This window comes from Chenopodium album, chromosome 14 (assembly GCF_948465745.1).
Source record: "Chenopodium album chromosome 14, dcCheAlbu1.1, whole genome shotgun sequence".
Taxonomy (NCBI): Eukaryota; Viridiplantae; Streptophyta; class Magnoliopsida; order Caryophyllales; family Amaranthaceae; genus Chenopodium; species Chenopodium album.
Window position 1 is genome coordinate 5,087 of NC_137847.1, and position 131,732 is coordinate 136,818.

Below are 131,732 nucleotides of genomic sequence, written 5' to 3' on the forward strand. Positions count from 1 at the left end.
TAAACCCTAAACCCTAAACCCTAAACCCTAAACCCTAAACCCTAAACCCTAAACCCTAAACCCTAAACCCTAAACCCTAAACCCTAAACCCTAAACCCTAAACCCTAAACCCTAAACCCTAAACCCTAAACCCTAAACCCTAAACCCTAAACCCTAAACCCTAAACCCTAAACCCTAAACCCTAAACCCTAAACCCTAAACCCTAAACCCTAAACCCTAAACCCTAAACCCTAAACCCTAAACCCTAAACCCTAAACCCTAAACCCTAAACCCTAAACCCTAAACCCTAAACCCTAAACCCTAAACCCTAAACCCTAAACCCTAAACCCTAAACCCTAAACCCTAAACCCTAAACCCTAAACCCTAAACCCTAAACCCTAAACCCTAAACCCTAAACCCTAAACCCTAAACCCTAAACCCTAAACCCTAAACCCTAAACCCTAAACCCTAAACCCTAAACCCTAAACCCTAAACCCTAAACCCTAAACCCTAAACCCTAAACCCTAAACCCTAAACCCTAAACCCTAAACCCTAAACCCTAAACCCTAAACCCTAAACCCTAAACCCTAAACCCTAAACCCTAAACCCTAAACCCTAAACCCTAAACCCTAAACCCTAAACCCTAAACCCTAAACCCTAAACCCTAAACCCTAAACCCTAAACCCTAAACCCTAAACCCTAAACCCTAAACCCTAAACCCTAAACCCTAAACCCTAAACCCTAAACCCTAAACCCTAAACCCTAAACCCTAAACCCTAAACCCTAAACCCTAAACCCTAAACCCTAAACCCTAAACCCTAAACCCTAAACCCTAAACCCTAAACCCTAAACCCTAAACCCTAAACCCTAAACCCTAAACCCTAAACCCTAAACCCTAAACCCTAAACCCTAAACCCTAAACCCTAAACCCTAAACCCTAAACCCTAAACCCTAAACCCTAAACCCTAAACCCTAAACCCTAAACCCTAAACCCTAAACCCTAAACCCTAAACCCTAAACCCTAAACCCTAAACCCTAAACCCTAAACCCTAAACCCTAAACCCTAAACCCTAAACCCTAAACCCTAAACCCTAAACCCTAAACCCTAAACCCTAAACCCTAAACCCTAAACCCTAAACCCTAAACCCTAAACCCTAAACCCTAAACCCTAAACCCTAAACCCTAAACCCTAAACCCTAAACCCTAAACCCTAAACCCTAAACCCTAAACCCTAAACCCTAAACCCTAAACCCTAAACCCTAAACCCTAAACCCTAAACCCTAAACCCTAAACCCTAAACCCTAAACCCTAAACCCTAAACCCTAAACCCTAAACCCTAAACCCTAAACCCTAAACCCTAAACCCTAAACCCTAAACCCTAAACCCTAAACCCTAAACCCTAAACCCTAAACCCTAAACCCTAAACCCTAAACCCTAAACCCTAAACCCTAAACCCTAAACCCTAAACCCTAAACCCTAAACCCTAAACCCTAAACCCTAAACCCTAAACCCTAAACCCTAAACCCTAAACCCTAAACCCTAAACCCTAAACCCTAAACCCTAAACCCTAAACCCTAAACCCTAAACCCTAAACCCTAAACCCTAAACCCTAAACCCTAAACCCTAAACCCTAAACCCTAAACCCTAAACCCTAAACCCTAAACCCTAAACCCTAAACCCTAAACCCTAAACCCTAAACCCTAAACCCTAAACCCTAAACCCTAAACCCTAAACCCTAAACCCTAAACCCTAAACCCTAAACCCTAAACCCTAAACCCTAAACCCTAAACCCTAAACCCTAAACCCTAAACCCTAAACCCTAAACCCTAAACCCTAAACCCTAAACCCTAAACCCTAAACCCTAAACCCTAAACCCTAAACCCTAAACCCTAAACCCTAAACCCTAAACCCTAAACCCTAAACCCTAAACCCTAAACCCTAAACCCTAAACCCTAAACCCTAAACCCTAAACCCTAAACCCTAAACCCTAAACCCTAAACCCTAAACCCTAAACCCTAAACCCTAAACCCTAAACCCTAAACCCTAAACCCTAAACCCTAAACCCTAAACCCTAAACCCTAAACCCTAAACCCTAAACCCTAAACCCTAAACCCTAAACCCTAAACCCTAAACCCTAAACCCTAAACCCTAAACCCTAAACCCTAAACCCTAAACCCTAAACCCTAAACCCTAAACCCTAAACCCTAAACCCTAAACCCTAAACCCTAAACCCTAAACCCTAAACCCTAAACCCTAAACCCTAAACCCTAAACCCTAAACCCTAAACCCTAAACCCTAAACCCTAAACCCTAAACCCTAAACCCTAAACCCTAAACCCTAAACCCTAAACCCTAAACCCTAAACCCTAAACCCTAAACCCTAAACCCTAAACCCTAAACCCTAAACCCTAAACCCTAAACCCTAAACCCTAAACCCTAAACCCTAAACCCTAAACCCTAAACCCTAAACCCTAAACCCTAAACCCTAAACCCTAAACCCTAAACCCTAAACCCTAAACCCTAAACCCTAAACCCTAAACCCTAAACCCTAAACCCTAAACCCTAAACCCTAAACCCTAAACCCTAAACCCTAAACCCTAAACCCTAAACCCTAAACCCTAAACCCTAAACCCTAAACCCTAAACCCTAAACCCTAAACCCTAAACCCTAAACCCTAAACCCTAAACCCTAAACCCTAAACCCTAAACCCTAAACCCTAAACCCTAAACCCTAAACCCTAAACCCTAAACCCTAAACCCTAAACCCTAAACCCTAAACCCTAAACCCTAAACCCTAAACCCTAAACCCTAAACCCTAAACCCTAAACCCTAAACCCTAAACCCTAAACCCTAAACCCTAAACCCTAAACCCTAAACCCTAAACCCTAAACCCTAAACCCTAAACCCTAAACCCTAAACCCTAAACCCTAAACCCTAAACCCTAAACCCTAAACCCTAAACCCTAAACCCTAAACCCTAAACCCTAAACCCTAAACCCTAAACCCTAAACCCTAAACCCTAAACCCTAAACCCTAAACCCTAAACCCTAAACCCTAAACCCTAAACCCTAAACCCTAAACCCTAAACCCTAAACCCTAAACCCTAAACCCTAAACCCTAAACCCTAAACCCTAAACCCTAAACCCTAAACCCTAAACCCTAAACCCTAAACCCTAAACCCTAAACCCTAAACCCTAAACCCTAAACCCTAAACCCTAAACCCTAAACCCTAAACCCTAAACCCTAAACCCTAAACCCTAAACCCTAAACCCTAAACCCTAAACCCTAAACCCTAAACCCTAAACCCTAAACCCTAAACCCTAAACCCTAAACCCTAAACCCTAAACCCTAAACCCTAAACCCTAAACCCTAAACCCTAAACCCTAAACCCTAAACCCTAAACCCTAAACCCTAAACCCTAAACCCTAAACCCTAAACCCTAAACCCTAAACCCTAAACCCTAAACCCTAAACCCTAAACCCTAAACCCTAAACCCTAAACCCTAAACCCTAAACCCTAAACCCTAAACCCTAAACCCTAAACCCTAAACCCTAAACCCTAAACCCTAAACCCTAAACCCTAAACCCTAAACCCTAAACCCTAAACCCTAAACCCTAAACCCTAAACCCTAAACCCTAAACCCTAAACCCTAAACCCTAAACCCTAAACCCTAAACCCTAAACCCTAAACCCTAAACCCTAAACCCTAAACCCTAAACCCTAAACCCTAAACCCTAAACCCTAAACCCTAAACCCTAAACCCTAAACCCTAAACCCTAAACCCTAAACCCTAAACCCTAAACCCTAAACCCTAAACCCTAAACCCTAAACCCTAAACCCTAAACCCTAAACCCTAAACCCTAAACCCTAAACCCTAAACCCTAAACCCTAAACCCTAAACCCTAAACCCTAAACCCTAAACCCTAAACCCTAAACCCTAAACCCTAAACCCTAAACCCTAAACCCTAAACCCTAAACCCTAAACCCTAAACCCTAAACCCTAAACCCTAAACCCTAAACCCTAAACCCTAAACCCTAAACCCTAAACCCTAAACCCTAAACCCTAAACCCTAAACCCTAAACCCTAAACCCTAAACCCTAAACCCTAAACCCTAAACCCTAAACCCTAAACCCTAAACCCTAAACCCTAAACCCTAAACCCTAAACCCTAAACCCTAAACCCTAAACCCTAAACCCTAAACCCTAAACCCTAAACCCTAAACCCTAAACCCTAAACCCTAAACCCTAAACCCTAAACCCTAAACCCTAAACCCTAAACCCTAAACCCTAAACCCTAAACCCTAAACCCTAAACCCTAAACCCTAAACCCTAAACCCTAAACCCTAAACCCTAAACCCTAAACCCTAAACCCTAAACCCTAAACCCTAAACCCTAAACCCTAAACCCTAAACCCTAAACCCTAAACCCTAAACCCTAAACCCTAAACCCTAAACCCTAAACCCTAAACCCTAAACCCTAAACCCTAAACCCTAAACCCTAAACCCTAAACCCTAAACCCTAAACCCTAAACCCTAAACCCTAAACCCTAAACCCTAAACCCTAAACCCTAAACCCTAAACCCTAAACCCTAAACCCTAAACCCTAAACCCTAAACCCTAAACCCTAAACCCTAAACCCTAAACCCTAAACCCTAAACCCTAAACCCTAAACCCTAAACCCTAAACCCTAAACCCTAAACCCTAAACCCTAAACCCTAAACCCTAAACCCTAAACCCTAAACCCTAAACCCTAAACCCTAAACCCTAAACCCTAAACCCTAAACCCTAAACCCTAAACCCTAAACCCTAAACCCTAAACCCTAAACCCTAAACCCTAAACCCTAAACCCTAAACCCTAAACCCTAAACCCTAAACCCTAAACCCTAAACCCTAAACCCTAAACCCTAAACCCTAAACCCTAAACCCTAAACCCTAAACCCTAAACCCTAAACCCTAAACCCTAAACCCTAAACCCTAAACCCTAAACCCTAAACCCTAAACCCTAAACCCTAAACCCTAAACCCTAAACCCTAAACCCTAAACCCTAAACCCTAAACCCTAAACCCTAAACCCTAAACCCTAAACCCTAAACCCTAAACCCTAAACCCTAAACCCTAAACCCTAAACCCTAAACCCTAAACCCTAAACCCTAAACCCTAAACCCTAAACCCTAAACCCTAAACCCTAAACCCTAAACCCTAAACCCTAAACCCTAAACCCTAAACCCTAAACCCTAAACCCTAAACCCTAAACCCTAAACCCTAAACCCTAAACCCTAAACCCTAAACCCTAAACCCTAAACCCTAAACCCTAAACCCTAAACCCTAAACCCTAAACCCTAAACCCTAAACCCTAAACCCTAAACCCTAAACCCTAAACCCTAAACCCTAAACCCTAAACCCTAAACCCTAAACCCTAAACCCTAAACCCTAAACCCTAAACCCTAAACCCTAAACCCTAAACCCTAAACCCTAAACCCTAAACCCTAAACCCTAAACCCTAAACCCTAAACCCTAAACCCTAAACCCTAAACCCTAAACCCTAAACCCTAAACCCTAAACCCTAAACCCTAAACCCTAAACCCTAAACCCTAAACCCTAAACCCTAAACCCTAAACCCTAAACCCTAAACCCTAAACCCTAAACCCTAAACCCTAAACCCTAAACCCTAAACCCTAAACCCTAAACCCTAAACCCTAAACCCTAAACCCTAAACCCTAAACCCTAAACCCTAAACCCTAAACCCTAAACCCTAAACCCTAAACCCTAAACCCTAAACCCTAAACCCTAAACCCTAAACCCTAAACCCTAAACCCTAAACCCTAAACCCTAAACCCTAAACCCTAAACCCTAAACCCTAAACCCTAAACCCTAAACCCTAAACCCTAAACCCTAAACCCTAAACCCTAAACCCTAAACCCTAAACCCTAAACCCTAAACCCTAAACCCTAAACCCTAAACCCTAAACCCTAAACCCTAAACCCTAAACCCTAAACCCTAAACCCTAAACCCTAAACCCTAAACCCTAAACCCTAAACCCTAAACCCTAAACCCTAAACCCTAAACCCTAAACCCTAAACCCTAAACCCTAAACCCTAAACCCTAAACCCTAAACCCTAAACCCTAAACCCTAAACCCTAAACCCTAAACCCTAAACCCTAAACCCTAAACCCTAAACCCTAAACCCTAAACCCTAAACCCTAAACCCTAAACCCTAAACCCTAAACCCTAAACCCTAAACCCTAAACCCTAAACCCTAAACCCTAAACCCTAAACCCTAAACCCTAAACCCTAAACCCTAAACCCTAAACCCTAAACCCTAAACCCTAAACCCTAAACCCTAAACCCTAAACCCTAAACCCTAAACCCTAAACCCTAAACCCTAAACCCTAAACCCTAAACCCTAAACCCTAAACCCTAAACCCTAAACCCTAAACCCTAAACCCTAAACCCTAAACCCTAAACCCTAAACCCTAAACCCTAAACCCTAAACCCTAAACCCTAAACCCTAAACCCTAAACCCTAAACCCTAAACCCTAAACCCTAAACCCTAAACCCTAAACCCTAAACCCTAAACCCTAAACCCTAAACCCTAAACCCTAAACCCTAAACCCTAAACCCTAAACCCTAAACCCTAAACCCTAAACCCTAAACCCTAAACCCTAAACCCTAAACCCTAAACCCTAAACCCTAAACCCTAAACCCTAAACCCTAAACCCTAAACCCTAAACCCTAAACCCTAAACCCTAAACCCTAAACCCTAAACCCTAAACCCTAAACCCTAAACCCTAAACCCTAAACCCTAAACCCTAAACCCTAAACCCTAAACCCTAAACCCTAAACCCTAAACCCTAAACCCTAAACCCTAAACCCTAAACCCTAAACCCCAAACCCCAAACCCTAAACCCTAAACCCTAAACCCTAAACCCTAAACCCTAAACCCTAAACCCTAAACCCTAAACCCTAAACCCTAAACCCTAAACCCTAAACCCTAAACCCTAAACCCTAAACCCTAAACCCTAAACCCTAAACCCTAAACCCTAAACCCTAAACCCTAAACCCTAAACCCTAAACCCTAAACCCTAAACCCTAAACCCTAAACCCTAAACCCTAAACCCTAAACCCTAAACCCTAAACCCTAAACCCTAAACCCTAAACCCTAAACCCTAAACCCTAAACCCTAAACCCTAAACCCTAAACCCTAAACCCTAAACCCTAAACCCTAAACCCTAAAACCCTAAACCCTAAAACCCTAAACCCTAAACCCTAAACCCTAAACCCTAAACCCTAAACCCTAAACCCTAAACCCTAAACCCTAAACCCTAAACCCTAAACCCTAAACCCTAAACGCTAAAAATGGAAACTAGTACTCCCTCCTTTTTAAACTAAATATGTTACACTTATAGGTAATTTAATTGACTCGAATATAGTAATTAGTGTATTTCAATAGTTTTTTCATTTTTAGGGAAGTTGCAAGATTTTTTTTTCCAAATTATGATTTGAAAGAGCTAAAATACATACTATCTCTGCTTTTTATTAGTTGAAACATTTTGACTTTAACATTTTGACTTTAACACTATTCACATACTTTCCTTTGACTGTGTTTTGTGATTTATACATGATGAAAAATATATTCATGTGAGGTCTTGTTAGATTTATCACGGTATATATTTTCAAAATATCAACTTTTATAATTTTTGCTTATCGGTAATCAAAGATATTAACGATTGAATTTGTGTGTTGGCAAACGTGACGAAAGAAACATGTCAACTAAAAAGAAACGGAGGAAATATAATTTTATTTTCATAAGCATAAAAATCATAAAAAATTCATATTAATAAATTACTAGCTTAAGGCCCGTGTCATGCACGGTAAGTCTAATTTTTGTAAGAAAATTAATTATATCCAACAAATAAAATTTGATAAAACATACAAATCAAATATATAGAAATTATAATGACATAATCTATATTAATAGGCAAAGTAAAAAAATTATCTAAAAATGGATTTTTTAGGTTGCCCAAACCCGAGAATTTTTCAGGCGGGAATTGGTTTGACCATATCTAGTGGTCATATTTAGCAAATACTTAATAATAAATGCATTTTTAATAAACATCAAACATCAATCAAACAACAAACTAAAATCTTCTTTGTCAAAAAAAATAAAATAAAATAAAATAAAATTCACTAAAACTATTGGCAAAAGTGCAAACATTCACAAAATTACAAATACTATATCCCCTTTTTTATCTAAAAACTGTTTTTTTTTTTTTTTTTTTTTTTTTTAGAGCTATCTAAAAACTCATTTGTCAAACACAACTTTTATTTTATAACTATACACCTATACTATACTCTATAAATCCTTAATTTATGATAATATGTACGTATAGTAGTAAAATTTCAAAAACAAAATTGTAATTAATTTAAATATATAGTTATATCAATTTATTATTACTTTTTTGGCAAAATCTAATTATACTCCATTTAAAAGATAATTAAAAAGGAGTTGAAATAATTATTTAGGTAAATGTATATAGAATAATTATGAACCCCAAATAAAAAAGAACATATATTTGTCCTAAAGATAATATAAAAGATTTGGAATGATATTATCATAGAAACAAATATTAACAAAAACAAAAGTTAAAAAGGATGGGGAGTTTTAATTTGGAGGGAAAAAACAGCACCAAGATGTGACATGTGTCACTCCCGGTGTCTGTTTTAGTATTAAGTTATTGATTGACAGGACTTTTGTGAGAAACTACCTAATAAAACCCCAAATTTTGTGAGAAATTTTCTAATAAAAAATGTTATAAAAAAACCAACCTAATAAAAGGCTAAATGCTGTAAATTTCTACCTACGGCCAGATTTCTTCCGTTGACCAAACTTTCCGACATTGACCTACCTCTAAACACTCTTGAAACCACCACGAGGGTTTGTTTTCAAGGTGGTAAGGCTATTTTTGAGGTGGTTTAGTGATATTTCGAGTTAGTGGGGGTAGTTTCGGGCTACAAGATGATTGTTCCCGGTGGTGTTCTGCGGTGAGTCAATGCCGAAAAATTTGGTTAATGATGGAAATCCGTCCATATGTATTATTTTACAACATTTTACCTATGTAGTTTCTTATAAAATAAAAAATAAAAAAAAATTAGGTAGTTTCTCCTAAAATTTAAGTTTTATATGGTAGTTTCTCATAAAAATTCCTATTTTATAAAATGAGATAATCTAATATATTATCTCTTGTTGTTGATTAATGAGAATTTATGAGAAAAGTTTTTGAAATTGACCCATTTATATACAATTGAGGAAAAAAAAAAAAATTGGAAACAATGATAGATGATTATAAAAATAGGGTCCGAGATTGAATCTGCCACCAGATCGCATGCCGTGGTGTCCTGCGCTCGGGACTTCCACGTCCCCTAAGGCCCTTTTTGGTTTTTGACGAACGAATTGAAGGGATTGGCGGTTTGGTTGGCAGCGGCCGAAGAATTTGGAATTGTACCTCAAATTTGGATATTCTCATCCTGAAACTTAAATCTAATCTGATTATCAAATACTCTGTATAATTTTCGTTGAAAAGCCATTGAATATGATTTGTTGGAACTGATGAAACAATTGAATTGAATTAATGTCGCTTCTCCGCAAGCTCTTCGACTATCGCAAGCCAATTGACGGACTCCTGGAGATATCTGATAGACTGTATGGTAATTGCCTTCCATTTTCGCTCTTCGTCTTTCTCTTCCTTACAGTATTTTTAACATACATTATATGTTCAATTGCTTTCTTCTACCTTTCCTATATATAATTTTTAGTTATATTTACAATTTAACTCGAATAGGCATCATTATGTTTGCTGTTCTTAGTTTACTGATATTTGCTTCAACCTTCTATTATTAGCTTTTTAAGTTAAATTATACTGAAATCTATTTCTCGTTGCCCGTTTTTTTTTTTTTAAATAATTATGAAGCATTGTTTGATTGAAGATGATCCACAAACAACTGAATTTTTGTTTTGCATATCATTTTTTTTTTTTAAAAAAAAAAAATTTAATCGAGCATCTGAAGTCAAATATGGTATCAATTTAATTTGTATTTTAGTTTTTTTTTTTTTTATATAGAGAATTGCTCATTTTAGTGTATATGTTTTATTGTTACCAAAGATTAGGGATTTCTGATATATATATATATATATATATATATATATATATATATATATATATATATATATATATATATATATATTTATTTATTTATTTATTTGTTTGTTTTTATTTTGGGAGGTCAATGGATTTTTAATTTTTATATTAATCATCTACTTATTTTTATTTTTGTTATTTTTAATTTATTTTTACAGTCTTTGATTGTTGTTTTACTACCAACTCATGGGAAGAGAAGAGATATAAAGGTTACTTAGCAGGCATAGTCAGTCAGCTACAGGCACAATTTCCAGATACTGCATTGCTGGTTTTTAATTTCCGGAAGGCAGAGGTGGAGACCTCGATATCAAAGATTATGTCGGAATATGATATGACCATAATGGATTATCCAAGGCATTATGAGGGTTGTCCTATCCTTTCAATGGAGTTGATCCACCACTTTTTGCGTTCAACTGAAAGTTGGCTTGCACTGGGGCCACAAAATGTATTGTTGTTGCATTGTGAAAGAGGTGGTTGGCCAGTCCTGGCTTTTATGCTTGCTGCACTTTTGATTTATAGGAAACAATACACAGGGGAGCAGAGAACCTTGGATATGGTTTATAAGCAATCTCCTCGTGAGCTTTTGCCATTGTTGTCACCTTTAAATCCCATCCCATCGCAGCTTCGATACCTTCAATATATATCAAGGAGAAACGTTGCTTTACAGTGGCCTCCCTTGGATAGGGCATTGACTTTGGATTGTATAATTTTCAGACGTGTACCTGATTTCGATGGAGAGGGGGGTTGTCATCCTTCATTTCGGATTTATGGACAAGATCCTCTTGGTAGTGAGGATAGAAGTCCAAAATTATTGTTCTCAACTCAAGAACAATGCAAAACTACCCGTACATATAAGCAGGTGATTTTCTGCCAATAAACGTAAGACACAACCTTACTCATGCTGGAATTACTAGTCTTCTTGGTAATACATCATTTGCAACTTTTTGATACTAATACATTAGCATTTCATTCTTTTCTCCCTTACAGTTCAAGTATGATCTTTGTTTTTGTGCCTTCACTCATTTCATCATTACATGTTCATCATCTTGTATGCTTTGTATTTCTGTGTGCTCCCCCCTCCCCCTCCCCCTCTGCCACCCCTTACTTTTTTGTATTTTTTTTTTTTTTTTGAATTGGAATACATGTAGACATGTAGTGGTTGTTTTAAGCTGAATAAATGCTTATCCTTCCTATTTTATAGCCATCCTCCGTTTTTGATGTAGGCTCATGTAGCTGTTGAACTTGGCCCTTAACCTTGACTTCTTCTTACTGTCCTTGTCTTTCTGCTGTGTCCTGCTAAGTCTTTAAGTCCAGGACTCCAGTTTTCTGTTGTTTGTTTAGTAATAATATCCTTGGTGTCATTGTTCCACCTTGCAAAATTGTTGTCTTGACATTTAATTCTGCTGATAAGCAATCAGTACATACGATCTTTTCTTTAGCCTTCTATTAGCATTTTATTTTTACTGAGATCAATAACAATTTGCCTTTGTACATCACTTTTGCCCCCCCCCCCCCCCCCCTCCTTCCCCTCCCCTCTTCACTGTACTCCACTGTAAGCCTTATTTCCTTTTATTGTGTTGAGTTGCCCTTTATAAGGAACATGTCCTGTGATTAATGATATAAACGGTACATAGTGGTTCACAAGATCATAACTTCATAAAGATGATATCCTATACACCTTGCAGTATAAATGGCATGCCAATATTAATGCTTTTTGAATTGTTTCTAATTGGTGTAGGCTGAATCAATGATTGTTAAAATTGATCTAAACTGTAATATCCAAGGCGATGTTGTTCTCGAGTGTACAAGCCTCTGTAAGGATATGGAGCATGAAGACATGATGTTCCGTATCATGTTCAACACAGCTTTTATAAGGTCCAACATTTTAATGCTTAATCGAGATGAAATTGATACGCCGTGGGACACTAAGGATAAGTTTCCAAAAGATTTTAGTGCAGAGGTTTGTCTGTTAGTAACAATTGTTTAGTTATTTATCTGCTTGGTATAAGCTGATGGATTTTCAATCTGCCTAATGAGAAGATTTTCCCTTCTATCCCTACTGTAATTAGGTTCTGTTTTCAGACATGGATGCCTCTGCTTCTATTGTTGCTGCAAATTTCTCGTGCTTTGAGGAAAATGAGGGCCTTCCAATGGAAGCATTTGCTAAAGTTCAGGAGTTTTTTAGTCATGTTGATTGGCTAGAATCGAGTGCTGGTGCTGCTCAAAGTGTGATACAAAAAGTTCCACCACCACACAGTACATCCGAACACTTTGACTTCGCTGCTGCTCCAGATGCTCTGAATATCAGTCCAATGTGTAGATCAAGCCATCAGAAGCCAAAGGAAGAGAAGAAATATTACATTCTTTGTAAATCTGAGGACAAGGATGATCAGGTTTTGCTTTGTCAAAAAGTATCGAAGGATTGCAATCTGGCCCAGTTGCTTCAATATCAACCTAGGGAAATTGCTCAAACTGCTCTCTGCCCAGAAACAAGAATGCTTTCAGTCGCATCACAATCATCAGCAATTACTAAGTCACCGCTTACTGCTTCAGGAAGCAAGATCCCAACATTAAGGAGTGGGCCTCTGCCACCTCCTGCAACTCTCAAACAGCCATCTGTTGATCCTTCACATGAAGATTCTAGCATTATGGCTGGATGTCTACCAGAATTCTCATCTCCTTCAGAAAATCCTCTAAGAAAGGATCCATGTTTTGAAATGGCAACGTCATCACTTCCATCCCCTCCAAGATCACATGTGAATCCTTCAAGACTAGAAACAACCCTTAAATCTCCTTCTTCGCCAACACTTTCTAGTCCACCTCCTCCTCCTCCTCCTCCTCCTCTTCTTGCTGCTGCTGCTGTGCCACTATGTCCTCCAACACTTTCTTTAGATGAAAAGTCAACCAATGATGCTGATGTTTACTTACCACCTCTACCAGATGTTCTTCCCAAAACTTCTGATAAGCTGGAAGAAATTGGACCTCTGCCATCCCAGTCTCTTGCATCACCATATAAAAACAGTGCAGCAAAGTCTAGACCTTCCCCTCCCCCACTTCCTCCCACATCTTCTTTGAAGGAGAACATTGGAAAATCTGTACCTCCCCCAGCCCCACTTCCCCCTCAGAAGTCGGGTTCTTCAAAGTCATTTCCAGCACCCCCGTCACCTCCACCTCCTCCTCCTCGTGGTCTTGGACTTCAATCCCAGCAACCACAAGTTTCTCCATCTGTTCCTTGTGCACCTCCACTTCCTGTTGGTCTAAATAATGGAGCTTCAAAGTTGGGTACTATTCCAGATCCAACAGTGCCTTTAAGCTCTCTGAATATGAAGGGACGGAGTATTTCACGTTCTTTGGTACCAAAAAACTCCCAAACCAGTAAATTAAAGCCATTGCACTGGTTGAAGCTGACTAAAGCAGTGCAAGGAAGTCTTTGGTCGGAAACTCAAAAGTCTGGAGAGACCTCAATGTATGTTGCTTGGAAAGGAATGTGGTGTAGGGCCTTTAGTTTCTGAAATATATCATATCTCACAATTGCCATTTTATGTTTTTATCATCCTAGTGCTCCAGAAATTGACATGTCAGAACTGGAGAATCTCTTCTCTGCTTCAGTACCAAATTCAGCTCAAGGAACTACCATTGGAAAGTCTAAGTGTGGTCTTGGAGCTCCCAAATCTAATATAGTGCAACTGGTTAGAGTTTAAACTGTTCATGTTTTTGGCTGACAAGGTACTTGTGCTAGACATGATTTTTTCAATTGAATGGATGTGTCCACTCCCTAATTTTTTCTCTACATTTCTTTCACTTTTTCATTTTTTCTTTGTTTAGTTCCTTTAATTCATCCCTCTATTTTCATTGTTTCATTTTTTGTGAAAGATTCCTTATGACAATTCAGGTTAGAAGACTTTAGACCATTTTAGGAGTAATACTTTGTTATTGTTATTGTTGAATTGATGTGTCTGGTAATGGATATATGAGGATGCATATTGGTGTGAATAATGGGAGATTCTTAGGCTTTAATCTCTTCATCTTATCTTTGTTTGTTTATTGCCACATATATCTAATTTCATATTTATAACAATTATGAAAATTAGGTAATTGAAACATACATATATAAGGTGGCGAATTTACCAAGATCCTACTTGATGGATTAATGATTTTCTTATACATTGACGTACATAAAAAGTTAAAGTTTAGTCAATTAGACAATTAGATTAGACTATATCAAACCAAAAAAAAAAAGATCAACTAAACTAGACAGTAGAAATTTCAAACTAGAATACCTTATTTTAGGTGAAGTATCAAAGCCTTAATGCTCTTGGTTAAACTGAATCAGTTTTCTTCTCCATCTTCTAGCTTGGTGTAACTATGCTGGATTAACTTTAAAGTTTCCCGCAACAGCCAAATAGTTCTGCTGGCAGAGACAAAGAATGATTAGGTAATTGGGTACTTAGTAAGAAACATAATTCTCAACCCAAAAAAGAATTTAAAAACGATGGCAGAAAATATCTGCCAGCAGGGAAAAAGGAAAAGATAGACAAGTACATAGGCTTAACTGAAAACTCTTCTATTTTTGTGCTGCCAAAGATTTTGTATTACCTTATTACGATGTACAACTTTCTCCTCAGCAACTGAATTTTTGAGTTGTATAGTGGATTCAGAAAACTCATTTGCTGATGAGCCTTGTAATCACCGTACTTTAAGTTTCCCGCATCAGACATACTACATTTCACCATCTTGCTCATCTTCAGCATTTATTTACTTCTAGAACCCACACTCTGCTTATCTCAAGTTCTCAACTCCCTGTTTTTGCGCTGCTTGACTTAGGCCAAATAAGGAACACTTGGGAAGCTCTTTCTTGGTTTGGTGTTTTGTCTAAGCTTCCAAGAAGATCAAGAACCTATCCATTGTAGCTGAAGTGTTGGTACATGACTAGCAACTCCTAGAAATCTGTTTAACCTCTATTCACTACTATAACAGAATTGGTTATATTTATTTGCTTGAGATAGTAGGAGTAGATTTGCTTCTGGACCTATTATTCAATTATATTAATTCTGAGTAATTGTAATGGTTGTCGATATTTTTGTCTAAGTAAGGTAAGTCAAGTGACCATTAGAAGGATGGTCTTCTTTATCTCTGATAGGAAATAAGCTGTTTTCTTTCACTCATCTAACTATCTTCCCTCCTCTGTGAAATGCTTTTTGATTCATGGATTCATTGTTTTATTTTTATGTGTGGTATACTTTGATTGTTTGATGATTTTTCATTGTGCAGCATTCGTTCAAGCTTTGACTGCTGTAGATCTTAGTGATTTTCAGCATTAGCTGTACAATGCATACCCCAATTTTGGGTTCACACTTTTTAGATGTTTACATAATTCACATACAATTTATCTATGATTTTTGACACTACATATTCAATAAAAAATTTCCCTCTTTTTCACCATAGCCTTCTCCTCAAGAGAGGGGGTCTATTGCAAGAACCAACATGTTTATGGATGGGACATAGTTTTACACCTTTTAGTTTGCTTTTCTATTTTTTTTTTTAAATTTTAGTTTCTGTTCTTTTTTCTGGCTTACTTTTTCACTGTTTTCAGATATTTACAAATTACAATTTCATGTATACTTGTTTGATAGGAAGCAACCTTTTCCTTCCTTGATTGTCACTACCTGTACTTATATTTGATTGTCTCTTACAGGTTGATCATCGGCGAGCTTATAATTGTGAGATCATGCTCTCAAAAGTCAAAGTTCCATTAAAAGAACTGACGGTATGCTGATCTATTTTAAATTTTCAACTAATACAGTTGGTGTGTTGAACCCCTACCAAATATATCCAATTGTCATCTTGTATGCCATATGATGTCGCTTGCATTACTTAAGAATGTCTGCCCTAGAAAATATTCGATTCGATTTTATTGAATAGCGATTTATTACATAAAAAATATGCATTATTCAATACAATTTGTTCTTAACTCTGAATTCTGAAAAGAAGTTAAATTATAGCCCTGTTTATAAATTTCGCATTGGGAAGGAGAAACTGATCTTGTGTACCAAGAAAATTATCTTTTTATATTATTATTGTTTTAATCTTAAAATGGTCAAATTCACTTAAAGTTAGTGTGTTTCAAGGTTTTGGAGATACATTGAGGAGTAGCCAACTTTTGCATTGGCTGACAAGTAAATAATTAATATTGCATATCATTGGAATTTCAAACCGACAAGTGATAGACTGATAGAGCATTATTTGCTTAGTGATAGATCATATGGAATACAAAAAGTTAGTCAAGAAGATTGATAATGTGGCATTTAGGGAGTCTTTTTTATAGCTATATATTTCAGCCCATGGATCTTAAAGTTATAGAAAGAACTTCACTTGTCTGAAAAACTGGTCCATGAGCTTTAATTAAGAGAAAGCATATGTTCCTTGGTAGCTGTAATCGGAGTATTTAAACTTGAGACTCCAGAAATTTATGCTGGTGAAAGTTGCATTATTGAACCAAAAGCTGCAAACAAGCTTGGGGGGTGCTTCTGAAATCATGTTTCCTATTGTAGGAAAACTATTGACTTCTCTATCCTTAAGCTGTGGTGATTAGCTGTTTTTCTTCCTTGTGCTCTTCATTTGGCTCAAAGGTTGTTGGTCAGCTGTATAAAAACTTTCTTTTAGGAAAACTTGTTTAAGTTACAAATACTGTATTATGAGCCTGCAATATAAAGGGCATCATTTGTTTCAAATTTATGTGTCATCCTGCATGTCTAAAATTGGTTACCACTCTAATAATTTCATGAAAAATATAAAAGAGCCAAACTTCTGCTGTCAAGCTCATTAGGCTTATTAAATGGAAGGGAACTTTATAGGATGCATGAGTGAACTGGCTGAAATCTGCTTTTTAGATGATTAGTACTCCGTAAGAGATTTGAAAGTTCTGATTCTAGAGCTTTAGCTAAAGGTTGACTTCATTTGTGGTAATTAAACAACAATAAGTAAATTTTCTTTATGTTGTGGGAAAAGAACATTGTTCATTTGAGGTTTGTAGTTATCTACCAAAAGGTAGACAATTACCTTTATTTGTTCTATGTAATCAGGTATTGTTATCATTGATTAAATTGATTGCTCACATACTTTTAGATCAGATCTGCACAAAGTGAATACAGTATGCTGTTGAAAGTAACTAGTAGTAACTATTAACTATTAAGCTTTAAAAATGAGGCTAAACCTCTCTCAGTCCAATTCAGCTAATTCTAACATTTTTGTAATATAACTTGAGCCAATCTAGCCTATCTCTAAAACACTTTAAGATGAATAGCTTTGATTCCCTCCAATATTGGATCTTGTCTACAGCTAAATTCTAATATATTTTCTACATCGGGAAAAAAAAAATTACTATTTAGCACTTGGCTCTAGGGATGTGAGTCACCGAGTTGTTTTAGTCATGCGTTGTGGAAGCATTTTGTTATTGTGGTGTTTCATACGTGGTTGGAGTTGATGTGACATAATTTTTAGGAAAAATTGAAACTATTGATCCCACCTTTGTCACTTCTGCTCAAAACAATCTCATTTTTGCTTCTCATTTGCTCAAAACGATCCTTTTTATCTATAACTGGTCTAACTTGTTATTTTTTAAATTTTTTTTAAAAAAATCTCTTCTGCCTCCCCAACCTCTTCAATGGAGACCCACCATAACCACCGCCACCACCAGACCTCTATAACTAACACCAGACCCCCACCCAAAACTCCCAACCCTACCCTTCCTCACTTGACCAATGTATTCTACTTGACCCTCTGAAACCCAACCACCCACCCTGAAACCCCTAAACCCAACCACCCAGCTACCCCAAAACCCCCTAAACCCGACACTCCATTGTCTCCATCCACCCACAAAAACCCTTACATTCGACACCATAGACCCCCAAGAAACCCTCTAAATCCGACCACCCAGCCACTCTAAAACCCTTTCAACCTTGAATCCCCGAAATCTGATCACCTCACCCTACAGACAATCATATAACAGTGGTAGGGAAAAAGGGATTGACAAGGAAGGGGGGTGGGGCACTGGGCCCCTCCAAGGAAGGGTAGCTGGGTAGGCATGGGGGGGCTGTTTCAGATTGGGATTCGAGAAGGGGGAGGAAGGGGGCTGTTTTTTGTTTTATTATAAATTTTTTTTTAAAAAAAAAAATTAGAAAAAATAAGACTGATTAGAAGGTGAAACGTGGCAAAGCACCTTCTAAAACTGATTACCATTTTCGGAAACCGATGAAGGGACTATTTGAGCAGATGGGGGTAAAAGGTGAGATTATTTCTAGATTACGTAAAGGTGGGATTGTTTTGTGTAGAAGTGGCAAAGGTGGGATTATTCATTTCAATTTTTACAAATTTTTATTGGTCATTCCAGCCTTTCTTTGGCACACATCAACTGTTTAACCTTTTGTTGGGTGATTTAGGATATATCCATTCGGCAAGCTTAAAAGCCATATATATATTAGGTAATTTTTAAACCATGATTGATATTGTGGTCTCTAAATTATCGTATGATTACTAAGCTTGTGATTTTGAGCCCATGTTATCTAGAATATCGTTGGTTGAGAAACTAATTTTCAACTTTATGTTATGTGTCGGTCATTTGATGTCCAAGGCTAGATATTGCTAACTTGGTTATGATCAATTGCTGAGGCAGAGTGTTTTATTGTCAGTTTTGCAAATCACATATTTTCTACACTTTCCTAATCAAGAATTGTTTATGAATCTACTTTGGGAAGTAGCTTCCCTCTCTTCCTTCTCCTTCTTTCTCAAACCCTTTGTCTCCATTAATGAATTCTAGAGGGGCTTCCATCAATTTTACCGATGAAAAGTGCCAATCTTTATTATTTTTTTGCTTTCTTTCTTGAATTCTGCTTTATTTTTAGGTTTTAATAATTTATATCCTTTTGCGAGGCGCTTTTCTCCTTTCTTTGCAAAAGACTTTTTTTTCTTCTCTATAATGAATTCAGATCCCTTTTTAGGTTTATTCATGGGGAAGACAATCTGGATTCAAAGGGTTTAGGGTTTTTTTTTTTTTTTTTTAAAATCTATTTTTGATACGAACAATAATAACACGAAATAAAAATGTCGAGGCCTCCACTTGGAAAGATGCAAAGACATCGAAGAACATTGCTCGCATTGAGCTTGAAGTAGTGAAGCTGGAGTTGTGTTTGAATATGCTTAAATTCTTTTGATCGTGGAAGTTTTGTTAATTCTCTATATCTTTTGTGTTTTATTAATCTTGATAATATTTGTAGATGCACTATGGCTTATTATTAATGATTTTTTCTAATCTTAATCAACAAACAAAGAATTTTTTTAATGGTGCATTATTTTCATTTTTTGTTTAATATCATCTGCCTGATAATGTTGTTGAACTTTCTTGGTTTCAAGTTCATATGGATCCTCTATATCTAACATAGGATTTTTTGTATTGTATGCTTGGTGCAATTTCACATAAAATTTGTTTTGACTTTATAGGCTTATATCCTTTCTCTAGAAGATTCTTCTTTGGACATTGATCAAGTTGAGAACCTCATAAAGTTTTGCCCGACCAAAGAGGATATGGAGCTACTTAAGGTTCGTCTTTTGCACTCTTATCAAACATCTGTAACGAAAAGTTTTAAAATTGTGTGTCTTATAGTATTATAGTCTCACAAGGATTATTAACTTTAATGGGATATATCATGTCATTAATTTTTTTTTTCCTTGTAATTTTCACCTCTAATTTATATCAAATATCATGAAATGCTTACAAGATTTATTTTGGCTAATGTACAAAGAAATTCAAAGGACAGGTTGATAAGCTTGGGAAGTGTGAACAGGTATGCTGATTTCCTTTTTAAAGGCTATTTCTCTTTGTTATTGGAGCCCAACTGATTCAAAAGCTGGCGGTTATTCATGGGTTGCATATGGTGCTTTTGTCGTATTGATGTCTAAATTCTTATTTTTGTGTGTTTATTTGTTAAGAGGTTTGGATTATGTTTATACATCCTGATGATAAATAATCAGTCTTCATGATTCATATGACTAACTTCCCAGTCTTCCCACCAAAAAATTTATGTTGGTAATATTCGGAATATTTTTTATATTGGTTGGTTCATTTGGCTTGTTTACCCAACTTGTAAGTGAAAAACTGACCCAACTTGAATAACCACCTTCTGAAAATCAATGTATGAAATTGATTTTCTTTTCACAAGAACACAGACCAATATGTGATCCGTGCCGAACTAAACAACTCATCACATGGTTAAACTTAGAAAGCCTGATTCAAGTTTTAGTTGTTTATGTGCTCATTAGACAGCCTTTGGTGAAGCAAGCAAAAGTGATCAAGAAAGCAGAAGCTGTAAAGCCATGTGTTTACCTATCATGATGTTGGCTGTTTGGCTTCATGAATAAGTCAGAAGCTTACAAGAAAAAAGCAATCACAGAGTAGTTGGTATCCATATATGCAAACTCCATACAAGAGCTAGATACTACTTGTATTCTCTATCTATAAACTAGATCATAATATCACGATCAGGGTTTTGAACATATCTTGTAGTCTTCTCTAAAATCAAGCATGGGAGGTGTCAATTCTTTTCTACCCTATCTTATTCGAAAGGTTAATGTGGACATGAATAACAAAATTTGCCGCTTTATAACCTATATAACTCGCTCAAATTACGAAACTTGGATTTAATTCCAGATTTTTATATTAGTATTATACTCCTTGTGACACTTATTATGACATGTAAGTTTATAGCCTGTCTGAGTAAAAAAAAAAAAAAAAAAAATGGAAACGAGAGCTTTATTGCCTCTACAATTTCATCTATTGCAGTTTCCTTCAAAGAGGTAATTGTAAGGGTCTTTCTCAAAAAACTTTTGTCTATTTTAGTGGGTCAGGTTGCATATTGCTGGAGATTCTGGACCTCCAAGACCTCCTCCTAACAGGACTTATGCGAGGTTTTTGACTTTTTGTTGTTTAATACCATTTTATGACAGCTATTATTAGAATTAATGCAAGTGCCAAGAGTGGAGGCTAAGCTAAGAGTTTTCGCGTTTAAGATGCAGTTTAGTAATCAGGTAAGTGTGTATACTCCTGGCTTTAAAATATCTTCTCTGCAAAATTTTGATTACTGGTTTCTGATTTAGGCTTCTGATCTTAGGAAGAGCCTCAACATCGTGAATTCCGCTGCAGATCAGGCAAGTAATTAATTAAGTCTCTGTGCTTTTTACCCTTTCACTATAATTTTATTTATTATTTGGAAAATTTGTTGAAAACCATCTTATAAAACCAAATTTTGTTGAAAACCATCTTATAAATTTTTTTTTGTCAAAGCACACCTATTTAAAAATTTTTTTTGTCAAGTCCTACCACTCCCCGGATTCCGACTATTAACTTGCATTTCCAGTGTTGACTACCATGTGCACCTCACGTGACCCGCTTAACCCCACTTTTCTTTTATTTTCCCTCCATTCATTCCCCTCTTCGTAACTCCTCTGCTTCAAGCAATTACGGAAAGTGGTGGGACTTAACAAAATTTTTTAAAAAAAATAAATTTATAAGATGGTTTTCAATAAAATTTGGTTTTTAACAAATTTTCCTTATTATTTTTTTAATCCTTGACTGTAGGCTGGCTTTAATTTTATATTTCCCCTTATTCCCATGCTGTAATATATGGCTATGTATCACCAATTCACCACTGTTTTATCACTATCTTAGTCATGCAACAATTTGTGTTCTCCAGATCAGAAGTTCGATGAAACTCAAACGAATTATGCAAACAGTTCTATCACTGGGAAATGCATTAAACCAGGGTACAGCTAGGGGTAAGTTGTATCCGATTCCCATTGATTTATGCCTGCAAGTGATGCAACATTAATTTTTAGCGTGAAATCATATAGGATTTTCAAAGGAAATGCCCTTTCCCTGAATAGATCCTCACGGGGTACAGCTAGGGGTAAGTTGTATCCGATTCCCATTGATTTATGCATGCAAGTGATGCAACATTAATTTTTAGCGTGAAATCATATAGGATTTTCAAAGGAAATGCCCTTTCCCTGAATAGATCCTCACGGTGATTTTTTTTAATGACGTATGTCTTCCCTAATATAGAAAAAATATAAGAAACTCATCACAATTTAAAAAAAATTATAATGATTTTTGATTGCTAGGAAGTCTCCTAGCGGCTAGCGCCTTGTGGATGATGTTTAAGTTCTATGGTCAAAGAAAATTTTGAGAAGCTATGTAAAACTTAAATACCTACAGTGACTTTCCATAAATCACAAATTGAATATAGAGTTTGAAAGAAAAAATTCACTGAAATTGAAAATTTAGGTCGAATTGTGTACATCTTAAGCTTGGTTTGACATAAAGGTAGTAGAATTGGTCATAGATATAAATGCAATATTTGGGATTATTGAGATCCTATTTTTGGAAGTATCATTTTGATAATTTGCCATTAAGGCTTGTATTTATTTTTCTAGCCAATCATTGTTGCTTTTTGGTCTATAGAATTTCGTGATTGTATAAATTTAATCTCATGGATTTAATTGCCAGTAGTTCCTTTTTTTTTTTTTTTTTTTTCTCTCCTATTCAAGCTCTGAACTGGATTTTGAAAACATGTGGAAAAATGTTGTTTTTCTCTAGAAGAGAATTCCTTTTAGATGTTATCTTCCACTTGTATCCATCCATTAGTACAGAGTTTTTCTATGAGTGGTGACCCTGACTTCTGGTTTCCAATGGTGCTGTTGTGATAATGAATATGTATTGGGGCTGTTAGAAATATCTCACAAGTATTGGTGGGCTTATTATGTTTTCATGCAAGAGCTTGTTGCTTGAATGCTTGATCTCCACTCTAAGTTTGCAGAGAAGACAGTATTTGAAGCCAGTAGTATACAAGAGATAATTCTAGTGTTACTATCAAGGCATAAATTATTGCAGTAAAAATAATTGGGCATGGTTTTAGAAGAGTATCTGAATAAGTATTAATGGTGTCACTTTTTCCTGGGTGCATGGATAGAATGGAGTCTCTTTTGGCTGTGATGACATGTTGGTCAGAGTTTTTCATTTCAAGAATTACATATTTGTTTCATATGTCCCTGTCTTTCACCTAGAAATGGCATTTACATCAAATTTATTAGGTTCAAAACATTGATTTGATAATATTTTTTTGCTAGGCTCTGCTGTTGGTTTTCGGCTTGATAGTCTGCTGAAGCTCACTGAAACCCGTGCACGTAATAACAAGATGACTCTAATGCACTATCTTTGCAAGGTATAGAAAAATGCCTAGTTTCGTAAGAAATGCTTTGCTCAAGTATTTTGTTAAAATCACTTACATACAAAATGCAACGCCCAAAGTTTAAGACAAAATGATAGCATAGAAAAACAAAGATGTCCCCTTCAGGTCCACAAGTACTTTTCCTTGCTTTGGCAGTGTTCCCTTGTAAAAACAATAAGATGCACAGTAAATATTTGATATATCTATCACGGAGCCATAAATGATTTCATTTATGACCATAGAAAAAGTTGTTATGTGGCCATATTAGAAAGCCCATATTAAGAGCAAGTGCCATTCTCACATCTGTCCATTCTTGGTGTAATACTTATCAGTCCATTATTGGCTTCATTCATGAAATAATTATGAGTCCTAGATCCATGTGGACAGAGTTGACTTTGAAACAGTGGGTTTTGCTTGGTTAAGCTTCAATCCAAGACCAGGTAAAGTTTGAAGCCCAATGCTAAGTCGGTAGCCCTGATTCAAAAAAGTCTCTCCTTAAAAAGTGCCTCCACCTCAGTTACAACATCCTTTTCTACTGAACCTAAAAAATATTTAATTCTGACAATATTTTATCCGAGTGTTAGTTTTGGTTTGTGCATGCTAAGGCATTCCCTTCAACTTATCCAGAAAAAGTTTCATCCTACAAATGTGATTTCGATCCTTTCAGTGAAGCTTAAAGTCCTTTTCCACTTTTTAAAGCTTAATCTGTCCTTGCCCAGAAAAATTGTGTAGTAGATAAAGATTGGTTCAAAATAGGAGGCCCCTTGCCTGCTCATCATAATGAGCGACAGCCATGCAGCACACCTGTATGATAGTAGAGACTATCCCATTAAGGATATGTTTTCTTGTTCATATTTCAGGGGCTGGCGAGGTTTTGTGCTCAAATTGGGTAATTAGCTTATTGAATTTTTCCAAGGTTCCTTTCTATTTCAGTTCATTTCAAAGTGCCAGAGCCCATAATCCCAGTGGTGATCAGCCAACATCTAATAGCGAGAAAAGTTAAAAGTATTAGAAACCAACACGCTGTTTTTCTTGGTTCCTGGGGCCCTATGTTGTCATACCCTTTGCTTATGCTCAAGCTGCATGGAATTGATTTGTATTTGGACTTGAGAGGTTTCTTGCATGATTGCAGTTTTTGCAAATAAAAATTTATTCAAGGACTTGATTTCTTGTTTATGTCTGTACTGCATGGATAAAATGTTATGTATGCACCAAAATGTATAATTAATTTAATCATAAGCAATATCAAGTTTCGTTTGTTCTTAATATGTTGTGCTTTGTTAAAGCCTATCCCTGGCTGTTGTTTTAGGGGTAACTAAATGCCACTATGAATTAATCATGACGACATATTAAATGATCATAACGCCTTTATTTAATTCCAACCTCTCCTATACTCTCTTAGCCTTGTTTCTCTCTTCAGCGTAGCCCCCCCCCCCCCCCCCCCCCTCTCTCTCTCTCTTCCCCCAATTAGCCACCACCTTGTGACCACTGCCAGCGTTCACCGAAGCCCACTGCCACCAATGTATCAATTAAAACGATTTGTCAATATTTGTAAATTTTTACACGAATTATGAGAATTCTGAGTTAATATTTATTTGCCATAATATAGGTGACTGTGTTATGCGCCTTTGTCATGGTGCTGGCACCTTGTTTACATGTTTTTACCATGGTATATTGTTATAGGCGCATAAGACATACAGGATACACCTATACTATGGTGTAGTTGCAAAAACCAACTGCCTATCTTATTTTTTGTAAAATAAAATAATTTAATTTATTCAACGACATGGAAGATTCCTCCTCAGCCTCCAAGGTGTATGCAGACTGTTGCTGTCAGAATAGGTCCCACCTGATTGTCGGACTCTTGATGATCGGAAATTTGGTGGCAGTTGGTATGGGTGGTGGCAAGCATAGAAAAGAGTGAAAAAAAATTAAGAGGATGTTTTGGTCTTTATGTATGGTATCATGAACGGTTTTTTTAAAAAAAAATTGTTTTTTTATGTTGTGATTGAATTATCTGTTGTAATATGTGATTGAGGTAGCATCTGTGATGTACAGGTGTTTTACTTGACATTAATGTGTAAGTTGCTATAAGATCCTTTGGCGTTGTGTTAAGTACTTCTAAGCCCAATATTTTTCATTTATTTTGCTGATGGTTCATAGGTGATCTCTGAAAAACTTCCAGAGCTCCTAAATTTCTCAAAGGATTTTGCTAGCATTGAACCAGCTACAAAGGTACATCTCTCAGTTTCCATTGGCAGAATCTGTTGTTGCACTGGTTCTGATAAGATAAAACCTCCAATCAGATCCAACAAAAATTTTTGACAGAGGAGATGCAAGCAGTTCACAAAGGGCTGGAAAAGGTTGTGCAGGAATTGTCCATGTCGGAGAATGATGGGCCCATCTCAGATGCATTTCGGAAGGTAGTAAAAATAAAGTTTTTTAATTCGTCCCCCAGTGTTTAGCTCTATCAAAAAAGCATACTGTACATAATTGTGATATTCTTGATTGATATCATCAGATGCAGCTCCTCCTATTGCTTAGCAAAACATAGTTTTGTTAATACACCGCGGATAAAAGGTGCGTGGTTAATATGTCACTGTGGAGTAGTGACTAGTCAATAACCCCATGATACTCTCTCTACACTGTCTACAGTTATTGCTGTGTATTTGTTGATCCTTGATTTCCTACTGGTCTGGATGAAACCACCTTTCTAATATTCTCATCAGAGCCTATTACACACATTCATATCAATAATGATGTTGCTAGATTTTATTTTTTTTTATTTATCTCAACTGTTTTATAAGTGTGATAATTGCCCTTCACCAAAGGGTCTTTGATTGGTTGAAACTGCAACCTAGGGCAATTTAAATTATAGGGAAATTCCAGATGGTTTGTGATTTAAAAAAATTCCCCTTTTGGAATTTCACAAACTGGAGGTCACGTCTAGAATTTTTCTAAATCATATGGAACAAACAACAGGTACCCATCGTCCATAGCATTATATATTTTGTCTCTGTAAGATATTACTCTGGGTAATTCCTTTGGAATTGTCTAGGAAGATCACAAAATGCTTAACCAATAATACTTTTTCAGCAGACTTGTGATCAGAATACTTTTCAGAAAGAAGGAAATAATTTTGGAAAAGCACTCATAGAATTAATCTAAATTGAAACTGTACTTGATATACTTTTAAAAGGCGAGTGGTAAGAGTGTCAATTCACATAGTCACTCCCTTACATTTTAGGTGCCTTCAATTGTTCTTTCAATTTTTCAGAATCTCAAGGAGTTTCTCTATATTGCTGAGGCAGAGGTGCGCTCGCTGGCATTACTTTACTCTCGTGTTGTATGTCTAAAGCCTTGAGCTTTCTATCATTGTTTAGGGTTTCTGTCTATAAGCTTAAACTGTCAACTCACATAATCAATGGTATGCAGGGTAGAAATGTTGACACTTTAATAGTGTACTTTGGGGAAGATCCAGCTTGTTGCCCATTTGAACAAGGTAATGTCTTCCTCCAATGAATCTAGTTGCATCCTTATTCAATAGAAATAGGAAGCAATGTGGGAAATTAAATGAAGAGATAATAAAAGTAATTATTTGCTTCATGTTTATGGGTAGAGTTTTGATCTTGTAATTTTCCTCGTATTATTTCTAAAAGAATGTGAACAAATTGAAATTACAACCCTATGGTTTAATAATGGCTTGACTTCTATAGTTATACTCTTGGTGAGGAAATTATTTTTGTATACGAAGGTGCCATAATTATTTGCTTCATGTTTATGGGTAGAGTTTTGATCTTGTAATTTTCCTCGTATTATTTCTAAAAGAATGTGAACAAATTGAAATTACAACCCTATGGTTTAATAATGGCTTGACTTCTATAGTTATACTCTTGGTGAGGAAATTATTTTTGTATACGAAGGTGCCAACAAGTTGGATGTTCATTAATGAAGCTAGACTGACATGCCTGCTTTTGTGTGTGTGTGTGTGTGTTGGGGGGGGCAATGGAGCATGCATCTAACTACACGTCTAGTAAGCGGCCATAATTAGTGGGAATGAATATAGATTGTGTGTGTGTGTGTGTGTGTGTGTGTGTGTTTTTTTTTGGGGGGGGGGGGGGGGGGGGGAGGGGGGGCATGCATCTAACTACACGCTTGATGAAGAATATAGCTTAGATTTGTATGTAATTTTGTTAGGAAATTTTGTGTTCATTACCACTTTACCAGGCATCTAACTACACATTTAGTAAGCGGTCATATTCAGTGGGAATGGATATAGAGGGGGGGAGCATGCATCTAACTACTCGTTTGGTAAGCGGTCATATTTATTAGGAATGAATATAGAATTATATGTAACTTTGTTAGGAAATCCGAATCTTATGTTCATTACCATATTATTGAAACTCTTACCTCCAATTCTCCCATTTGTTTTTGTTCATAAACTTCAGAACACACAGCACCACCTTTTAAATGGTAATGATATTTTGTGAAGAAAAAGAGGTATTTAAGGAAGGACTAACATTACCATGGGTACTAGGTATTGAGGCTAAAAAATCATTTTATTACTAACTATCAAACGGGCCATAACCACTATATAAACTTTCTTTGTGTTGCATATTGGCATATATGTAAAGTGATCTATCTGGTTCACTTCTGTCATGTTCTATTGTAGTTGTCACAACTCTGCTCAATTTCACAAGAATGTTCAACCGAGCACATGAGGAGAACTGCAAGCAACTCGAACTTGAGAAAAGAAAACTGAAAGATGTAGAAACTTAGTTTAGGACTCAACGGGAAATTAATAATTGATTTTGACCCTTCCAATAATGATTAAAAAAAAAATGACTGGAGTGAATTAGATGTAGAAACTTAGTTTAGGACTCAATGTGAGCGGTTGTAGCAAAATTTGTAAGGTATTTTCTTTAGGAAGAGGGGAGGGGGGGGTGTGGAGGGGGGGCGGGGGGGTGACTGGGTGAGTAAGAAGACTAGGTTCAGCAGCTACTCATAGGGGCTGAGTTGTCACGAGAAGGTTATCACCTGTTCATTTGCCGCCTCCAGTTCTAGCTTTTGTAATACTTGGTAAGAACCCAATGTTGTATGGTGCTTTCAAAGACCCTCTGCTTTGTTTTTACTGTTTCACTGTATTATAGTACTCAAAATATCAACATGCCACTACTTGCCTACTTAGGAAATGACACGTGAGTATTAATGAAATGAATTTAAAGGTGTACGAAATCTGTATATTCTTGTATTATAGAAGCACTGTATAGGACTAACGAAACATAACTTTGACATTTTTTTTGTTTTGTTTGGTGCACTTTACATTTTTTATTTTCTTTGTTCATAGAAAATTATTCATGTCATTAAAAATATAATACTCCGTAATAAAAAGAAAATGATAGTTGGGGATGGAAATTGTCGATTTTGAAGATTCTTGCTCAAAAATAATAATAATAATAATAATAATAATAATAATAATAATATAACTATAAAACAAAATAAAAATTTTCCAAAGGTAGTTCCAAGATCCACTAAATATAATTTTCTTAGTAAGAAATTGATTTAATATATTATTCCTCATCTTCTTAGTAGACTTCATTAGGGATGTCAGTGGGGAGGGTCAAGTAGGAGACCCGCCCCAGTGGGGCGGGGATGGGTCTCGGTTTGGCGGGTGGTGGGGCGGGGATGGGGATAAAAACCATACCCGCCATGGGTGATGGGGCGGGGGTGGATTTTAAGTTGCACCCGCCCCGCCCCACTTCATACCCGCCCCATCCCCACCTCATACCCACATCTATATATCTTTTAAAGTAAAATTACATACTTTTATACTATTTATAAAATAATTACGTGAAATACAATATTAATTATAATACTTTGTATGACACTTATATTATAACACAAAAATGTGTGTAGAATGTTTTATTTTATAATTCGTATTAATTATGTAAGATTGTTTATTTGAGATACAGAGATTAGGTGGATCTTGGATGGGGATTAGGCGGGTCTTTGGTGGGGATAAGGTAGGGATGGATATCCAAGTTGGGGGTGGGGCGGGGATGGTTTTGGAGTTGTACCCGGTGGGGCGGGGATGGGGATGAAAATTGGACCCGCCGCGGGGATGGGGATGGGGATGAAAATATTAGGTGGGGATGGGAAGGCCAACATCCGCCCTGCCCCGTCCCATTGACATCCCTAGACTTCATAAACCTAAAGTGTGCTTTCTCTCTCCTAAATAGAAAGGTTATCTTGTCTATCCTCCAAAGCAACCCTCCCCTCTTGGAAACCTAGAAGCTCCTCGGAGTTCTAGGTTGTAGCCTATTCTCCGTCGAATTTTCTCTTCTATTTAGTATATAAGTGGCATTATTCTCCTAGATAGCGCCTGCTTTTTAGCCACCAATGGTTAGTGTTTCCTTCGAAACCAAACATCTTTTTTTACGAGGGCTTCAAACTCTATTTAGGTCCTATTCACTCCATCTTATTTTTATGGTCCGATTTAGTTTTTAAGGTTTGTATTGCCAAAGTAATTAAAGGTTATCTCTTGATAACTTTGTTTCTCTTAGCGATAAATTCTCAATTCATGGCTTTGATTTTTTTTTTTTTTTTTTTTTTTTAATCTCATGTTTCCCAAATTGAAATATTTTCGGGCTCCCAAAAAAAGACTTTAGGGGTTTATAGTATGTTAATGGGCTCTAGAAAGGACCAAATAAAGATATTCAGAGCTAAGGATACCGAGTCAAATTGTTAAGCTTCAATCGTTTTATTTTCTTGCCCTTTCTTGGTGCCTTTTATTTTCTTGGTGCTTTCTATTTTTTTGTCCTTCCCTAAATTCAATAGAAAATACAAAGGGATTTGGATCTCTTAAAGAATGTTCAAAAACAAATATTTGAAATTTTAAATCAACTTGTTCTTATATGGAAATTGTTATATACACTTGAGTGCACTGTGCACCCAACTAACCCAATGTTAGTTTTTATTTTTCGATTAACAATTATCAAAATGAAAATAAAATACTCATGGGTGTACCGTACACCCGAGTATATATAATAATCTCTCGTTCTTATAAAGGAATTGACACTTTACTGTTTATACCATAGTTTAATTTTTAATCTTTGTAACATTAGAGCTAGTAAGGTTTGTGAGTAGTTTGGTGAACTTAATTCATAGTTTGTAATAAACTAGTATTTTTATTTTATCTATTAGCAATAGTCCAAAATAAAACCTAATTGGACTTGAGTACCTCCCAAAATATTACTCTTGACATTCTTTTTTATTATTTATGCTTTGAATTTCAAAGTCACCGATATGTATGTATTCATTATGATATAGTACAAGTTAAAAATTCTAAAAAGCCATAGTTCGTATATAGAAAATGATATGGTTTTTAATGTTTATAACTAGTGTGTGATAATATTGGTGACTTTGAAATTATGATATAGTACAAGCTATAATTAATGTTTATAACTAATTTTTGATGGACGGTTGACAACATTCGCCTAGCTAGTAAGGCATTTGCATGGTGTACCATTCACAGGGTTCCAGGAAGATCGTGTAGACAAGGCGCACATTCCCGCAACCACAACAGTTTATCTTTTTTTAATAATGTTGGTTAGTTTGTGTGTTAAGTTTATGTAAATAAAAAATAAAAATAAATAAAATAAAACTAGTGTGTGATTTAAGCAATATTTCAGATGCTACCTTGAGGGTTTAATGGTTTAATAATTACTTTTTTATTGTTTTATTAAAGAGCTTGAAAGAAATTCCTGCATTAATTATATGCGGCATAGAGAATCCTGTGCATCCAAGGCGAAAGAAGTTTTTTAACCGAGAAATTAAAAGTTAGGTGCAATCCGTAGCTTTGCATGTGATCCGGTGAGATTGATAAAATGATAAGGGTTTTTTTTTTTTTTTTTTTTTTCTAAAGGTGAGCAGCAGTGCAGCACCTTCGGGTTTCATTGACTCTCTAGATCTCTAGTACAGTAGTACTACTAACCTAACCGTATAAATTTATTATCATCTTTACTCTATATTTAATATTTTTCTAAAGCTCTCCACAACGTGTTAAAAGAAATGACTGAAGACAGAGGGTATCAAAATTCAATGATAACTATCATTTGCCAGAAAACCCTTTTTTAATTATACTTTTTAACAGCAGTTGGTTAAAGTAGGGACGTCTAGAACTAGAATTATTTTTTATTTTTTTTATCTTGCTAATAAGTGTCCGAAACGTTAGAAATAGTATTAAGTTCGAGATATATAACAAAATTACTCATCAATTGATGTAATTAATGATACTTTTACTATAATATTTTCACATTTAGATTTTTTATTTAACGCTCCGGATGCTCGTTAGCTTTTCTGTTTTTTTTTTTTTTTTTTTTTTTGAAAAAAAACAAAAGAAAACAGAGAGAAAAGGAAGCTCATTTCAGACAGCGAGACAGGACATGAATTGCAACGTAGTACTCCGTAAGTGATGATGGTTTGATATGAGAGTAAGAGAGGAGGGAATCCCGAGGTTTTTGTTTGGTTTCAGCGTAATCAAATGAAGCAGCCAAATAGAGTACACGTATATACACACATACAGTCCAAGTGTGGAACTTGCTACTCTACTCAGTCTACTGGTGTGTATTGTGAGGTTAACAAAGTTTGAAAAATGGAAGAAAGTGGTAAGACAAAGATGACAACAACGAGAAGAACAGCTACTACTAGAATTGATATGGGCCGAGTCAAGGTTGGCCGTGCTATTGGCATCAATCACCCAGAAATGAGCTCCAAGCCCCAAGGCGGAAAGCGAAAAATCTGGAATTCAACTTCTACTACTGCAGTCGTCATTGCCAAACAACAGCAGCAGCAGGTCCTAGAGATCAGTCCCATTTCCGATCCTACGAGTGCTGTTTCTAATTCCAATCACAATATTAGATCTCCGACTCAGGTGCTCAAGAAGACGAGATCTGAACCACTCAAGGAGGTCAGCTCAACCAATGAGACTCAATTGATCAAGGTTAATTCCGAGAATTGGGATCGTATCACCAACTCCAACTCTCCCAATCGTAGCCCTACAAGCAATGTAGCAGCTCATTCATCCAACATGAACCCCAAATTGATCCTTTGTGATTCAGATCAACATGACCTGCTGGATAATAATGTCAACGATTCCAATAATACCCAAGATCAGGATGTTATGACTGCCTTTGTAAATACTTGCGGTACAGAGGAGGTGAAGATGGAGGCGGTTCAAGTAGTTCCCAAAGAAAAGATAATCAATACTAGTAGTGATCATGTGAATGATCACAGACATGGAGAAAAGAATGAGCTTGTTGACAGTCATGATAAACATTCAGAAACACATGATCAAGGCAGTAGTGATAAACTGATTCAACTTGATCTTTCTAAGAAAAGCTCCATGAAAAACAAGACTAAGAAGGAGCTAAGTCCATCTGCTACCAACAGCAGTGTTGGCCTTACTACAGGTGCTAAGTCAATTCCAAGCCCCCACCCTTCAACCACAACTCCAACTTCAACAACAGCCTGCTGCAAACCCCTTTCACCCCGATCAAAATCAACCCTTGCCCCAACTTCAACTACTACGCGTAAGCACTTACTACATATCTTTGCACTATTACTACATGATTTATTTGCAGATTATTAACTCTGATTTTGTTTGATACCTTTTTTTTTTAGTTTTTTCCTAATCTTATTATAGCAAACATGTATATATGTTGTTAGATTTCGGGAAAACTCCTCAAATAAGAGTGTGTACCATTGATCAATATATATCTGTGACAAATATTATCATAAATATAATATCTATCATATGTGACTCTTCCCCTTGCTAATACTTGCTACTTTCACCTGCATTTTCAGGAGAGGCCTCAAATGAATATGATACCTCCACACATAGCAAGCTTCAGACTTTAGGTAAGTTTGCAATTGTGCGTTAAATAACTCCATTCTTTGTTGTTATTATCAACTACTTGTATGTATAGTGCATTATCAAATGCCTATTCTTGAACATCCAATATTCCAATGTATTGTGCCCCCAGTGGATTTGGTAATGTGGAGAGATGTAGCTAAATCAGCATTCATTTTTGGCTTCGGAACCTTCATTATAATCTCATCCTCCTATGCAAAAGACTTCAATTTCAGGTTAACATTCCTATTGTAATATTAATCTCTGTTCCTGACATTTAGAAGCTTGGGTAGAATGGTGGTAGTGCTGAAAATTTTCCCTTTTGTTGCAACTGCAGCCTCATTTCAGCTGGCTCCTATATAAGTCTTGTCTATCTCGTCGTTGTGTTCTTGTACAAGTCATTTATGAGAAGGTACCTCTTCTAAGTTCTAAGCCTTATCCTTTTCTTGTACTCCTTTTTCCTACTAATACTTCGGAAATGGAAACAGAGGACTTATGGATAGAGAAGATTGGCAGCGTGAAAACTATGTCCTCGGAGAAGAAGAAGCAGTTTGGCTTGTAAAGCTGGTTCTTCCTTATCTGAATGAATTTCTTCTCAAGCTAAGAGGATTTTTTTCTGGAGATCCTGCCGTGACAATGAAGGTTAACTTCCTTAATTAAGCAATTAATTAATTACACTTTTGAATAAGTTGTCACATTACTAGTTGAGTTACGGAGTAGACTATCAATTAACTGGATGTATCCTTGATTATTCTAACTTCTAAATACAGATTTGATTAATATGTGCTTGCTGTGTGCAAATGAAATTATTGTAGTTGGCAGTGGTGTTATTTGTCTTGGCAAGGTGCGGCAGCTCCATCACTGTTTGGAAGATGTTGAAGTTGAGTAAGTTTCATCAATTGACCATTATAAAATTACAGCGTATCTACTATCTTAATCTGTGTTTGGCAGCGGCCTCGCAACATTAAGTTGACCCACAATGTTTTAAGTAGCTGAGTTTATTTAGCTGCGAGCTTAAAGTTTTTATTTGAATTACTCCGTAGTTAATATTTGTAATAATTATGTGCACAAACTTGGAGGCGTCAGGAACTGCAAATAAATGCAGATGTGAAATGGTTTACTGGGAATGCTTAAACAAGTCTGCAGTAGCTTTACGCTTTGTTTGTCTGGTGGCTTTACTTAACTAGTACGAGTACTAGTGTACTGTACGAGTAAAAGAAAAAAAAAAAAAAAAAACCTATGGTCTCTCACTTGAATTAGAAATTCTCCTCTCACTTTCTCACATCTGCATGTGCATTTGGATTATTGATGCAGGCTTTTTTGGAGTTTTCGTCATTCCCAAACTTTGTTATTCCTATTCTACTCAGATTACTACACACGGTAAAATAAATTTAAATTTAGCTTTTTTTTCCCCTACCTTGCACTTTACTTTTTTTTATATAATAATTATATATATTGCTATGATACCAACTACCAGGGTACATGTTAAATATGGTTCTGGGTTGCACCATTTAAAATCTGATATAGTGTGAAATATGGGTAGTTGTGAGAAAAAAAAAAAAAAAAATAGGATTATAAAAAAAAGGATTATTGAACAGTGAAGGTTAAAATAAGCATTGGAATAAAAAAGGCAAATGAGTAGACTGCGTAGTGAGTACTAGTGGAAATAAGAAAAGGAGAAAAAAAAAAGAAAGAAAGAGAATGAGCTAAGTATAATTTGGTAAAAGGAAGAGTATGTACTATGTAGAAATTAAATTATGAAATGATGTCCCTATCCCATGCTAAGTTGCTAACAACAGCATAATACTCCGTACAATTACTCCTACTTGTCATTTGCTCCTTCTATTCCAACAATCGGTCTGTACTTAATTGACACATTTCAGCCAAGTTTTGGGTTGGGCGTTTCCGAGATGCCTGGGAGTCATGCTCACATAAAAAAGCTCTAGCATTCGCTATCTTCACCATCATCTGGAATTTTTCTTCGGTAGTTGCTCGTGCATGGGCAGGTAAGGCCTCATCAATGATTATTTGCTCTGATCTTGTACATACTAAAACAATACTTCTGTAATAAAGTCTTGAATGTGGTGATCTTAGAACTAGATTTGATAGGTCGTGTCAATATCTACAATGCTTGACTCGATGCCTTTCATATTCATGGCAGCCTTCATGTTGTTTGTGGCTTTTCGATACTATCAGCAATCTTTGATCAATGATGATTTTGTGGAGGTCAAGGAGCAGACTGGTTTACACGCACACAATGTTCAGAGAAGACAACATTTAGCAAGACAAAGATGCAGAATCCCAACTTCATTAGATCAAAAGAAACAAAAGAAGAGCTTCTGATCTAACTCGCACAAATCCAAGTACTTAGAAAAGATAGATGGTTTGTGAGAGTAAATGAAGTTGAACATTCACACTTTATACAGATATAGTTAATTAGTTAGCCTTACCAGCCCATTTCTAGCTTCAATATTGTTAAACCCTCAACAATTTATGATGTAAATGTACGTGCACTATCTGGTTTTAATAAAGGTACTGGCTGTTTTTGTCATTCAGCAAACAATCTTTGTCCATTTCCGTCCACGCTCATTGCTGGTAAGACTTGAACAAACCAAGATTATTCTATATAGTGTTAACACATTACAGTTATTTTTATTATCTCAACTCGAAGCATTATATGTTGCTGATCTACCTACAAATTAGTTTGAGAGTGAGGGATAGCTCAAGTGGTTAGAACTTCCCTCCCGGTTTTAAAAGATCCTGGGATCCATTCTCACCTCCGCCCTTGTGACTCTTTAATCACCAAAAAACCTACAGGTTAGTCCGCGGCTGATTTGCCCAATGCAAAAACGTCTATTTTTGGTCTCCAATCTCCGTAGTCCAATTTGACATACTCCCCCTAGCCTTAAGTAGAGTTGTTAGTTCGAGTAAACGGGTTAGGTAGGGTTTAATTCGGATTTTCACGGGTTAGGGTCATTCTCGGGTTCGAGTCGGGTTTTGTTCAAGCCATTAATTTGCGAGTTATAATCAGGTCATTCTCGGGTTTAAGTCGGGTTCGGTTCAAGTTAATAATTTGCGGGTTATATTCAGGTCGGGTCATTTCCAAGTCGGATCATTCTTCGGTTCATGTTGGGTTCGGTTCAATTCAAGTTAATAATTTGCGGGTTCGGTTCAAGCAAAGACAAAATAATTTCAATATTAACGTAGTTTTAGCCTTACGAAGGTATGATTTTACAAGTAGATTACAATATATATAGCATATATCTTTATTTAGCTAGTCAATATCTACAATAATAAAGATGTATAAAATAATAAGTCATGTTGATTTCAGGTCAGGTCAAATCGGTCAATAACAAGTCGTGTTGATTTTGGGTCGGGTTTGTAACAGATCGGGTTAAATTTGGGTCGGGTTAGGAACTGGTCGGGTTGAATTCAGGTCGGGTTAAATTCGGGTTTTGACGGGTCAAAATGGGTTTGGGTCAATTTCAGTTCAGGTAGGGTTTGGTTCAGGTCAATAATTTACGGGTTATATTCGGGTCGGGTCATCTCTAGGTCGGTTCATGTTCAGGTTCGGGTATCAAATACTCGGGTTAACTCGGGTCTAGGTTGGTTTCAGGTCAGGTCAGATCGGGTTCGGGTCACTATTCTTTCATTCGGGTTCAGACAGGATGATTATAATCGAGTTCGGGTCGATATTTCGGATCGAATTAGCTTTTGACAGCTCTAGCCTTAAGTACCCCTGCATCCTCCTTGCAGTCGTGCATGTAGCTCTCCCACCTCGTTATGTCACTTATGTGATTCCCCTTAGGGTTGTCAATAGCTGACACGACACGATAACCCGACACGAAATAAGCGGGTTTGGGTCAAGAATTCTCAACCCGTTTACATAATTGGGTCGACACGGATACGACACAAAAGTAAACGAGTTAGGTTTGGGTTGAAATTTTCAACCCGAAACCGACACGCATAACCCGATTATATAAATGGGTTGAACGACAACCCGTCAACCAGAACCCGACACGCTTAATCTATTAATTAAGTAGTAAAAAAAACTGAAAATTTTTATTCAAAACTTGTAATTTTGTAAATTACCTTGTCACCATTTATACATTTTGGTAATTTTTTGGCGGTTAATTTGGCGAAAAAATTATAATTTTCATCTTTTGTAAATTAAATCTAATTTTGCAGTTAATTTGAAACAATTCTTTATGGTTATATAGTTAAAACTACTAACTTTAAACCCTTGTAGTATATATTGTTAAAATTACTTACTTAAAATTGTTGTAGTATCTTTAATGAACTAGTGATGTCTGTATTTTTTTTTTCAATTGAATATTAATTAGTTTATTACATACTATGTGGGTAAAAGGTTAAACGGATAACCCGTTTAATAAGCGGGTTAGGTTTGGGTCAAGGGTTTCAATCCGTTTAATAGACGAATTAGGTTTGGGTCAAGGGTTTTTCAACTTGTTTAATATCGACACGAACCCAACACGACACGACCCGTTTGACAGCCCTAATTCCCCTTCCTCCGTTGCCTCACCTTCTCATTATGTCACTTGTGTGATTCCAGGCCTCCTTGTCCTGATCCTATGAAAAGTTATCTTAAGTAATAAATTTAATATACAATTTACAAAGCACATTTTTTTTGTGCTATAAATTAAGCTCAGTTTCTAAGCTCTGTGATACCTGTTAAATAGGTTATCTAATATTTCTTATGCATTTTTGTCAATTACTACTTTTATTTTATTTTATTTTATTATTATTTAAAAAAAAAAAAACTCTTAAAAAAGCCAGTCAATAATGATCAAACAACTCTTTTTACACTAAAAAAAAAACTCATACGAGTAACTAAACACCTCAATTTATAATCTTTATTTGTCTAGAATTACATGTGTCACATGACACTGTTTCACGTAATTTTACTAAAATTATATCACATCACCAATAAGAAATAGGTTATTAATCTCACAATCTGTTTGTTTATTTACATTAGTTATTGTAAAGAGGTGCTATTGTTACGAGGGAGGTGCTATTTTTTATTTTCTTAAAAAAAAAACGTTTATATATTGGTATTTCTGTAAATAAATCAATATAAACTCTCAATCAGCATGACATTTTTGTAAATAAATAAATCAACATTAATGAGCCCTCATTTCATAAAAAGTTATTAATCTAATTACAAAAATAACACTAGATAACCATTTTTTTTTTTTTTTTTAATCACGAAATAAACTTTATTTTCTAAATCGTTAATTCGTTATACAGCGGAAGCAACCCAGCTTGGGGAATAAGAAAGTGGAGAGAAAATTGGGAATCAAGAATCATGTCTGCGGAAAAGTCTGATAAAGTCCATAGCGATGTGCTAGCCAGTGCAAGACAAGCTTGTTACAAGGTAATCTGTAATCTCTAATTAATGATTTGATACTTTAATTTTGTGTTTGAATTGAGAATTGAGGAATTGAGAATTGGAATTCAGGCGCGGGATGAATTCTACGCTTGTTTGGAGAGAGAATCCGGCAAGGTTGCCTCTGAATGTGCTTCCGTGGGCCTTCTCTATCCTGCCGAATGCAAGAAGTTTAGGGCTAATTTCGAGAACAGTTGCCGCCCTGCTTGGGTACTAACTCCTTCTCTTGATTTGATTAATTTTTGTGATGATCCATTCTTCTTAAACTTAATTGCAAAATTAAATTGCAGGTGAAGCACTTTGACCGGCTACACTGTGGGAAGAAGAGGACTCAAAGATTATTGGATGATAATGAGCTCAGGAGAGGTCCGTTAACTCTTCCACAACAACCTTTCACCTACAAGCCACCCGCTAATTAGATTTTACTTGTTTAATTGCTTTTTACCAATATATTCAACTACACTAGCTTATTGGGATGGCTTCATCTATTTTGGCAGACATGTGAAAAGCCCTTGCCAATTGGGAACATGCCGCTCAATTCCCTTGTTCATCATATCTTTCTTTTTTTTTCTTTTTTTTTTTTTTTTTTTTTTTTGTGTTTTTCTTCCTTGTGTTATAAATGATGTACTTTTGGTGCTTTTTGTCAACAAATAAACTTAGGATATCTCCTTAATTACTTCGAACTTTTAGGATTGTGATTGTTTTTTTTTTTTTCCTACTTGTTATGTACAACTACACAAGGATTTGTCTCTGTTGACTTGTCCATTATGGGATGTGGGCTTTTATTGCATTTTGAAGGGTGCTTTTGACAGTTATATCCATGTATAATAAGGATGTCTAGCCTAGTCGAGTACTTAAGTAGCTAGGATTTCTTTCGGGTCAAACTGTAGCTGAGTAATATCAAAGCCGGGGCTGATATAGATGGTGCAAGTGCAACCCTATAAAATGGTCTTTTAGGCCAGAGCAATTGACTTGTAGTATCTCTTCTGTGAAAACAAAATTGAAAGAATGAATATCAGTGGGACTACTAGTCAAGGGGAAGTGAAATTGGTGGACATTTGGTGACTGCTTTTGAGATTTAGAAGCCCAAGCTCATGTTGTTTTTGAGCAAAGTGTGTTGTCGTAATGCAAATATATAGCTTCCTCCATCCAGTTTTATTTGTTGTGTATAGCGCCTGCCTCATGCCTTTGCTAAACCAGCTTTGTCTTCCTGCAATTCTAAGGGTCAATAATTAGAAATCACCTTCAGAAGTCCTCTGTTTTTGCTTAGCAATTTTATTTTTTTTAGAAGTAAAAACACCTTAATATTTCAATTACAATAAACCTTAGAACCCTCAAATGGTTTATCTAGGTGCTATGTACGTATTATCATTTATGGTCACTAACTGGAAAATTTTTTAATCAGCATGATCAATTCTCTGACAAGACAGCCAAAGGATTGTTCTGAATTTGAGGAGGATTGTATATGATTTTCAAATATAGTTTCTTAAGAATTAGTACTTTGTATCATAAATCTACTGATTCTTCTTCCTTTTGCTTACTTTCTTTCCATGTTCAAAGACTTCAAACTATGTTAAATTGGTTGGTGGGTGCGTTTTTTTAGTTTCATAACATTACCATATGAATTAGGTTTCACTTTGGGGTTCTAGAAAGTTAGTTTCATTAAAACTTTTAGATATTTTACCCATATTTGTTTGTTAAAGGGTTACTAAGGATGATATAGAGAAGATCCTACATTTTCCCTGACTTGCTGTGTATGAGAGGAGGTGACTATTCTTTTAGCAAAGCACATTTATAAGTGGTTCCTTGAAGAGGCATATAGTTGAGGTTGAGGATTATCTAAAATTCTTACCATAATATTTTGAATGGTGGTTTCATGACGTTGCCAGTCATTTGTTTCTGCTATGTAGTCCAGCCAATAGATGATCATTTACTAGAAATAGATCCTATTTCTGCTGGAGAAACATACATTGATACCCCCTTCATCCCAACTTAATCTTTCTGGTTAATTTGGACAGTTTTGCTCATGGAAGAGTTGGCTAAAGGGTGTAGGATTGATGTTTTAGGCTTTTTCTTTGTTATCGGGAGGAGAGATTTTAGCAAGTTAATAAGCTGGTTCTGTTCTTAGTTAGTACTTGGGAATTCATCGTCTTAGTGAGGCTGGTTAGCTATTCGACCTATTACTGAGAGTTGCAAGGTTTAACCCCCAAAAGATGTATTATGCATGTTGTATCCCCTTGGTAGCAAACAATAGTAACAATGATTCTTGTTAGGAAATTGGCCACTTAATGAGGGTGATTGATACTACTACCAGTATACATCGGACAATTTTCTTCAGTACAGTTGCAATGCTTGTTTTGGTACATGGCTCTTTGTTTTGCAAGGAAATTAAAGGCTTCAAGAGCTCTTTTGATCATAAATAGAAATTGTGTTAAGGAATTATTTGAGCTCTTAGTCACGACTCATTGTTTTTAATACGTCCTCCTGTTTTTTAAATATTGCACTATAGGAGTTGGGCGTAATTTTATTTGATAATGGGAAAAAGAAGAGAGAAAGGTAAAAATATGAAATTGCCCATGTGTTATAAAGTAATGATATATTGGGTATTTGTAATGTATAATAGAGATATTTGTTTTGTTTTGTTTTGTTTAGATAATGCATCCCAGTTCAAACATCTTCCCTTCTCTCCAAGTAAAAGTAAATGGGCTCAATTGCAAACGGGGAAATCCTGGTGAAAAATTGTCTAAAATTTTGAGGTGTGTAATATTGGTACGAAAATTGCATTTCTTGGTATCAAAATACCAAGCAATCACACTTTTGTGCCAAAATCAAAAAATTTTGTAACCTTTTTTTTTTTTTTGGGTACCAAAATTGTGCTCACACAATATGTGCCACTATGACCTATTCTAAAATGTTGTAGCCTTGTTGGACAATCCTTAGAACTTCAGATTATCGGCTTTTGTCGCACTTTTGTAGAAAAGAATCAATTTGTCATCGTTACTAGGGAGCCTCCAAAGCAATTTTGGGAATGAATTCAAAGAGTTTTTTGAGCCTATAAAATTCTTTTAATAAGCTATTTACTAAACACTTAAATTAGCTTTTTCATTTCGTCAAACCTCTAAAAGTTTCAATAAGCTAAAAATTCTTTTAAAAGCTCTTTGTCAAACAATACCCCTAAATAATGTGAATAGTGATGTGGATTTATGTAGACTTAACAAAAGCAACAAGAATATCACTTAAATATTTCAGGATATGAAGGTTTCTTATCAATCATAATCACTAAATTAGATCACAAGTGAGTGAAATGAAATGAGTAAAATAAAATAAGTGTACTTTAAGATTTAGCCAGCCCAAAATCAAGTAATAATTAGTTTTAGTTATGGTTTTTTAAAATCCTAGGGTGGTTAACGATGTGTGTGCATAACTAAACATGTTTAGAGAGCACCTTTAGGGATTAGCAACATTAATGAGGGAAATATGTATACAAATATTTTTAAGGGTATATATGTATGCACTAATAGTGAAAATAAAGGCAATTAGCATAATTACAAATAAGTAAATAAGAAAAAATTAAATGCAATTAAGATCATATCAATAGGGGCATATAGGTAAACAAAACATTTTAAGGATATAATAGTCCTCATACTATTCATATGTGTTTTCTCATACTTTTTGAAATGTAGGAATATATATAAATGTCCACACACTATTCTTAATAAATGTAAAAAAACAATTAATGATAGTGAGGGAAAATATGTAAATAAACATTTTAAAGGGTATAATTGTCTAAATACTATTACTAAGAATCATTAAATTGCACAAGGAAAGGATTAGAGACCATTAACATCATATCAATAGGGACATTATATGTAAACAAAAGTTAAGGATATATTTGTCCTCACATTATAGGCGTGTTCAGTAGTAGTTTTTAAAGAGCTTTCGGATAGCTTTTAGTGGTTACTTAATAAAAAAAAATGTGTGTGTTTGGTAGTGTAGTGGTTGGAGTAGTGTTTAGTGGTGAAGGTAGCTTTTATCAAAAGGTAAAAATATTAGCTTTGGAAGATTAGATGTAGGCATGTAGCTGTTGAAAATTTAATATATATAGTTTTAGGGAAAAAATATTAATATTTATATGTAACAGTTAGTCAATTACTACTTTACCGAACACTAATACTTTAATTATCTATCTTCATAGCTAACAACCTAGATATAATTAAGATTTTCACTTTTTTAGGGATAGAACATAAATGTCTCATTTTGCATGTTAACAAATGTATTCATTGCATGTCATTTTTTTTAGCCGTGAAAATTATTTGGATAAAAACAAGTGGGATAGAATTCAACAAAAATAAATATATTTTTTTATAAAAGCTATAAAATATTGAAGTTTTTGGCCTCGTTTGGCAAGTGGCTGTTGACGGTTGGTTGTTGGCTGGTTCACTTGGCTTGTTTGACCAGCTGGAATGTTTGGCTGTTTATAATGGCTTTTGAAATTGGTTGTTTAAGCTGACTGTTTATAAAAGTATTTGGTAAATTAATTGTTGGTTGTTGGCTGTTTATTAGATAATTTGTGGGCCAACAAGCCAAAAGCCAACAAAAAAAGCTACTCAAAGCAGCTTTTTCATTTTGGCTTAAAAGTCGGCTTTTTCGCTGACTAAAAAGCCAATTACCAAACACATTTTTTGGCTGTTTGACCACATAAAAAAGCCAAAAGCCAACCAATAAGCCACCAAAAAGCCATTTACCAAACATGGCATTTGATGGAATATCAATTCGTCGGTGTCATTTATGTTGTTATAAGCAACTAAGTGCATAGTTTTTGTGATGTGGAGTGCACCCTCCAAAAGTTGTGTTATTACATGTACCTTTGTCATATTTGGTGCTGTTGCGGCCAATTTTTCCAAAATTAAAAGATTGAGAATTATAATTTTTATAATAGAAAAAAAAAATTAGTTTTATAATCACAACTTTAAGTCATTCGCTATTAATAATACAATTTTTTTTTATTATTTAATATTATGAATTTATAGGGTATTTGTTTTTATTGGTCTCACCCGGTTACCCAACCTGATATAACATGTTATTGGACACATGTTACCACTTGATTGGTAAAAAAAAATACTTAAAAAATACAAAATAATAAACCAAGCCCACCCCCATGCCACCCCCTCTAGCCAATCCCCACACTTCTAATTTCTTTTTGGGAAATTCTCTTTGGAAACTATCCACTTCTTATTTTCTCTTTGGTGAATTAGGAAAAAAATTATTATTTTTGGTAATATTATATTATTGATTACCAAAGATAATAATTATTTTGAGTATATATAATACTTAACCAGGGTTAATTTTTAACACTTAACTTATTTCAGAGATAATTATTAAAAAAAAATAATAAAAAAAAACCACCCCCACCCAACCAACCACCTCCCTCCCCTGCCAGTAGCCCCCCTCCTCGGCACCCTATCCCGTCGGTCAATCCCAACTCCCTCCTTTTCCCACCTCAACACCCTTCCCCTATCCCGACACCACCCCCTCACCTTCCTCCCCTTCCCCACCAGCAACCCTCTCGTTGCTCCACCTTTCATGCACCAACAAAATTATAGAAGCCCTAATTTCCAGAGCCCTATTGCTACGCCACCCAATTACTAACAATTTCAACCACCAATTGCAATCTATTGCAGCAAATTGCAGTCCCAATTCTCAAACTCAAGCGCCGTGAGGGCGGTAAGTTCAATAATTATTAAATTTCTTTGCAGGGTATAATCGAGGTGGGGGACAAGGATTTTTATTGAGATAGGAATATATTGTGATATGATATTATAATATATTCTTATCTCAATACTATTCCTAATTATCTTAACTCTCTTAAATCTATCACAATATATCACATATTTCGGCCCTGTTCTTTTGAGCTTGTGGGCACAGCAGAGCAGGGGTCAGCAGAGCAGAGCATATTGAATTTTAGCAGAGCAGAGCAGAGCAGATTTCAGGATAGCCGAGCCGAGCAGATTTCAACATTATTATTAATACTATTATTATTATTATTATTATTATTATTATTATTATTATTATTATTATTATTATTATTATTATTATTAATCATAAGTGCATATACCATTGATTGAGTGAAAGCATGAATAAATGTGTACTATATTTAACATATGTTAATAATAGAAAGATAAAAGACAATAGTTTACTTATATTCATTTCACAAAAATTTTAAAATTAAATGATTTAATGAGTAATAATGATTTTACTTATAAATATGTCTTAATCATATATTTTTAACCCTCAAAATAAAAATATACAAAGTACTACTTGAAAACAACCTCTTTTTTTTTTAATTCATAAATTGTATGGAAAGATTTGAAAAATAATTCAACTCAATGAACTAACAATCAATACCCACATTAAATGTTTCTATACATTGTGATTCTAATATCAAATGTTTATAAAAAAAAATTGTTATTAATTGTTATTATTATTATTTATTTATTGAAAGAATTGTTATAATTATTAGAAATTATTAATTAATAATATTATTAAATATTAATTCTTAATAGTTTGAATTATTAAATACTAGATGAAGCCCGTGCAATGCACAGTTTGTTTGAATTTTTAAAAATATATTTTTTTTATGTATGTGCTAAAATTTGTTATATATTTAGATAAAATTCATAATATCAAAAGATAATATTTTATATTTAATTAATTTAAACTTAAAAATCTCATTCTACAATTTTGCTTACATGGAATTTGAATTATTTTATTTTAAAAGAAATTAATAATCTCTTATCTTATAAGCTACAATTATAAATTATAATCCTACGTGGCGCGTTAAGAAAATTAAATACTATATGGCTCTCTAAAAAATCGGGAAAAAACTCACATTTATATATATATTAGATTAGATTATTATTGATAATTATTACTTCCTCCGTTCTTTTATTATTGCATCATAGAGGTTGGCACACTTTTTTTTGGTAGTAGGAAAAGGGAAGAAATAGAGGGGTAAAATTACAAAGTTATCCATGTAATTTAAGCATAAACTAAAGAATCAAGTGGCAAAAGTAAGGGTATATTGGGTATTTGTAGTGTGAATATAGATATTTTGTTTCCTAAAATAGAAATGGTGCAATATTCGTGAAACTTCCTTAAAAGGCAAGTGGTGCAATAAATAAAAAACGGAGGAACTATTATTAATTATTATTATGATTAATAAATATTAATTATTATTAATATTAATTATTATTATAATTATTTTTAATATTAATAATTATTATAATTATCTAAAATAATAAATTATTATCATCAATACAATATTAATTATTATTATTGAATATTAATTATTATTATTGTTATTATTGATTATTATTTGAAAATAGAGCAGAGCAGATTTTTTTTAGCATAACAGAGCAGAGCAGAGCAGCTCTAAAGAACGGGGCCTTCCTACGTTTTTATTTAGTTGTAACACACCCCTTCGGCACTCATTTTAAGCAAGATATTAGACTAGGAACGGATAAATTAATTTACAAAATTTTACCACTTATAAGAAGAAAGGGATTAGTTGCTACGGTTTAAATTTCATAGCTTAATTCATTCGTTTACCTAGTTTAATCACCTTATCGAAAAGCGTGATAAAAGGTGTGTTGCAAGTATAAAAAAACAGAGGAAGTATATCTTTTCACAATAATATCTCATATGATATTATTCTCATAATATCATAACACAATATATTCCTATCTCAATAATTTTGCAGAGACTTGATCTTCTTGTAACTGGGAACACTATTGTAATTGCTTCAATGATGGTTTTGGAATTGCAATTTCTACGTTGACACACGCCATTACCCTTCGGATGATCAACTTGTTTCTCTATCTTATTACTTTACTAAGTTTGGTGTATGAAGCAAGATAAATAACAACATAAATGTAGATGTGATTATTAGGCAGGTCGAGCCCATAGTAAAAAAAAAAAAAAAGAAACTACCTACTTCTCAGACAGGAATTTTTGTGCCCAAACCCGCTCAAAATGGCCGAGCCAGAAAAATCAACTTAAAATGCATAGAAACACATTATATTCCCAAACTCGCCAAAAAAAAAAAAATCGAGCAAAAAAATCTGCCCAAAACCCACTCAAAATTGGGTCGGGTCGGGCTAAGTATGATCAGGTCTACATAAACGTGATTCATTCATTTTTCACTTTAACACGTTAATTATTATTGAACGGTGTCGGGGTGGGGAAAAGGAGGGGGTGGGATTGTTGGCGTAAGAGGGGGTGGGCGTCGACGGGATGAGGCGCCAGGGTGGGGGGGCTACTTGCTGGGGAGGGGGAAGGTGGCTTCGTGATTGGCTGGGGTGGGGGTGTTTTTTAATGTCATGAGTGATTTATTATCAATAACATAAGATTATCAAAGATAATTAAAAAAAAAATTGCAATTCACCAAAGAGAAAAATAAAAAGCTTAAGGTTATCAAAGGGATTTTTTTTTTTTTTTAAATGTATATAGTTAAGTTATAGATAAGTTTTGGTCCTCTCGAGTTTAAATGTGAATGAAAGATTCGAGAAAATTAGGAATTGTAATAGAATAATAATAATAATAATAATAATAATAATAATAAAGCTAATCCTAAGTCTTTATTACTCTGTATTAATTAAACAAGCCTCCTGGCCCATGCACAGATTATTCATAGAAAATTACATTGAAAGAAGATGAATGAGGAAATATGAATAAGCCATTATGATTATAATGTGTATTAACATGATTAAAGAAATTAAAACTTTGAAACATTAATTGAAAATGAGGATTAAATCATGAAGGTGGAGGGGTTAAATTAAAGAGAGAAAAGGAAAATATTGAATTGAAGAGGGGGATGAAGATGAAGCGTGCATGTAAGATGAATTATAAGTTTAATGAAAGAATTAAAGAAAAATAGTGTAATAAAAAATTAATAATGTAAAAAGACATGTGACACTTGGGTTAGAGGGGAAGATAGAGAAGTGTAATAGGATAAAGACATGTGTCTTTTTGGTTAGAGTTTTTAAATACTAAGAGCACCCACAATGGCTAGTTACATGTACCTGTAGCTAAGGGTTGCCACATTATTATTTCTCAAGCTACATGATCTAAAGCTACAACGGTAAGCTACTTCTTTTGTAATTTTATTATGTCCCACATGAAGACATAAAATAAATAAGGGTTTTTCTATATAGTAACCCTATTAATTTCACTTTCCTACGTTGTGCCCCAACATATATCACTTTCTACACCCCAATATACATTTTGTTTCCACACGGTAACCTTGCCGTTATCCCGCCGTCAAAAATTCCATTAGTGGGGCCCACTATCAATTTATTAATATTTTTTAATCGATTTGCGAGTTGAAAAATGTTCCGTTTAAGGTTTTGGGGGCTATTTTGACTCTTAAGGATCTAAATTGAGCTCAGATTTCACAAAAAAATAACGTAAATGCCTCGTTATAATTATTAAAACATGAACACGTAAATCGAGACATTACTTAATAAGCAAAACGAGGCATTTAAGTTATTTTTTTGCCAAATCTGAGCTCAATTTGGACCCTTAAGTGCCAAAATAGCCCCGAAAACCTTTAACAGAACATTTTCCAACGCGCAAATCGATAAAAAATATTAATAAATTGAGAGTAGGCCCCACTAACGGAATTTTTAATGGCGGGATAACGACAAGGCTACCGTATGGAAACAAAATGTATATTGGGACAGTGTGAAAAGTGATATATGTTGGGACACAACATAGAAAAGTGAAATTAACAGGATTATTATATAGAAAAACCCAATAAATAAATATATTAAACAAATAAATAGTAGCATTGGGTGGAGTGAAACTATATAGCTCTATGCTCTATAAAGCTATATAATTTGACTTAGCTATAAGAGGTTGTAGCTCCACAATGACTAGCATGTAGCTAGCTAACAAGTCAAGTAATTCTATAACATGATATCAAGATCCAAAACGGACGAAGTTAGGGTAACACTGTAACATAATCAAACATTTTCTACCTAAACTTGTTGGGGATTCTTGATGTACTTGTACTACGTATTTACTTTAAACCAAAAAAAGTTTGAGCCGACGTGAAATTGTTCGCAAAATGAGGTAGAATTAGGGCCCAATATAAAATTAGGTTGAATAGCGAGGAGGTGGAGAAAATCACGAATTCCTGTTGCGAGTAAAACTTGCAGTGAGGCTTCTCTTCCCTTCCCTCTTCTCTCGAATTCCTTGTTGAAATTATATCAAACCTAAAGCAATCTTATGCAATTATTATTATCAAATTTCTGTTTTTCATTACTCTAGTAATTTGAGCCCCTGCCATGGAAGATGACGACGAGTTCGGAGATCTCTACACAGACGTCCTCAGTTCCTTCCCTTCATCGTCATCTTCCCTCCCGCCGCCGGCGCCCGCGCCGACTCCGACTCCGACTCCGACTCCGGCGTTACAACCTCAACTTCCCCCTCCCTCCCGTCCGATTGATCTCAATCTTGAATCAGAAGACGCAGATGATATTCCCAATTCAAATTACTCCCATATGAAGCAGCAGCTTGATGCTCATGACAATGATAATGAAGATTCCCAGCGTGTTGATAAGTCCGAAGAGAATACGGGTCTAGAAGATTCCAATAATTCTGCCGCCGCCGCCGGAACTAGGGTTTTGCTGACTGCCGATGTCAACGACCAACAACTAGTAGATGATGTAGAGGTAGAAGATGTAGATGCGTTTCAGAATCAATTGGACAAAGACCATAACTTTGCTATCGGAGATTTTGGGCCAGAACCCGTGATACCTGCATCATCTGCTGCTGGTGGTGGTGATGAGTGGGACAGTGACAGCGATAGTGAGGATGATTTGCAAATTGTGCTGAATGATGCTCGCCACGCTCCTCCGCCGCCCAATGCTATGATAGTTGGGAGCGATGATGAGGATGAAGATGGTGACCCACTTGTCATTCTAGCTGATGATGACGATGCTGCTGGAGTTGTTCAACCTGTGGAGGACCAAGATTGGGGAGACGAGGCCGGACAATCTTCTCAAGGCAAAGAGACTACTGATGCTTCCAAACTTAATGCTAATGCAGGACTTTCAACTGCTCCCAAAGTTGGTTATAGCAATTATGGTTATCACCCTTTTCATTCTCAGTTTAAGGTCAGTTTATATGGGGTTTCTGTTACATCCATCACACATTTTTATTGTAATTCTATTCATTGTATAGTCTAATTATGCCTTTATAAGATTCAGATTGAGATTAGATTAGATTACACAAGATGAATACTTCCTGTATGTGTTTATATATGTCAGTGATATAAAATTACCATCAATTTCCTCATTTTTTTTTTCTGAAGTGTTTAGTTATCGCTACCCCCAAATTATTATGGTTTCGCACTTTACTTTTATGTAAAAAGAGATCGGATGTAGGTTTAAATCAAGTGCCTGCTCTACGGCTTACTCTACCCTGAATCTTACAGTAGTAAGAATTCTTTTGTTCTATTCTGTAATAAGGTCTGATTCTATTCAGGACATAACTGTGACTGATATTCCAGAAGATCCAGAAATACTATAATCCTTTATCTGGTTTGGTTTGGTTTGCTGTATACTTTCCAATTCAAGACTCAGAGTTCGGATTGGCCACGAACTGCATTCTGACTCCACTACTTGCTGGATAAGCTCTTGCTCATATAGTACTTTGTGAACTTTATGGAGTATATCCTCTTGTCCTTTCTGTAGTCAGTCAGAAGACTTTTGCAATACATACAAATATACTTGACTATAATATAAGCACCTCATTTAAATGGATGCCAGTATTTATTGTACAGGGAAGAGATTCTGGTTGGTACTGTTCCAGATAAGTCATTGTCTATTTACGAAACACTTGGAGCATGTTGAATGCAATTTTTCCATTCTGCTACTTTGAATTCTCTTTTGACAATGGATCCTCCAGTATTGTAGACAAGGGCAAAAGACTACTGTGAGATTTATATGCTTTGAGGACGGGATTAGACTGATGCATAGGAAAGGCATTGTTATTCAGAAAACATGTTACCATGATATGCAATTGGGGAATAATGCTGATACTCTGGGATTCTCCTGCTCATAACACCTTGGTGGTTCTAATTGTGTTAAAAAAAAACCTGAAAGCAAGCCAAGAACTGACCTAAGAACCTGAAAGCAAGCCAAGAACTGACCTAAGAAATTTGATTCAAGTCGTAGTTGGGTAAAGACAGTATTTGTTCCCTTGGCTCTGTGCTGACTTCATATTCATATTAAACTTTTACTTTTTTGACTTGATAAGGTTATGAAATTTGTCATGTGATAAGTGTTTGGCGTATTTGTCATACTACTTAGTGGGTTACGTCTCCTTGTTTTACCAGATTTTAAAGCATACCTATGTTATGAGGTTTTTCAGTCAGACCCGTATGATTGCTTGCTTGTTGTCCTGCATATTCTATTTTTGTTTTTGATCAATTCATCTATAATATGTCCTTACATTCTCAATTTGGTTAAAATTATGCTTTCTCTTGAGAGGGGCAAAAGGGTAAAAAACGCAACTATACGATGAGTCTATGCAATTTTTATTTGTGTTTGTCTTCATTTTTATACTGAATAAGTCATCTGGCTGATTTTGCAGTATATAAGACCTGGTGCAGCACCTCTGCCTGGAGGACCTTCCGTTGGTTCAGGTGGAGCCCCTGGCCAAGTTCGCCCCCCAGTCAGTATAAGCACTATGGCTGGTCGTGGAAGGGGTGATTGGAGGCCACCTGGAATGAAAGGTCCTCCAGTGCAGAAGGGTTTTCATACGGGCTTTTGGGGCAGCAATGTGCCTGGACGTGGTTTGGAATTCACTCTTCCGTCTCACAAGTGAGTTTGCAACTGTGTTGTCTCTTTTCTGTTTTGCTAGATGATATTTTGCTGGGTTACTTTGTTTGAGATAAGTTTGGACAAAATTATCCACTCCCCTTAATATTGCAACAGCTATCATTTTAGGAAGTTTCACAAATATTACAACCATTACCATATATGCACATTCTTTCTCTCTATCTCTCTCCTCATCACATGGATCTCTATCTTTATTACTCCGTATCTCTCTCCTTATCTTAAATTTTGTGTCGTCCTCCTTTGTTCCAATAAGGAAGTATATTTTCAGACGAAATTAGACAAACCAAACATCTGGACCCCCTTATAAGAACGAGAGATTGTTATATATACTCGGGTGTATGGTGCTAAGATTTGCCCATGAGTATTTTCCTTTGGAGCCAAGATTTGCGTTGTTGCAACTTACAAGGAGTACTTTATGTAGATTATCTTTTTGCATTTCAAAGACTTTTTTTAGGATATTGTTACGCAATTTGATTAAATATCAAGGTGAGTGAGTGTGAGATAAGTAGGATAAAGTAAGAGAGAATTTAAAAAGGTGGTTTGTGTAAGAAAAAGGCGTATAAAGAAAGAGAGTGTGAAAATATTTGATTATTGTGAGGTTGAAAGGGTGACACCCTGCTGTATGTCGAGTGTCCAGTGTCTGAACCTCCGACAGGACACCCAAATTTAGAGTGACCTTATATGAAATTTTATAAAATCTGGGGTGTCGAAGGATCCGTTACCGTGTCGGACACGGCATCCAAATCTGAGTTCGTGCAATATAGGGTGAGATTGTAAAAGGGGTAAGCCAAAATAGGATAAAGCAAATTGGGTAGAACAAAAGAGAACAAAATAAAATGGTAAGTGATTAAAACAGAAAAGGAGGAGGGGGGGGGGGGGGGGGCAGTACATAATAATTCTTGTTTATGCTTTTTTTTTTTTTTTTTTTGGTCAAGATTTTCTTTTTCATCCGTCCAATTTTAATGACACTTCCTTATATGGCACGGATTGATGAACCCACTATTTTTTTGTTACTTCTCTATTCCCAATATCAAAAGTCCTCCACCGTATCTTATTCTACTTTTCCCTTTAGCGTTTCCCATCTCATCTAGTTTTCTGTTAAATTATAGAAGATCGACCAATAGCAATTTACCAAATAAATTTATGTGCAAAGCTTGGTGTGACAATTGATTTGGGGTATAGGGATTAGCATCAGTTCCAGCTCTACTCTCATCAACCTACACAATATCATCCACAAACAGCAAACATCATATTGTATCTTCTTAAGACCTTGTTACTATATGTCTTACTCTAAATAAGTTAGACTCTGTACATCTTTCTCCCCCTGTTATACCCCGTCTTTTGTCTCATTAGTTGGCTAACTTCTATGGAAGATTGTCCCTACGTATACCCACAATAATTATACTTGTATTCTATGTTCTGTCACCCTCTTCTATAATCTAATTATATAACTCATAAGCTTTATCCCTCTATAGTTTGAAGTTTGAACGGTCTTGTGCGACGCCTTCATTTTTTAAAATATAGGTACCGAAGTGATTTTCCTCCAATCGCTAGGGCATCTTGTTTGTCCTCCAATTTTATGTAAAAGATTTGTCAACCCATCAATACCAACCTTTCCAAGTCATCTCAGTATTTCAATAGGAATACCATCTGAGGCAATTGCTTTCCTTACTTTCATTCTCTTCAATGCCTTCTCCACCTTTATTTTTGTGAATCTTTTGCATAGTATTCCTGGTCCTCTGTAGAAATTTCTTGTAACCCTCACCTGACTTCCACTAAACTACCTGAAGAATTGCCTCTATCTATCCTTAATCTCATCGACTCATCATCATCCTGGCTGAGAATTTTTACAGGAAGTAACACCCACTTGGTTCCCAATTAATTTTAACTGGCATAATGCAGATATTTTTTTCTCATGTAAGCAAAAGAAAAAGAACAATTAAAATAAATTAAAATTAACATGGGATATCTGATGGCCAAGTTGATCATTATGTCGTTTCTGATCCTATTAGTGGGGCCAGCATCTTATCCTCTGAAAGTTTCTATTTTAAACTGCATGCCTTAAACATTCCAACAACATTAAGCATCTTCCTCTCTTTGATTTCTCCAAAGTCTCACTTGAAGCTGATGATGCTTGCTCTATTTTGTATTCAATTCTGCCTTTTGCTTTCTTTTATATTTTGTATTTGATTGCATGGCTAGAGAGTTTATTGTCATACATTGGCCAATTGTGCTTCATATTGATGAACCCTTGTATCATCTACCATGCTAAGTAGATGTTTCGTTTTCTTTATTTATGATTTGGTTCAACCTTCTGGCCCTTCTACCAGGTCGAGGTGTTATGTGCCTTTGTCATCAATACTTCCTTTTGACCCCTCCTCTCCCAGAGTCCCAGTTAAAACTGAGGGTGGCAATTCTAACTTCTTGTCAAGATGTCATGGCACTGCCTATTTTTCTAGGCAGTGACGTGCTATGCTAGTTGTGGACAAAACTTTATGACAATCCCCTGTGGAAAGTAGTGAATCGTCAATCAAGAAGGCTGATGGAAGTATGGAACTCCAGTATGCTCTGCCTTTTCTTTGTTCACACTATTTTGGAAGGCAGGGGGAAAATAATTTAGCTTTATTTTATATTAAAAACAAGAAATGTTTCTTGCTTTGAGCTGGGTTGACAGTCATTGACCCCATTGTTGTAACCTTTTTTTTTTATTCTTCCTCCCTCCACCCGTGAATTTTCTTCACACTTTCATTTTCAGCTGTCCCAAAATTTTCTTCATACTTCAAAATTTCTCTCTTCAGCACATCAAAATTTTTTCTCTTCCCATCCACTTTTTTTTTTTTTTTATTTTTTTTTTATTTTTTATATTTATTTATTTTTTATTTTTTAATATTGCTTTTAGGCCCTGTTCAGTTCACCTTATTTCTATTTATTTCAGGAGTTATAAGTTCAGATAAGATAAGTTCAGGAAAAAGTTCAGATACGTTCAGATAAGTTGTGATAAGGGTTAATCCGGGCTGCCCAAGTTTAATTTATAACTAAAATAAGTTCTAATAAGGGCTAATAAGTTCAGATTAGTTCAGATAAGTTCAGATCAGTAAAAATCAGGTGAATAGGACGCACTCTTAATTTTTGTGTCAACCCAAGTGCTAAGAAAATTAGGGGCAGATAGAGTATGAGCTTATGGTATGGATGTGCTGTCATTGCTTTGGTTCTACACTTTTGTGTATTGGACTGGATGAAAATTTTATTGTCTGCACTTTTATTTGAGAAAAATTTATAAGATATGTACTGCTGCTATGAAGAGATCTCTTTCTCTGTCTAGTTTTTGATGAAAAAGTTTTTCACTTCTCAGTGGCTAACTTTTATTTATTGTCTTATTTATTTTGTCAAGAAATCATGCTGTGGTACTTTTTCTCCCTATTGAAAAATATTGTTTATCAATAATATTTGGGGAGCAAGGTGATGATTATATTGCTCTCTAATTGGAAAGTAAGTGTGAACTATCCTTAGGTATACCCGATATTACAAAGGCAGTACAGTAGAAAACTCCGTTATACTTTGTTTGATTATTTGACTTGTAGCAGAAGAAGTTCCAGGAATTTTATAGTTCTACTGTGATGGCAGGGAATTTCTGGTGAATGAAATGTGTAATGTATTGTAGCTTATAGAGAAATGCACCCTCAGTTCATAAAATCTTAGCTAATAGCCTATAATCAACAAAAACTATTTTGACTTTGGATCTAATTCTCGTTGTGCCATTTGCTGATGTTTCTACAGGACTGTCTTTGATGTTGACATTGATAGCTTTGAGGAAAAACCTTGGAAATATACTGGTGTAGATGTATCTGATTTTTTCAATTTTGGCTTGAACGAGGAGAGCTGGAAAGAATATTGCAAGCAGTTGGTGTGTGGATCTTGTTCTTTACTCCTACTCTTTCCTTTTCTTTCTTTTTTTTTTTCTTATTAGATTATTTGGCCTTTTTGGATGATTAGTCAAGATTCTTGGATGTAATGGAAATTTAACCCATAAGTTCAGCTGTATTTAAGAAGCATGAAATGAATTTAGCTCTTGATCCAATGTTATTGAGACTAAGATTATAGTGGTCAAAAGAGGGTTTGTTATTAAATTGGTTTTTGTTTCTCCAGGAACAACTGCGCTTGGAGTCTACTATGCAAAGCAAAATTCGTGTATACGAGAGTGGTCGTACGGAACAGGTAAATTACTTTTGATCCTAAAATATACTTGCAATGAAATGCGTTGAAAGCTTATGTTTTTTGTTTGTTGAAATCAGGAGTATGATCCTGATATGCCCCCAGAACTTGCAGCAGCAGCTGGTATTCATGACTCGGCTGAAAATGTGGATACTGTGAAAGTTGATGGTGGACAAGGTGACCTGGCTAAAGGATCTGCTCGTGTGCGGCCTCCATTGGTAAGTTCTGCTAGTTTCCTGTTACATTTACCATGCATTGCATAGATGAGCTCAGTGGTTATCTTATTTCTTCTCTCAGCCAACTGGCAGAGCCATACAAGTGGAAACTGGCAATGGCGAGCGCCTGCCCTCTGTTGATACTCGGCCACCACGCATTCGCGATTCAGATGCAGTCATTGAGGTAAATAGTTGTACTAAGCACTGGATTTCTCACCGTGTGGTCAGTATTGATGAAATGGTGCTTGGGCAAATAGATTGTTTTGCAGGATTCTATTGAAGATGAATCTGCTGGTAATGATGATGGAGAGCATCCAGATAGTGATTCAGCTAGAGAGGATGACCAGGTAGTTGTAGTTGATGAGGATGGTCCTGAGTGTGGGGATGGATTTTTTGACAGTTATCCACGGGGAAGTGATGATATTAAGGAAGATGATTCTCGGAAAAAGAATCCTATCATAAATGCTCACGCTCATATAGAGGACGTGGCCAGGTTGTCACCTCAAAGAGCTCCAAGTGATCACCATCCTGGCTCAAGAGATCATGCTTCTGAAAATATTGGCTCACCATATGAAGAGAGGTATCAATTGGATGCTATTACTTCTTAGTTATGCATTTTCTCTTCATTTTCATCTATCATCCTGGTTGTTACCGTACTCCCTCTGTTTTTGTAAGTGCATCACTTTGACCGGCACCATCATTATCTTTTATAATCCATTAGTAAAATATAAAAAGTTGATATTATGAAACAATGTGTTGTGACTAATCTAATAACATTTCCCTATCTTCTCTTTTAAAAAGTATGAGAAAACACTTATGAATATTGTGAGAACTATTATATCTTTAAAATGTTTGTTTACCTATATGCCCTTATTGATATGATGTTAATTGCCTCTAAGCTTTTTCCTGTATGATTTAAAAATTTAACACTTAAGAATAGTGTTTGGACAATTATACCTTATAAAATGTCTATTTACTTAATTGCCCTCAATACCCTCATTAATGTTAATTTTTTTTTTACCTTCTAAGAATAGTGTGTGTAGTGTGGACATTTATACCTAAAAATATTTGTTTACATATTTTCACTCATTATGTTGTCAATTGAAAGAACTCCCCAAACATGACTAGATATGGCGTGCTCATCGCGCGCGTTAGTCACCCTAGTTATATAATAAAAATCACATATATATATTTTATTAATAATACTTAGACAAAGTTAGTATATAAATAGTGCAAAAGTCAAAGTGGTGTTCCTTAAAAAAAAAAAAAAAGAGTTAGTACAATAAATGTTCAAACATTCATGTCAAAGCTACTCCCACATCCTAATTTATGTGGCTAATATAACTAAAACCATACAGGGCCATATGTTGCCATACCGTTTCCTCCAAGACTGTCAGGGTGCTTACTATCTTGGTATAAATTGGATATGGAAGGCTCCAGTGTAATATTATCTTCTTACTGAGGAGGAATGTAATGATGTTTCACTACTGTTGTTAAACTTGGTATTATATGACTCAGATCTAATTGCTGTCTAAATTAAACCTGATGGTGTTCTATTGTGGCTGAGGCCTTTTTTGCTGTATAAACAGGTCTTTGAATCACTCTCATTTTCGATACTTGTCTTAATATGTCATAACTTGTGCTGATGCTATGCCTCTTGAAGTGATATATTGAGCCCATGAGTGTTGCAATATATAGGTCGACAAGTTTCAATCCTGTGCAGTTTTTTGATGGTTTGGGTAGATAGATGGCTTATTAAGTATCCATGATCAACTTCTTTTGGCTATATCCTACCTCCATGGGAGAGTCAAATCCCACTGCCTCCTTGGAAGAAATATTCTGAAATTATGAATCACTATACGGTTACATAAATAACTGTGTGTTCTTTTTTTTTTTTTTTTTTTTTTTTTTTTTTTTTTTTTTTTTTGGTTTCAAAAAATGAAATAATTATGTTTTTATGTTAATATGAACCGTACAAATCCTTTGTTTGTGTATTGTTTATGGTTACTGATATACTTCTCATCAGGTGGACCAAGGAAAAGGCACGTGAGAGATCTCCTCATATGTCTTCTGGAGAGAGTGCATTGGATAGAAGATCTCTTGATTATCAAAGGGAAGATTCTATCGAAAGCATGGAAGGTAAGCACAGTCCCAAATCGTTCTCTGCCACTCCCTTGGAAGATGCTCGAGAAGGAAGTTCAGAAAGGAAAGCTGCTGCAGTGGAAAATAGTACAGCTGATATAGATTCTGGAAAAAGAAAAGATGACTCTAATGTGATTGCTTCTAGAAATACCTCAAAGGAAAAACATAATCTAAGTCACGCAAAGCAACTAAAACTAAGTTCTCAAGTTGAGCCACAAGAAAATAATGAACTTGATGAAGTGGGCGACTTTAAGGCTTCCAGAAGTAGTGACAACAGTAAGGCAACTGGAAGCAGCAGAGATCATCAAAAGTGGCGTGAGGGTGTTGATGAAGAAGTTGTGCAAAATGGGCGCTCCACCTACCCAGGTGATGTCAAGCGGAATCATGGTGAAGGTGGACATGATTCGCGGAGAAAAGATCGTGAGGGGAGAGTGGAGATGGAAAGAAATTACATTTTAGCAAAAGGAAGGGAGGAATATTATTCTCATCGAGAGTGGGATCCTCTTGCAGTCAACCATTTCCATGCAAGATCAGAAAGTAGTGACCGGAGGAAAGAGAGGGATCTCTCCGAAGCTGGCTGGCAACGACGAGATGAAGATCCACATGGACGGAGGATTAGAGCTGAAGATGCTAGGAAGCAGGAGCGTGCTGATGAAATGGTATCTAGGCGTAGGAGTAAGGCCAGGGAAGTTGATAGAAGCGACAAAGATGAATATCTTCATTCAAGAAAAGTTTTGGATAATGGTATTTGGAGAGGTTATCATGACAAAGATGTAGGATTTCGTTACAGGGAGAAGGATGATGTTTCAAAAAGTCGACACGAGATCTTGGATGATCATCACAGTAAGAGACGGAAAGATGATGAGCATGCAAGAAGGGATCACGTTGAAAAAGATGACCACTTGCTTTCTCACAGAGACAGCAGCAGTACTCGTCGAAAGCGAGAAAGAGACGGGATCCTAAGTTTACGGAAGCGAGAAGATCAACCAAGGATTAGAGACAACATGGATGATCATCATTTGGTTAGGCTTAAGGATGATGTTTGGGTACAGAGGGAGAGGGAAAGGGAGAGGGCTGAGCAGCAAAGAGATAGAGACGAATGGTATCGGGCTAAACAGTCTTATGAGGAAACTTTGTCCAGAAGGGAGAGAGAAGATGGAAGAGCTCCTATCAGAAGCAGTAGGAATGTAGAAGAAAAGATATGGGCTGGCCATTCTCGTGGAGAGGAGTACAAGGGTCACGATAAAGATACAGGAAGGCATGGTGAACAGCTTAAGAGGAGGGAGAGAGTTGAAGAAGAGCCTAGTTTGCAACACAGAGGAGGTGAGGATGTTTATGCACGTGGAAATCAATTTGTTAGTGAGGGGAAAAGATCAAGGCAAGAGAGGTCCAGTGCTAGAAATAATCGTGCCATTGATTCTTCAGAAAGCCTGAGGTTGCATGAGAAAAAGCACAAAGAAAATGTCAAAAGGAGTAGAGAATCTGAAGGCCACAATACTTCAGGGTCATCCAAGAGATATCAGGGAGATAAAGGCTTAGCAAATGAGATGGTACGTTCTATATAATTCCCTAATTTTTTGTTTCTCATTTACGCAGATCCACCATATTTAAATTGACAGAATCTAAATTTAGGCTCCTTATAGGGAATAGATTCTTGTTGTAGTTGTGGAAAAGGGTTTGCTGTAATGTGATGCAACTCTGCAAGATGCAAATGAAAATTGTTCGTTGACCTTATCAGGCAAATTTATTGAGTCAGTGCTTGTTGGGCAGGCAGAGAGTAGCATGCTGTTACTATTCCCTGGATGAAGTAAATTTTTTTTGTTCTGCTTAATTCATTTTCATCTATTTGAACTTATAATTCAGGCGGTATTTGGTTTCGCTTCAGGTATGGGTTGGAACTATCTAATTCATACCACATGTTTTGTAACTTTTTGTTTATGCCATGCAATTAGCATAACTGATACTTGTAGTGCCTATGATATGGGTTTTTCAAACCTTGAGGAAGAAGGGTACTCGTCCAAATCTCAACCCATGTAATCAACATAAAAATCATTCAACGTTTTGAACCGTCACCTCCTATACAACCAACTTGATGATTGTTATTGACCACCACAATCCTTTGGTTTTTAGCAAGATCAACTATCAAAGTTATATGCTTCACCTAATTTTGGATATTGAGGACAAAGAGAGGATGATGTAGAGGTGGGGGAGAGGGATGTGGTTAAAAGTGGTGGGGGGAAAAGGTGGTGGGGGAAAGGGATGTGGTTAAGGAGATGGGGGAAGAAGGTGTGTGTGTGGGGGGGAAGAGGGGGGGGGGGGGGGGTGGAGAGGGATGTGGTTAAAGGTGTGGGGGAAATGGATGTGGTTAAGGAGGTTAGGGAGAGGGATGTGGTAAAGGAGGTGGGGGAGAAAAGATGTTGGGGAGAGGGATGTGGTTAAGGAGGTTAAGATGTTAAAAATGAGGGAGGGGTTAAAGAGGAGGAGGACTGGGATGCGGTTGAGATGGGGGATTGGAAGATGGGAAGTAGGTTCTGACGATGGTTGATTCACACTCGTTGGTTTTACTCTTGGCTTAATACCTGATACTAGGAAGCAAATCAAGCAGTCTTTTATTGATGTTTTTTTAACAAGGTTGGTTTTTATCTTCCTAACTGCCACTGAGAGGTAGAATTGTCTGATGATTTGAGTAGTTAATATAAGAGGTAAAAATAAATGTCACGCGTGACCATCGAATATTCCATAACTTATAGCTTGGGATTTACAGCAGCTTTTGGTGTAATGCTCCCTAAATACCTGCTTTATGAAAGCTTTGTTTCAGCAGTCGCATCTGGCTTTCTATTTTGCTTCAAAACCTTGAAATTGCTCATGTGATGAAAAGTATTGCATCTTTTTTTATTTTTTAATCCTGCTTGAGAAGAGTTGTTTACTATATATATATATATATATATATATATATATATATATTAACTTCCTTTCATGTCTATGTGAAGTCTACCTTTTTTCAATATACGATTTGCGTTTGGTAGGCTGATATGAAGGGCAGGAGTGAACAATCTATGGTTGAGCATGATACCTCATTGCACAATCTTACTGGAGAGGTAGGAGGAGATGTTTCCTCCGATGATGAGCTGCATGATTCAAAGAGAGGGCGGTCCAAGCTAGAACGCTGGACAAGTCACAAGGATAGGGATTATGATCTCTACTCAAAGTCATCATCTTCGAAGAATAAGGAAATTAGCAAGAATAAAAATACTAGCTCTGGATCATCTTTTGGTGTTCAGGATGAGATTGCCAAGAAGGTTGAGGCTCACGATAGTATTCAGCCTTTGGCTGGAGGAAAAGAGGGTGGAGGTTCAGAGGGGAAGGATGGAGATGAAAGAGCATTGGATGGTCGCCACCTGGATACAGTTGAGAAATTGAAGAGGCGGAGTGAACGTTTCAAGCTTCCATTGACAAGTGAGAAGGATCCATTGGCAATTAAGAAGATGGAGAGTGAACCTTTACCCTCCTCTCAAAATGATACTCCTGCAAATGCTGAAGTCAAACATGAGCGGCCACCCAGGAAAAGGAGATGGATTAGCAGCTAAAAGCATGAATATACAACATTCATTTGCTGTTCACTTGGCCTTATTTCTGGCTTGCCTTCTGGTAGGCCAGAGAGCTTATCCAGAAATGTGAAGATCCCATATGTAATGGCTTCAAACTTACCAAGATGTAGCATTTACAAGTTGGGACAATGTACAATCCAAGTTAATTGGGATTTATTTTGTGCCAATGGTACCACTGTATGCTTTTCTAATTGTAATGTGTAAATCCTGAATGTAAAACTGAAATCTGAATCTGTCATTGATGATGTTGGTGGCACAGCTTGTGTATGGTGCTTCCAATTAATGATACCGTTTGTGGACTGTTGATCCAATGAAAGATCAATTGCTGGAAAGGACCGCCAGTTGATCGAAAGGACTTCATGCAGGGCTTCGACATGAATGGATTGCAGGATTGGAAGCCAGTAGCAGTGACGGCCACTGTTACAGAACGGGTCTTAAAAGCTGAAAGTTCTGCTTGTTTTTGAAGCAGAATACTTCTCACTTGACGGTTGTGAGATTTCTTTTCTGTACTTTAATGTATTTCTGACTTAGTTCACGCCCAGAGTAAACATTTAGTCTTATATCTTTGCTTGTTAGATTACCATAGTACACATTCGGAAGTTTCTTATACAGTGGAGAATACGAGTTTACTGCAAATGAACAGTAAAATGTTTTTGTAAGGTAGTGTATCCCTCTTATAGACTTGTAGTCATGTAGGTATTCAAGTGATTTTCTTATAACATATGCCCAAAATCTTAGACGCTGTAATAACATATACATACATTGATATATAAGAAGGCATTGTCTTAGTTTATATCTCCTCTGTTCTTTTTACTTGATCCACTTTGACTTTTATGCTATTTACCACTCCTTATTTGACCATCTTTTGTGAATAAATATATAAAGGGAAATATATTCATGTAGGATCTTTTTAAATTTGTCTCAATAAGTACTATCATAATATATATACTCTTAGAAGTTAGTTGTGAGAATTATAACTATTGATTGTTAAAATTTTACATTGATAGCGTAATAATCAAAACAAGTCAAGTAAAAAAAAAAAAAAAAAAAGAGGAATTACAAATCTTGGCCACCATATTAATAAACAAAGAAATATACTAAAACCTCAACTTTGGTCACCATATTAGTCCATCATTTCACCAAAATGCAAGCAAAACTCAAAACAATGAAGATTGTTTAAACTCGGTAAAAATCAAGTGAGGATAACAGGATCATCATTATTTCACATGCGACAATCATATGTACTTGTCAAAAAAAAAAAAAAAAAAAAAAAAAAAAACAAAAAAAAATCATATGTACGTGATAGGGAAATGCACACATGTAATTATCAAATACTCCCTCCTTTTCTTTTTTTTGAAACCACCTCCTTTTCTAATTGTTAGTCCCATATTTTAATTTGGGCGTTTAAAAAATACCTACCCATAATAAATAGTTCCTCTGTTTCTTTATAATTACAACACTTCCTAAAATGAAAATATGACAATAATTGCAAATATGCAACACACCATAGAAGGAAGGTTTTTATGGTAAAGATTGTATTATTACCCTTATTTAAAGCACATGACCCACTTGATTATACTCTTAACAACCTATTAACCTTATTTTAAGTGTATTATATCATGTGAGATCCACTTTTCTTAAATATCGTGATAAAGTATGTGTTGGAACTATAAGGGTATGTTCACTTCAGTCTAATTTCAGTTCAATTCAGTTCAGCTCCGATTAGTTCAGTTCAGTTCAGCTCTAATATGTTCAGTTTCAGTTTAGTTCAGCTCAGCTCCTAATTTCCTTCTCTCATAAAATATCATTTAAGCTCTATTCAGTTCAGTTAAGTTCAGTTCAGTTCAGTAAATGTGAACATGCCATAAAGAAATGGAGGAATATATTTCATATTTAATTTAACTTTTTTTCTTCTAAGGGCCCGTTCTGATTTGAACAGAACTGAACTGAATATTTTATGAGAGAAGGAAATTAAAAACTGAACTGAACTGAACTGAACTTATTGGAGCTGAGTTGAACTGAAAATAAGCTGAAGAGAACAGACCCTAATTTAACCCATATTAAATACTCCCTCCGTTTTTTATTACATGCCTATTTCTCATTTTGCACGAGAATTAAGAAAGTTATAGATTCTTTAAAACTAATAATTGGGAGTATAAATATGTATGTGGGGTTTGAGAGAGAAAGAAAAGTGGTTGGGAATTAGGAGATCGAGAGAAAGTATTGAGAATTGAAGTTAAAGTACAAAAAAGAAAAAGAAAAAGGATGACAAATCATCAAAAAGAGAATAATATAATATTGTAAAAAAGTACAACATATAAATAGAAACAGATATTTAATTTTGATGACCCAAAAAAGGAATACAGACATGTAATAAAAGGACGGAGGAAGTATATTCAAAGCTGGTAATTTTGCAAATTAAAGGCATATTAGTTAATAAAATTTCAAAAGAATTCTGATAGGTTAAATTAATTGATAATGATTGATGATGGCATGACTCTACGTAAGGAAATCCCTCACTTGAATGATGCAATTTTGGCTGATACTTTCCCAAAAAAAAAAAAAAAAAAAATTAAAAAATTTAAATAAGTCAAAACTAATTATGAGCTGTTTTTGTACTTTAATGTTAGATTTAAAATATTCTTCTTTTCTTATTGTACGTGATTGATTCCATAATAGAATTATCATATGAAAATGGAGGGAGTATCAACTACTGAGATAGAAAACTTTAATTTTGATATGAATCATTTTTATCTAATGCATGTAGTAAATGTGCAGAAAAATTGTTTCATTCCATATATTAAAAGACATTCAATTTTTTACCCTTTTTGTGTAGTTTTTTTGGTCTAATACAAGTATACAACCTTATGCCATGAAATTTTAAACTAATAGTTAATTCCTAAAACATAGTAACTATTTCTTAATTACTTTGTCTCTTCCACTTCCATTCATATTCCTCTGTATGCTTGGAATTATTCACTTCATTTTATACAGTGTAGCTTTGTTGAATGGTATCAATGTCCAATCCCTTGGTCTTAACCACAGACTCAACGCGTCCTTTTAAAGTGTGCAATTCCTGCAGCCTGCACTCAAATAATTCCATTCATTGATATTTGTTCGAACCATTTGCAATTTTACATGATAACAAATTATTTTTGGGAATCACGCTCTCATCCTTATCAAAGAAATTGAATTAACTTCATTTTCAGCATACAAAAATACAAAAAACAAAATTTTAATCATGAATAAGATTGTTTTGCATTATGCTTTGCAAAAGATATCTCCTAAAGAAAACACCCTAATGAAATTCTAAACCTATAAAATATTTGAAAAAAAGAAGACTAAATTATAACCTAAAGATTAAATATACCTTGCCATTTCAGCTCGCTTTTTGGCTTGCTCAGCTATCTCAGACAGTTCTCGATAGTTATTGGTGTCATTCAACAAGCCATCATTTGCAGGTGATTGGAGACCATGAAGGGTACGTTGAGCTACGACCCACTGCACCTCGCGTTCCCCCTTGCCATAATCTCTTTTCGTGGTGAAAGCAGTCTACAAAATATGGAATTAAAAATATATGAAATACTTAAATAATATGAGCATTGAATTGGTGTAGTATGGTTCAATGTTACCTTATTTTGGATCATGTTGTCCCATGCTTGACCCGTTAAGGAGTAACGAGCAACAAATTTAAGGATGTCAAGGGGTATGTATGTGACAATGCTGTAGAGCCAAATCACTCCAGCCCATCCCCATCCAATACCAGTCACCCTAGCAAAGTCCCACTCAGCGTATACTGCAATGAGTGTAGCTACTAGTTGAGCAGCAAGGAAGGCAAACATTAGAAGAATACCCGGGCGTTCTACAAAAGACCAACTCCTTGACCGGGTAACAAATATGAGCGCTTGACTGATGATACTCACTTGAAGGTATAAAGCTGCTGTTAGTTCATCATCATTGGCCTTGATTGGTCTTACACCGAACCAATCCTGCACAACCAACATATTACTAGTTAGATAGGATTTTACTAACTCTAAAATCATATTAGTTGATTAGTAGCATGGTGATTGACTCACAGTGAATACTTGAGTATCATGTGCCATAAAGAAAAATACAACAGTAGTGAGAGCCATGTAACTGCCAAGAATGATTCCAGTGACAAAGATCTCATTTAGTTTCCAGGAATCGGGCACGGGGGAGGGCTTCACCCTATCCTTAGATATTGTCATTATGGTACCGTCGTTGAGGATGGCAATGATCAAGACCATGAAAGGAGGAAAGTCGTATTTCCATATAAGGACAACTAACAGAAACCCACACACTATACGAATGGTAATTGAAACGGCATATATAGTGTAATTCTTCATCCTTTGAAAGATGGCCCTACTGGTCAGTACTGCACTAATTATCACACTCAGGCCTGGCTCGGTTAACACTATATCTGATGCACTTCTAGCTGCATCTGTTGCATCATCCACCGCAATACCAATGTCTGCCTTCTTTAGTGCAGGGGCATCATTCACACCATCTCCAGTCATACCACAAATGTGATTTCTTTCTTGCAGCTTTTTTACTATCTCATACTTGTGTTCTGCATATAATATATTGTGTTATGAAAAACAAGATAAGCCATTATATTGGTTTTGAATTTTGAGACATGCAACAAGGGTACGTGTTATACCGGGGAACACTCCAGCAAAACCATCAGCCTTTTCGATGAGCTCTTCTACAGGAATCGAAGCAATAGACTCGTCCATGTTTTGTCCTAAAAGGGTAGAAGAAGGATACATGTTGGTGCCCATGCCAAGCCTACGACCGGTCTCCTTTCCTATAGCAAGCTGGTCACCAGTGATCATCTTAACATTGACACCGAGATCAAGTGCCCGACGAATAGTCTCTGCACTGTCATGTCTTGGGGGATCAAAAAGTGGCAAGAGGCCTACAAACTCCCATGGGCTGCCAGTACTCTCCTTAGTTTTCTCTGGCACGGTCTAAGCCAAGATAGAGGAAATTTAAGTTTGTTTTAATAAAATACTAAAAGGAAATAATACTCTGTTTTTCTTTTCCCTCTAAAAAAGCTTTAAAAAAAAAAAAAAAAAGCATGCATTACCTGCCTAGCAATAGCTAAAGATCTTAGTCCACGATCAGCATAACTATCAATCACAGCATGAGCCTTTTTTAATGCCTCACCCTTGAGGTCACAAAGCTCAATGATCTGTACAAGGTACAAAAAGAGGGGAAAAAAGAATAAAGATAATGTTTTTTAAAAACTAAATTATCTTTTAGAATATCTTTTCTCTTGGTAGATATTACCTGTTCGGGAGCACCTTTGCTAACCCTATGCCAAATTCCGTTTGAGTCAATGTAAGTAATGGCAGTACGCTTTTCGACAGGATTGAAAGGTAGGAAATGTATCTCTTCTATTCCTTCTCTTGCCTACAAGACAAAAGAAATTTTGAACAAGTTAAATCTACAACTTTATACAACAGTAGATCAAACAAAACATATATGTAGTATATATTGAGAAATTTGTATATTTATTCTTAGTGTAATATATATGTACCTCTTTAGGATCACTTAACATCCCAACTATGCAAGCATCAATGGCATCTTGATTTTCAACTCTAGAGGCACGTGCGCCTAACAAGACCACATTGTCCCTGTCTACACCCTTGGAGAAGACCTCAATAAGGGCCTTGTCAACAGTTAATTTATTAAGAGTAAGGGTACCGGTTTTGTCGCTACAGAGGACATCCATACCAGCCATTTCTTCAATGGCTGTCATCCTCTTGGTGATAGCTCCCTGTTGGGATAATCGATGAGAACCGATAGCCATTGTCACAGACAATACCGTGGGCATCGCAATTGGAATCCCTCCGATTAGAAGAACCAAGAGGTTGTCAATGCCTTCCCTGTACCTTCTATGTTGGATGGGAAACATCACTACAATCTCAATCAACATACCAACAGCAATGGAGACAATGCAAAAGTTACCAATGGAAGTCAACACCTGTATATCATATTGATTCAACAAATTAAGCTAATTCACATACCTGTCTATTAAACTAATTCAACAAATTAAGAATTGAAAATTCATAATCATTACCTTTTGGAAATGGCCAACATGGTTGGTGCTATCCACCAAGTGAGCAGCTTTGCCAAAGAAAGTGTGGACACCGGTAGCAATGACAATAGCCTCAATTTCACCTTGTTTGCAGGTTGAACCGGAGAAGACTCCACTACCGGGGCTCTTAGTGACAGGCAATGATTCACCGGTAAGGGCAGCTTGATCTACCTTCAAGGGATCCCCTTCTAAGAGTCGAGCATCTGCCGGAATGATATCTCCCAACTTAATACTAATAATATCTCCAGGAACTAGAATAGATGCATCTTCCTCGCCCCATTTGCCATCTCTTAATACCTGGGCACACACATACACATACACGTTAAAATTAAAGTAAAACAAAAACTCCTGTAAATTAAATTAATGGTACCTTTGTTTTGGGAGCAAGATTGGCCATTAGAGAGGCTGCAGCATTCCCTGCATTGTTTTCTTCGATGAAACTAATGGTTGAGTTGATTACAAGAAGGACAACAATTCCAACAAAGTCTTGCCAATCTGGAGGTCTGCCTCCTCCATTTGCTAAAACAATAGCCATGATAGCAGCCAGCTCCATCACCCATGATAAAGGATTCCACATGAACCCCAGAAATTTCAGTATTTTGGATTCCTGCACAATTGTTTTATTCTTATTCATGCATTCCATACATGTTATATATATATATATATATATATATATATATATATATATATATATATATATATATATATATATATATATATATATATATATATATATAAAGCTTGACAATAATAAAAAAAAACAAATCATATACTAGTACGTAGTATGTTTCTTGCCTTCTTTTCCTCAAGTTTGTTTGGGCCAAATATTTTGAGCCTATCATTCTTTTCTGTGGAGCTTAAGCCTTCTTTGGTACATTTCAATAGTTGAAATACTTCTTCCACGGGGATTTGCTCCTACATTATATTAAAACCCATGCATTCACCGTTAGACACTCTTTTTTCTTTTATATATATATATATATATATATATATATATATATATATATATATATATATATATATATATATATATATATTGTCAAGAAACACTTGACAATAAATTAATTAATTAATTAATTGATTCTCATTCCGCAATTCAAAATTCTTGGTACTTACAAGATCGACATTCTCGTTCTTTATTTGCTCTAGAGAGAGTTCTCCACTAGAGCCCATTTGGATGGATGGGAAGAGAGAGACTTCCCTCTCTACAATCAAATATTATGCTCCTAATGACGAATAACATACACAAACTTAATATCTATCTTTATTTTTCCAATTTATAATTTTATTTTATCCCCCAATAAGAAGGCCTGTTGTCTTATGATTGGAAAGGAGAGAGCAAAAGTTGGAATTACTTAGAAACAAGACAAACAAAATAGAATAGTACTCGTAGATGTTAGGTCGATTCCTTATTCTTTGGAGGACAACAAATATGTCTTATTACAATTATATATATTTGATGGTTTTAGCTTTTTTTTCGGGACGCCTAATTTTGAACATTAGATGGTTGGTATCAAACATTTACTTATTTTGAGAATCGATTTTTCCCTCACAAAAATTTGACACCCTTTCTACGCCTTCCACGAAATAAAAGACACCAAATTACCATTTAGTCATATTGACAGCGTGATAATTAAATCACTGTATCTATAATATAATAAGATTTCGTTATATTTTATTTACTATCTACATTATAATAATACAATCTAACATTATTCATTTATGAATTTTTTTGGAATTTTCGATCCTTGTTGGCTTGGTTTACATTAGAAAGTTACTCTAACTGTACACTTTAATTAGCCCGTCTTGTATGTGGTAACCCATACCATATGTCCGGTTGTAAAAAAAAAAAAAAAAAAAAAAAAAAAGGTAACCCCTATAATACTGGCCAAGTAACCCCTTTGACACTCACCGAGTAACCCCTATATAATTGACAAGGTAACTTCATGTAACAGTGACCGAGTAACCCTTAACACTAATAGATTAACCCCATTATAGCTGGCCAAGAATGTGACGAGCAACATATAAGAATTTGTGCACTTTAATTATTAGGATAGAAATAGTATTTTCTTTCCGGATTAAATTTAGAAAATGACAATGGTGTCCAAATGGATGATCACAATATATTTGAAAACACTATGCACTACTAAAATTCGGTCAAATTGCGACCATTTTTCTACGACCGTCACCAAAACGGTCGCAAAATATAAAATATGCGACCGATTTTTAATTACGCAGTCACAGTATTGTGACCATTTTCAAAGCAGTCGCAGATTTGGTTCGTGATACTAAAATCTAAGCAAGAGTCTAATTAAGCTAGCCAATCTCAAACTTGGGATAGTAAACTTCAATTAATTTGGTTTGTGGTACTAAAAATCTAAGCAAGAGTCTAATTTGGGTGTTTTTAAACTTTAAAACTCAAATATCTCAACTGTCAAAAAAAAAAAAAAAAAAAAAAGCTCAAATATCTCAAAATTTATTATGTTGACCTAAACTTAAGCTCAAAAAGTATAGCAAATAAACATTTGATCATGCCCTCCTTAGATCGTACAGGTTAATAAGTGCTAAATTGAATAAACATAATAGCTTGATTCTCATTGATGGCTACCAAGGCCAATAAATAGTACAAATTTACCCTAACAAGATAGAATTAGGAAAGTAACAAAAGATCACCAAAAGTTATTCTAGCCATAAAATATGGTCACAAAATATATCCTATTATTTTCCAAAATATATCCTCTCAATACCCCCCTCAAGTTGGAGCATGGGAATCAAAAATGTCCAACTTGGAAAGAAGGTTATCAAACTGAGTCTTCCCAAGCACCTTAGTAGAAACATCCGCCAATTGTGCTTTAGTGGATACATAGGATGGAGAAATTAAGCCCTCTGTAATAGCATCACGAACAATATGACAGTCAATCTCAATGTGCTTTGTTCGTTCATGAAAAACTGGATTTTTGGCTATATGTAAGGCAGATTGACTATCACAAAACAACTTGATCACCTTAGGGTGTTAGACCCCCAAACTCAAAAAGTAAGGCTTTTAACCATTTCAACTATTTGTGATCGATGCCATGGATAGATACTTGGCCTCAGCAGAAGATGTAGATACTGTAGGTTGTTTCTTGGTTTTCCAAGAAAGAGGAGAATGACCAAGAAACACAAGCCAACCTGTCAACGAACGACGAGTAAGAGGACAAGCCGCCCAATCTGAATCACATCAATCCTGCAAAGTCAGGTCACTATCTGCACTTAACAAAATACCTTATCTCGGGGTGCCTTTTAAATAACGAACTACCCTGAGTTGCCTCCCAGTGCTCACTGCGAGTCTCTTGCATATACAGCGAGATAATATGAACAAAATATGCCAAATCTGGTCTAGTAACAGAGAGATAAATTAACCGCCCTACCAGTCTGCGATAAGACTCAGGATTCGCAAGTAACTCACCACTAGCAAGGCTAAGCTTGTGATTTTGCTCAATTAGGAAACCACTTGGCTTTGCCCCTAATAACCCTGCTTCTGAAGTAATATCCAAGGTGTATTTTCATTGACACAAAAACAAACCAGATTTACTACTAGCAACTTTGATGCCCAAAAAATACTTCAAATGACTAAGATCCTTCATCTTGAAATAATCACAAAGATATGCCTTGAACACAGTCATTGCAGCAGAATCATTCCCATAAATAATAAGATCATCAACATAAACTAAGACATAAAGCTGAACATTGCCATTAGTGTATGTGAAAGGAGAATAATCAGAGTAAGACTGAAGAAAACCGTACCCTTCTAGAGCCGTAGTCAGTTTTGCAAACCAACACTCGGAGCTTGTTTCAACCCATACAAAGACTTTCTCAAGCGACACACCAAACTCGAATCCAAGCTCTCAAAACCGGGAGGTAATTTCATGTACACCTCTTCATCCAGATAGCCATGTAAAAAGGCATTATGGACGTCCAACTGATGAAGCTCTCAATTTTTAGAAGCAGCTATAGCAAGAAAAGCCCGAATTGTAGTCATTTTTGCAACTGGTGCAAAAGTCTCACCATAATCTATACCTTCTTGTTGATGATACCAAAGACAACTAAGCGAGGCTTTAGACGTTCAATCTCACCATTAGACAAAAATTTCGTCTGGTACACCCATTGACTGCCTAGAGCTTTCTTGCCGGGAGGAAGGTGCTTGATGGTCCAAGTCTCGTTATCTTCTAATGCCCTTATTTCATCTTTCATAGATAGTCACCAACCATCAGATTTCATGGCTTCCTTAAAAGATCTTGGATCTTTTCCCGAACTATGGCTGCAAGAAACTTGCGATAATTCATAGAAAACATGTCACAATTTATACAATGTGCTAAAGGATATGGCGTACCTGAAGGAGTGTTGGAGGACGGAGTGGACGGAGACGGACTATTAGCAAAAACGGAATGAGTTACATAATCTCGAAGCTTAACCGAAGGAATTTTCTCACGAAGACCCCTTCCCAAGGCCTCTAGTTGAAACGGCTTAATACCCGTGGGCTGCTCAGTGTGAGCCTAATGCTGCTCGGCAGTAGAAGTGCTGCTGCTGTGAGACTCGCTAGGGCCAGCATTGTGCCATGCTGCTGACCTCGCGACCCTAGGATTTCCTGCGGGGGAAGCAGAAGCTGGGTGAGTATTCTGCCCAGCCGAGGGATCTCCTGCGCCCGCAGGTTGCTCTGTGTGTGAGGCTGATTGATCCATGCTCGGAGCAGCCTGCACAACTTCATTTGAACAACCAATTTCTACCCTTGAATCTCCATAATTATTATCAAACACATCAAACACTAAAAATCCCCATGCACTTCACCATTTGTGTCACCATGTGGCACTATATTCACCTCCTCCGGACTATCATAAGGGAATTCACCCTCAACAAACTTTACATCTCGAGATAAAAAAATACTTTTGATTCATGGTCATACAATAACCAACCCTTCTTGCCAAAGGGATAACCCACAAAAACACATTTTCTACTACGACTTGTAAATTTATCACCATTCGCTTTCTGATTGTGAGCGAAACAAAGACACCTAAACATGCGAATAGCATCACAATGAGGTGGTTTATTAAAAATAATTTCGAATGGAGTTTTGTTTTGAAGTAAAGGATTAGGAGTTCGATTAATTAAGTAAGCTGCAACAAGAACACACTCACCCCAAAAATAAATGGGCAATTTGGCTTGAAATCTCAAGGCTCTCCCTACTTCCAAAATTTGTTTATATTTTCTCTCTACCCTCCCATTTTGTTGCGGTGTACCCACACAAGAGGTTTGAAAAATAATCCCAGTGGCAGCAAAAAAATCAATCAAATAATTAAACTCGGTACCATTGTCACTTTTCATAACTTTAATTGTCTGGGAAAATTGTTTGTCTACCATAGCAAAAAACGAAAAAAATATACGAAACACCTCAGTTTTATCAATCAATAATTATATCAACATTTCTCTATAATAATCATTAACAATTGTCAAAAAATAACGAGCTCTGCACGACGAAACATGATGATATATGAACCCCATAAATCATAATGAACTTTCTCAAATATTCTAGACGCTTTATTATCACTCAAAGGAAATCTATCTCTAGGATGTTTTGCACGCATACAAACCTCACACCCCTTATCAAGACTATCTTTGCAATTAACAGTAGGAAGCAACTTAACTACTTTCTCGGAATGATGACCATACGATGATGTCATAGCTCCAAATTAGACCTTGTGTCAATAGCACCCACATGATGCACGGAATCTGATTTGCTAAAATAGTAAATCTGTCCCTCCGAGCTCTCGTTCCAATTAACTCCTTCGTTTGATCCTGTATAGCACGCATATATGAGTTAAATTGGAAAATATAATTAAGCTCATCATTAAGTTGTGAAACAGAAAGTAAATTACAACTTAAATTAGGGACATAGAGCACCCCAGTTAGAGTGATTTTGTCCGACAAACGAACAAATAAGAGAAGTCAACACTGTTTCATCGTTCAGTAACCCTACAGAACATTCAAAGCTCTTTGTATCAAAAAGGCAAGATTTTTATCTTGTAACATGATGCGTGGCTGCTGTATCAATAATCCAAGAGGTATCATCAAACTTATTATTCGAACAATTTTCGAAAATTTTGGTATTACCCACCAAACTTGTAATTGTATGCCATTGTTCACTTGGAAATAATTGCCTACTCGAATTCATAATCTGATTGTTGGCAAATCTAGCACTACTATTGCACTCATAAATTGGTGGCAGTGGATTACTGCCGTCCTCCATAGTTCACCGAAAAAAATGTATTGTATTTTTTTTTATTCAACCTACTCTTGATACCATGCTAAATTGAATAAACACAATAGCTTGATTCTCATTGATGGCTATGAAGGCCAATAAATAGTACAGGTTTACCTAACAAGATAGAATTAGGAAACTAACAAAAGATCACCCAAAGATATTCTTGTCATAAAATATGGTCACAAAATATATCCTATTATTTCCCAAAATAAATCCTCTCAATAATAAGCAAACATGTGTTTACTGAAGGAGAACCTTTATGACAAGTAATTAATATAGGGAATTAACTAGCTTAAGGCCCGTGCCATGCACGATAAGTCTAATTTTCTTAAGAAAATTAATTATATCCAACAAATAAAATTTGATAAAACATACAAATCAAATATATAGAAATTATAATGTCATAATCTACACTAATAGGCAAAGCAACAAATTATCTAAAAGAACTCGAGTATTTTTCAGGCGGGGCTTGATCAGGTCTAGTAGCCATATTAGTGAATAATTATTTATAAATGCTTTTTTTAATAAATATCAAAAATTAATCGAACAACAAACTAAAATCTCCACTAAAATTATTCGCAAAAGTGCAAACATACACAAATTACAGGTTATTGGGAACCATCTTGTAATGAAGTTTGGCTGTAAGAATAGATTTCTAGACCACACACAACAACAATACTACTGATACCTTAGATTTGTATTGGATTATAGATATAGACATCTAGTGTTATCTACTAAACTAATTTTGTTGATGTTAATAGTAATATATTATACCTTAGATTCGAGGATCGGGAACGACAAAAAGGCTATTGTTCGTGAAGAATAAGGTCGGTTGCAGTTCTTTAGCTGCGATTTGTGGGATTTTTGGGTGGTGGAGGTTGGCTGCGGTGGTCGGGAAGGGGTGGAATCAGGGTTGTGTGGGAGTTTCGGCCTGGTTGGGGAATAGGGGGTGAGGAAAACGCCAGCCGTCGGGTTTCTTTCTGGGGGAGGGGAGCTGCGTGCAAGGGGGGGTGGAATGGTGGCAGGATGGTGGGGAAGGTGGTGGCTAGGTGGTGGTTTTTTATTTTTTTTTTATTTATTTTTATTTTTTTTTAATAATAAAAGTCATTTTTATTATTTTTTATCTTTTAAAAAAATAAAAATATTAAATAAATTTTAAAAAATCAAATTAAATTGTCAAAACCAATAAAAAGATGACATGTGTCAAGGTGTCACGGTCCGAGGGTTCTGACACCGGATCGTGCGACGCGCTCTTGTCTATTGGACACAGCAAGCCTAGAGCGGAAGAGGTTCGTGAGCACACAGCAACACGGACCAAGGGTATCTCAAAGAAGCACATGTCAACAACGGGTGCGGAGTCGGGGCTTTTGACGGTCGATACTTCAAAGCGGGCACAAGCGGGACTGACGAGGTGAAACGTCTTTTGAGGTTTCTTGGTTTGGTGGGGGATGCTGTAAAACAAGGCAAGCACAATATCTATAAAGGCTTAAAATAACACACAAGTCTTAAAGCAATAGCAATGGGGTAAGGAGCTTTGATTTATTAACCATTCACTCCTTAAAGAGCTTTATATTGATTGCATAGAAAAATACTAGTGAACACTGAAACTACAGTAACACAATAATTCTCCCTAGAGTCTAGAAAGTAAAAAGAAAATACTTAGAAGGTACAATATAATGAAAAGGAAAGGGGATACATAGAGGGAGAGGCGGATTCTAACATCCTCCCCCACTTAAGCTGTCGACGACCTCGTCGACTTACAAAGCAAAAACATAAAAGATTAATCGTCTGTTGCTGGTGTGGTCCTCGTCCTGGTTTGGATGTTGGCGCGGTTGCTGGTGTTGCGGTTGCTGTCCTCTTGATCTGGATGATAGGGCTTGAGACGACTGACGTGGAAGACAGGGTGTATCTTCATCCACGCTGGGGGTTCAACCTTGTATGCATTCTTCCCAATCCGTTTAGTAATGCGGATGGGGCCTTCGTATTTCCTGATTAGTCTGCGATCTCTCCCTATGAGGAACTTCAACTGCTCTGGTAAGACCTTAACCATTACCATGTCCCCAACATCAAACTCTTGTGGCCTTCTATTTTGATCGGCCCACTTCTTCATTCTCCTTACTGCCCGCTCCAGGTAAGCGCGAACAACTTCCCTGTTTTGTTGCCACTATTTCTTGAACTCTCAAGCTTCGCGACTTCTCCCTTCTTCTGACGTTATTATGGTGTGAGGTAAAAGAGGTTGTTGGCCCATCACCAACTCAAACGGACTTCTGTTGGATACGGAGCTCTTTTGGGCGTTGAAGCAGAGTTAAGCAACGTCAAGAAGTTTCACTCAGTCCTTCTGATTGGCGCTGATGAAATGCCTCAAGTATTCCTCTAAGAGCCCGTTGAATCTCTCTATTTGCCCATCGGATTGGGGGGTGGTGACTTGAAGACATGTTTAAGTTTGACCCCATTAGCTTGAACAACTGCGTCCAAAATATGCTCGTGAATCTTGTATCTCTGTCGCTAACGATGCTTTGAGGAAACCCCCAATACTTCACAATGTGTTTGAAAAACAACGCTGCTGTCTCCTCAGCATCGCAAGCCTTCTGCATGGGGACAAAGGTAGCATACTTTGAAAACCTGTCGATCACCACCATTACAACTGAATATTGATCCATCTTAGGTAGACCACTAACAAAATCCATATATACACTCTCCCACGGACGTGCCGGAACGGGCAGAGGGTCTAAAAGACCTCCAGGCTTCTGACAATCAACTTTGTCCTGTTGACAAACCAAGCAAGTTCGGGTGTAGTTGATGACGTCCTCCTTTATTGCTTGCCAGTAATACCCCATGGACAGCAAGCTCAATGTCCTCTGCCAACCGGGGTGTCCGTCCCATAGGGTATCGTGGCATTCTTTCAGAAGCATCCTCCGCAAGCCTCCTGCCTTTGGTATGAATAGTTTGTTGCCTTTGGTGTATATGAAATCACCGTCCATCTAGAAACGTCTTGTCTTCCCTTCTTCAATCAATCCCTTGATGGTGCTCGTCATGGGGTCTTCGAGGAGGTGCTGTTTAACCTGTTCTTTTACTAAGGTCGAAACATTGCTAGAGGCCAGAGGGGACAACTTCTGCACTGAAGCCAGGTCAGCTCGCCGACTCAATGCATCCGCTACTCGATTAATGGCTCCTGTTCTATAGGTGAACTCCACATCCAAATCAGCAAGCACTTCCTGCCATCAGGCTTGCTTCCTTGTTAGCTTCGATTGGGTAAGGAAGTGGCTTGTTGCAGTATTGTCTGTGCGAACAAGGAACTTGGCTCCCATCAGATTGTGCCTCCACCCTCTCATGCAGTGGACGATAGCCAGAAGTTCCTTTTCTTGAGCAGCATATCTTTTCTTGGCTCCACTTAGCTTCCGGCTCTCATAAGCGACTGGGTGGCCTTCTTGCAGAAGGACCCCACCTAGCGCAAAATCTAATGCATCAGTCTCAATTTCTAATGGTTTGTTGGTGTTCGGAAGATTTAGGACAGGCTTTTTCGTCACTGCTTCCTTAAGCTTGAGAAACGCTCCATGCTGCTCATCTGCCCAGCTCCATTTTCTGTCCTTCTTCAACAAATCTGTGAGGGGACTTGCGATTGCCGAATATCCTTGTATGAAACGACGATAGTAATTAGCTAGCCCCAAGAAAGATCTTAACTCTGAAACATTCTTCGGTGCTTGCCAATCGCCGATAACTTTAATTTTCTTCGTATCCATTCTGATGCGCCCTCCGCCCACAAAATGTCCGAGGAAGCTCACTTCTTTTTGCGCAAAAGCGCATTTCTCCCGCTTCACGAAAAAATGATGTTCTCTTAATTTCAAAAATACTTTCCTAAAGTGATCCAGGTGGTCTTCAAGGGTGCGGCTAAAGATCACAATATCATCCAAGTAGACCACTACAAATTTATCAACGTACTCGTGGAAGACTTGGTTCATCAACGTGCAGAATGTTGCTAGAGCGTTAGTCAACCCAAACAGCATAACCAACCATTCAAAAGCTCCATATCTGGTGACGCAGGCCGTCTTCTGCTCGTCTCCTTGGGTAATTCGAACTTGATGATAACCCGACCGAAGATCCAGTTTGGTGAAGTAAATAGCATCACCCAGTTGGTCGAATAAATCGGCCACCAAAGGTATGGGGTAATGATTCCTCACCGTCAGCTTGTTTAAAGCCTAGTAATCGATGCATAATCTCAAGCTCCCATCTTGTTTCTTCTGAAAAAGAACTGGTGCATCAAAGGGGGCTCTAGAGGGTCGAATGAACCCGAATTCGAGTAACTTATCCAACTGTCTGCATAGTTCCGCTAGCTCGGGAGGCGCCATTCGGTAAGGGCTCCATGCAGGAGGTCTGGCTCCAGGCACCAACTCTATGGTATGATCGATGGCTCTCCAAGGAGAGAGAGTTTTCGGGAGTTCTTTGGGGAGGAGGTCTGCAAACTCTTCGAGTAACCCTTCCATGGCAAGAGAAAGGTCTGTCGCTGTCTCATCTTCCTTCGTCGAGAGAGTAGCAAGGAATGTTGGCTCATTCCTCCTCATTCCCTTCTTGAGTTGCATCGCTGACAAGATGGGTCCTTTCTAACCTTTCCCGCTTCAACTTGCGAGCATGTTCGTAAAAGACAGGGATGGGTGCCGGCAACAAGTAAGGAGCCCAGGTGGGGTATCGGAACCGCCTTTGTAACACCCCAATAATTCTCTCTTTAAACCTGTAAGTACCCTGAATAAAATCCAAGAGAATTACTGACGTGCTACCGCCACGTGTTTAAACGTTAAGGCTATTTCAGAAATTAACAGCGGAAAAATTAATTCATTTATAAATAAGTTTCAAAACCAATAAACAAAACCAAATTAAATCTTACAACTTGGAACCATTAAGGCCCTTATTCAAAACCCAAATTAATAAAAGTAGTATAAAATGAAACCGAGTTTAATGAATTCAAAAGTAAGTAGCAAAATAAGTTGTGAAAAGCAACCAACACTCCACTCAAAATCCTACCACCTAGATGCAAGTCCCACTTTATGCAAATACCTGTGATTAATCTGCTCCCCAATATTACAAGTGTAAAAATTGGATCATAACAGAGTCATTGAAAGGCGAAGGCCATGACCAAAGAAAAGCACGCAATCAGCAAAGCTGAGTACATACAAGCTGCGAAATATAATAAGAAATCCCTAACATGCTACTAATAATCAATCATGACATACAATTTAATTAACGACTCAAATACTACGTACTAAGACTCCTCTATTTAATGACAATTTATTAATTTCATTATAATCATTGGATTAAGCAATAGACAAGGTTGTCCATCCCATGCTCCATTTGGAACATCAATAAAAGAAAAACTCCATGCCTCCTTTCGAAAACATCAATAAAACATCCAATGACTACGGGCGCGACTCCGTGACCGTAGCTAGTATGAGATCTCATCTAACTCCTAGTTTTTGAAAAGTATTTGAAATAAGAGACTCGTAGATCAAACGACCTCAAGAAAAGTGCACGGCTAATACCCCGTGTACCCCAACCCCTGATTGTCATTACTCCAGATGTGCACAAATCCAGAGTTTTATTACTCATCCATCTTGCACTTTACGTGATTTACAAGTTTAGACTTAGTGATGACTCATTTGCAAAACAATACAATCAATCCAATATCAATTCAATCAAGTAAAGCAAACTTCCAATTTCAATTCTTGATTTATTAGTGACAAGCAACATTTATTATTGATTCCTTTAACTACCTCGGTGTATAAACACCTTGAGTGCATAAAGTACCCCAAAACTTTAACCTCGTCTTATAAGACTTTAATAAACTCCCTCTACTCAAATCATAATTAATTCATGAAAGAGTATTAAAAATGGGAAATTCTCTTTGGTAGACTTGTGTTAATTTAAATTCTCATTGGTAAAATTAAAAAATCGTTAATATCCTTGGTAGACTATGTTTTAAAAATTTAATTCAATGGTAATCTTAATTAATATAATTAGCATTTTAAGCTTAACTGTGGTTAACTAAGCATCTAATGACTAACTTAACCCTAATAGCAGACCTAATTTCCCTCCAAATCGAATTCCCCTTTTTTTTATAAATGAAAATCGATTTCCCCCTTTTTGTAAGAACCCTAGAAATCGATTTCCCCAAATTCTCTCTAAGAGCCAATGAAGAACAGTCGTTCATCTTCTTCCTTGAAGCCAATCACCATGGACGATAGGATTGCTTGGGTTAGGCATATGCGCTGCAACTGTTCTCCCCCTCAAGTGGTTGCTGTGAAGATATCAAAAACCACGAAGAACCCTAGAAGACTCTTTTACAAGTGCAGAGGGTGCGATTATTTTGCGTGGTTGAAGGAGGAGGATATAATAAGGGTTGGTGATGAATTGGAAGTTGAACAAGGTGGTGTTGTTGGTGTTACTTCAAGGCTGGATGAATTGATGAATTTCATCAAGCTAATCGTGAAGATGGCTTTGATAATGTATTTTATTATGTTATTTGTTGTTTGTAAGTGATGATTTTGGTGTATTAGTATGAATTAGAATGTGGATGTTGGATGTTCTGGATTAGGTATGGAAATGATGTAATTTGGTTTGTTAAATGAACAATGAATCAATGAAATTGGTACTATGTTTCTCAATTCTTGCAAGCAATTATTTACACATACTATTTGGTACTACTATTGTCAAAATCTGCTAGCATTTTTGACACCTTAAAGTGGTACTAATTTTGTGAATTTTTGCAAGCTTTTTTGTGACATGAAATTGGTAATACTCATTCAATAATGCTGATATGTCATTGATTTGCCAAAAGGAAAATATTACATCAACTTATAATTTAAATGTCTTGTCCAAAAAAACAGAATTTGACATCATGAAACAGATCATATCCAAGTTTGACAAATACAGTCAAGTAAGAAGCAAAAAAATACACTTTTCTGACCAACTACTCCTAAGACAAACATCATGCAGGCTGAGAAGCTGAGACCCCTCCTTTAGCTCTCTTAGACCTAGTTGAGACTTTTAATGGCTGTGATGCTGAGATAGGACCCTTTGCTCTCTGTTTCCTTGGTGAAACTCTTAATGGTTGTGATGCCACTGGTGCTGGTGTAGGTTGGCTGACAGATGCCCCTTTGCCCTTCCTGGTTGTTTGTTTTTTGTTGGTCTGACCTACAGAGCTTTCACCTAGGGCCACCTTTTGTCTACCAGTCAAGCCACCTTGGCAGGTTTGTGCATTATGGCCAAACTGTTGGCATTTGCTGCACTTGACAGTTCTAGACCTCTTCCCTTTGGCTTGCTCACCCTCTTCCCTCCTCCTATTCCTTGCAGGTCTCCTTATTCCTCTTTTCATAGTTGGTGGGGCAATCTCTGGGTAAGGACTGTCAGGCCATTGCTCCACATCTGGTATGGCCTTGATAGAGTTGCCATAAGCCAACTTATACCTTGTGACAAAATACCACTCACTTAGGGTCTTCATTTGAGTGCAGAATGGCTCTCATGGCATGTTTACAAGGCAATCCAGTAAGTTGCCAAGCATTACATACACATGTCTTCTCTCTTAGGTTCCTGGAAGCACAGATCTTCCATCAAGTATTTCAAATTCACCATCTCCAGACTTCAAACTCTTGCATGTCCTTGATTCATGGCTAATAACTTGCATCCTTTTCATTATATTAGGACACACATCATCTCTCCAGTTCTCACATGCCTCCCTTCTGGTGGCCATTCTGACCATTGTAACTCTTCTAATACCTGAAACACCAACAAGGATGAATATATAAGCAATCACTGCTGTTGAATTGAATAAACATCAAATAAGTAAGGTTAAGTGAGAATACCTTCTAGCAGAGTCAGGACTGGTCTGCATCTATCAATGCCTAGGGTAGAATTAAAGCTTTCTACAAAGTTAGACTTGTTTGTATCACACTTAACTTCTGGATTGAAGGCATGCTTTGACCATCTTGATTGTGGTCCAAGCACTGCTAGCCACACTAGTGCTAATGGATTTGCCTTCTGTAATGCTTCCATTGTCTTCTTAAAGGTGAATGGATTGAATGCTCCAGCAGCCTTCCAAAACAATTGGAACATAAGCAAACCAGGAAATTCCTTCTTGAAGTTCTTGACCAAGTGCTTGCAGCAGTATCTTCTACCTACTTTTAGCCATATGTCACTAATGGCAGGATCAATACCCTTCAGAGACAAACAAAGTTATTAGTGTTCACATTACATACCAATTCAGAGCAATTATCAATGAATTAAAGCCAAACTAGGGAATAGGATGAATACCTTTTGTCTGTCACTGATTATGCACCAATTATCACCTCTGCCACTTGGTTCCAGAGCACTCTTCAAGTGATATAGAAAGAACTTCCAGCTGTCAGCATCTTCAGCTCCCACTATTGCCCATGCTACAGGAAATATCTCATTATTTCCATCAAGGGCAACTGCAGACAATAACACCTCACCATAGTTGCCCTTGAGATGAGCTCCATCCACTCCAATTAAGCTTCTGAAGCCAGCATTCAACCCATCTATTGATGCCTTAAAGGCAATGAAAATACTATTGAACACCATTGGCCTATCAGGACCTACACTCTTCCATGCACAGTTTGCTAAAGAACCTTGATTAAGCTGCTTGATCACATCACAGTACATAGGCAGTGCCTTATAAGAGACATCATGCCCACCATGAATTTCAACTAATGCCTTTGTCCTCACTCTATACAGTGTGCTTTGTGCCATTGTCACTCCATACCTTTTCCACAGCAACTCATTCAAAGCCTTGGCAGGAACATCATTGTTTGCCCTTATATCTTCAAGTAAAACCCTCATAGCCCACTTGACATTCACCATACTATTCCTTGTCTCCAGTCCTGCACATGTATGTTCTGGGTTTTGTATACTTTTGATTGCCCAAGTACACCCATCTGGAAGGACAGAAGCAGCTAATCTCCAGCCATAGTTTACATCAGAGCATCTACAACAATATCTCATGTTGCTAGACCACTCAACAACCACTTGAAATCCACACTGGATGCAGTAATCCCTCACAACATCCCTTAGGTGTTGCTTGTCCATGAACAGCTGCCATGGCTTTAGAACTATTTTCCCAAACCCCTCATCCTTATACACCTCTCCATTATTATACAGCTTTGTTAAGTAGTTGTCTCGTTCATTCTCACACTCAAATTCCTCATCCTCAAAGGGATCATAACTGTCTTCAATCAATGGCCCATACTCATCCCTAGGCAAGTCATCTTCATCATCTAGGCTCACATTCTCTGACTCATCACTCATGTCTTCATCAGAATCCCCTCTACTAGGAATGTACCCCTCATCTTCACTGTCACCATCCTCACCAACTAAAGCCAAGCTTACATTATCATTGTCCTCACCTAAACTAACAGTAACCTCCCTATTCCTATTCTGATCCCCATTTTGTTGTTCACTATCCCCCCCACTTGTACTTGTGCTAATCACAATCCCTTTTCTCTTAGCAGTTGTTCTAGGCACTCTCTTTTGAAAAAAGGCAGAAACTCTAGATGAATTTGATGATTGATTCTCACCTGAATTACCCCTAGGTCCAAACTCACCAATGTTTTGCAAAGGAGGTACCAGGGACTGTGTAGATGGTTGGGCTTGGGTATTTTGAGTGATGATATCATGAGGCACTTGGTATTGATCATCAATTGGTTCATCAGTTTGGTCATTTTGTTGGGGTTGGATTTCTTGCTCAGTTGGCCATGGTGTAGGGGAAATAGTGAACCAATTTTCCAAGGCATTACCTCTCCCTCTCCCTCTCCCTCTGCTCCTACCTCTGCCTCTCCCTCTCTCAGATGCTTTCCCTTTACCTCTCCCTCTACCATTGCCTCTCCCCCTCCCTCTCCCCTTAGGTATAGGGTTTGCTTCCAATTCAGCTTCTAACTCAGCCCATGTTTGATCTGGGTCATAATTTAAAATCACAGGTTCATTCACAGGTTCACTCACAGGTTCACTCACATGCTCACTCACCTTCTTTGACTTTCCTAGACTCTTTACATGTCTATCAAAATCAGCCTTGCTTACTACTACAGCTTCCACATTCTCAGGTTGCTTATTCTTCCTAGGTGTGAGTTCTTTCTTAGGAGCAGCTACTACTTTAGGTACTGGATCAACTACTAAGTCAGCTGTAGGTTCAACAACTGGATTAGCTACAAGTTCACTCACTTTTTGCTTTCCACTCATTAAAGATCTTGCAGCTGCAACAACTTTACTATCTTTAGCACCATACCCAACCCATATGTATATCTCAGTTTTTCAGGTAAATTCCTAAATATCTTCATCAAATCAGCATCACTAAGTAAAGACACATGCTTCATTTTGAACACATACTGAAAGGTGGGGTGTTCTGGTGTTTCTATATTTTTCTCCTTAGCAATTTCCCAGTACTCTACAATAAGGTCTATCAAATTAACCTTATCAACATCATCAACCACAACAGACACATCAATACCATTGTACTGAAATTGTAGTACAATTTTGTCAACCATTCTGCATCATCAAACCAAACAACATCCAAAATAGACATCAATAAGAATCTGACCTAAATAACATACCAATACAACATATTACCACATAATTTAACCCTGAACAAACAAAAAAGTTCGCTTTAACCCTAGGCAACCAAATTAAACCAATACGATTAACTACATTTCATGTATAACCCCATTAACCAAAAAAACAGAGCATGCATAAACCTTATATGCAAATAAAGCACATACCTTGCTTCAATTAAGGACAAATGGTGAGATTCTCTGAAAAAATTCAAACTTTGCTGCAGATCGTCAAGCACAAACCACTTTCCACTCCACGCAATTCACGAACAAAAACCCTCAAACCTTCCTCAATTTTCCCTCAAAATGTGTTTAATCCCCACTAATAATTGCAAAAAAATACCCAGAACAATTGTTTCATAAAGCCCAGAATTTTAAAGCTCGAAAAATTTGACACTCAACTTTCGATTTTCTTCAGAGCATTCATCAATGTCGCGCAAGGAAATGAAGAAGGAAGGCTGATCGTTTGGAGTCAAAGAAATAAACTGATTTGACATTTGTGGTTGGGGGTAATTAAATGGGGGTATTTTAGTCACTTCCAGCTTTTTTTTATTAGACTGATTAACCATGGTTAACCAAATGCTAATTATATTAATTAAGATTACCATTGAATTAATTTTTTAAAACATAGTCTACCAAGGATATTAACGATTTTTTAATTTTACCACTGAGAATTTAAATTAACACAAGTCTACCAAAGAGAATTTCCCATTAAAAATTAACCTCATGGAACCATTATCGAAATTAATTCCTCTTATAAACAACCAAGAATTCATGAACTTTAATTAATCATAACATGTCCAATTGATAAGAAAATCACTTATACATCACCCACAACCATAGTCATATACTTATACCTCAAACATGTCTCATACACAATATACGAAAATCACAATGTATAACCAAACAATTAAGCCCAGTCTTCTCTATACATGATACTAAGTTCTCGATACATCCCTAAACATGCATATAAAGGCAAGATTTCGTATCTCGTACGTACCTAGAGAAATGAATTGGTATAACTTTACTAACTAGAAATCACCTTCAATAAACTCCTCTCCTAAACCAAACAATAAAACTTCAATCAATACCCAAACAATCAAATTTACAACAATATTAACTTACTTTAAGACCTTTAAAATCCAATTTATAAACAACATTAAACTTCCCTTTAATTAAAATCAAAAGTTTATATATAGTTCTTTAAATTTCCTTCATGAAAACCTTAAAATACACCTTTTCATTAAAATCACAACACTACTTCTTTAAATAAAATTCCAGCAATATAAATTTGATTAAAACTCCTTAAAACTTCCTTTAAAACATGTTTTTATGCTTAATTAATCAATAGAAATCCAATAGGAACAAAAGCCCCAAATTAATTGATCATAAGAACCCTAAAATCCCAATTTAGATAAATTGAAACCCTAGGTTTTAAAATTATAAAATCTGAAAATATCTAACACACTTATAATCTGAAACTATAACTTTAAACTATCAAAAACATGAATTTGATACTAAAAATATAATTTTTATACTGTAAAATCAAAACCCAAAACTAATACATTTATAATTAAACAAGTAGTAAAAACAAAGGAGGAATAAAGGGAAGGATGGCCACGATAGGTGGCCGGCAGTGGCTGGGCAAACCGCCGGTGGTCGACGCCGGTTTTCGGTAGGTACGGGCGGCGGACAGAAGTAGCAAGGCAGCAGCAACAGTGAGGACTTCCTCACATGAAGGATGAGAAAGAAAGAAAGAAAGAAAAAGAAAAGGAAAAAGAAAAGGAAAAAAAAGAAAAGAAAAATAAAATAAAGGAAAAATAAAATAAAGAAAATAAAGGGGAAAGAAAATTAGACTAACCTTTTGTGAGGGAAAATTTTGGGGATTAATGGGGTATTTATAGGATAGAATGTTGAAGGGTAAGTAAGAAGATTGGGCCTCATAAAATTAATGGGCCAATTAGGTAAATGAAATAGATTAGGCTTTGTTTGTATGATCATGAATTGTAGAATATAGGTTCATAAAATAGTTTGTGCTAAAATAATTTTCGACCTATATTAATAATTTGAAACTTTTAAAATTAAATTCCGGAAAAGTACAAATAAATATTATAAATAAAATAAAATTTCATTTATAAAATATTTAAAAATACGGGGGATTACAGCCTTGTTAGCATGGAGGAACTCCATTCCCAATATTATCTCAAAGTCATCCATCGCTTCCGCGGTGAAGTTGAGAGTACCACTCCATTCTCCATTTTTTGCTTTCACGTTCGTTGAGGTACCATAGCCCGGGCGAGCTTCCGCGTTGACAGTTTTCATACGGCCCCCGCCGCGCACTATTTTCAACCCCAGCCGGCTAGCAATATCTTTGGTGACAAAGTTGTGGGTGGCTCCAGTGTCCACCATAGCTTGAATTCTTTTCCCATTAATCAACACTTCCACGTAAATCAATTCATTTGGTGGGTGTTTAGCTTGTGTGTCTGCTCCCATGGCGCACATGAAATGAACTGAACACAGTCTTGAGGGTTCCTCTTCACCATTCTTCTCTTCCTACTTACTTTCTACCTTCTCATGTTCGGATGACATCGAGGAGAGTTTCTTCTGAAGGTTGTCGATTTCTCCTTTGTGGCGGCACTCAAACCATTTGTGAGCCCCGCGACAAAGTATACAAGTGAGGGGCTTATTCCACGAGGTGGAGTTGGAGGCTACACCTTTGTTAGGCGACGGGAACGCTCTATTTCTTCAAGAGTTGTCTCCCCCACTTTTGTATCTACTCCCCACACTGTTTGAACTTACTTGAGAGTTCCCGGTGTTGCTCTTTGGGGTACTTGATGCTGACCCACTAGTTCCTTTTGTCTGGTTTAATCCCTTATCCGACGAGTAGTCCATCAACCTTTTGGCAGCGGCTATGTGATGTGTCCAATTTATATAGTATTTTACCTCCGTCCCTTGGTCATAATTGGTAGTGTTTTTGGCTCTTTAGAGCCACTTTTATTACTAATATGTGTTTTCTAGTGTTTTCGTAGTTTTGGTTGAGTTTTATAGGGAATTGCACTCTTGGAGCATTTTCGCGGGATTTTTTTGGAGCGACTACGAGCATTGGAGGAGCACGACCATCTTTCGTAGCCCAAGATCGGTTAGAGTCATCGAACCGGTGATTAAGGGCTCGACTTATGAGAAGATGAGGCATTGGACCGAATGATTAAAGCCCCAAGGAGGATATTTGGTTTGGGCCGAGTTACAAGCCTAAACAAGGAGTCCAAGTAGCCCGAAGGGTCTCCGCCCGATGGCGCGCCCGATCGGGCGCGAGAAGAGAAACATTAATTGGGAGTAAAAAGGCGGGCCCGATCGGGCGGTGCCTCGCCCGATCAGGCGCGCATTGGCATTAGTAGATTTTTAATCGTCGTTTAAGTTCGCTTAGTTTAGGATTCTTGCTTAATATAAATACTTTTCCGCTAAGCAAGTTTAGTATCTTTTTTTAGGACTCTTTTTTTTACCTTCTCCTTTAGACTTTCTCTCTCTACTTAGATTATTTTCTCTCTCTACAACTTTGTTCTTAATTCAACTCTTTAATTCCGATTACTTTGGTAACGATTTTTTCTTCTTTAGTCTCAGCTATTTACTTTATTTCTTTCATTATGTCTCCTTTAATTGCTTTGATTAGTTTAGTTTTAATTATATCTGAGTAGTTTTCTTTCTAGGGTTTATGGGGATCCATAAATAATATGAAGGGGTAATTTGTTGTTGTTGATTGTCAATGCTTGATTAATTTTCTATTGATTGATTTAATGCTCTATGACTAGATTAGGCCTGATCTTTATGCATGAGTTTGACAATATTGATTCGAGATTCGAGAGATGAGAATTGATGTTTAGGTCTAGTTTCAATAGGCAGACTAATTTATAAATGGTTAGGTCGAGATTCGAGAGATGAGATTTAATACCGGTAAATTAACTCTGTGATTGTAATACGTAGCGAAAGCCCTTTACGATCTGATTAATTGATGCATTGATGTTTGATTGTTATGTTTTACCCTGGAATATTATTTATTGGTGAACCTATGCCCTAGGTCTTTTATTATTTGATTCCTCCCTACTTTTATTTCTCCCTACTCATATTCTTCGTAGTATAGTTCCTTCAAATAACAACTTTTGGTTACTTAATAATTTAGATTATAATAATTAATTAGGAATAGAAAGACTCGTTTCCTTGTGGATTCGACCCTACTTCCCTATCTATTATTAGTTAGTGGTTTTAGGAATTACTTTTGATTAGGTGATACGACTTTAGCCTGTCACTATGGCCCCCGATAAGGTGTCTATCTTCTAGCGCCAAATCTCTCTCTGGGCCCAATCCTTCAAACCTCGAACAAAATTAAACAACCGGTCCTTCTCAAACATGTCGTGGATCTCCAACATGCATGAAAAATATTCCTTCACATACTCCGGAATAGAGTTTTTGTGTTGCAAGGTTGCCAACTTGGTACGGGCCACGAATTCGGTGTTCTCCGGGTAAAATTGGGCTATGAGCTCCTTCTTTAGATCCTCCCAAGTATCTACCGACGTCCTCTTTGCTTGTATGTCGGCATACTTGGTTCGCCACCAGAGTTTCACATCGTTCACCAAGTACATTGTGGTCGTGTTGACCTTAAGATCATCTGCAGAAGAGGTTCGTGAGCACACAGCAACACGGACCAAGGGTATCTCAAAGAAGCACTCGTCAACAATGGGTGCGGAGTCAGGGCTTTTGACAGCCGATACTTCAAAGCGGGCACAAGCGGGACCGACGAGGTGAAAGCGTCTTTTGAGGTTTCTTGGTTTGGTGGGGGATGCTTTAAATTAAGGAAAGCAAAATATCTATGAAGGTTTAAAACAACACACAAGTCTTAAAGCAATAGCAATGGGGTAAGGAGCTTTGATTCATTAACCATTCACTCCTTAAAGAGCTTTATATTGATTGCATAGAGAAATACTAGTGAACACTGAAACTACAGTAACACAATAATTCTCCCTAGAGTCTAGAAAGTAAAAAGAAAAGACTTAGAAGGTACAACATAAGGAAAATACAAGGAAAAAGAAAAGGGATACATAGAGAGAGAGGCGGATTATAACACAAGGTAACCTGTAAAAACAGGTTACCACCGGTTTTTGCCTGTTTAAAATGAATGCCCCCCAAAGGTTGTAATATTAATGTATAATCCAAAGGTTGTATTATTAAAAAAGAACGGGCTAAAGGCTCTATTATTATTTGCAATTTTTCCTACTATTTTTTTTATCTTTTAAAAAAATAAAAATATTAAATAAATTTTAAAAAATCAAATTAAATTGTCAAAACCAATAAAAAGATGACATGTGTCAAGGTAACCTGTAAAAACAAGTTACCAACCGGATTTTGCCTGTTTAAAATGAACGCCCCCCATAGGTTGTAATATTAATTTATAATCCAAAGGTTGTATTATTAAAAAAGAACGGGCCAAAGGTTGTATTATTATTTGCAATTTTTCCTTTGGCTTTTCATACTTTTCCCTTCAAAAATTAATGGAAAAATGTGGAATATTAAGAATAGGAAAAATTGTCATCATTAATCCCAACTTTGTTCCATGCACCCAAAGTAATCCCAACTTTTGATATTTTTAATGAATCCCAATATTCCCAACTTGATACCCTTTTAATTTTTATCATTCCCAAGTGACTTGAACTGGTTGAAGAGGTAAACCTTGTGATTGGCGTTAGAACGATCGCACATTCCACACTTAATCAAACACATTTATTAACAAACACCCTACAAACCAAGCATAATGATAAGTAAGAGTTCGGTCCACAAGGAACGGGATATGGTTGCTAAATAACTTAACACTTAAGCTAATTCGAAGTCTATGGTCAATTGGGGTTCGTCAAGTAGACAAACAAACAATGATTCTAAATCGATGGATTAAAGACACTAGGGAATGGGATCCACTCAACCAAGACAATTAGGCAAACGGGGAGTAAAATAGACAAGGTATAGCAAGGACAATATGTAAAATCAACCTCATGCAATTAGAAAACAACTCACACTACTAAACTTAGATTCCTCATTAGTCTAACAATAGATGATACACAATCAAATTGCAATAAGTAATGACATACTCAATTTACATTCCCATGTCAAACTAAGCATATCATGCTACCAAGCTCCTAAGTCAAGGGTAGCTAATCTTATCATGAAGAATTAACAAGCAATCTCATATAATCAATTTAATTGCAATACAAACATCAATGCTTCTCCCACATTTGCATAATTAACCCAAAAGGTTGAGCTTCACCCAACCCCTAGCAAGAAGACTACTCACAACTCATGTTTATCAACATGCAAACAAGTATCAGGGTTCTAACTTCTTCAATAATTGGGGAAAAGTGATTAACAATTGAAATAACTATCATCCAATAACAAATTATCAAGAACTAAGAAGATTTAAATATCATGCAAGAACAAATAAAATCAGAAATTGAATGGAGAAGAGTAGAAGGCAGTTACTAATTGAAGCTTGAAAATGTTGAATACAAAGTGCCAAATCTTGAGGATGAATCTTAAAACCAACTATTACAAATGATTAATTTGATGAAAACTAAGCTAAATTAATGTTTCAAAGTAAGAGGAGTTTCTAAAAACTAGGCTATTTCTGTCTAAGTTACAAATGAACTAAAGGGGAAGTATTTATACTCCTCGAAACGCATAGGAAAATCCGTCAAAAGAAAACGGATTCCCAGCGAAGGAGTGCCCGCTCCACATGAGGAGCGCCTGCTCCACAGCCAGGAGCGCCCGCTCCAGCTTGCTGCACACCCTCTCCGGCTGACTTCAGAATATAGGCAGTTTTGAAAGGTTGGGGAGGAGCGCCCGCTCCTCACAGGTGCATGCCCGCTCCTCACAGGGTGCACTTGGCAAAAATTTTATAGGAAGTTTGGAGCGCCCGCTCCTTAGAGGTGCACGCCCGCTCCAACTGGAGCGGGCTCTCCTTTCTCTAATTTTCTTGCCTTTAAAAAAAATCCATGCATCAAATGCTTGCCAAATTGAATCAATAAACCTGCAAAACATGGACAAACACAAACCAAGAGGGGGCAAGGCCGAGATAAAACATTTTCATTCAAAAACGGGTTAGAAAGATGGGAAATGAATGCAAAACCGGGTTAAAATTAACACAATAAGTGTTCAAATAAACCACTTATCACCTTGCTAACTTGGGATTATTTACACACGATCATACTAACCCCAAACGATCATACACTAACCCCAAAAATAATTACACCATCTCAATTTTCATAAAGATTCTATAAAACTGCTCCGCGCGCAACTATATGTATTGACGGTGTTGGACGATACTCAAGAGTCATTTTCTGTACTCTTTGGAGAGCTTGGATTCGGGCTATTGGAGCGTGTTGACGTCCCACTTGAATTATTCTCGGATTAACGACCCTTCCCGACTGAGTAGTCCATCAATCTCTCAGCTGCACACATAGCAGCGGCGAGGGTATCAATCTTCTGCCTTAAAATCTCTCGCCACGCCCATTCCCTTAACCCATTGACAAAGTTGAACACACGATCTTTCTCGTTCATGTTTGTGATGTCCTAAGATCAACATCTACCCCCTCCCATAACTCCGAAAACTCAAAGGCCAGCACGTCCTCGGCAAACACAAGGCCGATAAACTGCATACTTTGTTGAGGCCCACACAAATGGTAGGAGTGCGAGCATAAAGAAGAACTTGACAAGATCCAGAAGAGATTGTCATCCATGTCCGTTCAAGAGGCCCCAAGAGAGACCATCAACGATGAGGAGCCCACATGCAGGATGGGTTCCATGTACCAAATGAGTGCTATGAGAATGGTAGCACTTGAGGAAGAAACAAAAGTCCGATACCTATCGGCAATGCGAGTGATGGAGCCAGAGAAGAAGGCGACGTCGGAGAAACAAGCTCGCGCTAGAGACACCTAGAAGCGAGAGATGAAGCCCAGTGAGTCGGCAACATCCATGATACACCCCCGCCTAACCTAAAATCAGACATTCGGTTCGAAGCAAAGAGCGACGAGCCCAGAGACACCAAAGGAGAACCTCCCAAGAGAGAAGGAAAACAGTGGTCGAGCAAACGACGAAAGTCACATGTAAGGACCAAAGAAACAATGGTCACCCAAGAGGCATCAGCCACAACTTGAAGCTCACCACCACAGTCTCCAGGAAGCAGCTTCCCAACAGATGATCGTTGAAGTAGCTCTCCACCAGAACTCAACAAACACCACTCCAAGGAGGAAATTTAGAGATGAAGCTCTCAACAAGTTATTCGAGCACATCAATCCTAAAGACAAGCTCCTCGACAACAACGAAGATCCAGCTCCAGAGTTAGTAAAGATTCAAGAAGTCGGTTGCATCAACAGCGCACCAGAGACTCAAGATATTTTAGGATTTTCTAATTTTGTTTGTAAGTCGACGAGGTCGTCGACAGCTTAAGTGGGGGAGGATGTTGTAACACCCCAATAATTCTCTCTTAAAAACCTGTGAGAAACCTGTATATAACCTGAACAATTTCACGAGAATTACTGGCGTGCTACCGCCATGTGTTCAAACGTTAAGGCTATCTTAGAAATTAGCAGCGGAAAACCAAAACAGTTTTAAATAAACCTCAAAACAAAGGAATTAAATCAAAATAAGTATTACAAGTTGGAACCATTAAGACCCTTATTTAAAACCCAATAAAAGTAGTAAGTGATTAAATTCAGTGTGCAAATAAATTCAAACCTAAAAGAATTGGTGTCAAATAAAATCGAATTAAAATAAATTCAAACTTGCAAAAGAAATAAAATGCAAACAACCAACTCTCTACTCAAGATCCCACAACCCTGATGAATGCTGCATGTGTAAGACCCTGTGGTTATTCTGCTCCCCGGTATTATAAGAGTAAAAATTGGATCGTCACAGGGTCATTGAAAGGCGAAGGCCATGACCAAAGAAAGACACACACAAAAGCACGCAGTCAGCAAAGCTGAGTATATACAAGCTGCGAAATCAAATTAAGAAAATACCTAACATACTACTAATAATCAAGCACAAGCATCATTAAATATAGACTCAATCCATGACTCGATTATTAAATTTATTAAGACCTCACTAATTGATATTGACTGACTCATTTAATTAGTTCATTGGATTTAGCAATAGACAAGGTTGTCCAACCCATGTCCCATTTGGAACATCAATAAAGAAAAACCCCATGCCTCCTTTCGGAAACATCAATAAACATCCAACGACCACGGGCGCGACTCCGTGACCGTAGTTAGTATGAGATCTCAACTAACTCCAAGTTTTAGAAAAATAATATTTGAAATAGGAGACTCGTAGATCAGACGGCCTCGATACAAGTACACGGCTAATACCCCATGTACCCCAACCCCTGATTGTCATTACTCCAGATGTGCACCATTCCAGAGTTTTATTGCTCATCCATCTTGCACTTTACGTGATTTACAGGTTTAGACTTGGTGATGACTCATATACATTTCAATACAAACATCCCAAAAACAATTCAATCAAACATGGCAAATTCTCAATTTAGATTCTTGATTTATTAGTGATAAAAACAACATTTATTAATTATTCCATTACTACCTCGGTGTATAAACACCTTGAGTTCATAAGGCACCCCAAAACCTTAACCTCGTCTTACAAGACTTGAATTTCTCCTTTACTCATCCTGTTTACATAATCATGAATGAGTAATAATTTGATCTTTACACCAATCACATACCTTTGCCTTTAAACGCACCTTGCATAATTAAAGCACAAATAATACTTGTATTATAAACTAGTGCACATCGTTTGAAATTCACAATGTATAACCAGACAATTTAACCCAGTCAATCCTATACATGATACTAAGTTCTCGATCCGTCCTTAAACATGCACCTACAAGCAAGGTTTTGTAACTTGTACGTACCTTGCGTAAACAATCCAGCTGGCCACTTTAAAACTAGAAGCGCCTTCTACAAAGTCCTCTCCTAAACCAAACAATTAGAAATAAATAAATACCAAAGCAATTAAAATTACAGCAATACTAAACTACTTTAAAACCTCTTAAATCATCAAAATAAAGCCTTTAAATTGTCCCCAAAAATCAAAGTTAGTAATATAACATCCCAACTTCAAGTTTATATGTTAGATTTATGAAAATATAGTGTTTTATATCAAATTACAGCAACTTTAAAGTGGGTAATTAAATCTGGAAATTTTGTTTTAAGTATATAAAATAACCCCATAAGCATAATTACTTGAAATACTCATTATATAGCAAGTTAGTGTGTTAAAAACCCAAGAATATATCAATTCAATGTAATTAGAGGCTTCAAAATAATAGGTATGAAATCTGAAAATTATTTTTAAAGTTAGAATATAAAGTTCAAAACTTTTTCAATCACAAAATACTCACAATAATTATTTTATAGGTTTAGAAGCATAAAAACATGAAATTAACACTACTTGTTCATAAAAATTGAAATTTTAATAAATCTGAAAATTTATATATGATTAAAATAATTATACTTTAATGTAATTTAAACATAGTATGATTAGATAGTTTGATTAACACGTTATCAAGCCCTAAAACATGAAAAATCAATGCTTTAAACCCTAAAATATACAAAATACATAATCTGAAATTTTATTTAATAAATTAAACATGTCAAAACTCATAATATATAATCTTTTAGAATCCAAACATATTATCAAACCATAATAATATAATTTAGAACAAAATTTTTATTAAAGGTTGAAACTTTATACAATTTTAATTAAGATAATAAAGCAATAAAAAAAATAAAGGAAGAGAGGAAGAAGAGGGGCGAACGGCAGTAGCAGCAAGGGTGGGGCTGGTGGCCGGCGGTGGTGCAGGTGGCGGCAGGGCTGGCTGGGCGGCGGTGGTGCTGGCAGCAGCTTCTTCCTCTTTTTTTTTTTTTTTTTTTTTGTCGTGAAATTGGAGGAGGGGAAAGCTTGAGGGGTTTTATTATTATAATAGTGGTTTAGTTTCCTAGTTCTAATAAAACTAGGATCGATACTTGGGCTTAATGTGAGTGGGTTTTAAAAAAAAATAGGCTTAATGAATAACGGGTTGGACTTGTATAATAATTAAAATGTAAGTAATAAAATAATTTTTATGAAATAGTTTTATCAACTTTTAAAATAGTAAAATAAATAATCATCTAATAATTTTTTTTCTTAAATAATAATTTTTTTTTTTTTGAAATGGTAGAATAAATCATATAAATAAATAATCATAGTTAAATATTCACATAAATATAAATTTTGTATTCACATAATTATGGGGGATTACAGATGTTAGAATCCGACTCCTTTTGATGTTTTAAATTCCCTTTATTTGCTTTCTTAGAGTTCACTTTATGTCTTCTATGTCTGAGGTCCCATTTCTCAGAGTTCACTTTATGTTTTCTAACCCTCAGACTAGAACGCGCCGCACGTTTTGGGGCTCAAACTCCCGGACCGTGACCCGTAGTTTCTAAAAGCTTGTGGAAAATACAAATGAAAATCCTATTTATAGGATATATAGAGGCAGTATTTGATTAATTGAACATTAAACACATTGGTTGTTGATGATAAAAAATAATAAAAACAAGTAAGCGTCACTACAAAAAAAATTACTTATAGAAGCAAGTAAAAAATGCCTCTAATAATAATGATGTTGCCTCTAATAACTTTTAGAGATAATTAATCAAGTGCCTCTAAAAATTATGTCTCTAATTGATGGTTGCCTCTAAAGCCTCTTTTAGAGGCAATACAATGCATTGCTTCTAAAAACCCGTATATTTAGAGGCAACTATATAATCCTGCCCCTAAATATATTTGGAGGCAATCGTATAATCTTGCCCCTAAATATATTTAGAGGCATTATGAAAATTTGCTTCTAAATACCATATATATTTAGAGGCAACCTTATAATTTTGCCTCAAAATATATTCAGAGGCATTATATCTATTTGCTTCAAAATACCATATACATTTAGAAGCAATCATATAGTTTTGTCTCAAAATATAATTAGATGCAATTTTGTATATTAATGCTAATGATATTTAGATACAAATTAGAAATTTGACATAAAAGGTTTTTAGAGGCAAAAAACATTATATATGCCTCTAATATATTAATTCGAAATGTATAGAAATTTATATTACAAGAATTTCTTATGTCATGATATTATTTTTGTTGTACATTTATAGGCAAAATCATTTTAAAAGATTTATCATCATGTCAATATAACATATGTAAAGCAAGTTGACTTCATTAAATCAAACAAAAATGACATTATTATTAATATTTTAATAGTCATTACATTATTGATCCAAAAATATTTATTTAAGTTACTAAACTACTTAACTTCAAAATAATTTTAAAAAAAATTGGATAATGTGAATACAAAAGAGTTTTCAATCTAAAACTATAAGCTTGAAAACAACATTATTTTCTTCAATTTCTTCCAATTCCATCTCTAGCCATCTTCATTATATAGTTTCCTGTCATTGAAAAGTATGAAATTAAATATTTGTTACAATGATGAAAAATTAGATTTAAATAAGTATAGATCACTAATTCATAAAATAAAAAAAAAAATAGAACAAAGCTATAAATGATCATAATTAAATGTTATCACATCCAAAGAAAGATTAAAAAATTTAGTTCACTAGAACTTACAATGAATGAAAATAAATGTTACTACTAAACTTCATCTACTTGAATTTCATCATCCTCTTCATCGTCATTCTCATTATCTTCCTCATCGTCATCCTCGTTATCATTAACCTATATTTTCATAATTAGTATGCAATGACAAACAAAAACTATTTTTTAAATTTAATCCAATAATCATATAATAGTATTAAATAATGAAATTTACCTCATCCATATTTATTTCAGACAAATCATAGCCTAGATGGTTCAAAATATTCCCCATGAAATCTTTCATGACCTCCATTTCATTCTGAAGGCCTCTCATCTTCTTAGTTAGGGCTTTATTTTTCACATTAGCTTCTTTTGCCTCTTGTTTAGCCTCTATTGCCTCATTCTTTGCTTCATCGGCTTCTTTGCATAACTTTTCTCCTTCACTAAATGTCCCATATAATGATGTAATAGAAGGACTGACTCCCTTGCCACGATAACGACCACGTTTACCAATGGGCTTAACTTTTGCATAGATTTCTTCATCGGTCATGTCTATTTCTCCTGCCTCACGTTGCATAAGGAGATCTTTAATTTTTGACTGTATAAAAAAAAAATTTGATGTAAGATTATACAAAAAGGGGAAAAACTAAAAACGCTAATAATTACAAATGAAATCAATTAATTATATACTAGATTGATCCTATAGAGAAAATAAAGGCCACAAGTCTTTTTAACTAATAACAAATAAAATGTATCTTTACTTCTACATAAATTTGGACAGCATTTCCCTTATAATATGACTGAAAACCAACTTTAGTATAATCATTTCAACCTGCTGTCACACAATAAACATAAAACAACTCCAACATCATTTTAATCACAACACATATACCACCTCCACAATTAACTTTCAGAATACCTTTAATAATATAGGAATAAAAAATGAAAATACGATGAATTAAGTTATTGATAGGATTTGTTCATTAGCTTTTGTAATACATTATAGATATAGTATTATTTTTCAATATTACTCTTACTACTACGTAAATTCTTACCATGGTTTCTTTTGCCACTTCAGTGATAGGTGCTTTATCACTTTTAGAATGAGTTTCCTCGTATAAATCCAACATGCTTGGCACTACTTTGTCACGATTGAACTGATATCATAAAAAGTTACATCATAAAATTACTTTTTTTTGCAAAAAAAAAAAAAAAAAAAAAAGGGAAAGAGTTTACCATGTCTTCGGCTTTTTGAGCAAAACTCTTTGTCCCAGCAGTGTGTCCAGCATCTTGGTAAGATCGATTGTCAGCATTTCTTTTACTTATGGCCTTTAAAATATGAAAAGTAATATATAATTAATGTCGAGAACTAAAAAAGAAAAAAACAAATATATGATAACATTATACTATACCTTAAATTCTGTTGACCCAAAATATTCAACAAGCCATTTCCAGTCATTTTCATCAACATTTGGAGGCATATTTTCCTCTTTAAGTCGATCTTCATCTGTACCAACTGTATCATAATAAGTATTCTTCAATCTTGCGCGATAATTCCTATACTTCTTATTCAAAGATTCCATGATAAACTTTTTTCTTTCTTTTAACTTCTTTTCACGTCCCTCTTCATCCTCGTCATCCTCAAGTCCTATATCAAATTTTTCCTTTACAATACATAGAAATGTAGTTATTAGTGACTAAAAAAAAAATTACAAGAAAAACATAATCTATTTGTATCAAGGTATAAAATAAAATAAAAAATACCAGAACAAGTTGCCACATCTTCTCCTTATTTTCTTTTGAAATCTGTGAAAATACTTTCACCTCAAAAAGTGGAGCGTCAAGAGGATCTCGTACAAGAGCACCACAATAATTTGCCAAACAAGCCCTATTCACACCAATCGGCTGACCTTTTATGTTAAAATCCACTTTTTTTTCTCACCGGGTCTCATTTTTGCCATTTGAAGATTTCTTGTAGGGCCTCTAGGATTGTTAGTCTTATAAGTTTTTCTCTTTTTTTTAGTTCCTATAATACAAAAACATTATGAAATGTATTAATTCGTGCATTGTAAATAAAAACCATGAATAAATAACAAATAATACCATTGTTGTCTTCTCCTTCATTTATAGGTATTTCATCATCATAACTTCTAATCATGTCTGCATTGTTGAAATCTTCTTGTCCGTTTAAAGTAATGTCATCTCTTGTTTGATCTAAACTGTTATCACCTTCTCGACCTTGCAAATCATTATCATTATTGTTTTCTGAGTGTTGCGCTTCATCTCGTCCTATATCAAGTACATTTTGGGGCAAGTTAGTAGAATATGCCAAAATTGAGAAGTCGCATGAATATTTTAAAATGGATGATTGTATAGTGAAAATAATAACATAAACAATAAATTTACCTTGAGATTGACAACTACTTTCATTATCATTTCTTCTTACAAATCCCAGCAAGTATTAAAATTTAAAAATTCATGAAATATTAATGCATATCCTGATCGTATACGAAATTATAAATGTAAGTGTATAAAAAGAAACCTTGTATACCTCTTCCGGTTTTATCTGCATTTTTATTTCCTTGTCTTGCCTGTCTTTTTTTATTTGATCTTAATAACCTAGCAATTGACATTGGTGGAATGAGATTGCTCCTTCGATCCCTTTCTTTGTTCTCATTAATTTTAACCTGAATTTTTATTTTAATAAAGAGTAGGTAACCAAATATAAGATAATGCATGATTTTTAGATAGTATCCAAGAAAAACTTTACGAAAAATAAGTCAATACCTTCTTATTTGAAGTCACATTGTGAGTTTCCTTCTCATACTCAACTTCCTCATTCTCATCGGGTACATAATCACTATCTTTCTCAAGAGATGCATTACACTGTTGTTTACTTTTCTTAACTTTTGAGCTATCTACTAAACTTGTCAAAGAAGCGGCAATGCGCTTAATGCCCAAAGTCTTCATCCTCGTCTTGTTCTCTTCAATTGTCCTGAGTCTTTGTATTTCGTACTCATTTTGAGCTATGTAGTTTTCTTTTGAATGAGCCTTTCCTCCTGATCTTGACATATTGGAGCTAAAGAAGAAAAACTATTAGAAATCAAAGTTATAAACTACGGTAAGTATGTGCATGAATAAAATCATTACAATAAATCAAAACCTTGTAAAATTATTTAAACCAAATAATATTTTAAAACCTGGATTAATTTGTCGATTTGACACATTAAGAAACCTTAAATGTCATAAAATTGTCTTTTATGTATTTGAACCTACATATAAAAGTAGTTTGTCAACTATTCAACCAAACAAACAAAATTTCATACCTTAATCAAAGTTAATAGCCAAACAGTCTCTCAAAAAAAAAAAAAATAGCCAAACAGAGTACCTACATTGAACTTACGCTTCCCACCCAAAATAGCATCACCCTGACTAAACACTCACCCTTTTCTTTCTTTTCTCTCTACTCCCACAATCTTTCTGTTTTCTTTAATTATCACTCGAATACACATACTTGTTTGAATAATTATTAGTGTTTTAATTATACATAAAATAAAAATGATGGGTAATATGAGAAATATGGACTCTCAATCATAGTCGAAAGGGCGGTTCGGTAATCCGGTATGGGTATGGTCTTACGACAAATCTCACAAAAATCATTAATCTACACATATTTGCACCAAAATTCAACCAATAATCAAAACATTCGTTATAGTATAATAGTAGACCGCAAACTTCAAAGTTGATACATTTTATCATTCAATTAAAATTCACATTCAAAGTAGTTTAATTTAAAAACTATAAATAACAATAAATTCGTAGTTCAATCTAAAAATTTAGAATACTATCATATTCAAAATAATTAAAAATATCATATTCAAAATAATTAAAAAACAACAAAAAAAATTACTTCTATTGATGAATTAAACATATTAATTACCTTGGACGGTGATAAGTACTCCAACAAATCAAATTCGACTGCTTCCAATCGCTATTTTCTTCGTCTGATTTCTCTGAGTTCGAGTAGTAAGATTTATTTTAAATCTAAATTTTGAGATTGCTTAGTGTAAATTTATAGGAGGAAAATTTAATAAAAAAGGATAGACAAGGGGATTATTTACCACATACTTGTATTTTAATTGTGAAAATTTTAGGAGGGAATAACAGATGAAAATAAAAAAAAATTCCCTCTCAATTTTTGGGGTTAATTCAATTTCGAAAATTTCACATTGGATCGTAATTCCGCCAAGATGATCAAGAATTTTATTATTTTCCATTTTTTTCTGAGTTGTTGAAATTGAAGATAAGTTAGGAAGATTTGGTGGGTTGTTCTTTTTGGGGAAATAATGGCGGAACATACGAAGGGCTTTGTTTAAGGTGTTGGGGTTTCTTTTTTTTTTTTTTGCCTTATTATATTTGTTTGCTTTCCTCCGTTCTTTTGTATGGGATGGGAAAAGATTGAGATCTAGAGTACAATATACATTAACATTATACAACATACTTTCTTACATTATACAAAATGAGTTAACTTTCATTGCACTGTTTGTTTACTTAATTTAACTAAAGGTTTTTATCAATAGATAAAAAAAATGTGTTGCTATGTAAAATACCTTTGCATTTGTCTTACGTAAATTATCATTGTATCAAATTGTTATACTAAGGGCCTGTTCACATTTACTTAATTTCAGTTCAGTTCAGTTCAGTTCAGTTCAGCTCCAATCAGTTCAGTTCAGTTCCAATAACTTCAGTTCAGCTCTTAATTTCCCTCTCACATAAAATATTCATTTCAGCTCAATTCAGTTCAGTTCAGTTCAGTTCCAATCAGTTCAGTTCAGTTCAGCTCCAATCAGTTCAGTTCAGTTCAGTTCAGCTCAGTTTAGTAAATATGAACAAGCCCTAAATATACAAACATTTCTTCGCACAAATATCAGTCAAATTGTTCCGATTATTATGAAATAGAGAAGGGTATTACAAGTGTACAACATAAACTCTTGTCTTATGTGTCGTATAAAACATAAACTTTTAGATAGCTTGAAGTTACATTAGTTTTCCAACGATTTCATATGTAATTATAATAATTTACTACTCAATTTTATTTATTGTGCAACTATCACACCCAAATTTCATTATAACAAATTGGTTATATTCACATTACATAATCTAAGTTAATATCAACTTAACTTCAGCTTAATTTTAGTTCAGTTCAGCTCCAATCAGTTTAGTAAATATCGAAACAGGCCCTTAGTGTCTGTATGTAGTGTCATAGTTTAGTCAATATATGGAAATCTGTTAATTTTATACTCTCATTCATCTACACATAAGCTAGTTTTGCCTTATAGCTTGTTCAATTCAGCTTAATTTCAATTCAATTCAGTTTAGCTCCAATCAGTTCAGTTCAGCTCCTAATTTCCTTCTCTCATAAAATATTCATTACAGCTCAGTTCAATTCAATTCAATTCAGCTCCAATTAGTTCCGTTCAGTACAGCTCCGCTCCAATCAGTTCAATTCAACTCCAATATATTAAGTTCAGTTCAGTTCCAATCAGTTCAGTTCAGTGCAATTCAGTTCTGCTCAGTTCAATAAATGTGAAAAAACCCTCAAAGTCTATAAAAACTCACACGTGTTAATCATTTAAAGTGTTATATTCCTTCCATTTCATATTAATTGCAACACTTCTATATTAGGAAATAATCCATCATTATTTTATAATTTCTCTCTCACACTAACCCACTTAACAAGTATTATATTATTTTTCTTTCCTACCAACCACATTAATTTTTTTTTTTGTTATTTTTTTCTCTTACTAACAATACTTTATATTATAAGCCTATAAGCTTGGTCTACAATAAATATATATAGTATGTTTGTTGTATTGGACTTATTACATAAATTTAAAGAAATAAATACCAATTTTAAAAATAAAATAGAAGGACATCCCTAATGTTGTATACTCGTATTATAGATTTATAGACCTTACAAGTATTAAAAAAAAAAAGTGAATAACCCCTACAATGTTGGCCTTAGTATCTTCCACCGCCACTATTTCCCCATAAACCAAAACATCCCACCAAATCTTCCCATATCTTCAATTTCAACAGCACTAGCCCCGAAAATTTATAGAAAATTTATAGAAAGTGAAATAACCTCTATCTTAGCACGTACTCAAGATCTGACGACCGGCGACGGCTGGTCATCTCCTTTGTGCTTTGTTGAAGTTCATCTTCTCAAGTTCTCTACTCCTCAATTTCCCTGCTCAGCCACGAGTTAACAGAGTCACCGAGACGGAGTTCTTCTCGGCGGCAAGTCGGCGACCTGAGGGAGTGACGGTGTTCAGGGGGTGCTCATTGTTCAGTGTTCTCGGGTTCCAACTCCTCCAAGGCTCCAATTAAGGTTCTCTTCTTGAGTTCTTTCCTTTCTCTTTTGTTTCAATTGGTTTCTGTTTTTTGTTGGTTAAATGGTTAGAATTTGAGATTTTGAGTATGAATTCAATTATAAATTGAATAATTGAATTGAATTGTAGATTTCAAGTAGTGAAGTAGGTTGATTGTTGAATTGATTCTGCCAATTGCCTACTGCCTAGTTGAAGTTCTATTTTTTTTTTTAATTCAATTGAAGTTGTAATGATGATTGAACTTGCAACTATGAAATAAATTAATAATGATATGTTCTGATACAAACTTAATAACCCCTTTTTTTTTTTGAAACACAAGCTTAATCACTTAATAATGCTACATTGCTACAGATTTCAAAAATCTAATTTAATGAAGAGATCCCAAGAAAGAAGTATTTCTAGTTTTTTTTCAAAAAGAACACAAAGAGAACCACCTGATTTGTTACTTATTTGGAGAAAGATTTGTTCTTGAAAGTACTCTTTTCATTGTTTTTGTGTTGTGTATAATTGATTATGTAATTGTCATTTATGTGCTATAAATAGTTTATTTTCCTGAATTTTGTTCGCTTCATTTTGTGATTATTTATTTGCAGTTATGTTACAACATCTTTAATGTAATTAATTTGTTTATACATGCTTGCCTCAAAAAAAAATTTTATTTTTTTTATTTTTTTTAAAAAAAAAGAAAAAAAAAACTAATAAAAAACATTTTAATATGATAATTATATAGGAGATCATGGTGTCAAAGAATCGCGAGTGGATGCAATATAAAAAAAGTGACCCTAGGTACAAGATTGGTGTAAAAGAGTTTCTAGAATTTGCTTTTTCACAAAAGAATGCCAAAGCTGTAGTGCCTTGCCCATGTGTTAAATGCAACAATGAAAGAAGAAAATGTACAGACGAAATAGAGTTAGATTTGCTTAAATTTGGGATTGTTAAGAGTTATACACGTTGGTTGCGACATGGAGAACGGGTTGATGATTTAAAAATTCTTGATAATATTATAGATGAGTCATATGAATACCAATTGCACGAGCATGATGTCATGTCTGATATGCTACATGATGCCTTTGGAGTACAATCTGACAATGTCGTGGGGGACGAGACAATTGGTGTGAGTGAAAGCAAAGATCCTCCAGAAGCAACAAAAAACTTTTACAAACTAATGGGTGATCTTGAGTTAGAGTTGTATCCTGGTTGTAAGCAATTCTCAAAACTTTCTTTCTTGCTTAAGTTATTCCACATAAAATGCTTAGGTGGAATAAGTGATAAAAGCTTGTCTATGATTCTTGATCTATTTAAGGAAGCATTACCTGAAGGTAACACTCTGCCAAAATCTTTTTATGATGCTCAAAAGATGATAAAGAGCCTTTCCCTTGAGTCTATCAAAATTGATGCTTGTCCTAATAATTGTATGCTATTCTGGAAGGATCATGCTAATGCTGATGAATGTGTTAAGTGTCATGCTTCTAGATGGAAAATTGATGAACGTAATAATGAATCTTCAACATCACAATGTAAGCCTAGAAGGACTCCTAGAAAGACAATGCGTTATTTTCCTTTGATTCCCAGGCTTCAAAGAATGTATATGTCATCCAAAACTGCAGCAAGTATGAGATGGCATAGTGATGAGCGTGTTGATGATCCTGATGGTATAATGAGGCATCCAGCAGACTCTAAAGCGTGGAAATTTTTTGATGAAAAATATCCTTCATTTGCCTCCGAACCTCGAAATGTTCGCCTTGGGTTAGCAAGTGACGGGTTTAGTCCCTTTAGAAATGGTCATATTGCTCATAGTACATGGCCGGTAGTTCTTATACCATATAATTTACCTCCATGGCTTTGTATGAAGCAGCATTCTTTCATTCTTTCAATGCTTATACCAGGTCCTAAGGGCCCGAAAGATAAGATTGATGTTTATTTGCAACCTTTAATAGAGGAGCTAAAATTACTTTGGGAAGTTGGTGTTGAAAACATATGATGCTTCAAAGAAAGAGAACTTTAAAATGCATGCATCTTTGTTATGGACTATAAGTGATTATCCTGCCTATGGTGATTTATCAGGTTGGAAAACGGGAGGAGCTGTTGGTTGTCCGTCTTGTAATAGCGATACTAGTTCTGAGTGGTTACCAAATGGAAATAAACATTGTTATATGTGTCACCGTAGATTCTTACCTTTAGATCATAAATGGAGATATGATGGAAGAACCTTTGATGGGAAACAAGAGCTGAGACCTGCGCCTAGACCATTATCCGGTGAGGAAGTGTTACAGCAAATTGATGCTGAACAAGCTGAATGTAATAAGAAAAAGAGAAAGCGTGATAAGAAAAAGACAAAACAAAAGAAATTATGGCGAAAGAAGAGCATTTTTTTGAATTGCCATATTGGAGTAGTCTTTTGATACGTCATAATTTGGATGTAATGCATATAGAAAAAAATGTGTGTGAAACTTTACTTGGTACACTATTGGATATTGAAGGAAAAACTAAGGACAATTTGAGTGCACGTCTTGATCTAGTGGAAATGAAAATTGGAAAGTCATTGCACCCTATAACACATCCCGATAAATCAAAAGAGCTACCTCCGGCTCCTCATACATTATCTTTGGAGCAAAAGAGAGATTTGTGTAATTTTTTGACTAGTGTGAAGTTTCCAGATGGCTATGCTTCAAATATTTCAAAAAATTCCCTCCTTAAAGAACGTAAACTCTCTGGATTAAAAAGCCATGATTATCATGTTATTATGGAGCATCTATTGCCTCTTGCTATACGTGGTTGGCCTAAATCATTGTCTTCTCCACTTATTCAGTTGAGCACCTTTTTCAAAGAGTTATGTTCTAAGGCTTTAAAGATTGATGAGTTAGAGAAACTCGAAAAACAAATTGGGGTTACCCTATGTGAGCCAGAAAGAATTTTTCCTCCTTCTTTTTTTGTTATCATGCTACACTTACCCATTCACCTTGCAAGTGAAGCTTTGATTGCGGGACCAGTTCATTATCGTTGGATGTACCCCATTGAAAGGTAGAAAGTTTTCATTTTATTTTTATTTTTTTTATAGTAATAATAATAAATAAATATGTAATGTTTAATTTTTTATAGGTATCTTGGAAAATTAAAAGGGTATGTACGCAATAAAGGTCACCCAGAAGGATCCATTGCAGAAGGTTATCTTTTAGAGGAATGCTTGACATTTTGTTCAAGATATATGGAGGATATAGAGACAAGATTTAACAAACAAGATAGAATTTATGATGATCGTGAAATTTTTCCATCTGATATCCTACCTATATTTGATACAAGAGGTAGAACATTTGGGAAGGAATGTCCTCGTTTACTTACTACAAAGGAATGGGAAGAAGTTCACTTTTATGTGCTGAATAATTGTGACGAAGTACAACCATTTATTGAGTAAGTTTTATATATTTTAGCAAGTATAAAGTTTACTTTTATAGAAAATATTTAACTTTGCTAATTATCTATCACAGTGAGTACACTCGTAATGCTACAAGTAACAAGAGGATGATTTCTTATCATAAAAGAGATTTCATAAAATGGTTTAGAGATCAAGTAAGTGTTTATTTATTTCTTACATTTTTCCTATTTTGAAAATATATCTTTTCTTAGTTCATAAAATGGTGTAGAGATCACAATGGTTGATCTAGTTGTTGAAAAGTAGTGGTAGTTTATGTTCCCGTCATTTTTGCTTATTTATCATTAGGTCATCTGTCTCTCTTTTTTAGTGCTAATGCGATACTCTTTTTAAAATTGAAATGAAATTTAGTTGTGAAGCCCATAGAAATAAAGCTACTTGTACAGGTCTTTATAATACAACTTTGTCCTATCAATTTTGTCCTTGATGTATAACCTCATAAGTTCACGAGTCTAAAGGGAAACCCACTGTCTATTGTAATTTATACCTCATTAATTACTTATCAGCTAGTTTTAGAGCTAAGCTACCAATAGTTCATTCCTAGCTAGTGTAAAAGTTCATTTTACATAGAAATAAAGGCACTTGTGCAGGCCTTTATAATAATGTTTGAAAATTATTTGGACCTGGGATTGCTTTAGTGAATAATTAAAAGCTTTTTAGTCATATATTCGTATTAATTTTAACTTAGATTTTTTTATTTTCTGCAACAAGTCTCTATTATAAAATATACCCTTTGTGGTGATAAACTGACAACTCCCACCTCGAATTAAGTGTAAATTGTTTGATGATTAACTGCTCATGATAAAGTTTTTTATATATGCATTACCGACTTACTGCTCTATTATCTTAGTAGGCATGCATCAGATTCAGAGGAAATGCATGATTAACGATTATTCAATTCCCTTGCATCTTAGTAGCTAAAATAGACCATGATATTGTGTTTTTTGTGTGGACTTTGTGGAGTGTATATTGTTTAGCCATATGCTTATATAGGACTCCTATTCTAATTCATTGTTCTTGTTGGAGATAGCTTCACATATCTGACTTGTATTAGTTACTACTGATTCTCTTTCATCTTTTTTTTGTTTGCTATTGTATATTTGTCTCCCTATTTTTTTCTTGATATTTTGTTACTTTTTTTGGTGCAAGTTAAAACACGAGTACATTCATTGAATTAGTGCACACTACAGCGAAAAGATTGCCATGATTATTAAATAAAAAAAATTGATAGTTGATTTAAATAAAGTTTCATGCAAACATAATTGACAAGTAACTAATACATTATGGTTAAATATTTTTTTAACATCATTTTTTGATAATCTTCTAAGTTCTATATTTTATCAATCTTATAGGTGACAAATTTGTCAAAGGATAACCATCCAAGTGCTACTACTAACTTAAGAGCATTAGCACAAGGTCCAGATCGTGCAGTGATTTCTGTAAATGGCTACATGGTTAATGGATTTATGTTTCGTACAAAGGATAGTGAAAGGGGAAGAGAAACACAAAATAGTGGGATCGTTGTGAACGGAGAAAGTGGATCATCAACTCTTGATTATTACGGCCTCTTACAAGAAATCATAGAAGTTCAATACCTTGGAGGTAATCGTGTCACTTTGTTTAAGTGTGACTGGTGGGATGTGCATAGTCATGGTCGAGGGATCAATAGCGATTGTTTTGACTTCATAAGCGTTAATACATCAAAGTTGTTACCTAATGATCCTTACATTTTAGCTACACAAGCTCACCAAGTATTTTATGTCAATGATGTTTTGAAGCCAAATTGGAAGGTTATAGTTAAGACCACACCAAGAAACTCCTATGATGTTCCGGAGATCAATGATCATGATGAAACTAATTGTATGGATACTATATATCCATAACCCTTTATTATTGTCTTTTTTAATATAATTGTAAAACTATTGCCGTTTAAATATAGGTTCCTAGTTACTTTATATGTGATGTTATTTTTTAATATTATGATTTGAGAGGAGTACATCAATTATTCCAAGTAATTACATAATGGAATTGGCCATAAGGGATTGTCTCAAAAAAATTAATCTTTTCAAGAGTATTCTGAAAGATCATTATTGAAATATTATTATTGACGTAATAAGAATTTTATATGAGTATGAGTAGTAATTTATAGAACTTTCGCTGCTTTCTTATTGTATGTGCTAGTAGCTATGGAGTAGTTGATAGTCTTGCCTTATTTTTCTACTCGTAATATTTATTTAGATACATTTTAAATTCATTATAAAAATACCAAAAGTATATTGTAAATACATTGAAAAAATAAAACATAGTGGCAGATATAGATACAGGGGTATAGTTTTGGGGACACGGATGACATTAGAAGTAGTGTCTGACTTGGTGTACCTCCTTTATTCATAGATAGTTTACTATTTATTTGCACCAAAAAAAAATAATAAATAAAATAAAAATAAAAAATACTTAAACAATTGTTACACGAAAAGTGTGATATGAAGAAGAGCGTAATAATTGACTCTAACTCAACAACCTTCGAACTCATTGAATTGATTTAAACATCCAGATTCTTCTTCAATTCCTTGATGATCATAGCTTATTGAATTATCAAGCCGATTAATTAGAATAAAAATAATAACTAAAAATTCTGAAATTAAATAAGTTTACTTGAATTATAGTATAATTATCCGATATAATTCTAAAAATTTTGCACATGAATTCTGTGATATCTATAGTCTATACATACAAATTTACTCCGAAAAATTGAAAATTAGTAAGCTACTTTAATCTGAGCTATGGAGGGTGATATAGAGAGAAAACTAACCAAAAGATAATATCTATAGAGAGAAAAATAATCAAGTAATTATTGCAAATTGGAATTAAAAAGCTTAAAAGGTTGCCAAATGAAAAGTTCTTGTACAAGGCTTGCACAAGAAGAATAGCCATTTAATTATTTCTCTCAGTGCATCACTATACATACAATTTCCGGTTTTTTAAAAGGCCACTTAAAAACTTTTAGAGGCAACCATAATTTCTCTATTGCTATATAAAAAAAAAAAAAAAAACTTTTAGAGGCAACATAAAATTCACTATTGCTATAAATAACTTTTAGAGGCAGCCAAAGTTTCACTAATGCTAAAAAATGAACTTTCAGAGGCAATTATAAATTCAGTAATGCTAAAACTAACTTTTAGAGGCAACTATAACTTCATTGATGCTAAAAAGAACATTTAAAGGCATCATATAATCTACTGTTGCAAAAACTAACATTTAGAGACAATCATAGTTTAATTGATGCTAAATATATCTTTTAGAGGCTATGAAAAATTATTTGCCTCAAAGCTTTGCCTCTATAGATAAATTTTCTTGTAGTGCGTTGACTATTGGTCAAATATGATAAGTAGTAGAATTAGAATTGGCATGGATGGTTTGTTGTTATTAGGGCTGACAAACGGATCAGGTCGGGTCGGGTTCGTGTTCGGGTCACTTGTTTTCGGGTCAGCTACCCCCCAACCCGAACCTGATCCATTTAACTTTTCGGGTTGTAAACCCCAACCTGAACCTGATATTTTCAGGTTCGGGTCAACCCGAAACTGACCTTATTTGACCTGATTTTTTATTTGGGTTAAAATCAGGTTTCTTTGACCTGAAATTGACCCGACCCAAACCTGAAATATTCAGGTTCGGGTTAACCCAAAATTGACCTGAATAACTTTTTTCTCATTTCAAACACAAGTTGTTCAGACTTCAGAGTTCAGACCTTCAGAGTTAAGCGTTTAATTCAAACCAAAATTATTCAAACCAAAATTAAATAGCGTAGTCTAAGTGTCTAACAAAGTAACAATCATAATTAACGATTACAAACCAAGTTTTTTTTATAACACGAATTACAGTTCTCAAACAATAATAAAAGATGCAATAAGATTTTTATTTGGATTAAGATCGAGCGTTGTTGTGCCTGTCATCCTTGTTCACCACCTCAAGCTTCAAAATTGATCACACAACATTTCCAATTGAACATGGGTGGCTACTTCTTGCTGCCAAACCTATAAACCAAAACAACAACAATATAATTAAAACATGCATAAAATCAGACTATATCTAATTAGTAAGCTAAGATCTAAATTAAAACATGCATGCTCATGAAAAACATAAATAGACAACAAATATTAGCAAGATTCACCATAACATAAACAACATTTAACAATAAAAATTAGCATTACCATTCGAAATTAGCAAAAACAACCGTATAATAACATAAACAACAACATTTAACATCAGAAATTAGTAATAACATTCGAAAATTAGCATATAAAAAACCAAAATAAACGAAAGAAGGTAAATATATAATTAACAACAGAAAAATTCGAAAACAAACAAAAATAGCATGTAAAAAACGAAGAAAAAACAGAATATAAATTATGAAGCAAGATACCTTGATTGTTGAAGGAGAGGAATTGAAGAACGCGTCTCGTAGAGGAGTGAACTAGTGAAGGAGTCAAGCCGTGAAGGAGATGATGAAGTACTCTCAACAATGACGAATGGATTTAGGGGTTTTGAGGAGAGAGAAAATTAAAGAGAGAGAAGCTCAAAAGCAAGGGGAAAACGGCAGAAGAAATGAGGGCAAAATACATGATTTTAGGGTTTTGATTTTATATAAAGAACTAAAGAAGCCTCTTTATGAATTTGGGCTGGGCTGAAAGCTTTATACGATTTTTTTTTCTGTTTTTTTTTTAAAACTTTAAAAAGTTCGGGTTATTTCGGGTCAAGTGGGTCGTTTTCGGGTTGAGATTTTCAACCTTAACCTAACCCATTTAATTTCGGGTTCGGGTTCGTGTCGACCCATTTAAGTTTTCGGGTCGAAAATCTCAACGCTAACCCGCTTTTTTCAGGTCGGGTTCGGGTCGGGTTTTCGGGTCGGGTCAGTTTTTGCCAGCCCTAGTTGTTATTCCCAAAAGTATAAGGCCATGATATTCTATAAAAAAAGTAATAAGAAGGGGAGGAGAAATTTAATTCCAACTCAACAACCCGGTTAGATCGGATACATTTTCTCCTCTCTTCTCCTTTTTTATTTTCTCATATCTAAAAAATCCCAATTCAACTAACTGTTTCCGGTTTCCCCAAATTTTATATTACCCCCTCAAAATATGAGAATCGAAAGAGAGAGAAAGAGGGGGAGAAAATCCCAGAATAGATGAAAGATTAGATAGGTCTGGTTTTGTTGATTGATAATTTTGATACGAATGAATGATTAATTTATTGAATTGAATTAAAGAAAGAAGAAAATGGGGAATGCGACATCAAATATAGCAGCCAAGTTCGCATTCTTCCCACCAGAACCATCAACATATGATGTGATAAAAAAAGAAAAAGAAGAAGGAAGGTGGGTTTTATCAGGAATAACATCTGATAAAAATGTAGATGTTCATTTGTTGGATACTAAGAGTGGTAATAAAATTGTGGCCACTTTTTGGAAACATCCTTTTGCAAGGTTCACCCTTTTGTATTCTCATGGCAATGCTGCTGATCTCGGTCAGTTGCAAGATCTCTTTATTGAGCTCAGGGCTCACCTTCGTATCAATATCATCAGGTTTTTCTTTTTCTTATTATTATTATTATTATTATTATTATTATTATTATTATTATTTATTTATTTATTTATTTATTTTGGTGTTCTACCCGATTCACTCTTTGGGCTAATCCGGATTCGGGATCAGTTCTGGGTAGTTAGGTTTCAGTTCCCTCCTAATTGTTGTTGCGGGGATCGAACACGGGTCCCCCTTGCCAGGTGTAGTACCAATCACCACTCCATCAATAAATAATTGTTTCACTGATTACTATGTCTGAATTGTTGGTTTAATTTGCAGTTATGATTACGCAGGATACGGAGCTTCAACTGGCAAGGTATGTATGTATGCAGTATGCATAAATAAATAATGTCATTTACCTAGCTACGACTAGTACGTATTGATTGTGTTTGATCATGAATATGTTAGGTTCGAGTAATTTAATCATGAATATGTTAGGTGCGAGTAATTGTACAACCTTGTATCATAACTAATGTATGTACACTACTAAAAATTGGCCATATTACGACCGGCGTAAACGGTCGCAAAAAATAGTGTAAACGGTCGCAATACATAATTGCGACCGTCAACGGTCGCAACATGGCGGTCGTTATTATCATGGTCGCAAAAAAAAAATATTACAACTGTTTGGCGGTCGCAAATTTTTAACGGCCGTTTTACCTATTTTCAACGACCGTCAAAAAAACGATCGCAATAAGTATTAAAAAAAAAAAAAAAAAAAAAAAAAAGACCCACCCAGATCCACCCAAACCAGAACCCACCCAAACCACGCACCACCACTACCCTTCTTAAACAACCACTACCCGCCTCCGCCACCCATTACCCACCATCACCTTCGCCCACCTTCAACCACCAATACCCACCACCACCTACCCACCTTTAACCCAGAAAAACAGAAAAAGGAAAAAAAAATCACCTACATAATTTTTAACAAAAAGCAAACAAAAATGAAATAAAACATCATCAAACAATCTATGAAATTCGAACACATAAAGAACAAATTCGAGCAAATAAAATGCACAAAAATTAAATAAAAAAAAATCGCCCAAAAATGCACAAAAATTAAACCAAAAAACGAGCAAAAATTTAATAAAAAAATCGCCCAATAATTATACCCAAAAAAAAATTAAACCTACAACAATTAAACCCACAATTCGAACAAAAAATTTGACAAAAGAATCAAACAAAAAATCTATGAAATTCGAACAATTATAGAACAAATTCGAACAAAATTATGAAAAACTCGAAATAAAACCAAAATCAAAGGAATTCGAACAGAAAAGCAATTAAAAATCGATAACAAAATCAAACAAACATGGAAATTCGAACGGAAAACGAATTTCAACCAAAAAATTCGAAAATAAACAAAATTTTCAGAAAAATAAACATACCTTTCATAATATATCTTCCTCTTTAGGTTTATATGGTCAAATTCGACCAAGAAAACTCCAGATCTGGAATTTTTAAGGTCGAATTTGACCATGAAAAACCATAACTCGTTTGTTAAAGAAATCCAAACACCATAATTTGTTTGTCGACGAAAATACGTACACCAAAACTACAGATCTGAAAAAAAATGAAGAAGAAAAAGAGAATGAAGATGGAGGGGCGTGAGAAGCGAACAAAAATGGAGAAGTTAGAAGAAGAAGAAAGGAAATAAAAGAAGTAAGGATAGAGAAGAAAGAGATGGAGGAGCGTGAGAAAGAGAAGTAAGAAGGAAAGAGCAGGAGAGAGAAAAGAAAGAGGAGGGGTGAGCGGCGTGAGGGAGTGTGAAGTAGATTAGGGTTTGTGAATAAGGTATGCTTTTATACCATATTTTTTTAATTATAAAAAAGGGTCTTTTACGACCGTCTTTGCCGGTCGCAGATTATGATTTTTACGACCGTCTCTTTGACGGTCGCAGATTATGACGTTTACGACCATCAGAGACGGTCGCAGATTTTGACATTTACGACCGTCTCTTTGACGGTCGCAGATTATGCGACCGTCTTTGACGGTCGCAAACGATTTATTTTAATTTGGAATTAATTTTATTTGTTCAAACATCCTAGCGACCGTCTAAAAGGCTAAAAACGGTCATAAAACGGTCGCAAATTTGCGACCGTTGTCAAAGCAGTCGTAATATTGCGACCGCATAAAAAACGGTCGCAAAATATGAATTTTGCGACCGTTTTTCAGACGGTCGTAAAAAAACGGTCGCAATTTAGCCGAATTTTAGTAGTGGTATACATTATATATATATATATATATATATATATATATATATATATATATATATATATATATATATATATATATATATATATATATATATATATATGTTATGGCAGCCAACCGAATATAACACCAACCGAATATAACACATACTATGACATTGAAGCTGTTTACCATTGCTTAAAGAGAGAGTATGACATTAACCAGGAAGACTTGATTTTGTATGGCCAATCTGTTGGAAGTGGCCCCACATTACATTTAGCATCACGCATGACCAGGTTAAGGGGTGTTGTTCTTCATAGTGCTATACTTTCTGGTATACGAGTCCTCTATCCTCTCAAGGTTACATTATGGTTCGACATTTTCAAAGTACGTGTCCCTTATTTTCTAGACTTGTTCTTTTTTTTTTTTTTCTTTTTTTTAATAAAAACATAATCAATGACTTGCTTCCTCATCGTATCTATCATCTGTTCCATATATTTGCAGAACATTGATAAAATCCGGCATGTCACCTGTCCTGTCCTTGTTATACATGTAAGCGCGCATCCATTGCCTTCATTTATTTCATCAACTTGCACATAAACTACTTATTTACTTAGCTTCTTCATACTTTATAATGTTGTAGATTTCGATGGATATCCCTGCAGGCTTTAAAGTCTCACGTACGACATCTCGATCTGTATATATAATCACTTAACCAGGGTGTTGATTATACTTAGATCCCGTCTCTTGGGTTCCATGTAATTAATCTTTTGTTTTCCTCTGATTTCTGAATGGCGACTCTTTTAATAATCTGGAATTGACCTTTACTCCAACCATTGCTTGGCTGCATAAATATTTGATATTTCTAAATAAGAATCCGGTAGGATCTATCAACCTTACATTACACTACAAAACTGTCTTTATTGGAATGAAAATTCATTAGAGGATGCATTAGTAATACGATTACCTTTTTTCCATAAATTTGTGCAAGATCTCATATTATGGATGTTGCTTGAATATGTGAACCCCGAGAAAATTAATTAATTAATTATATCATGTCACAACGTTGCTAATAATGGTCAATTTTAATACAATTGGTAACATATACCTTAACATCCTTAACTTGACTTGGATTGGTATACGTATATGCAGGGAACAAATGATGAAATTGTAGACTTGTCGCATGGGAAGAGACTATGGGAACTATCAAAGGATAAGTATGAGCCACTATGGGTAAAGGGTGGGGGTCATTGTAATCTAGAGACTTACCCAGAATACATAAAGCATTTGCGGAAGTTCATTAACTCAATGGAGAAATTGGCCATCACTCAGCCACATAAACAGCTTACCGAGGCCCCAAGTATAGCCGAATCCAAGCACTATCGATGTCTAGGATTCGGTAGGAGGTAGCCATGTTAAACTGAATTGAAGTAGCATCCATTTTTGTATGGAGTATTTATGTGCCCCTGGTGTACAGTGCATGGCATGTTAATCATCATCCTCCATCAAATTAAAAGATCTATCGATGAGGGGAATGAATATAATATAATGCATGGTACAACACACAGTACTGTTGCGTGTATGTGCTTTTAAGGTAACTTCATTATTACATATCAACCCTATGCGGAGGTTGATTCTTCCAATTCATCACGTGCTAGCTATCATTGGGTTTAAAGTCCCGAATCCCGATGTAGGTATTCATCTTGTGTCATATAGTTTGGGTCAATGAGTGTATATTCATGTAGTTGGATGTGTAGATGTGTTGAAAGGATGAGCACAAGTTTGATGATTATCTTGTTTATATTATAGTGCCATTTGGTTGAGTAACATGAGTTTTTCAGAATTCATATTTGGCCTTTATTCTATGTATTCTTCCTTGTAACTTATCGTTAATTAATTTGGGCTAAATGTACTTTTAGATCCATGGCTTTCATGTGTGAATCAACTAAAAAGGTTTCTAAGTAGCTAGTCAATAGGTGTCAATTCAGATGTCTTGTTCGGGTTTGTTGAGGTTGAATTTGATCGGGTCTATTTTAAATTGTAGTCCTGTTAAATTATTGTTTACATACAAATCAAAATTGTATTTGGTTTTTTTTTTTGAATTATTTTAAATAGGTTAGTCGGGTCAATTTTTGACACCTAGCTTGTATCAACATAAATGTGTACTTGCTACATGTTCTAACATGATACTTGTAGAATGTGGACTGTCGGATATATGTTCTATTAAGCTTTTGTTTTCTAAATTATATTCAATTTTGCTTTGTTCCTTTCACCGCAACTTTTTATTCATTTTTATCATTTACTGTACTATCCCACTTTATGGAACCTAATTTTATTTACTCCTTTTTTTTTTTTTTTTTTTTTTTTTTGTGTTACAACTTGACGCCGAAAACACAACTTTGACCATTAATTTATCGTATTATATGTTAGAAACATTATAAGAAGATTGATATTATAAAAGTATACATCATTGCGATTCCAACAATGTATTATACATAGTTACATTTTTTTCTATCTATTACGGTGTAGTAAAATAATTAAGTTAAAGCCTGTAAATTATGGAAAAAGTCAAAATGTAACACTGAAAAAAAAAACATGAAGGAGCGAGTAACAAATCTCTTACTCTCTATTTCTCTCCACCTTTTTTTTCCTTTTTTGTTTTTTTTTTTTTTTTGAGGAACTCTATCTCTCTCCACTTTAATACGGAGTACATAACTATTTACATGCATTATCCTTATTTGTACGTTTCCTTGATTTGCGTAGCTATTGTAAATGTGTAAAAATCAGCAAAACAAAAGGAATACTTATTAATAAGGGTCATTAATGGAATATGTTCCTGATTTGTTTCATTTATTGTGTATTTGAATGCCATGAAACTAAGTATAACCCATTGTCAAAAAAAAAAAAAAAAAAAAAAAAAAAAAAAAAAAAAAAAAAAACTAAGGGTCTATTCACTTTAGCTTAATTTCATTTCAGTTCAGTTCAGTTTAGCTCCAATCAATTTAGTTCAATTCAGCTTCAATTAGTTCAGTTCAGCTCCTAATTCAAATTCCTTCTCTCATAAAATATTCATTTCAGCTCTATTCAATTCAGTTTAATTCAGTTCAACTCAGCTCAATTCATTAAATGTGAACAGACCTTAAGTATAACCAATTAATTTTATCGAATTAGACTTTACTACACGTCTTTTTATTACATGTCTAGATACTAAGTGATTTACCTAAAAAGACATGTATAGTCATTTTTTTATGTTTTTTTTTTTTGACAGCGGGGAAACAAGTCTTATTAATAAAAGACCCTTACACCCCCACTACATCTGGTATGTACTTCCAGTTCGTGCGAGTGGACTCGACACTAGACGACTTACAACAATGAAACCCAGTGTTAGACACATAATAAGGACTCGGCGTCATAGACATACAATTACAATTAAAACTACTAAAAGACGCAGATTTCTTTCTTGGGTGGCTTTGGGAGTCAAACATAGGGTGGTTAACGAACTTCCTCTTCTTACCAAATTGGGACCTGCAAACAAAAGCAAAATTAGCAAGGGAAACTCGGGGGTTGGGAATCTCCTTATGAATAGCTGTCGTCGGTCTGCTTGTCTTCCTTAATCTCTTATCCTTCTGGTGAATTGAAGTGCTTCTTCTTCCTATTTTCTGGCTCTTTCTCCTCGTACTGATCTCGGTTGTGGAAGAAACTCTGAGTCTACTGGTGGCCGAGGTGATAGGATTATTGGAAAAGTTGTCTTCTGTGGAGGAGTAAGTTCATCCTTCTCCACTCGAGCTCTCAACTCCTGAGGTTACGGTTGAACCTACTTCCGAACAATAATCCTCCTCTTTCGAACACACCCCATCATGCACCTCTTCTTGTTATTTCTTGCTTTCTTCCAGGCTTACACTAAAACTGCTTGTAGGTTTCTCTTTTGGGTGGTTTACTGCCTTCACACTAGGTAAGATCCTGACCTCACATCATAGTAATGAATAGGTTTTCCTTGAGCCATCATTTTGTAATCCTTTTTGGAGATCGATAAAAAGGAACCCTGCCTCCTATGTCGGTTTCGAAACCGATATTTGGGTTCTGCATGATCAGCACTCAGGCCATACTTCAAAGAATCATTTGCATGATTCACACAGGATACATTTAAAGGATCCCCAGACTTATTACAAAAACGAACACTTGTCCCTACCTCCTCGTGAACATGGGGAGTCATATCCACATCCTTCAAAATACAACTCTCAGACCCACTCCTAAGGTTCTGCATTGTCCATGTTGATATGTTCTCGACTTGGAAAGCCCTTTAATTAAAGTTCATGGGGGAAGGTAAACCAGCTCCAAGACCTATTGGAGCCATGAAATCTTCAGCTACCGAGTCATTTTTTTATGTTAATCACTCAGTATACGCCATACGGATTCTATTTATCCAACCAAGCTGAATATTTATTTAGAAAAATTGTCAAAAACCACCTTTTATAACAACTTTTTTGTGAAAAAACACCTTATAAAAATTTTCTTGTAAAAACACACCTAAAACCATTTTTTTTTTTTTTTTTTTTTTTTTTTGCGAAATAACACCTTAACCCGGTTTCAGGGCTTTGACCTTGTTTTCCGGCGCTAACCTCACGTGAGGGTCACGTGCTCAACCCCTCCTATTTCAAAACCACCAAAACCGCAACCTAACCAACCCCAACCACCGACATCACCACCTACCCGCCACTAGAACCACCTCTTAGCCGCCAACAACACCACCCATCAACATAGCCACCATCACCACCTACCTAAATCACCCTAAACCCATCGAATAAATCATTTTTCTTTCTTTTTTACCCTTTTCCTCTTCCAATTAGACATTCTCACTCTTCTATTCTTTCTAGCAACCCTTGTATTTTTTCAATTGAAGGGAAAAACTTCATTGTTTTGCTCGAATTGCTGCAAAGAACAACCTCAAATAATCTAATTTTGAGGTAAGTAAGTTGTTAATGTTAATAAAATTGATTCTTTGTTGTTAATTTTGTAGATTTTTTATTTTTTTTAGATCTAGGGTTTCTAATTGGGGGAAAAGGGGGGGGGGGGGGCTACTACCTACCCTCTTCTCTCCTCTCCTCTCTATTTGTTTTTGGGGAAGGGTACACTTTTCCGGGTAAATTTGGGTAGTTTAGACGTAGGTGGTTGTGGAGGTGGGTGAGGATTTCTGCGAGTGGGTTTAAAGTGATTTGGGTGGGCGGTGATGGCAGCTAGGTTGATGGGTGGTGATGTTGGCGGCTAAGAGGTGGTTCTAGTGGTGGTGTCGCCAGTTAGGGCTAACTATGCTATAGTATTGGTGGTTTTGTGGAGGGAGGGGTTGAGCACGTGACCCTCACGTGAGGGTCAATGCCGGAAAACAGGGTCAATGCCCTGAAACCGGTCTAAGGTGTTATCTTGCAAAAAAAATCTGGATTTAGGTGTGCTTTTACAAGAAATTTTTTATAAGGTGTTTATTCACAAAAAGTGTGTTATAAAAGGTGGTTTCTTACAATTTTTCCTATTTATTTACATCAGTGCGTATTATTTACGTATGAATGCCCCAAAACTCAATATCGATAACTAATTGATTTTATGATTCGAAATTTATTACATGTCTTTTTAGGTAAATCACTTAGTATCTAGATTTTATTTGTCCAACTAAACCGAATATTTATATCAATGAGGATCACTAGAATAAAAGTATGGATTTAGGTCTTATTCACTTTACCTTGTTTTTACTTATTTGAAATTATTTTTATCGAACTTAAGTGTATGTTTTATTCATCTAATTTTCACGTATCTGACCTTATTTAGAACTTGTTAAAACTTATTTTCGTTGTAATTCGAACTTGGATGACCTTTAACAGAACTTGTTTTTCCTAAATTGGACTTATTTTTCTTGAATTGAACTTATCTTAACTAAACTTATTAGGCCTGAAATAAGTGAAAATAAGGTAAACAAAACAGGCTCTTTAATTAATTGATTTTTTTTTTTTTTGACAAAAAGCTAGAGAGGTATATTAATTAGTAGAAATATGTTGAACTAGAAATGTTAGTAATTAAACATAAATTAATTTTACTAAACTAAACTTATATTTGCTGAATTGAAAATATCTTTACTGAACATTATTTTTAAGGAAAAATTGTCAAAAATAATACAAACTTTGAGCGATCCGCTAAAACAAGTCAAACTTTTAATTATTTCTAAATAATACAAACTTTGAGGAATATCCGCTTTAAACAAGTTATTTTACCTATAATTTATTTAGCCGGTTAATTTTTTTATTTATCTTATAAAGTTGTTTAATAGTTTTTAAAAAATTATACAGTGTCACGTATTCCATATAAACTATTCATGAGGTAATTAATCAGTTTTAACTTGTTTAAAGCGGATAACCCTCAAAGTTTGTATTATTCAAAAATAATTAAAAGTTGACTTATTTTTGACGGATTGTTCAAAGTTTGTATTATTTTTGACAATTTTTCCTATTTTTTAAGGTGAAATGAATAGAACCTAACATGAACAATCCTTTTTTATACAAAGTTTAAGAGTTCAACAAAGATTTCTAGGCAACCTTGTAAACATACATTCCTTTTGTTTTAATTCTACTCACCTTTTTTTTCCATCCGTTTTTCTAAGTTTTATTCACTAGATTTTTACTTCATTCTTTTAGGCTACCTTATATTTATTGTTTATCATATTCATATGCAATCTCATTTTGTGGTCCAATTATATAAAATAATCTCCTTGCTCTCTATTTCTCACATCTTTTAAGCAAAATAAAGTAGTCATGTATATAGTCCATATGAGTAGAACTCAGAAAAACAAAGGGTGTATGTATGTATATTTTGTATCAATATTGAAAGGTGGAGAAAATTAACAATCAGGTATATTACACAAATGATTCGAGTATATTTCACTAACAATACATTTAATCTAAGGTTGAATTTGTTAGATGTATACAAAGTACTTGATATCCAACACAAGTGGCATATAAATAAGCCGATATATATTAAACAGGTTATCACAGCTAATAAATCATATTTTATTGAGGCCATATACAAAAATGGTTAGAACACAATCTTTCTTATAATTACTTTGTAAATCAATTATTGTAAATGCGCAAAAATTTATAATTTGTAACAGAAAAATGAAAGAAAATCTTGGGAAAATGGAAAGAAATTAAGAAATAGGTATAAAAGGAATATATATATAGCAGCTAGAGTATCCAAAAAAAAATTAGGAGCATGTAATGAATTATTAAATGATAATAATGATGATGATGATAATAATAATAATAATAATAATAATAATAATAATAATAATAATAATAATAATAATAATAATAATAATAATAATAATAATAATAATAATAATAATAATAATAATAATAATAATAATAATAATTCCTGGGATCGTGGTCATGATGTCTGTGTAGATTTGACAGGATCTTCTCCTTTGACACAGTCAAGGCTCTCTGACTTTATTCCTGGACGGGTTGTGGCTGATGCAGCTCATCGGAAGCGGGTTAAGTATGAAGCTCGTTGTCAGGCAATTGGATATGGTTTCATTCCCTTCAATTCTCATTTTCTTCGCTTGGGGAATTAGAGAAGGAGGTTGTTGCGTTGCTGAAGCGAGTTCAGAGGTTCTCGACGACGCAAGACATTGGAACACGTGCTGCATCTCATACATTTAATAGGGTAGACTTTGCTATAGCTAGAAGAGTGGGGGCCCAGATTGTATCTCGGCTTCCCACTAATTTATTGTAGGTTGTATGACTTTTGTTTTTGAGACATAATAATAATAATAATAATAATAATAATAATAATAATAAATAGCAACGAAATTAATATGATGATGATAATAATGTAAGATTAGTACGGAGTAGAAAGAAGTAGGAAAAGTGGAGTAAAAGAGGAGATTATTACCTTATAAATGGATTCGAACAGCTAAAGAAACAGCAAACATTGAAACAGGAGCGGGATAAGTTACCTTGTTTGCACATTTGACAAATTTTATCTAATCATTCATCATCTTTTCCATCTCAAGTTCCATGCACCACTAGCTATTCATCCAATTTATTTTTATTATTTAAAAATAATTCAATTCATGTAATTATTGGTCATAATTACATATATATGCATTATATATACCAAACCCCTAAGGTTTATGTTGTACATACATACCATAGAATCCTATTCATCTGAATTCCTTTCAAAAACTTAAAATGAACAGTTTAGTTGAAAATGAGCGATTTCCTGTGGGACTCAGGGTTCTTGTTGTGGATGATGACACTACTTGTCTCAAGTTGATGGACAATCTCCTTAAAAAATGTCACTATCAAGGTTTGTTTTTCTTTGTTTTACTAATTTATTTCCATTCTCTCTTCCTTTTTTATTTTTTATTTTTCATTTGCATTATTTCTTTGTCTCAAAACCCCTTATTTAATTGTGTATTGTGCATACATTTTTCATCAATTGAAACTAATAGAGTATACAAAAACTTTTTGATTGAGTAGGTCTTTCTTTCGATTATATGAAAATATGAGATATGCATACACCTTTTGCTACAATCTTAATTATTTATTACTTTGTATATCCCAAAATAAACTTTTATAAACAAAAAAACTATCTTCCACTACAATACATTAGGAAATAGGAACACATCCTCGAACGCAATGTGTTTATGTCTTGTGAGTTTTGTCTTCGATCCTTCCATCAAGTTCAAAGCCGTGTTTACTAGTTGATAATTGAGCATGAATATTTCCAATGATTGACAATTTGTGTCAATGAGAAATTGAGAATTTAAGGTTCGAGTTCTAATTTATTTTTTAATTTCTGTGTATATTTTTTCATACTGAATAGTCACCACGACCAGTCAAGCAAGGGAGGCGCTGAAGCTTTTGAAAGAACACAATAACAAGTTTGATATAGTGATCACCGATGTTGAGATGCCGGACATTAATGGTATCAAGCTCCTTCAGCTTGTGGGTCTGGAAATGAATCTGCCTGTCATTAGTAAGCTCATCCTACAAATATCTACCTTGATAAATTAAGTTTTTTGAATGAATTTGATATCTTTTCGTTGCTGAAAAATGGTTAGCAGGTTAGGTTTGCTATTTTGAGCTTTATTTCCCATTAACAATATTTCAGGAACGGAGGGGTATTAATTATAATATACTCGGTATATTTTTATTTATTTGGTTGTTATTTCTTTGAATCTAATAGATAAGGCACTACAATGAGTAATACTCGGTACAGAGTAATTTTTTCTGTTGAGTTTTACACATTGTAAATGGCCTGGGGAGATTCTAATTTAAACCTTTTTTGATCAACTGATAGTGCTATCAGCTTATAGCGATACAAAGCGAGTGATGCAAGGCGTTAGGAATGGCGCTTGCGACTATTTGGTGAAACCCGTGAGGATTCAAGAGCTCCAAAATATATGGCAGCATGTTGTGAGAAGGAACAATAAGCTTATTCCTCTACGAGGAGTGGCCAAAAGAGGAGAAGGCACTGGAGTAATTTCTGGGGATGACATTAATGACAATGACGATGACGAAATGGAAAATGAGGACCCATCGACCCAGAAAAAGCCTCGACTTTTCTGGTCGGTTGAGCTACATCAGAAGTTTGTCGATGCTGTCAACCAGTTAGGCCCTGATAGTAAGTAGATCGAAATACTTGTTTAATTAATTAATGTAGGATCTTGTTTAATTTGTTAATGCTTTCTTTTCTTTTTAATCTTTTTGCAGAGGCCTTTCCTAAGAAGATTCTTGACCTAATGAACGTTGAAGGACTTACAAGAGAAAAGGTTGCAAGCCATTTACAGGTGTATATGGATCTTTTCTTTCTTTCTTTCTCTATATGTTGAATAAGTACTTGACATTATAGTATAATTATGTTGGCAATAACGAACAATAATGCCTAATATTCCCCCCCCCCCCCCAGAAATATAGGCTTTATCTTCGAAAGGTGAATTCTGGAATGAGTCTGCAGCCAGGAAGCAAGCTTGGCTCTATTGGGGCTGATCCTGAGGATACGCACATAGGGGGAGGCTATGGAATATATCGCAGCCTTGCAGGAAATGGAAAATTTCCTAATATTACATCTCTACCACAGCAAGCAGCTGGAGGAATGCTGGGTCGCTTCAACACTAATGATGGATTATTTAATCTTAGAGCCCTCTCTTCTTCTCCAGTGATGAATTTTGGGAACATATCTTGTTTTCCTGCAAACCAAAATACTCTACTTTCTACAACAGTGCAAATGAATAATAAACTTTCTCCAGCAACCGATGGAACTTCACTGTTACCATTAAACGCAAGAGATTTAGGCGGCAACCACCAAATCTCAAATATTGGTGGCGTAGAAGTTGGGGGTGGCGCTAATTTGAAAGTGAGATGGGGGGCTACAATTGAGTGCCCTCAAAATCTCCTTTCAACTAGTGGCACCACTCATCAAAATCAGAGTATTCAAAATGACCCGCTTGAGTTTTGTAATGGAATCTCATCAAAAGGAAATGTGGTGGATGACCCAAAGCTATTTTGTGGTCGAGGGCAAAGTAGTTCTGAATCCTTAGAGGATGTCTTGGGGAGGTTTCTTAAACAGGTATTTACTATTTCTGATTAGAACACTAATTACGTGATAGGATATCTATCTTAGGGACATTATTCTTTTAAATGGTCACCCTCTATTCATTAATGTACTCACGCAAGTGCGTTTGTGCAGGGAAGTGATGAAACTTCAACCGTACGAGAAGACTTTGGCCTTGATCCCTTCCTCATGCAATAGTTGCATTAATCATATATGTTGTAATTTACTTTTCGCTAAAGGACACATTTTGTTGATGTAATGTTTTTTTTAATTACTATATATGCTCTGTTTATCTAATTTAGAATGCGACTTCTATGTAGTAATTTATTTGGTGTTGCTAGAAATCCACTCAAGTATCAACACTTGGTATACCGCTCTCATATCAATGACCCAAAGATCACTTATTCTCTTAGATCAAATTTCTTTAAGCTTGCTCATTTCTCCTCTGCAATCCACCAGTTAGCTAGTGAACAAAATTTATGCCGTGGATGAATATTCTTACCTGTAATTACACTAACAAATGTTCACATATCAAAGATTGATATATAAAGTATATATTTGGGACTTTAGGTGTAAGGTGCATTCAATGTTTTTTTATTCTCATTTAATTCATCATATTTTTCTTTGTATACCCATTTACTTCCAAGTGCCTTTTTGCCCGGAGACCATTTCTCTAACACCCAAGTGCCTTGCTCTTCGAGTGCTTGTATTTTGTCGGCCATGGCTCTTCTCCACCCTTCATGCTTCATAGCTTCTTTGAAATTTTTAGGCTCATTTCCACCTATAATTGCAACTATATATTTTCTATGTTTCACAGTAAAGCCGTGAGAATCAACAAAATGTGTTATGAGATAAACAGTACCTGAGGAAGGTGTCACGGATGAACTTGAAGACGCAGATGGACTTTTATTCCGTATGGTGTGAGTCACAATATCACGGAGCTTCACTGAAGGAAACTTCTTTCTCTTTCCTTTTCCCATGTCACAAACTCCTCCCTGCTCACTTTCTTGGTGCACGGCCTGCCCCACACCACTCCCTTCACGCTACACATCCTCATGGTGAGAAGTATGCTGCTGCCCACTCGAACTTACACCCACATAAGAGTCTTCGGGCAGCTTAGGAGCTCCTTCACACTGTTGACCACGCACAACGGCTCTCGCAGGGGAGATAAGAGGCTAATCAGTGGCCTTCGCTGGTAGGCTACGGCCCTTTTCCCCACGCCGCAGGCTACCTGCGGTCCTTGCTGTCCCCTCCCCCTCATCACCACGCACTACTTCCTCATCTCTCCAATGTCCATGTACATCCTCTTGCACACTCCACTCATCATCACTAAATTCCACCTAAACTTTAGACTCATTTCCTTGCTTAGGGACTTCCAACACACTCGAATCACCAAAAGGAAATTGATGTTCATAAAATTGAACATTCCTTGATACGAACATCTCCCTTGTTTCCAAGTCATACACTCTCCACCCTTTCTTCCCAAAAGGGTAGCCCAAAAACATACACCTTCGACTTCTACTTGCGAATTTGTCACCTTTACTCCGTTGATTGTATGCGTATCACAAGCAACCAAACACCTGAATATACTCATATGAGGGCTGTTTGTCAAACAAAATCTCAAACGGTGATTTATAATCAAGCAACTTAGAGGGAGTTCTATTTATCAAATGACAAGCCGCTTGCACATATTCCCCCCAAAATTTGAGAGGCAATTGAGCTTGAAACTGCAATGCCCTCGCCACATTTAAAATATGTTGACGTTTGCGTTCAACACGCCCATTTTGTTGAGGAGTCCCCACACAAGAAGTCTCAAATATCATTCCATTAGTAAAAAAATAGTCTCTCAAGCAATTGAATTCCGTCTCATTATCACAACGCACAATTTTTATTTCTTGACCAAATTGACGTTTAATAAGAGCAACAAAATGAAGAAACATAACCTCTACTTCCATTTTATATCTCAATAAATATGTCCACACACCTCTTGAGAAATCGTCAACAATGGTTAAGAAATAGTGAGAACCACAAGACGATGGGGTCTTGTAAGGACCCCATAAATCTACATGAATAAGTTCAAAAATGCTACTAGCTTTATTTTTGCTAATTGAAAACTACTTCTATGTTGTTTAGCCCAAGGGCATACATCACAAGATTTATATTTACTACCACTACGACTCACAAATGGAAGTTGTTGTAGAACTTTTCCCAAAGGATGCCCCATTCGTTGGTGCCATAACTCTGTCGAACAATCTCCATCTATCTTCAATGCATTTACTACAGGAACACCACGAAAATAATAAAGTCCATTCACTTGTTCACTCGCTCCGATCACCTTCCTCGTTGCTAGGTCCTGTATAACACAAAGTGTATTAGTAAATTGCATTATACAGTTTGATTCATCACTTAATTGCGGCACATAAAGAACATTGTCAATAGTCAAGCCCCCTTGCAAAATCACCGAGCCAATTTTGTTAACATTGGCATAATTCCCATCCGGCAATCCCACCGGGCAATTTTGAATATTAGAAACATTCATCAATAAAGATAAATCGCAAGTGACATGATTTGATGCCCCGGTGTTGATAATCCACCCCGGTTCATGCTTACCATTAGTCTTGGATAAGACTATTTAGATGATTAAGGAGCTGTTGATATTGTTCTAAAGATAAGCCTGCAATAGGAGTGTTGTACGTTGGACTGTCTTGACCCCGTCCCGCCCAAATTGTTGACACACACAGGAGCTACAAATCCCCTGCCTTGGCCCCTGTCACATCCACCCCTACAATCGGTTGTCTTACCCCAACTAGGAAATCCAGGTTGCCAAAAACAAGCAGCCCTGTCGTGATCCTCACTATTGCAGTGAGTACAAAAGCGGCATTCACCTCCGGCCATCACGCTCACAACACAACGTATATGACAATTTCTCAAATAAAATTAGAAGAAAAAAAATTGTGAATTCTCTAATCACAACTCTCAATTAATAATAAATGTGAACTCTCACAATTATATATTCTCACTCAATTATATGATCCCATAAGGAAAGATAACGCAAATACACCTCACAAATGATTCAAAGCGCTCTTTCGATCAAAAAAAAAAAATTATGTAAACCCTCAAACTCCTCACGATTGCATGAAATTATGTAAATTACGTGTAATCAATATGGCGGAAAAAAAATTTGGATCAAATCTTGACTCTTTATACCATGTCAAATACGGGTCTGGGCCGCACCTGTCACGGAAAAGTGCAAGTCCACCCTTTACAAGACCAAGGAGGTTTCACCTCAAAACCATATGGCAATGAGGGGAGTAGCCCCTTAGCCTTGTATAGTGGTGGTAACTCTTGAATTCTTTCAATGTGGGATTCATTACCACTACACCCCCCCCCCCTTTAGTTTTTTTAGTGTGGAACAAGAGAATGCTTATATGTGGGTTGTTCATGGGCTCAACACTCCCCTTCACATGTGAGCTGTCCATAATTTTTGAACCAGTATACTTTAGCCATTAAGACCCCAATCGTGAGATCATAAACCTAGCTCTAATACCATGTTAAATCAATCTCAATGTATAATTATTTGTATTTCTCATTCACATAAAACGGCCAAGATACATTATATATGGATAGGTATACTTGGAGGGTAAGGCCAAGTATCCTAAGATAACTCACAAAATACTCTAGGATATATTTTACAATATTAACAATTATCTTATTTCCTAAAATATAACCCAATAAATTTTAATAATTATGCACGTTTATTCATCTATTGAGTGAAAAATAAGAAAATTTGTAAGGAGGGACCTTTAACCAAATTTCGATCACTGACTTTGTTTTAATTTATGGCTATTGACCATCACATGTTCAGCACAAATATTACTTTCTTTTTATTTTTTCTCCAAAACGAGCCTTTCGACACGGCAAGACCCACGTGATGACGGGACCCTAAGAGCTCCCCTAAAGTGATGCAAACTCTAAACTCTATTTTGTTTGTGTAAATAAATTTATGCCTCCTTTGGTCTGATCAATTTTGGAGCAACTCAAGAAGCTTCGTATTTCTTATTCATCTTTCGGTCTTTCCTTATTGAGGAAGCTTGCATGCATTCTACGCCATGAAATGTGAACATTCCACTGTTTGTATTCCTCTTCATATTAGTATTTATAATTTTTCTAAAATTATGTGTCATGTCTCTTATTGCGATTATACCGAATTAGAGGGAGTAATAACTAGTTATAAGTTGTGTAATGCATGATTTTATTAAATTTTAAAACAGATTATAAACAATAAATGTGAATTGCACGTGGTGAAATGTTAAATGACGCCCTTATTTTATCGGATAACGCCGGCATTTTGAAATGAATGAACAAATCTACCCTTTTATATGCTCTATGATTTTCACCCTCTAACTCAAGAGCATTCACTCTCCTCCTAACAAATTAAACCACCACCGACCACCACCAATTAAGGGACTTTCACCGGAGAAATTGCGATGATATGTTTTTTTTTTTCCTGACAAAGCCATAATTAGTATTATACTATTATATTTATATTAAAGCGAGGAAGAAAAAAAAAATCATATTCCTAAAAGTATAATATATATATATATATATATATATATGTTACTTCATATACTAGTAGTTAAAAATTTCATAAATAGTAATCCCTTTGTCCTTTTATTTTTATTCCTCATTTTCATTTTTTGGGTTAACTTTGACAACTTTGACTATAAATTACTATTAATCTATAAAAGATAATATAGTTATGAATGATTTGTTAGATTCGTCTCATTGTATATTTTATTAATATTACGTTTATATATATAGGGTCAAATGAGAAGGGGCTTAAAATGAGAAGAATGAGAAAGAACCTCATACGTTCAAATACAATAATCTAGTGGCTCTCATTGCATACTTTATTAACGGCAAAAATGAAAATATGTATTTTCCTACTTTCCTTTTTTATATTCTCCATTTCTCTCTTTCTCCCTCTTCCTTGTTCAGATCTCTTCCCCATTTTTTTTTCTCTTTGAGTTTAGAAGATGATCTAAAACGATTATTAAAGGGTAATCAAGTACATGTGATTGTATATGCTTAATAAGGAGTTTTTGTCAAAAACTACCTTTATAACACTTATTTTGCGAGAAACTACCTAATAAAAAAAATGTTGTAAAAAACTACCTATTAAAAGGGTAAATGTTGTAAATGACTACCCTAGGTCGAAATGCCACCGTTGACCAAGCTTTTCCGACGTTGACCCCCCACATGTCTCTCACGTGACTTTTAATTAAGCATTTCCCTCCCTTTTTTCCCCTAATTTTCCCTCGGCCTCTAGCTCACCCTAATAACCCCTAATCCCTAATTATCCTCCCATTTCCACCATTACTCTCAAAACCTCTTTCCTCAAATCCTCCTACTGCTCATTGTTACTCTTCATCTTCCCCACTTCTCTCTCCTCTTCCTCCTCCTCTTATTCGGGACCTCATCAATTACTCAACAAGCAATCACATCTTTCAAATACTTAGGCTTCTTCTTCCTCTCCTTTCTCCCTTCATCTTTATCTTCTTCATCACTACTACTCTAAAACAATTTGAATCCCGCTATCTGCTTCAAAATCGAATCGCTTTCAGTAACTTGCTCTCTTCTGATCTTTCGCTGATGTTGGAGCTTTAATAGCGAAGCAATTGATGATATAAAGGTTGAACTAAATAAATCAAGTATCCCAAATTAATATTATAATATAAACTAGAAACCTATGTGAGGATAATAGAAATTAAAGTCGATTTATTTTAATGAGGGGATAATTAGGTAAATGGGATTAGGGATAAATCAACTTTATGTAAAGGAAATTGGATCGGAGGATAATTAGGGATTAGGTGTATAAGGGTTAGCTGGATGGAAAATTAGGGGGAAAAGTGAGGTAAAGGCTTAATTAAAGTCACGTAAGGGGTCAACGCCGGAAAAATTTGGTCAATGGT

At 35.6% G+C, this 131,732-nt stretch overlaps 8 protein-coding genes and 2 long non-coding RNA genes across 25 annotated transcripts; 6 read left to right on the top strand and 4 right to left on the bottom strand.

Annotated features, from left to right (window-relative positions):
* The first annotated feature begins 9,238 nt into the window (after positions 1-9,238).
* Positions 9,239-28,397, top strand: LOC145579726 (formin-like protein 13). Of its 13 annotated transcripts, none has more exons than XM_081636962.1 (17): positions 9,239-9,678; positions 10,328-11,028; positions 11,908-12,129; positions 12,239-13,635; positions 13,729-13,858; positions 15,865-15,936; positions 19,665-19,763; positions 19,967-20,008; positions 21,168-21,248; positions 21,318-21,368; positions 21,914-21,995; positions 23,346-23,440; positions 25,610-25,681; positions 25,775-25,869; positions 26,724-26,792; positions 26,882-26,948; positions 28,119-28,397. In XM_081636962.1, exons 1-16 carry the CDS (start codon positions 9,603-9,605, stop codon positions 26,901-26,903), a joined length of 3,306 nt encoding a protein of 1,101 aa, XP_081493088.1. In that variant the 5' UTR covers positions 9,239-9,602; the 3' UTR covers positions 26,904-26,948; positions 28,119-28,397. The 13 variants fall into 13 exon arrangements, 5 of the variants coding, with proteins under 5 accessions (XP_081493088.1, XP_081493085.1, XP_081493086.1 ...); XM_081636959.1 differs by having other exon boundaries at positions 25,753-25,869; positions 28,119-28,396; XM_081636960.1 differs by lacking the exon at positions 19,967-20,008 and having other exon boundaries at positions 25,753-25,869; positions 28,119-28,396.
* Positions 28,398-31,235: 2,838 nt separating this feature from the next.
* On the top strand, positions 31,236-35,907 carry LOC145578413 (uncharacterized). 2 transcript variants are annotated; one of them, XR_014098859.1, is made up of 9 exons: positions 31,236-33,036; positions 33,311-33,364; positions 33,490-33,592; positions 33,694-33,768; positions 33,845-33,998; positions 34,172-34,235; positions 34,669-34,736; positions 35,240-35,362; positions 35,518-35,653. XR_014098859.1 is itself a non-coding variant. In XM_081635728.1 (9 exons), the coding sequence occupies exons 1-9, from the start codon at positions 32,100-32,102 to the stop codon at positions 35,697-35,699; spliced, it is 1,764 nt and encodes a 587-aa protein (XP_081491854.1). In that variant the 5' UTR covers positions 31,244-32,099; the 3' UTR covers positions 35,700-35,907. The 2 variants fall into 2 exon arrangements, 1 of the variants encoding a protein (XP_081491854.1); XM_081635728.1 differs by having other exon boundaries at positions 31,244-33,036; positions 34,172-34,241; positions 34,671-34,736; positions 35,518-35,907.
* Positions 35,908-38,604: 2,697 nt separating this feature from the next.
* Positions 38,605-39,299, top strand: LOC145578414 (uncharacterized). Its single transcript, XM_081635729.1, has 3 exons — positions 38,605-38,751; positions 38,836-38,973; positions 39,054-39,299. Exons 1-3 carry the CDS (start codon positions 38,683-38,685, stop codon positions 39,180-39,182), a joined length of 336 nt encoding a protein of 111 aa, XP_081491855.1. The 5' UTR covers positions 38,605-38,682; the 3' UTR covers positions 39,183-39,299.
* A 9,601-nt stretch (positions 39,300-48,900) lies between these two features.
* Positions 48,901-62,638, top strand: LOC145579729 (FIP1[V]-like protein). Its single transcript, XM_081636965.1, has 9 exons — positions 48,901-49,940; positions 51,421-51,650; positions 55,446-55,572; positions 55,815-55,883; positions 55,961-56,098; positions 56,178-56,279; positions 56,353-56,675; positions 58,122-59,787; positions 61,264-62,638. Exons 1-9 carry the CDS (start codon positions 49,110-49,112, stop codon positions 61,822-61,824), a joined length of 4,047 nt encoding a protein of 1,348 aa, XP_081493091.1. The 5' UTR covers positions 48,901-49,109; the 3' UTR covers positions 61,825-62,638.
* A 2,193-nt stretch (positions 62,639-64,831) lies between these two features.
* On the bottom strand, positions 64,832-69,142 carry LOC145578416 (ATPase 8, plasma membrane-type-like). Its single transcript, XM_081635730.1, has 12 exons — positions 69,086-69,142; positions 68,765-68,884; positions 68,340-68,576; positions 67,952-68,266; positions 67,409-67,855; positions 67,159-67,281; positions 66,956-67,060; positions 66,527-66,836; positions 65,922-66,436; positions 65,478-65,834; positions 65,216-65,397; positions 64,832-64,928 (listed from the first exon to the last, which is right to left on the bottom strand). Exons 1-12 carry the CDS (start codon positions 69,140-69,142, stop codon positions 64,832-64,834), a joined length of 2,865 nt encoding a protein of 954 aa, XP_081491856.1.
* A 28,107-nt stretch (positions 69,143-97,249) lies between these two features.
* On the bottom strand, positions 97,250-99,871 carry LOC145578417 (uncharacterized). 3 transcript variants are annotated; one of them, XM_081635734.1, is made up of 6 exons: positions 99,671-99,871; positions 98,980-99,231; positions 98,804-98,896; positions 98,623-98,724; positions 97,803-98,132; positions 97,250-97,708 (listed from the first exon to the last, which is right to left on the bottom strand). In XM_081635734.1, the coding sequence occupies exons 1-6, from the start codon at positions 99,689-99,691 to the stop codon at positions 97,625-97,627; spliced, it is 882 nt and encodes a 293-aa protein (XP_081491860.1). In that variant the 5' UTR covers positions 99,692-99,871; the 3' UTR covers positions 97,250-97,624. The 3 variants fall into 3 exon arrangements, with proteins under 3 accessions (XP_081491860.1, XP_081491857.1, XP_081491858.1); XM_081635731.1 differs by having other exon boundaries at positions 97,803-98,165; XM_081635732.1 differs by lacking the exon at positions 99,671-99,871 and adding an exon at positions 99,332-99,557 and having other exon boundaries at positions 97,803-98,165.
* Positions 99,872-100,123: 252 nt separating this feature from the next.
* On the bottom strand, positions 100,124-101,789 carry LOC145578418 (uncharacterized). Its single transcript, XR_014098861.1, has 3 exons — positions 101,508-101,789; positions 100,355-100,646; positions 100,124-100,254 (listed from the first exon to the last, which is right to left on the bottom strand). It is a non-coding gene; the product is annotated as an uncharacterized LOC145578418 (long non-coding RNA).
* Positions 101,790-111,204: 9,415 nt separating this feature from the next.
* Positions 111,205-111,863, bottom strand: LOC145578419 (uncharacterized). Its single transcript, XR_014098862.1, has 2 exons — positions 111,813-111,863; positions 111,205-111,423 (listed from the first exon to the last, which is right to left on the bottom strand). It is a non-coding gene; the product is annotated as an uncharacterized LOC145578419 (long non-coding RNA).
* Positions 111,864-112,662: 799 nt separating this feature from the next.
* On the top strand, positions 112,663-116,571 carry LOC145578420 (uncharacterized). Its single transcript, XM_081635735.1, has 5 exons — positions 112,663-112,967; positions 113,245-113,289; positions 115,296-115,548; positions 115,666-115,713; positions 116,314-116,571. The coding sequence occupies exons 1-5, from the start codon at positions 112,663-112,665 to the stop codon at positions 116,569-116,571; spliced, it is 909 nt and encodes a 302-aa protein (XP_081491861.1).
* Positions 116,572-123,392: 6,821 nt separating this feature from the next.
* Positions 123,393-125,958, top strand: LOC145579654 (two-component response regulator ORR22-like). The gene is made up of 6 exons (XM_081636893.1): positions 123,393-123,510; positions 124,030-124,182; positions 124,507-124,830; positions 124,920-124,996; positions 125,116-125,775; positions 125,896-125,958. The coding sequence occupies exons 1-6, from the start codon at positions 123,393-123,395 to the stop codon at positions 125,956-125,958; spliced, it is 1,395 nt and encodes a 464-aa protein (XP_081493019.1).
* Positions 125,959-131,732: the final 5,774 nt, after the last annotated feature.

Coding starts and splice junctions, on each gene's coding strand:
- LOC145579726 (XM_081636959.1), top strand. CDS start 9,603: ATGTCGCTTCTCCGCAAGCTCTTCGACTATCGCAAGCCAATTGACGGA. Junction 13,636..13,728: donor AAGTCTGGAGAGACCTCAAT/GTATGTTGCTTG, acceptor TTATCATCCTAG/TGCTCCAGAAATTGACATGT. Junction 13,859..15,864: donor AATCTAATATAGTGCAACTG/GTTAGAGTTTAA, acceptor TGTCTCTTACAG/GTTGATCATCGGCGAGCTTA.
- LOC145578413 (XM_081635728.1), top strand. CDS start 32,100: ATGGAAGAAAGTGGTAAGACAAAGATGACAACAACGAGAAGAACAGCT. Junction 33,769..33,844: donor TACAAGTCATTTATGAGAAG/GTACCTCTTCTA, acceptor AAATGGAAACAG/AGGACTTATGGATAGAGAAG. Junction 35,363..35,517: donor AGTTGCTCGTGCATGGGCAG/GTAAGGCCTCAT, acceptor TATTCATGGCAG/CCTTCATGTTGTTTGTGGCT.
- LOC145578414 (XM_081635729.1), top strand. CDS start 38,683: ATGTCTGCGGAAAAGTCTGATAAAGTCCATAGCGATGTGCTAGCCAGT. Junction 38,752..38,835: donor CAAGACAAGCTTGTTACAAG/GTAATCTGTAAT, acceptor ATTGGAATTCAG/GCGCGGGATGAATTCTACGC. Junction 38,974..39,053: donor ACAGTTGCCGCCCTGCTTGG/GTACTAACTCCT, acceptor ATTAAATTGCAG/GTGAAGCACTTTGACCGGCT.
- LOC145579729 (XM_081636965.1), top strand. CDS start 49,110: ATGGAAGATGACGACGAGTTCGGAGATCTCTACACAGACGTCCTCAGT. Junction 55,573..55,814: donor AAGAATATTGCAAGCAGTTG/GTGTGTGGATCT, acceptor TTGTTTCTCCAG/GAACAACTGCGCTTGGAGTC. Junction 59,788..61,263: donor AAGGCTTAGCAAATGAGATG/GTACGTTCTATA, acceptor TGCGTTTGGTAG/GCTGATATGAAGGGCAGGAG.
- LOC145578416 (XM_081635730.1), bottom strand. CDS start 69,142: ATGGGCTCTAGTGGAGAACTCTCTCTAGAGCAAATAAAGAACGAGAAT. Junction 65,835..65,921: donor ATGATACTCAAGTATTCACT/GTGAGTCAATCA, acceptor TTGGTTGTGCAG/GATTGGTTCGGTGTAAGACC. Junction 65,398..65,477: donor ACAACATGATCCAAAATAAG/GTAACATTGAAC, acceptor CATATTTTGTAG/ACTGCTTTCACCACGAAAAG.
- LOC145578417 (XM_081635731.1), bottom strand. CDS start 99,691: ATGAAGGAGAAGACAACAATG. Junction 99,232..99,670: donor TGAAGGAGAAGACAACAATG/GTATTATTTGTT, acceptor TGTATTGTAAAG/GAAAAATTTGATATAGGACT. Junction 98,725..98,803: donor CTCAAAAAGCCGAAGACATG/GTAAACTCTTTC, acceptor TTATGATATCAG/TTCAATCGTGACAAAGTAGT.
- LOC145578420 (XM_081635735.1), top strand. CDS start 112,663: ATGGGGAATGCGACATCAAATATAGCAGCCAAGTTCGCATTCTTCCCA. Junction 115,549..115,665: donor TATGGTTCGACATTTTCAAA/GTACGTGTCCCT, acceptor ATATATTTGCAG/AACATTGATAAAATCCGGCA. Junction 115,714..116,313: donor GTCCTGTCCTTGTTATACAT/GTAAGCGCGCAT, acceptor ACGTATATGCAG/GGAACAAATGATGAAATTGT.
- LOC145579654 (XM_081636893.1), top strand. CDS start 123,393: ATGAACAGTTTAGTTGAAAATGAGCGATTTCCTGTGGGACTCAGGGTT. Junction 124,183..124,506: donor AATGAATCTGCCTGTCATTA/GTAAGCTCATCC, acceptor ATCAACTGATAG/TGCTATCAGCTTATAGCGAT. Junction 124,831..124,919: donor CAACCAGTTAGGCCCTGATA/GTAAGTAGATCG, acceptor ATCTTTTTGCAG/AGGCCTTTCCTAAGAAGATT.